The sequence below is a fragment of the Malaclemys terrapin genome, chromosome 9 (genome assembly GCF_027887155.1).
Source record: "Malaclemys terrapin pileata isolate rMalTer1 chromosome 9, rMalTer1.hap1, whole genome shotgun sequence".
In the NCBI taxonomy this organism is placed as follows: Eukaryota; Metazoa; Chordata; order Testudines; family Emydidae; genus Malaclemys; species Malaclemys terrapin.
In genome coordinates, this window is record NC_071513.1 from 18395200 (window position 1) to 18504538 (window position 109339).

Sequence of the window (109339 nt, forward strand, 5' to 3'; positions counted from 1 at the left end):
CTTAGTGACTTGACACTTTGTTTTTTTTTATGTTGTGAAACAAGTTTTAATTTTCTTAACATAGGCCAGGCATGGTACATAAACCTCTTTCCCTCCGCTCCCCTCTCCCCACCCCGGGAGGCTTTTATGTTGGATTCCTTTAGTGGCAAAGCTTTGGAATGTCTCCCCTTGGTTGACTTGATTATGATCTTCCCAATATATATCTTTCATGTTGATGAATTCCCATTAGAGATCCCCAAAGGAGTTTACAAGGTTTGATGTTCGATGAAACAGAGGAATTAAATTATCTCTGCAACTACCACTAAATGAAGAGTTGAATATTACTGCTGAGGATGTTTAGTGATTTTGAGGTGTCCAACTTGAGACACCGTAAAGGGCCTGCGTTTCGGAGGGTGGATGCTCATCAGCACTTTCTGCAAATCGGGCCTCTTTAAGTTGTCTCAATTTGGGCACCCAAAATCAGAAGCCATTGTGAAAAATTAGGCCAACATAACCTTATGGATCAACAATATTGTATCAGCTTAATTGTGCCATGTGTTGCATTGGTGCTGGGAAGTAAAAGGGCACATGGAGGGGACCTACACAGTCCCGGAAGAAGAGAGAGACCCATGCTTGTTGGTGCACCACAGCTCCAAGGGGGTTCTCAGAAATGGCCAAGCCAGTAGCTAGTGAGAGCATTCAGCATCATAGCCTTGCTAAAGTGAGGGCTACTCCTACACTGCTGTTCCAAAATTGGCACTGAACAACATGTTTGGGGGGGGAGGGATAGCTCAGTGGTTTGAGCATTGGCCTGCTAAACCCAGGGGTGTGAGTTCAATCCTTGAGAGGGCCATTTAGGGAAGTGGGGTAAAAATCTGTCTGGGAATTGGTTCTGCTTTGAGCAGGGGGTTGGACTAGATGACCTCTTGAGGTCCCTTCCAACCCTGATATTCTATGTTTTACTGCCCTGAGCTCTCTGTCTTATTATCAGGATGCTTGGCAGCACTCATCTCTCCTCTCCCTTTCACCAGAAAGGGCAGGATTTTGCCCAGAACAGTGGTATTCAAATCCTGGTACTTAGGCTTCTGTAACTGGTACTCTAAGATCTCCTGTTTTTCCCTACCATAATGATGAGCCTCTCTGTGGTAGCCTTTGGAGCACTACTCCTACCCACCTTCCATTCAGCTGTAAGCACACTACCATGCAATCGGGATCAAGCCATTCCAGACCCTATTCTCCTGAATGTGTGAGCTAAAACTCATACAAATGAATGGGAGTTTGCAGACAATGGCTGCTCCAGTCAAGATTTTTTTGGGTAAAGTGGCACATTGCCTCAAAGTGCTGGAAAATGTTGCTAAAAGCTCATTGAGTATGACTGCCATAAGAGAAAAGACAAACTCGATTTTGTTTCATATCACCCTCTATACAGTCAGTATGCAAGATATCTTGACCACAAGGTAGTTGTGGTCTGACAAATTCCATTGTTGGCATTATGATGAAAAGAACAATATGAACATTATGTATGTTCATGAGTGACCCACTTTATTGATCTCAAGACTAGTGTTTAGTTAAACACCCAGGCTGAGATTTTCAAAAGGGACTAGTGATTTTCAGTGCCTCAATTTTTGGGTGTCCAATTAACTTGAGTCACCTTAAAGAAGGCATGTTGTCAGAGGACTAGGGTTCAGCACTTGCTGACAATCAGGCCTCTTTTGGTGATCCAGGTTGGGCACCCAAAAACTTCTTAACGAGGCACTTGTGAAAATCTTGGCTGCAGTTTGGCATATGTAGCTATGATATCGGGTACTGTGCCTTTCAATGTACAAATAATAACAACACCTCTTATAGAGCACTTTTTATCCATAGAGCTCAAAGTACTTTGCAAAGGAGGCCAGGATCATTTCTCCATCTGTAAAATGGGGATAGTGAGGTACAGAGAAGTGACTTGCCCAGGGCCCCCCCAGTAGAGACCCAGTTTCTATTCTTGACTCTGGAGTGCTTTGGCCACTAGGCAATGCTGCCTCTTTCCTTTGTCTGCTTTGAGTGAGGGCAGGGCTACGAGGCATTTCAAGCTGGAAGATCTTGCTGAGTGAGACATACTCTGCTTTCCCTCTTGTGGTTAATATATTCTTTGGTTTTTCTTTAATCTAAAGCAAGTGGAGCTGGTTGAAAAACAGGGGAGGGAGGGAATGAATTTTACAACTTTTTCATGCAAAATGTTTCCCCTATTTCTTTTGATTAAAAAAATGTTTTGATGAATTTTTTTCAACCAATTCTAAAAACCACTCAGCTGGACTGGAAGGAACAAGGAGGAGAGGGTGTCAGGCAAGGGAAGCTGCAATAAGAACAGGCCCCAACTTTATGGCTCCTATGTAGTGGGTTTTGTTTTGTTTGTTTGTTTTTAGTTAAGAGTTCTCATTTCTGTATTTCTATCATAAAGTCCTTCCACTCCTCCTTCTCCTCTCTCCTTTCTTGTCTCTCTGCTTTCTTCTCTCGCTCCCAGCTTCCTGTTTTCACTCATCATCTGTATTAGAGTTGGTTGAAATTTTCCAGAGCTTGATTAAAAAATGTCATCAATTTCTTATTTCAACAAATAAAATGGATGAATTTTTAGTGCTAATCCCCCCCCCCCTCGTTTTTGGACCAGCTCTAATAATTGTTGTGTCTTATTGTTTGCACGGTGGTAGCGACTAGAGGCCCCAGTCAGGGGTCAGGACCCTCAGATGCCCATTTTTTAAATAAAAAAGAAAGACCGTTCCTGCCCCCAAGAACTTCTCACTTAACCATAAGTAGGGCTCTACCAAATTCATGGTCCATTTTGGTCAATTTCACAGTCATAGGATTTTAAAAATAGTAAATTTCATGATTGCAGCTATTGAAATCTGAAATTTCACAGTGTTGTAATTGTAGGGGTTCTGAACCAAAAAGGAGCTGGGGGGGCGGGTCGCAAGGTTATTGATGGGGTGAGGGGTTGCGGTACTGCTGCCCTTACTTCTGTGCTGCTGCTGGCGGTGGCGCTGCCTTTAGAGCTGGGCAGCTGAAGAGCGGCGGCTGCTGGCTGGGAGCCCAGCTCGAAGGCAGAGCTGCCGCCAGCAGCAGTACAGAAGTAAGGATGGCATGGTATGGTATTGTCACCCTTAATTCTGTGCTGCTGCCTTCAGAGCTGGGCGCCTGGCCAACAGTCGCCACTCTCCAGCCGCCCAGCTCCGAAGGCAATGCAGAAGTAAGGGCGGCAATACCTCAACCCCCCTAAAATAACCTTGTAACTCCCCTGCAACTCCCTTTTGGGTCAGGACCCCCAATTTGAGAAATGCTGATCTCCCTGTGAAATCTATATAGTATAGGATAAAAGCATACAGAAGACCAGATTTCACGGGGGGAGACCAGATTTCACGGTCTGTGACGCATTTTTCATGGCCCTGTATTTGGTAGGGCCCTAACCATAAGACAAGACACAAGAAGTGGAGATAAGCAAACAATGGGGAGGACAGTGACACGATTATATTTGGTAGAGTAAATTGGAAGTCACAGGGCACACAGTATCGGATCTTCAGCTTATATTGACACCCACAATTCTCCCCCTGGGGAGGGAATGAGATAGAGAATGAACCGTATAACAGATGTTAGTCACTAAATGCTCTTCTAGAAGGCGCTAAGAGTCTACAGACACAAAGGTGGTATAAGAACCTATATAGAATAGCTGGTGTGAATTGTCATTGCAATTGAGTTATGACAATTTACAAAGTTGAGGATGAGGCCCAAATTAGCTGTTGCAGTCCCTTGGTTAGAAAAGACCCCTCTTTTCTGTTCATTTAACACATCCCTCCTTCCTCCCGTTCCATTCAGTTGTCCCCTCCACCAATAGCCTTTCCACGACTTCCCTATTGCTTCGGGTCTGGCCCTCATATCCACCAAGCTCTTCAGGCAGCAAACATGTCTTTCTCTGTGAAATGCAGTGAGAATTTAGGGATGTTTAATAAGAACACATGCTTAAGACACAATTTTCTAGGTTGCCTCGTTTTTGCTTTGCCAAAGCAGTTCTTATACATAAGCGAAGTGCTTAACAAAATCTTGTTACTGTGTATGGTCTGTAACTAGCCATGCAAAGTTAGTAATAGAGAGACTTTGGCAATGGAAGGACTTTTATCCAGGGGTAGAGAATCACTGATACTGAATTCAGAGGTCATAAACATTGGACACAGGTATGTTTTCTAATCTTTATCAGCACATAGTACATGGTAACATAAAATTGCCATACCAGATCAGACCACGGGTCCATTGAGTCCAGTATTCTGTCACCATCAATGGCCAGTCTCAGATGTCTCAGAGGAAAGTACAAGAAACTCTGCAGTAGGTAGCTATGTGATGACCTGTCCCCAGAGAAGTTTCCCCCTACTCCGCCACTCTCAATCTCAGCAAGGGTTATGGTTTTGTAGTTAGGGTATTAACCTGGGACTTGAGGGAAAGGGTTCAATTCCTTGCTCCAGCAGAGACATTCTGTGTCTCTGGGCAAGCTGCTTAGTCTCAGTGACTCAATTCTCCAAATGTAAAATGGAAATAATGGTACTTCATTGCATCTCAGGAGTGTTGTGAGTTTGGGGATTGTGACGGGGTATACCAGAGCCTCTGAGGACCCCTGCTGGAGGCCTCATGACCCTGCCATACCCTGCCCCAGAAAAGGGCAGTGGAGAGGATCCTCCAAGCTGCCTAGAGTGGGACATGGCCAATCAGGGCCCAGAAGCTTAGTATAAGAAGAGCTACAGGGTCAGAAGAAGTTCAGGTCCGTGCTGGAGCTGAAGGAGGGTGGATGGCTGATAGAATTGCAGAACCTTGGACAGGGCAGCACTGCCAGAAGCTGGGGAGTCTTGAGCTGGTTGCGGGGACTCCATTAGGACAAGGCCCTGAGGTAAGGGTGAAGAAGCGTGGGACCATGGGGAAGTGGCCCAGGGAATTAGAGTGGCAGTGTGGCATAGATAATGGGACACAGTGGATGGCAGCTATCTATAGGGTCCCTGGGCCAGGACCTGGAGTAGTGGGTGAGCCTGGGTCTCTCCATTAGCCTTGGGGGAAATGTCCTGGACATTAAGGCTCCCCAGTGGGGGAACTGAACTGTAGTGGCCCAGCTGGAGAGCTGTGACCAGAAAGGCTCCCAACGGGCTAATGACATTGTCTGCAGGGAGGGAGCTGCTCTCTCCTGGAGCAGGGACAAACAGAGAGAGAGGACATGCATATGTACTTGGCCAAGGGGGTGCTCACGAGAGGTGAGTGTGCCCTGTTATATAAAGGACTGAAGACAATAGTGGGAGCTGTATGAGAGAGGCTTAACGTTAGATTTCTCCCTCTTTGTTGTTTTTTTTAAATGTTTATTATTATAACTTTGTATTCTTTATTAATATTACTGAGCGCAATGATCTCCTGTGGCAGTGAGTTCCCCAGTCTAATTGTACACTATCTCAGGAAAGTATTTCCTTTTATCAGCTTTTAGTTTGCTACCTTTCAATTTCAGTGGAGGAGGTGATGAAAGGAAATGTGGATTCTGTAAAGATTATGAAGCCACATTCATCCCTAGTGTAACTCCACTGAAGGACACAGTTACCCAAGAGGTAGCCCACATGTCTTCCTTTCTGAAGCCTATTAGCATTTGCCTTGTAGCAGGATAAATCCATGCTGGAGAGAATCAGGACTGTTTCTTTCCAAACCCAAATGTTAGTTTTCTTGACTCCAAGTCAAGAGGGAAAAGTCTAATACAGAATTGTGTCCTTTTCAGATAGCAGATTCAGTAACTGCAAATGCATGAAAAATACCTTCAATGAGAAGACCCCAAGGTTAGCCACTGCTTTTGAAAGTCACAGGCCAGTGATATGTACAGCAGGAGAAAATATTCCCTATTGGCCAGAATATGTCTTCAGATCCTTGAAGGTCTTCTTTTAGACCAAAGAATCTAAATCTGATCATTCAGATAAATCCCAGGCTTTACATGTTGGGGAAATTGACATTTGCCTGTTTTGTTTAGTTTCAAACTGTACTGGGAGCACTCGGCTAGAAGAGGCTGAAAAGTGAGCTTGATGGGGCCTCTAAGTTGAGTTTGGCCCAGTATCGCTCCTGGGCATAGGATGGATGGATCTGTAGCCTTTTGTGTGCTCATTTCCAAAAGGCAGATGCTGTCACTGTCCAATATATATTGAAATCTGTGAAAGATTTCAGGGGAAAACTTCCCAGGTGGGATCAGTAGCAAGGCTGTGTGGAAGTTTTCATAGCACTGTTACTGTAGTAACAGTTCTGATAAGGGAGGGATGCGGGTGGATGTGGTGATAGTACCCCTTCCCCCTTTAGTACACATTAAGATGCAGTAGGGGGCATGCAAACAATCAGAGCTAAGAACACAATGTAAAGGGAGCAAATGACAATAGGCATTTCCTGAATAGGAAACTACTCAAGAACTTGTAAAGTCAATTTGACCATTTTCCCCAAAGAGGGGAATGGTGGTTACTTTTCTATCAGAGGCCTGGTCCTACATGGACCTCTCCATCCTTCCCTCCCTCTTGTTCTCCCCCCTGCCCCATTATTCTTCCTTCCAACTTCCTTTCCTCCTTTTTTCTCAACTTCCCCTACCAACATTTCTTGTCACCCCCCTTGGCTTTCATTAATGTGAACAAAAATCATTTACAATAAATTACCACTTTAAGAGCCTCACACTGATCTTGAACATTCAAATACACTCATGAACTTGTGAAAAGCATGTGTCTGTAGCCTCTGTATTTTAGAGAGAGAGAGGGGCTGACTTTGAGGAATGATGAGATTAATCAATCATGAACTTCCCAAAACAGTTGTTGCCCTCAAATCCCACAGTTACAACACAGTGGGCCTGCAGTTATCCCCCCTTTTCATCTCCAATCCTCCAGTGAGTCAATGTGAGCCTTTAAGGGTGACGGCGGCCTTTCAGATGGTAGAACAGCGCTGTCATTGTTCAACAGATTTTGGCACTTTCTGGATATGTGGCAAAAACCTAATCAAACTTGTTTGTGAAAGAGAAAACAAAAAAGGAAAACACGTGTTTTAAGGCAAAAGCTGCAGAGGGTGGGGATAGAAAATGAGACCGAGAAACAAAGCCCTGGGAACAATCAACGCTAAATTGGCTTTGATTTAGCTATTTAGAATGGATTGAAAATTACTTTTGATTGCTACTTTGCTTTAATGACTGGGTGTGTCAGGAATGAAGCTGTTCCCTTCTCTAATTGAGCTAGTGCATCAGGAGGAGCTAGCCACCCTGAGTATGTACCCATCTGAGGCACTGGGCATGTAGGAGGGTGACTAGCTGCTCACACCACTATGCCTAAACTCTAGTTTTAGGACATTGGCTTGATCACAGCTAGCGCTGGTATGTCTCCTTGAGCAGAAATGTACACGTCCAGTGCAACATGTAACTCTAGCCTTAGTCTCTTGCCTCAAGCACTAGAGACTCTTGCCTCTTGTATTGAAGATGCTGGGTTCAAACTCCACGAATGGCCCAAGCAAGATTCGCTTCAAGACCCTGTTTGTTTCCATTAAAAATCCAGGGGACTCTTTGCAAGCATTGGGGGCCTAGCCAAATTCCAGTTGGAGTAAATGATTGCAACATTAAGGTTGCTGATTGCTGGCCAGAGAGGAAACCACTGTGCAGTTAGTGGTTTTTAGCTTGTGACTTGGGAGACCAGGTTTCAATTCCCTGCTCCATAACAGACTCCATGTGTGACCTTGGACAAGCCAGGTAGTCTCTCTGTGTCTCTGTTCCCCATCTGTGAGATGAGGACAATAGCATTGCCCCAGAAGGGAAGGCAAATAATATTTTACCTAGATATAAACTGTGAAGAGTCTTCCTGGTGAGTTCTGAACTTACTTGAACTGAACCTTGAGTTTGATGCATTTGTGAGATTCAGCCCATGCTCACAAGTTCTTCAGCTGAGGTGGTTAGTACAACTGGAGAGATAATGAATCTACTTGTCTCCCCCATCAATCTATGTAGCCTCCCTCACAAGAATGCAGGCTTCGTATTTACCATGCAAGACTATGCTGGATGGGGGGCCTTGCAAATAAATCCACTGGCATTCCATGGTGCCAAAGACACAGGTCAGTTGACAGCCTGGGAATGACGAACTGCAGCCACAGAGAGCTGAGGGGCTCCATGCCTGCAGACGCTCCAGGTAAACAAAATGACAATGTATTAGATATTCAATTCAATGATTCCACAGAATTTAAAATAATCAAATTTTGGTGTAGACCTGTTTATAAGCCGACCCCCGTTCTTTGATTCATCACTTTTTTACAAAAAATATTCGGCTTATGAACGAGTATATACAGTACTTCACAATATACTGTGTCATTTCAGAAAAGAATCAACTTTTCCACTCCTTGGCTGTAAGTCCAGCTCCACTCTTGCTATCCTGTTCTTTGCTTCTTTTTGGCTTGAAGTGCTTCTTAGATTTGATGTTCCTGTGGCTGTACCTCTTTTCACTGAGTTTATCCACACGTGGGGTTTCTTCACCTGATGGGCCTCACTTGTCCATTAGGCACCTTTGAACTGTATTCCAATAGATGTCCAAACAAACTATCTGAACAGTGTGATTAGGTCCTATGTAGGTGGGCTTCTTTACGGTTTTCAGGATCTGTTTTCATCTGACAGCTTTTTGGTCCAGTTTCTTTTTCATCAATTCTATTTCCTTCCAGGTTTTTTCCCTTGATACTCTCTCTGGTAAGTCGTAGGCTCCCCCCTCCCTGCCTACTTCCCTTCTCTAAGAGGGCCTGCTCACATACCCAGGTCTATTCCTCCCCCCACCCCAACTTGAAACCTTTCTTTTCTTTCTTTCCTTCTCACTCCTCAGTCTCCTACTTTTATTCTGCTGATCTTCTTTTATTATGTCACCTCACCTCCTACCCAGGCTCCAATTCATTCCCTAGTTCAGCATCTTGATTCTTTTCCTTCTCTACCCACCCTATCAGGGATTCCGAGTCACCTCCTCAGCTCATGCTGCCCTCTCATGGGCCGTCTCTCCCCACAACAGCATTCAACGTTAGTTAGTTAGTACCAGGGTGTGGGTTACTACACTCACATATGTCCTCATTCTCCTCTCTGGGACAGGCACCAGGTGGACTGCATCTCTAATGGTGCACCACGACCATCAACTCCATGATGCATCACCTCCCCTCATCAAGTGTGAGGGGAAGTGCTACATTATGAGAGATGTAGTCTGACTAGGAACCCTGGTTTATAGAGGAGAATCTGAACTATAACACCCATGAGGCACCACTGTTCAGACATTTCCACATTGAAATATTTCAGTATTTTGCCAAAAAGTTGAAAGCTTCCATGGAAAAATTATACAAAAGTTTTTGATTTTAATAAAATTGTCTCCCTCCCTCCATTCTGACTATTTATTTCTAATCTGGATTAATCTTGGAATGTATACATGACTATCAGTGGTCCGACTTCCAGTGTGCATGACATCTTGCTCATTGTCCATAAGGGCATGCATCAGTGCCGTCTGTACATTTTCTAAAGACCTGACTTCTTTAAGAAATACTAGAAATGAACAACAAATGCCCCCATAATATGAAGGCTTTGAACCTTTGGTTCCTCTTACAAACCACTTCCCGCTTAACCTCCCTCTCATTGCAAGATAATTAACCTCACTTCTGTTGTGCACCCTCACTTTCAGCGCAGGACTCTGCATAGCTCCCGTCATGGTCAATTATCTGGCAGGAGAGGCCCACAACAGTGGGGCTATTGCTTAATTGTTGCGGGATCCTTATGCAATGTGCAACTGCTGGGGCTCATTTACCATTCTAACACATCCAGAGCACCCTGCATCAGGAGTCCTGTGTACTGGACAAAAGTTAGAAAGTAGCAGTACCGTCCCTGGTCAAAAGCTCATTAAGATACACATCTCCTTCTAGTGAACATCACATAGATGACCTAGACAACTCACTCTAAACAAGCAGCACTCTTTTGTTCTGCCTCGTTGAGGCTTTCAGATAAAAAGAATTTGAGTGGGCTCAAAGTGCCAGCTGTGATATGAAGGGAGCAGGTTTAAAATCGCTCTCTGAGGCCACAAATCCTTAATGATGGGATCTTTCATTGGTCTTTAGAACATTTGAGGAAACTCAGCCAGCTAAAATTTTTGTTGATTACTTCAACAGAGGCCCTTTGTTCTTATTAGCATGCAGAATAATTAAGCCGATGCAAGCAAGTCCCTTAGCTGTATAGACAATTAAATGTTAGACTGTGATTAAGCAGACTGTATTGGCACAGAGAGCAACCTATTCACTTCATCAGAGGGCCATCACTGCCTTTAACTTGGTTTCAACCTCAGCCTTACTTTTTGTTTTGGAAAACAAACTTTATAGACAACAGAATGGTCAGCTGTATCAGTTGGCCTAAAATGAGGAGTGACTGCATGTTAGTGACAAATTGCAGCTCCTGTTAACTCTGCAAGGGGTTTTTCTTGGTGATTTTTAAAGGTTTGCATCTCAGAACAGTAAAAGGAAAGAACGAAACACCAATGATATGAAAATAGACACTCTAAGAAGGGGATATGAAAGATATTGTCTTCCTTTTTTTAACAGTGGGGGAAGGGGTTAAGTGGTTAGTATACAGGGCAAAGACCAAGGTGTGGTCTTTTCATTTCATCTTGTTGAGAAGGTTCACTTTTTCAGTAGCTGCCTCTAACTTCCTCATTCACTCCATGAGTTCATATGCAAAAGACAAATTTCAAAATAGAAAAGTTGTATGGTCGTGTTACCTGGAGCTTTGTCAGAAACAGACACCCTCTGATCAATCAAATCTCTTAAATGCATTCACAACTTTCTTTCTTTGATTTAACTTGCTAGACTGACCTCACACTTGGTAAAGCATCCCTATCCTTTCATGTATTCATACCTGCTCCTGTATTTTTCACTTAATGCATCTGATGAAGTGGGCTCTAGCCCACGAAAGCTTATGCCCAAATAAATTTATTAGCCTCTAAGGTGCCACAAGGACTCCTCGTTGTTTTTGCTGATACAGACTAACATGGCTACCACTCTGAAACCTTTCTTTGTTGTGTTACTAGTCTGAGATCCGGAGGAACATATCTGTCAGTCAGAACTCCTAGTCTTGAGGGATCACAGCCCTAACCCTCCCTTTTTTTAAGGTGGAATTCTCTCCCTGTTCTGGGAATGGTGAGTGACAGTATAGTACTGAGTCTTTCCCATTCAAGATCCAAGAATTCTTAGTTAGACTCTTACTTAATTTTCCAGCTGTTCTAGTCACAGAACCTTGTTCACCAGGAGCAGCACACAGAAGGTAATAAGTACAGGAAGCATCAATAGATCTGGGGATTGGAAGAGGGCCTGCAGGAAGGAACCAGTCAGTAGGAATGGGTTATCCTGATACCATGTCTCTTCAAATCTTAGTGCCTCTTTTGAGATTTCCACTTTGGCTATATCTCCTCTAGGAAAAGGGGTGTCTCTCTAATGTGTTCACATGTTGAAATGCTAGTGTGAACATGGAAAGTTGCAGTTTTAACATGTTAGCTGTTCAAGGGTGAGCTCTAGAGGAGAGATTGGATTTACCTTGACCAGTTTACATGCATAAAACTGCAAGAGCTTTGACTGCATTTTCTGAATCATGAATACCTCTCTTATACAAACTAGACATCAACTCATTCATCAGGCCACTGAATTGCCATGAGATCTAGAACTCATCAGACTGACCCAGTTTGGATTCAAAGTGGTGTCTTACTCTGTGGCTATGTCTACACTATGGAGCCTACACTGTCATAGCCCCCTAGTGTAGATGCAACCTACACTGGGTGAAGGAGTCTCCTGTCAGTATAGGAAAACCAGCTCCCCAGTGATATTGGCTAAGTCAGTAGAAGCCCTGTTCTGTTGACATAGCTGCATCTATGTTGAGAGTTTTGTCGGCATAGCTATGCTGGTCAGGGCAGGGGTGTGGTTTTTTAACACCTCTGGCCAATGTGGTATGCCGATACAAGTGTAGACTGAGGCCGTGTCCACGCTACAAATTTATGTTTCACATTGTGTTGGCATTCAGCTGCTGCAGTTAGTGCATTGCTTGTGCATGTGCATACTTGGCTCCTTGTATCAGTAGTGCACATACTCACCAGGAGCATTTGTATTGATGCAGAGTGTGGTGAACCATGGGTACGTATCCCACTGTGCAACTCGCCACCATTCAGTGCACTGTCTTCCGGGACGTTTTGGCAGTGCATGATGGGGCTACAAGTTGTGCAGGGGTGACTGGGATCCTGGTATCAACTTACCAGTTGAGCTATCTCCATCCCATAATGTTATCTGTAGGCCATAATTTTCATGCCTCCCCCCCAAAATCCCATGAACCTGCATGGCTCTCCTTGCTAGTCACCATCTGACAGAAGCATGCAGCCTGCACAGCTCTGCACTAATGATCCTGGAGTATTTGCAGAGCTGCAAGAACCAAATAAGTGGAGAAGATTTCTTGGAAGGCAGATGGCTGCAAAAGTAAGAATCAACTCAAGGTGGTTGGTGGCATTCATGGAGCAGTTGCAGATGGTGGATTGCCACAAACCCTGACTTGTGGGATCACATCATAATGCAGGTTTGGGATGACAAGCAGTGGCTGCAGATTGGGCTGAGCTCACCCCAGTCCTCCGGCACAGGGACACCAAAATGAGAGCTGCACTGAGTGGAGAAGTAAGTGGCAATCTCACTTTGAAAACTTGCAACATCAGATTCCCTACTGACCAGTAGCCGTTTGGAGTCAGGAAATCCATCATGAGGGTTGTTGTGATGCAAGTGTGCAGGGCCATTAATCTCCTCAGGACTGACTCTTGGCAAAGTGCAGGACACAATGGATGGATTTGCAGCAATGAGGTTCTCAAATGGCAGTGGAGCAATAGACTGCGCACACATCCCTATTTTGGCACTAGAACACCTTCAGTAGAAAGGGCTACTTTTCTGTGGTCATTCAAGCACCGGTGGCTGACCAAGGCTGTGTCACTAACAGCGGTGTAGGCTGGTCAGAGAAGGTGCACGTAACTAGCATCTTTAAGAGCAGTGGACTGTTTGGAACACTACAAGAAGGGACTTTCTTTTCCCAAATGGCAGATTACCATTGGGGACCCCCAGCCTACCTCTTGGTCCCTGGGCTCACACAGCTGTGCAATGGCCCGCTTAACAGCACCAAGGAATGGTTCAACTACTGGCTCAGCAGGTGCAGATTGACATTTTAATGCACTTTTGGTCATTTGAAGGGATGCTGGCTGTCACATCCCCCTGTATTCTTCATGGAAATAAGCTTTTATGCTATGAATATGGCATAACTAAATTGTATTTGAAGCAAGATGGGTCTTGTGAGATCATTGGAAGGGTTATGATTCACCAAATGTGATTATCCTATTTGTATGCATGTGTCATTGATGTATCTGAAGTTAGGAATATAAGCTCTATATCAATTACAAAAGTGTTTGGATCTGGGAAATGTCCACCAGACAGTAGGTAATCGGCCTGAATGGGCCATTAGGAAGAACAATAAGACTTTGAAGATACTAATCTTCTGCGTTCCTGAGAAGCTTCCCAGGTTGCTGCTTTGACCTGACAGGTCAGGTGATCCTGTCTCCTGGTACTAGGACTTCCCCTCCCCCCCCCCAACCTTTGGCTTTCAATGGGTTTTTTTCATTAAGGGAGGTCAGACTAGGAAACAAAAGATTCACACCATATGTAAAGCCTATATAAGACTGGAGAGTGAGTTAATCATGGTCACTGGTTCTTCACTGAACCCCTGCCCAAGATGACTGCTATAAACACCTAAGACTCTTCTGGGGAGAAGGACTGGCACCCAGGCTGAGAGAGGTCAGCCCATGAAGGGTAAAACTGGAGATTTAAGCTGCAAGCAGTGCAGTTTACCTTCAAGAAACTCTGCAACCTGCATAAAACAATATTTAGGGTTTACAAATATTTACTATTTGTAGCCAATTTCTTTAATATATTAACCCTAGTTTGTGTGTTTTGTTTGCTCAGTAATCTGTTTTGGTTTATTTGCTATCCCTTATCACTTAATCTGTCCTAGTAGTTAAAAAAGTTGTCTTTGTTTTCTATAAACCAGTTTGTGCAATTCCTATGGGGAGCGGGGAGGGGGCCTGTACATATCTCCCTCCATGGGGGGGGAGGGGCAAATTTTTTTGATCCCTAAGCTGAATCCTCTCACACAGAGCTGATTTCGGTCTGTCTGCAGTTGGGTGTGGCCTTAATTGTGTATGTGTGCTAGGGAAGGCTTGAGGGCCTGACATAGCAAGGACAGGGTGAGGAATCCCTGGCTGGTGGAACAGGTTGGCTCAGTGGAACCCCAGTACATCAGGTGGCACCCTAGGGGGGAGAAAAATATCCCAATGGTTATAGCTGCCTGCTGTGTCCTGCATAATATATGTGAAGCAAAGGGGGGGGGGGAGTGGAATGGCTGTCTGCTGAACTTGAACAGTCAAATATGAGGGTTATTAGAACTCAACGCAGAGTTATATGGTTCAGACTTTGGAAGACCATTTTAACAGTAAGTCAGAATAGGGCGGTGTAAGGTGCTCTATCTGGCCCTGCTCTTTTGTGGCCTGGGAGGAATCGTATGGTTGCTGTAAATGTAGGAATACACATTGTCATTGCATCTATTTTTTGTTTGTGAATGATCCTCTGAGTTGTGTGACACTGTGCAGTAACAGGTAATTTGCTTTCAGAACAGTTGAGTACTCAGCAGAATATGTTGTGAACAAATAACAATGAATTATGTTCCAAATAATAGGAGTTTATTCTGTAACAAAATCAGTACACAGAAAACCATGCAATTTTACAACAAATACATTTAACCTTAAGTTCTGTTCTCTTAATTTATTATGAAGGGGAAAGAACATTGATGTCCATTCCAGCTACACACACTGACCTGTGACAGCCAGGGTTAATGTGAAACTGATTCTTTACTGTCCCTCTGATGCCATGAGGTAGGTGTGTGCGTGCACGCGCATATGTATAGGGTGACCAGACAGCAAGTGCAAAAAATTGGGACAGAGGATGGGGGGGTAATCGGAGCCTATATGAGACCCCAAAATCAGGACTGTCCCTATAAAATCGGGACATCTGGTCACCCTATATAGGGAGGTCCTGATAGAGTACTCAATAGGCTGCAGAAGGAGGTGAGCCTGAGATTGTTGAACCTGCAGGTTCAACAGAGTCTGCAGCATCTGTTATTGACACCTGAGATGGCTCCTTATGTCCTGATACAGCCCCCTCTCCTTTTCCTGTTCGGACTCCAGGGCCTTTCTCCTCTCCACTCTTGTTCTCCAGGTTGTCCTCAGTGTTCATCTTCCAGGCTCTGTACTCATGGTCCAGTGCAGCACGGGCTTGCAGGATTTCATTGAACATGTCATCCCACGTCCTCTTCCTTATCTGGCTCAGGCATTCAGTGGGTGTGGAGGGGGAGACACAGATGGCTGCAGTGGCAGCAACTGAAGATAAAATAGAGGTACCATTATCAGGGTCTTCACTATGGAGGATGAAACTTAAGATGCTGAACTCGCTCCCCTTGCTTGCCTAAAGTTTTAAGCACTAAATTTTCACTTTTGCTTGGGATTGCTTGTGCACAGCAGTAATCACAGCACCATCCACCATTTGAGTATGGCCTGCCAGGGGTTGGGGAAATGAGGAGGTAAGTGCTTGGTTGAATGATTCTTGTTATGGCACTGAATACTGGCACCATTTTCCACAAGTGGTGGTGATGAAAGCCAGTGGAAATCTTAGCTTTCTGCTTGACAAGTAAATTATTAAATGTTTTTGTTAGGATTTCGGTGCAGTCAGGGGATATGGGCAGTGGTCACCATAAACAGGATGGTTATGATAGCTTTGTTTGTCTCTGAGAGCTGATCTCATAACAGACATCATTGGGATGCAGTAAATAGTTCCCAAGTTCTTTCTAGTCAGCATGTGCTGGGTATTATCTGCAAGCTTAGGTCATGGGAAGTGCCTAGTCTCAACAGCAGGAGACTTGCCAGTGTAGAATTCCTTAAAAAGTGCCTAAGGAAGGAGGAAAATAGGACTAAGAAAAGCTGCTGTAAATTTCAAAGTCGCTATGAAAAGCGTTGTTTTGTTGCAATCACTATTTTATAGTGAACTGAATTTTCTATTTTTTTTAATGCTTGTAAAAGCAAGTGCCTCTAGATGGACTTTCTTTGAATGAATAAAAAAAAAATTCATGAATTTTTTTTTCTCCCTCATGTGAAAATGATCCATAACTTGTACACCAATCCTTGGAAACAAAATAGTAGAAGATTTTTGAATACCAGGGAGTTCTAGCATATTTTGACATAGGAAACTCAAAGGGACTGACTCTCTCCCGTGCCTTGCACCTTGAATAGTCATTTACACTAGTGTAAAATTACTGTAAAACACCACCATTGTGAATTGGTAATATATTTACACTTGTATTGCATTGGTATAAATGATTCTCCATTCAGGGCACTGGACAATCACGCCCAAGTCTTGTAAATATTCTTCTGAGGATGTATATTGGCATTGTTCTGAAAAGATAGCACACCGCTGTCTGGATGCATTTAATTAATGTGTATTTTGTGAGGTTCAGCTTCTGACATGCACCAATATCCTTCCACCCAAAGCAGGAAATGTTTTCTAATAATACAGAACAAAAAAATAAATTGCCCTTAGATATACTTGCCCATGTGGTGGTCTCACAGCAATCAATGGAAGCTGCGTGTATGTACCCAAGAGTAGAACTTTTATATTAAAGCTGTATTTACTATTGAAACTTCCTCTTTCTACCAGCCTTTTGTGAAGACTGAAGTGGTAATTGAAGTGCTGCCGTTTAGTTATTAGATAGTTACAATGTCTTTATTATAGAAAATGTCCTTCTACTGTGCCAGTGGAAGATATAGCAGAAAGAGCAGAGGGCTCAATATTAATAAAAGTGTCTTGCATTTTTGTAGTGCTTTTCATTCCAAAATATCTCAAATGCTTTACAAAGTATGTTCATAGGAATTCTTTCACTCACCACTGAAATCCAGTCACCTCTTGCTATAACAGTGTGCTGCATCATGTCACTATCACAAAACCTTCAGGTTAGGAAGTGAAGAATAAATACTATATTTGTTTGAAGCTGCAGGGTTTAATAGGAAAGTCCTATTTCTCCCAGTTAGGAATGTAGGGGGTGAAATTCACCCCTGTGCAGAAGGCTAGAACAAAGCTTAAGCATCACTTAAGTCCCAGCTGAGCCTTGAAAATATTTAATTAAAGACTGAAGTCATGTATGGGTCTTGTACTGACACTCTGTGGGGAAGAATGTAATCTGGGATCAACCAGTTCCACTAACAGCACTGAGTCAGAAACATTTAGGTAACTGGGGATCTGTCCATAAAGTATGTGGATTAAAAAAAAAAAGTCTGTACCTTCTAATGTCAGGTACAAAATGTAGCAGTACAAAAAAATTTTCAGCCTTTTTTGAAAGTTGAGGTGAACTATTCAGAAGGACTAACACACCTCAACAGAAGAGACTCCCATGCTCTTTGGGAAAGTTGGCCAATAGGATTTGTACATTGTTCTTGCTATAATTTCTGCATCTTCCCTTAAGGCTCAATCCTACAAGGAGTTGAATACTTTGACTCAATCCATCAAAACACATATTGGATTCAAGTGAGGCTATGTATGTGCATACAGTTAAGTAAGTGCTTAAGAGCTTTGCTGGACTGCAGTTTTGTGGCTCAACTCAGTCTTAGGGCCAGATCCTGCAACCCTTTGCCCCTTGGAATACCCTGTTCATCCCTTACTCAGTTAGTAGTCTCACTGACTTCAATGTGTAAAGAATAAGGGCTAGCAATGAAGCTTCTTTTGGTTTGCACCACTTTGAGAGGAGAATCATAGAATATTAGGGTTGGAAGAGACCTCAGGAGGTCATCTAGTCCAACCCCCTGCTCAAAGCAGGACCAACATCAACTAAATCATCCCAGCCAGGGCTTTGTCAAGCCAGGCCTTAAAAACCTCTAAGGATGGAGATTCCACCACCTCCCTAGGTAACCCATTCCAGTGCTTCACCACCCACCTAATGAAACAGTGTTTCCTAATATCCAACCTAGACCTCCCCCACTGCAACTTGAGACCATTGCTTCTTGTTCTGTTATCTGCCACCACTGAACAGTCGAGCTCCATCCTCTTTGGAACCCCACTTCAGGTAGTTGAAGGCTGTTATCAAATCCCCCTCATTCTTCTCTTCTGCAGACTAAATAACCCCAGTTCCCTCAGCCTCTCCTCGTAAGTCATGTGCCCCAGCCCCCAATCATTTTCGTTGCCCTCCACTAGACTCTCTCCAATTTGTCCACATCCTTTCTGTAGTGGGGGGGGGGGGGGCAAACTGGACACGGTACTCCAGGTGTGGCCTTGCCAGTGCCGAATAGAGGGGAATAATCACTTCCCTCAACCTGCTGGTAATGCTCCTACTAATCCTGCCATGTCCACACACACACACACACACACACACACACACACACACTTGCACTAGTTTAGCTGAAGGTGTGATTTAAAACTGATTTATTTAAATTGGTGCAACTCTGGATGTGCACACTCTTAACTCCATTTAAACCTGGCTTATATATTCGTTTTCCCTATATATTTAAAGGGGCAAGCTAAACTGATGTAGCCAGTTTTAAACCAATATTAGTGGTTGGCATTGGTTTAAGCTGGTGCAAATTAGTGTGTGGATGAGCCTCCTGTCTCCTTTATTTGCACCAGTTTATAAGTAACGTGCTTTTCTTTTTCTCCTTTTCTCTTATCACCTCTTCCCTTCCTTTCATTCTTTGGCTGCAGCAGTGGATGTTCGTCAGAATACTAAGAAGTCACATTTCAGTTTTGGGGCTGTCAGGATATAGGTGGAATTATCACCAACACATACTGTGCTGGTTCCTATATATGTGCCTGAGGAGTGTGTGTGTTATTTCCGTACTTGTCTATTTCTAAATTGTTTAGCCCCATTTTAATTCAATAATAAGCATCAAATTGTGTGGTTCAGTTTATGAACAATATCTGTCTCTGTTAGGCCCCAATCCTGCATTAAGGCCTTGCAGTGCATTGTCCAAAGAGGATTTTTTAAATACGACTGTTTTTCTAGGAGCTACATCTCATTTCAGTTCCTTACGCTCTGCATGCTCCTTGGCTCTCATGTTGGCTTTTCTGCATTCTGTTGTGTCTCTCTCTAAAACATACAATGCCTGAACATCAGCTTGCATAAAAACTAAGCAGACCAGAAAACCCCCGAAAGCAAATATTTTTTTTTACTTAGAAAATTATTTCAATTGAAGTGAAAGCTCGTCTGGCATAACTACAACAAAGCAAATAAAGTTCAAACCAAAATGGCATTTCTTCTTTAGTCAAGGGCCTGTTACCATTTCAGCTGTCTTCAAGCAAACTTGTGCATTATCGTAGAATGTAAAAATGATCAAAGTAGTTCATGAAATGTCGTCTTTTCCCCCACGCTCAAACAAGTTAGTGAAGTGAGACTCCTGTGTGGACTGCAGCATCTCAGCTCTTCCAGGGCTGCCTGCTGCTGGTTGCCAAAGGGGAGAGCTGGTAGAAAATACAGGCAACTATTAGCCTCCCTTTCCTTCTTGCATAAAAATTAAAACTTTAATGTAAACTTTGCTTACATTTTGATCATTCAATAAAGGTGGGAGGAAAACCGCAGGCAAGAAATCACAATAACTTTTTGAAAAATATTTGCAAAAAAATCCAGTGACAATTGCAGCTCCGACAAAGTTTGACTAATTTGTCTTTTATCAGGCATGTCCTATGACTTCAGTGGCCGACTGTATCAGCCCCTTTTAAAATCTGCTCCTATGGAAATGAATGAATGGGAGCTTTGCCATTGACATCAAATGGGAGCAGGAATCAGCCTTTACAGGTAGCCCTACACTGCGGCTGAGAGCAAGCCTCCTAGGCAGACTTGTGCTAGCAGGGCTTGAGCTAGCCTGTCGTGTGCCAAAAACAGCAGTGTGGATGCTGTGGTTCTGGCAGAAACTTGGGCTAGGTGCCTGATCTCCAACCCAAGGTGACGAATGGGCTTGAGAGCCTGAGCTGCTATCTGAGCCACAGCATACACGCTGCTATGGTTTGAGCGTTTGCTTCTTGAGCCCAGCACTGGGAAGCTCACGTCCAGCTGCACTGTAGACGTACCCTAACTTACTTCAGCCTTAACACACCTCACTGTGTGGGTGTTGAGCATCTTGGTAAGGAAATAAGAAAGAAAAGAGAAGTCATCTTGGAGAAGAAGGAATGTCAGTTCACCCCAGTCCAGGAAGAGTCAACACCAGTTGGTGTAGTCTCCATGTGAGACGCACTTAAGCTGCACTGAGAGTATGTCTACGCTTCAATTAAACACCCGGGGCTGGCCTGTGTCAGCTGACACGGACTCATGGGGGCTTGAACTACAGGCCCAAATTTCTTCACTGCAAGTAAATATCCCTGCAGCCCGAGCCCTGCAAGCCCAAGTTAGCTGTTGTGAGCCTGCTTATGTATAATTGCAGTGTAGACATAGACCCTCAGAGCTCAAGTGGGTCTTGAGTGGTGCATAGTAGTGCTGTGAACTGTCTCCCATTACAGAATTGAATAAAGGACAGGGGGAATCTTTACTCTGAATGCTATTGCTGCTGTTAGTTGAAAACAAACCTGTCATCTTAGCTGAACATATTGAATTAGCGGCAAAGACATTTGTTGAAACTTATTCTCCCAGGTTAAAATAATTGCTTCATTTTGTCTTGTCTGGTTCATTTTCATGCTCAGTTGTGGTGGGTGGGTGGGTGGGTGGTTTTTTTTTTATATATATAAATGTTAGATAAGGGCAGGGTTGTGGGTATATGCTTATGCTTTTGTTCATAGGCATTTGCATTTTCATGCATACTGTACCCAAGTAGCAGAAGTTTCCAAAACCTCAGTGCAGGAGAATAAAACCAAAACAAAAGGAATAAATGGAAATAAGGATTAACTGTGGTGATTTTCCTTCCCTCAATAAATCGAAAAAATCCTGGCTTTTATAGCAGTGGGTAATGCAATAGGCATCAAACAGTGCACCGATATTACATAAAGGCTTCATGTGTTATCAATTATTCTTGAGATATTAAAAATCTGGGTTGTGAAATGTCTTTAGCTTCTTTCTTGTTGGAAAATGTATGAAGAGGGGAGGCTTAATACATATTAAAATATTTTAAAAGGGTATTGCAGAACAACACAATAGTATTAAATGAGGTAGTTCCTTCTCCTTTATCCGTCCTGCATGATTTGGGGATGTGAAAGTCAGACAATCCATGTTCTATGATGGGGGAGAGGGTGTTGTGGGGTGTGATAAATCATGCAGCTTAATGTGCTATTGAAAGGTGCTCAGACTACTGTGATGAGGGTGGTTTAAGAACTTCTAAAGAATAGACGAGCGTGCGTTCTAGTGGTTAGGAAACAGTTTCTTTAGTTTTGTAACATGGTCCCTTAAAACTAAGGAAAGTGGTTTATTTGGAAATGAATATAAACAGGCCAAATGAAATAAGAATTTTATGAAGAGTTTCCAATGACATCTTAAACCCAAGGTTCGAAGAGTTTCACTATTTTTACCTCTTCCAGGTTTTAACAGTTTACCTTTCCAGGGTTTAACATTCTGTTAACTCACTTCCATGATTGATTTGTGTGTGTCTCATATTTTTTTTTTCTTTTCCCAAAACCTTCTCGTGCTGGTATTTTTAAATTTGGCATAGATTGACTGTTATCAGTATTTTCCAAATGATCTTGAGTTGTAATCACTATGTAAAGAGATCTCTGTCGATCTCATAAATGTCCAGGCCTAGTCAGTTGTTAGTTGGATACCACACATGGATGTTTGTGCTTTGCTTATATGAATTACTGGTTTTGAGTGAACTGCTGTACTTGCCAGAGGTGAAACTCACCTCTGCAGAAAGGGCTGGTACAAGACCACTGCCCTGCAGTGGTCCTGTGCTGTTCCTTTGCACCAGGGCTGGCTCCAGGGTTTTGGCTGCCCCAAGCAGCCAAAAAAAAAAAGCCGCGATCTGCGGCGGCAATTCGGCAGGAGGTCCTTCGTTCCGAGGTGGAGTGAGGGACCGTCCGCCGAATTGCTGCCGAATACCTGGACGTGCCGCCCCTCTCTGGAGCGGCCGCCCCAAGCACCTGCTTAACAAGCTGGTGCCTGGAGCTGGCCCTGCTTTGCACAGAGGTGAATTTCAACTCTTGTGAACTGGTGGCCTAGCTCTATGAATTGGAGCCCATTTTCAGTCCTCTGCTCTAGCCATTTGACCCAAGGCATATTTTAATTGCTTTGCATTACAAAGCAGGAAAACATTTTTGTCAGGAGCACTGAGAAACCCCAAACAAGGCAACCCAGCCATTTCTGTGGCTTTCTCCAAGAACCATAGAATTCGTGTTTCTATAAAAACCAGTACACTAAGGCCCAGATTTTAAAAGGTATTTGAGCCTCTGAAGATGGAGGTGAGTGCCCAGAAGTATTTTTAAAATCACATTAGGTGACTTGCAGCTTTAGGCACCCAAAAACCTGCCCCTACTAGACTAGCAAATAATGCACACAGGACATTTCTCAGTCCTTAGCTAGGCAGAGCTCTCATAGACATCAAAGGAAGTTTTGTTTAATGCATACTGTAGGATTTGCTCCCCGATTGGCAGACTTTGACAACTTTGACTTTTCTCTTCAAATACAACTCTGCACAGGAGCATGTCCTCTCCATAGGATAACAACCTTCTAAAAACATACCTGTTCACCTGTCAGATCAAGCCCAGAAACACTGCAGCCAGTTGTGATAGCTGTTCCTCTACCAACAAGTCATGATAGGAACAGAACTATGGCTCTTGAGATTAAGCAACTTCAATGGGCCACCTGTTTGATGTTTCACCACTTCTAACCACTCCTTAGTTTATCTGTTTGCGCTATCCTGCTTGCTACTATCTCCAGCTTATCTGGTTGGAGTTAATATCCTTGTGTCTTCAAAATTCTAGCTTTAATGTGATCAGATTTAGCCAAGGGGAAACCTAAGTAATGACAACCTAACATGCTCATAGCCCAGGAGACTCCCTCCTATACTCAGTTGGTTAGGAACCACCACCATTTAGGCAATGTGGTCTAGTGACAGGGCTCTAGGATGGGAACTGGATTTCTCTTACCACCTCTTACTCACTGTGTCATTAAAAATCCCTGTGCTTCCGTTTTCTCATCAGTTTTTACAGAAATAAGACCAATCTCTGTAAAGCTTTGGTGGTGTAGGTATAGAAAGCACTATACCATTGAGTTATTACGATAATGTATACATTAGATTTTTCTGGATAATTTCTGCTAATGAATCTCTGAAAACATAGTTGAATCAAATGCCTTCTGCCATGTACCCTCTCACTTTCCCCCTCTTTAAACCCACTTTAGTAAAAGCAAACTGGCCCGATAGCTTCCCCGCCCCACCCCCATCTTCTGTACTTCAATACAATTTAAAGGCTCCAGCAAAGGGCTTAGGGTGATGAAGCAGCATAATGGGAAAATGCAATCACTTGTGTGTAAAATCATATTAACCCCATTCTTTCCGGAGTAATGAGCTGAACTTCAGTTGTAATTGGGAGAATCTAAACTTTAATAGACTTAATTTGAATTGTTTTTACATGCCAGGTAAAATCCGTGTGTACCAGTATAACATCAGGAGAAGAGTGAGATTAGCCACAGTGTAATAGCACCCATCATCGGTTATTAGGGTAATTCACACAGACACGTAAAAAAAGTGGAAACGGCAGAAGTGCTGAATAACTATTCCCCCCCCCCCCCCCCCAAAAAAAAAAAAAAAAATTTATTGGCAATGTGGACATCTAACATAGTGAATGCCAGTTAAAATGAAGTAGGATCAGAGGCTAAAATAGAGACAGAACAAGTTAAAAGTTACTTAGGCAAGTGAGATGTCTTCAAGTTACCAGGGCCTGATTAAATACATCCTAGAATACTCAAGGAGCTGACTGAGGAGATATCTGAGCCATTAGCGATTATCTTTGAAAAGTCATCAAAGATGGGATAGATTCCAGAGGACTAGAAAAGGGCAAATATCGTGCCCATCTGTAAAAAGGGGAATAAGGACAACCTGTGGAATTACAGGCTAGTCAAATTAATTTCAGCACACAGAAAGATAGGGGGGCAAATAATTAAGCAATCAATTTCCAAACACCTAGAAGATAATAAGGTGATAAGTAACAGTCAGCATGGACAAATGTCACATAGGGAGAACCGGTAGATGTGGTATCTCTTGACTTTAGTAAGGCTTTTGGTACTGTTTGCTTATGAGAAGGTCAAGTGAAACTAGGGAAATACAACCTAGTTGGAGCTACTATAAGGTGGATGAATAACTGGTTGGAAAACCGTTCCCAGAGTAGTTATCAGTGGCTCGCAGTCAAGCTGAAAGGGCCTATCTAGTGGGATCCTGCAGAGATTGTCCTGGGTCTAGTTCTGTTCAATGATTTAGATAATGGTTTAGAGAGTACACTTATGAAGTTTACAAATCATACCAAGCTGGGAAGGGTTGCAAGTCCGTTGGAGGACAGGATTAAAATTCAAAATGATCTGGATAAATTGGAGAAATGGTCTGAAGTGAATAGGATGAAATTCAATAAGGACAAATCCAAAGTACTACACTTGGGAAGGAAAAATCAGTAGTACACATATAAAATGGGAAATGACTGCCTAGGAAGGAGTACTGCAGAAAGAAAATCTGGGGGTCATAGTGGATCACAAGCTAAATATGAGTCAACAATGTAATGCTGTTGCAAAAAAGGCAAACATCATTCTGGGATGTATTAGCAGGAGTGCTATAAGCAAGACACAAGAAGTAATTCTTCCATTCTGTTCCATGCTGATTAGGCCTCAGCTGGAATATTGTGTCCCGTTCTGGGTGCCCCATTTCTGAAAAGATGTGGACAAATTGGAGGATGTCCAGAGAATGACAGAAATGATTAAAGGTCTAGAAAACATGACCTATCAGGGATGAATGAAAAAATTGGTTTTTTTTTAGTCTGGAGAAGAGACTGAGGGGGGACATAATGATAGTTTCCAAGTACTTAAAAGGTTGTTACAAGGAGGAGGAGGAAAAATTGTTCTTGTTAACCTCTGAGGATAGGACAAGAAGCAATGGGCTTAAATTGAAGCAAGGGAGGTTTAGGTCAGACATTAGGAAAAACTTCTTAACTGTCAGGGTGGTTAAGCACTGTAATTACCTATGGAGGTTGTGGAGTCTTACCTGCTCTTAAAATTACCAATGATAAACACCTATCAGGGATGGTCTAGTAATACTTAATCCTGCCATGAGTGCAGGGGACTGGACTAGAAGACCTCTTGAGATCCCTTCCAGTTCTATGATATATACCATCTATTCATGAGGAAACCTGTGCAGTCAGTAGTGGCTCTTAAATCTCTTCCTTTACTCTCGCAAATGGATTTAGTTAGATGGGACAGTAGCTCATAAGTGATCATTTATACTGTACAGAGGCTTCTGTTGAAGCATTTTCTCGTTGGGGGGGGGCGGGGGGAAAGATATTCCAGAGCTGTGTGTCAGATCCACTTCCAACTGTGCTGCTACAGGTTTTTAGTCGTTTGTTTGGTTTGTTTTGTTTTTTTGGGAGGTACCAAGCAACCAGGACTCCAATGAAAGTTGATGTGAACTGTGGATGCCCAGATTCCTTGAAAATCAGGATTTCACTGTTTTTTAGGCTTGATTCTGCTCCACATGAAAGCAGGGATGGCGAGTTATATGGGCCTGTGGTGCCTGGGCTCCCGCAATATTCAGGGTCTGGGGGCCTGGCTTCACCCATGTTTGGGGCCGGGTCTCTCCCCTGGTCCCACCTGCTGCCCCTGAATATCCCCCAGCCCCCCACTTGCTGCCCCCACACGCCTGCTCCAGAGCATCCCTGCCTCAAGTCTCCCTGCAGCTCTGCTCTGTGGCTCCCAGCATCAACTGCCACCACAGGGTCCTAGTGCCCCCCTCTGTCGACTAGTGCCAAGGCAGGCTGACCCTGACCCTTCCCTTTTCTGGCAGGACCCTCCACCAGCAAAGGGGCCTCCCCCACCCGCAGTCCCTGCTTCTGCCATGCTGGGCAATGGGCAGCCCCACCCCCAGTGGGGCTACAGTGAGGGGCAGCAGCAGGGGAGGAGGCAGTGTTCCCCCTCCCCCCCAACACCCACCACGGGGGAGGCGAGGGGGCTTCCTGGTCTTGAGAGGGGCCCTAGGAGCATGTGCAGTGACAGTGGTGTGAGGTGAGTGCTGCCGGGGCAGGGGGGAGGGGGAGGGGGACCCTCCCCCAGAGCTTGCTGCTGCCAGCGGGGAGAGGGCTGGGGAGAGTCCTTGTCTCTGGCCCCAGCCCCAGGGCAGCCTGCTTGCACCCCTAACTCCTCATCTCCAGCCCCACCCTACCCCAGAGCCCACACCCACCGCACCCCAACCCTCTACCCCAGCCCTGAGCCCCCTCCTGTATCATGAACCCCTCATCCCCGGTCCCACCCAACAACCCTCACCCTTGAGCCCCTCCCAAACCCCTCAACACCAGCCCCACTCCAGAGCCCTCATATTTTTATATTTTAAAAATATATATCGGCTTACAAGGCAGGTGTGGGGGGGGCAGGACTTGCACCTGTTCTGGGCACCACCAAAAATTATACAAATGTGCCACCCCTGCTTGAAAGAGGTTTTCCATTGACTTAAATAGGAGAGGGACTGGCCCCTTAAGAACTAAAAGGACAGCAACATTCTACCAGTGCTGACAAACTAGGGCTAAATGGTGCCCTGAGAGGAACATACAGGGCTCCTGCTGATTTCGCTGGGAGTCTCGTGTGCGTGCTTTGCACATTCTGATCTCACCCATATATGGTTAGACTAAGGTCTCTATACCCCAGCATCTCCCTAAGGCCTTGATTCATCAAAGCCCTTATGCAGCCCATCAGGGTAATCCACTGGTGGGCCACAAGACAGTTTACATTGACCATCCACAGGCACGGCTGCCTGCCCAGTGGCTGAGCAGCCATTCCTGGCCAATGGGAGCTACAGGAAGCAGTGGCCAGCACGTCCCTGGGGTCCATACCGCTTCCTGCAGCTCCCATTGGCCAGGAACAGTGGATCGCAGCCACTGGGAGCTGCGGGCGGCCGTGCCTGCAGACGGTCAATGTAAACAAACTGTCTGTGGCCCACCAGCAGATTACCCTGATGGGCTGTGTGCAGGCCACAGGTTGCTCACCACTGGCTTAAGCACATGCTTAAGTCCCATCAAATTCAGGGGGCTTAAGTAAGCACATGCTTACACCAAAGCATATGATTATGGGCTAGATGAATAAAATAAGGCAGGGCTTTAGGCCCTGATTCATATCTTGCTGTTGACACAGTTTTTGAATCAGAACTTAACTTACTTTCACTGGCAAAGTGTACTCGCAGCTCTTGCGGCTGAAGACACACTCCCATGAGCTAGGTTGCAGATCAGGGTTTACTCTGTTGTCCAAGCCTGCTGATTTGGGTTAAAGGGATAATAGCAGCAGAATTGCAAATAGATCTAACATTTCTTTCTTTAATTCACATATCACATCACTGAGAACTTCTTGTTTTGAACAACTGCAGAGTTTATTAATTTATAAAACCAGGTCAAAGTGATAGAGCAAGAACATAAATAAGTACCACATCAGGCATATGTCCTGTGAAGACAGTGAAAAACATGATATTGTGTATTTTATTGTCTTAAATGACCAGAGACTGTAAAAATGCAAAACTTCATTTACTAAATGGTGCTTATATTTTTGTTTTTCATAAGTGTTTATTATACAAATAAATACACAATTTGAACCCCACTTGTCCTGTCACAAACACAAGACTGTTTGTCTTCCAAAAAAACAATACAAACACTGTACACTTTTCACATAATCTTTGTTCAATCAGCTACTGCTACAAACATACTGTACCAAGAGGTGAGCCAAACATAGCCACGTGTTTGTCAGCCAACCAGAATACTATGATGCCTCAGGATGCCTTCCACTATGTCTTCATCAGAGGTATGTTCATGTTAATACATGTATTATTAGTGGATTTATAATAAATTTTACATTTCTGCAGTGCCTTCCAACCCAAAGGATCCCAAAGTGTGTTACAAATGGCTGCTCCCACAACTACACTGCATGGCACCCACTTCTGGTGTGGAACACACACCTGTTTAACAGTGCACAGGCGCACTACACCACAATTTTGGACAGGAGGTGAACACGACACCCATTTTAAACACAAAAGAGAATTTAGAGAGGCGAAGTCTCATTGCTGAATTTGGCATGGACACTGGAGTAAACTTAATCTCTTATGAGAACTGCCCTCGCATCATTTATAGGACCGTGTATTTATATTTTGGTGTCAGTGCCTTGTCGGGTTTCTAAATGATTTTACTGCCATCACAAGGATTCTTTTGTTCTTGCCAATCAAACTGGCTGCTGAAGGAACTCCCTTCTGGCACACTATCTTGTTATGTATTTTAGGCCACTTTGGGCACTGTCAGAGAAGGAAGTGCACTAAAAAATCTGTTCTCTATCCTGGCATGGCGGATAGCTTGCTCTTTGCAGGCAGAACCATGAAGATTTTCTGTGTAGGAAATCATGGGTTTTCTTCTCATCCTTATCCTCACTTAGTCTCCCTCTTCTTCCCTATCACATTCCCATCTCTCCACTCTCATTCTCTCCTTGCTCTTAGTCAATTACCCTTTCCATATACTCCTCCAGGCTATTGCAAGAAACCCTGGCAGGGATGGATCCTGCGCCACTGAAAGCAGTGAAAGGGGGTTGCCTCTTACAACCACAGCTGCTAGCAGGGAGAGGTGCAAAGGGATCACTATTGTGAACAAGGCCCTACTAAAAGGTTTAATATTTCTTCTACTGGAGCCTGAGTTGGGCCACTGGCATTAAGCACTGAACATCCAGACCCCTTAACCTCTTTGTTAAGATGCACATACCCCTGATGAAGACCTAGAGTGCCATCACTGGAAATGCAGGGCGGAGCAGAGAGCACAAGTTTTGCAAAGTCCCATGGGGACCTCCAAATTCTGGCCACCGCCATTTATTTCACTCCCTTTGAGGACCAAGTGCCTGGCCTCAGGCCATTTTTTTTAGAACTTCATTGCTGTTCAATCACGATAGGAAATGTTCCCGTATGCTTCTGAAACAGAAAATGGAGGGAAAGCAGCCACAGTCAACTTGCACCTCAGGAGTGAATCTAAGATGGTGTCCATGAGCTGGTGTGGCAGGATTTCCTCAGAGAAAGCCATGTTTTCAAAGTAATGGCCTTGTATATCAGAACAGAACTCTTTTTTCTGAAGGCAGACACTGGACAGACACTATCGTTCACCTGTGAACTGCAAATCAAACTGAGTGCCTTAGATTTCTTTTTGCATGAAGAATAATGGTCTTGCTGGTGCTGCACTAACTTAGTGGCTTGATATAAGTGCTCATTAGTTTGCCATTGGAGAAAGTTGTCCTTGAAGTTATGCTTATTAGTTTGCTGGGAGTTGAGAGGCCACCAATTAGAACCACGCAGAACACTCTTATTGCGACAATTACCATTAATAAATTAAGTGATATCACAAGACATTTAATGAGTTATTAATCACTGTGGGTTTAACCCTATAGGAATTTTCATAAATGATTCAAGTATTTTGCATTCTCCTGCTATGTTACTTTGTAAAGGGAGTTTATTGACCGAGGCTATGTGTTAACAGGGCCCACGAGAACGCAGTATTGGGGCAGCATGAGGGAGCTGATATTTCATGTAGAGAAGTGGATAATGGAAACCAAGTGAAAACTACTTAAAAGTTGAACGTTTTCTCAAATTGCTACATAAATGCAGTAATTCCCACTAACACCTTCTGGTTTGTTTATTTACTTAGAGTTTGTTCAACTGCAAGACATCATCCCCAAAGCAGTAGACTCGTTGGGAGTTTTCATTTAAATCTGGATTTTATGGCTCAAACACAAGTACTGTATCGCTTGTATTCTCTCCCCCCCCCCCTTAGAAAAACATGAGTCATTTCAACACCAGAAGTGGTATAAACTCAGCACAGGAAATAATGCTCTCCATAGCTCCTGCACAGTTATTAGGTGTCCTTCATTTCATTAGTTTGAATAACATGCCAAGTATTTTTTTTTTTAATTCTGTTTTCTTTTTTAACTTTGCAACTTTACAAGGAACTACAGTCTCCCTTTCCACTCCCCTCCCCCCACCAATACAGAGCCTCTTAGGAGATATTTAAATGGTTGACACAAACCACTACACATAAAGCAGCAAGTTTGCTGTGCATGATGTGAATAATTACTGCATTATAGTTTTGGTTTTTAGGGCAACTGTTGACTTAAGCAAAATAAGCCTGCAGTCCAGCTGCAGATCCACGTTTTCATAAGTTTTCTTGTTTTCTCCCTCCAGTGCTGTCTCCCTTAACAGTGACCCTTTTCAGACTTTTCAAGGTACAAAACCTTTACCAAATCCTCCAGCTCAGTCCTGCACACTCTGCTTTCACACATTTGGCTGATCTGAGCTTCTCCCTCGCTAAATATTTTCCACTGGCCTGAAAACAAAAACAAAGCAGAGAGACACTGACTTAGACAGAATGCAGAGAGCTTTAGAGTCACTTGCAAGCACTAGCCAGACAAACACATTCAAATTGTTGATAGGAAGAATTAAAATATTTTCCTTTGGAAGGTTTGAAAATATCTCAATCACTTAATACATTCCACACAAAACTACATTAAAAGAATATGAAGGACCAGATTCTGATTGAGGGAGTGTGTGTGTGTGTGGGGGGGGTGGGGGGTGGAGGGAAGGATGCTTTTGTTTGTAGCTGGGAAGGCCCTGGCTTGTAATTGCAGCATACTCTCAAGAGTAATTCTTTCAACAGCCGCAGTTGCCCTGCAATAGTGGAAGTCCAAGCATAACAGCAACTTGCTAGTGCAGAAGAACTGGAGAATAAAACTGACCATAAACAAGTGATATTGGGAGGCCAAGTTCTGTAGCCCAAGCTGGGTGAAATATAAATTGTACTAGTGGTGAAAAATGAATTTGGGTTTTTTAAACAGTCAGTTTTTAATAATCCAAGGTGTTACTAGGGACTTTGGAAAGGCATCTTTTAAATATGATTTATGTGAAAATAACCCTCTAATCATATGTTGCATTCTGATTATTTTATTTGATACTCATAAACTATTGATTCCAGATGTTGGTGGGAAAGTAGCACATTTATTTCAGTTGGAGGAGTAATGGAGGGCACGTTTCAGGGCTGAGGTTATATAGAAAAGTGGAGCCTAAGAAGACAAGACTTTTACTTACTCAGTGTTGTCCTTGTTATCTGCCTGAAGTAGGGAAGTTGTTCAAATTCGCTTTTGGATATCGTCTCAGTGTGGAAGTGACGTAGAATCCCTGTAGCAAAGCAGTAAGAGCATGTAGTTGAAACAAGCTCCTCTGCTCTGAGCTTGTTGTGGTGTTGTGATTGTGTGAAGAATTACTAGCATGTTGAGCCACATTGTGAAATTGTTTTTACCAATAATGTTTTAACCAATTCCATGTGCTCCATCAATATTTTTCTTTTGTGGTTTTATGACGGTAGACAGTATTACCAAGATCTGAGAGTTAGTTCCTCCTTTGCCCACATAGCTTCAGCCTTCCCTGGCATGAATGAGAGAGGATCAGAGCAGAGGCCAAAATCCCAGTGCCTTGGAGAAAAGCAGTTTGTCATGCTGACATTGGACATTGTCTTTTGCCTAACTGCAGGCAGCCAGCAGAAAATGCTCCTGCCAAACCACCAGAAGGGTTTGTGCCCTACTGGGAGCATAGGTCAGTAGGACCCCGTATTAACCAGCAGCCCTTCAGAGGGCTGTTCATGGATCATGATCTGTGTAACTTTAAGTGTAGTTTGCCCTTTAATATGATCTCAACTTATGAAGCTTTTTTTTTTTTTTTAAAGGTAGAGACTAAAACCACTAAGTTGACACTGGTCTCAAAGCAATCTGTAAACAAGCCTAGCATTGGCCCAGTAAACTAAGTAAATCTAGATCCTAACTTTACAGATCTGTGAAAGTGAAGTACAAGAAGACTGAATGATTTGCCAGAGGTCACGCTGTGTGAGTCAGTGGCTAAGTCAGGACTGGAACCCAGTAGCCTTGACTCCTGTGTCTGCCTATTTGCTTGCTCTGACTGTGTGACGACATTCCCAGATAAAGAGAGACTACAAACAAGTGAAAGTAAAGCTACTTTCATATTTAGCATTTGGACTAAGGCATTCTGAGACAGTGTCATCACTTAGTAAATGCCTTCATGTAAAGGGCCTTTGAGAAGATAGCCAACATCATTCTTAAGGGAAAGAGAGAGTTGGTTGTAGGAGATGAAGAGAAAAATAACATTGCCTCTCTTTATATACTGAATAACGGATATATTTACACCCACACTTTTGGCATTTCCCTTTTTGGGTCCCCACTTGTATATTATTTCAGTTGAATTAAAAATACATTATGTAACTCCACTCTTCCCAAAGATTCCTTACGGGTATTTTCTTTCAGTAAGGAATCACTTTGCCCACTTTGAAATGTAGCATCCTCAGAGATAATACACTTTCTTAGGATACATAGTGAAACACATACTCTCTTATAGTACATAGCAATATTACACAAGTTCAGATTCAACGTAGAGTCCATGAACTGTAGCAAAGTTTGGCATTTGTTTGAGATCTAGCTTCTAGATCTGTAAAACCGAGGAGACCAGTCAATTAACTAAAGTAAAAGCTCAGGATTATCTGAACTGGTAGAAACAGCTAAACCCTTCAGATAATCAGGAGTTTGGACAATTGAAGGGACTGGCCTGAAAGGGTTGGAAGTCTGTGCTCAGGGTTAAGACTAGAGCTGGTCATAACATAAATTCTTTTCCCTTCCACAGAAAACAAGTTTTCTGTGAAAAATCAGAATCAAAAATATTTTGGTCAAAACCTGAAGAATTTTGATTCTGCAGCACCGCTATGGTCAGGGGTGCTGGAACAGTTTGTATCGTGGGGGTGCTGAGAGCCATTGAACCAAACTGTAAACCCTGTATATACAGACACTCCCCGACTTACGCAAGCGTTCCGTTCTGGAATGCCTTCCGTAATTCAAATTTTGCACAAGTCGGATACGTATACCCGACCATTACGCCAAAAAAAAAAAAAAAAAAACAATTCCTATTTCTAGCTCATGGAACTTTTTTCGTAAGTGCGGATTTGCATAAGTCACGTTTGCATAACCTGGGGGACGTCTGTAATGGAAACTACTTCAAGCCAGGGGGTGCGGCAGCACCCCCAGCACCTCCAGCACCTATGGCTATAGTGCTTCATGGGAGCTGTAATTTGGGAGCTGTGTGCTCCTGTTCCCTTCAATAGGCCAGGCTCACTGGTTGGCCTACATCTCCCTTGATGCACCACAGTCTCCCTCCCACCCCACCCCCAATAGGATGGTGGCATCGAACTGGCTAGTGTGTGCTACTTCCCTCTATTGGTCAAAATCAGAACTGCTCAAGTGCATATGATAGACCCCAGACTGCTAACAACAAGGGAGTTTGGCACAAGCATTAGCAATTTCTGCTTTTGTTGTAGGAGGACTGGAGTTCTATCTCTACTACCAGGGAAGTGCCAAATGCCCTAATGTAAAGAATTGGAACGGTTATAAAGTCCTGAGTGGCAAGAATTTGTAAATCTTTCCTGAGGCTATACAAAGAAAAAAGCACTATTTTAAGATAACTTGATCTACTTACCTTTCCTAATTGTCCACACGTGTATTTCTATTTGAGGTGGCTTTTCTGTTTCCACTGCGATTTTTCTAATGGTTTCTCCTTCCCCCGTGAAAACAGATTCATAGACAGGAAGCATCTCTTCACCACAAAAGTAATCTTTGCTGTCAAAGCTCTGACTTGGCATCTCTTCTGTAAGCAAAACATGATACAGCTTTAATGTTCCTTGGAACTTACTAGATTCGTGCTGCCCAACAAGTTTAGCTTAATTGTAGAGAGGTCCTCTGAAGAGGTCTTTCAAGTCCTTCTCCAGTGGAGTCCAGATTTCTTAGTGAAATTCTGTTTTTGCTTTCCCTTTTTAATGCTCAGACGTGGTAACAATAAAACAATTTGGATTTTTATTTAGTATGTTTTATCTTAACACGCAAGTCAGACTTCAAGAAAAGATCCTGCTTTTTCTTTTTTGATAGCTGTGGGTGAACTTCAGGAGTTAGAGACTGATCTGAAATCTAGATAACAAATTCTTTACTTCTAGAGCATTTCCATCCCAGGTTCCTAGCCAGATTTTTCTGGGTGCCCTCATCTTCCATTGACTTCAAGAGGATTTGTGGATGCTCAGCACGTCTAAATGTCAGGCTTTCACTTCTTTACTTATTAATTGAATTAAGCCTCACAACCCCCCCTGTGAAGTAAAGTATCATCAAAGACTATTGAGACACAGGGCAGTTAATTGAGTCTCCTTACATCACAGGAGTCAGGGACACAGCTGGGACTTGAACCCAGCTCTCCTGTCTCCTAGTGCACTGAACCAGGCTCTCTTCTAATAACACATTGCTAGCAGGTGCTTTGTAAGTGACGTATGCATGTGGCTCTGACACTCGTTTTCTCAGAACGTTTCTGCCAGTGCATCACAGAACTAAACACAAAAAGGGGCTAAACGTGTTGTGGGAAAATTTTAAAGGTACAGATGGGAGTTAAGTTTCAGAGTGGTAGCCGTGTTAGTCTGTATCAGCAAAATCAACAAGGAGTCCTTGAAATGGGCCACTCTCATTACTACTTCAAAAGTTATTTTTCCTCCCTTGGTATCCTGCTGTCATTTGAATTGTCTCATTAGACTGACCTCACACTTGGTAAGGCAAATCACAGCTTTTCATGTATTTATACCTGCTCCTGTATTTTCCACTCCATGCATCTGATGGAAGTGGGTTCTAGCTTATGCCCAAATACATTTGTTAGCACCTAAGGTACCACAAGGGCTCCTCGTTTTTTAGATGGGAGTTAGGCACCCGGCAAAATATTATAAGAGAGGTTAGTAAATTTCTAAGTATACCTCTACTCCAATACAACGCTGTCCTCGGGAGCCAAAAAATCTTACCGCGTTATATCGAACTTGCTTTGATCCACCAGAGTGCGCAGCCCCGCCCCCCCCCGGAGCGCTGCTTTATCACGTTATATCCGAATTCGTGTTATATCGGGTCGTGTTATATCAGGGTAGAGGTGTAGTTTGTTTTTCTTTACACATTTTTACTAATATCCTACAACAAGCTAATCAAGTGATTAGATTTTTCCCACAATGCTATGATAAGCTGTCATAGCATTAGTGCTTATTCTAAGGACCCAGTTCCATTATTAGCACAAATAATGTTATGAGCAAAACTTTTAAAACTACTGCCATGTTTTGCAAAACAAAAGCTTTATTTTAGTACAGTAGTGTAAATATCCTAAGCTAGAAAACAAATGGAAAGCTCTGTGAGGATTGTAAATGGGAAGGGATGGGAGAATGAGAGATGCTCCTTGAATTATTGTCGGGGAGATAATGAATCTCTCGTTGGTGGGGAGGGGGGATACACTCTTCTGAAATAGATGTCCAAAAGTCACACGAATGCTAGAGAGAAGAAAAAGACCGGAAGGCTGGCCCAGTCCTCAGTGCCCTCTACCTGTGGAAATGAAATGAATGAGATGGCTTGCAAGATTGGGTGCTAGATCTATTATCGTGCCCAGATTTCCCGCTAGACAAAATATAGCAACAGATATAAAGTTGCTCATTTCATCATTATGATCAAAAGACCCCTTAAAATCCATAGCAAAAAGGCAGTCTGTGATCTATTCTTCGTTTTACCTGGACAGACTTTACAGCATTTTCCTTCTATTTTCTGAGGGGATTTGCAGGGATATTGATCCGGACAATGAATTTTCTTACATTCTTGTTTGGTGATGTTGCAGGTACACAACACACACTCTACGATTCCAAAGGCCCGGAGATTAGGATGCCAGGATTCACCATGTGAGTATGTTTTTCCATTTGAAACACAGACTATAACAGAAAAGGAGAGAGGAAGAAAATGAATATTCATTGTATGGTAAGGCCCCAACAGATCTATAGTTGGACTACAACTTCTGCCTTAGTGCATTCACACTGGTTTGAGGCAATGTTTCATTCATGACTAAAGGACGCTCCTCTGCTTGGAAGTGTATTTTTCACTAGTGATTTCTGGCCCAGTCCTACTCCCATTGATAAGTTTTGTCATTTACTTCAAAGGGAACAGGATTGAGCCTTTGATCACCTTTTTCTGTGCAATTTGGTCTAAATTCTGGCCTCACTTATCCGTGAGGGTGCCCTGGTATTTCAGCGAGTGAGATGGAGTGCAGAATTTGACCACTTTCCTCCAGCATGTGCCCATTTTTGTTGGGGACCATTTACTCCCCCAGTTGGCTTTTATGATCTTAGCTCCCCCCACCCCTACGAACTGGCTCCTGCCCCAGAATTTCAGCCTGGCAACCAGAACAATACTCTAGTTTCCTACTGAACCTCCTGCACAGCTTCTCTTGTCAGTGGGTGAACACTGTTTATTCAAGCTAGCAGCTGGGTGAGTTGTTGCCACCCATACACTTTGCTACTTTCCAGAGGGACCCTCCACTAGATGACACAGACAGAGGAAAGGAGGAGATGATTAGAAGATGGAATTTGATCACTTCCATATTTTTTCCCAAATATACTTTGGGTGTTTGTAGACTTGGTATTTGTAATTTCAAAAAACAAAAGGAGGCTTTAAATTGAAAGGCTGCAGATGATATTGAAATGTATCTAAGGACACCCATTACACCAATATCTGAATGCCTCCATCTTTAATGGATCTATCCTCACTACACCCCTGCAAGGCAGGGAAGTACAGCAGGCAAAAGGACACTGCACAAATTAACAGCTGGCAAAAGCAGACGCGGTTCGCACTGAAGTTAATGGGAGTAGTGCCAGTTTACACCAAGGCTGAATTTGCCCTATGAACCTTGCTTCTTTAAACATTTCATAAACACACTGAAAAATGCAGACTAACCAAAAAAGGTGAAAGAGAGGGCACTGTTTGATTTCAAAAAGCAATTAAAATCAAGCTTGGATATGCTGTAAATATTTCCAATTCTTCCAAAATGCCATCATTTTTATTAATGCTTTTATTTGTAAAATATGTTCCTCTTTTGCCTGTAACTTTCGAAAGCAATTTAATTTTTATCTGTAATCTTAAATTTACATCTAACTGGTAACAGATGTGAGCAACTGGCTTATGTGTTACTAAGTTACCAAGATTTATGATGGGTGTTCTTCATAATGTATTGTCTTTCATGGGTGTTATACCATCATTTGGTTTAATAATTTATTACTTTTTAAACTCTTTCTTAAGAGCTGTTTTCATTTTAGAAGGGAAACAGTTTTTCTCTCATAAAAGCAAATGAAGTGTTCTCTGTATACAAAACAGAATGATGAGAAAAAAGGGAAAATTTACATAAAACGGGATCAGTTACTCTATTGTTATAATTAACCTTCTTACATGCTTTAGTAGTATATTTATACTTTTTTTTTCCTGCCAGAGAGCTCCAAAAGCTTTACAAACATAAATTAAACCTCACAACTTCTCTGAACTGTAGTCAGGGATATGTTGACTATAGATACATTATCCCAATTTTGCAGATGGATAAACGGAGGCACAGAAAGATTAAATAATTAATTAGTCCAAAGTGACAGAAGTCTGCAGTCACTGTGAAAATAGAACCCTAGCTCCCAAATAGCCTGCTTTAACCACTGTCTGCATAGAAATGTAATTCTGTATCCATATAATGGCATCAAATCTGCATGTCAGTATAACTATTTTGTTTATTTTTAGATTTATAAAATGTATCTCTGGAAGCATGTGCATTAATTAATAACATTCTAATTGTAGAGAACAAAAGAAAGGACATGGTCACCATTCTAATTTCCATTACAGAGACCTCTTAGACTCTCTCTGGGCAGCAAACTCCTAAAGCTATCACTGATACTAAACGGCCCAGAGAAATGTGCTGTTCATTTGTCTGCTTTTTATCTGCTGAAACAAATCAGTTAGAAATTGCTTTGATGATGTCTTCATGTGTGAACTGGATGTCAGAGATATTGCACTGAGTGGAGATTCCTGTTCCTAGTTTCAGCATAAAACACTGGCATGATCTGAATGTGTTTTCATGGTTGTTCAGGTGGATAATAAAGATCCTATGGCGAACATTCCTTCTGTTAGTTAATACCTTAAAAGATTAGTTGGCTATAACACAAAGGCTTTTAACTCTTTGTGTGACATTCCTGAGTGTGTGCTACTCTGGGTTTTGTATATAGTTGCTCTTCTATAGCTAATTCTTCTATTACTATTTGGGCCTGATCCTGCAGACCATTATTCACTTAAATAATACTTACCTGCTACACAAGTAGCTCTGTTGAAATATATAGGAATTGAGTGCACTCAGCACCTTGCAGCATCATGCCCTTTTGCCAGGACATAAAATCTGCTGCCCCTTTTAAATTGGGGATTTGGTTATTCCCCCCCACCCCTCTTTTTTTCAGTATAATCCTTGAGGAACATGGCTTAGTCATGCTTCTATAAAGGTTTTCCATATGAGCTTGAGGTCCTAATGTTCCCATAATGTAATAAGTCCTGTAAGGCTCTCAGAGGCTTAAAGACATTATGTTATGTTACTGGAATGCCTCTAGCTCTCAGGGCTTTGTTTTACATATATCTTTGATATGAAGTATTGTATTGATCTCTGGAAAACAGAATAAAAATTTAAGGGGGGGGGAGGGAGGGAGATGAAACTGCTGGCCTGAACACTATATAACAGCTTTGTTCAACACAGGTGTAAAGGGGGAAGTTCCTCTTCACTCATAAGTGGGATATTTTCTACCAAGGAGATGTCTCAGTAAGTCTTGGCAGTAGCGAACCTAGTGGTAACATAGTTAGGGTTACCATATCTCATAAATAAAAAAAGAGGACCCTCCACGGGCCATGGCCCCGCCCATTTCCCCACCCCTAGCCCCGCCCCAACTCCGCCCCTTCCCCCACCCTAACTCCGCCCCCTCCTCCCTCCCACTCCCAGCCAGGGGGAAAGGGCTGCCCCAGTGCTACCAGCTTCACGGTTTGCCGGGCAGCCCCCAGACCCTGCGCCCCCGGCCGGCGCTTCCCCAGCGCAGCTGGAGCCCCAGCGCGCAGGGTCTGGAGGCTGCCCAGCAAACCGTGAAGCTGGTAGCGCTCGGGCTTTGGGCAGCCCCTATGCCTCCGGACCCTGCGCCCCCAGCTGGGCACTTCCCCTCCGGGGCTCCGGCGGCTCTGCGTAACTTACACTGTATAAGTTACACAGAGCCGAAGAGGAGCAGAGCCCCCGCAGCTGGAGGCTCTGCTCCTCTTAGGCTCTAAGAGCCGGGCTGCCCCAGCGCTACCGGCTTCGGGCAGCCCCCATGCCTCCGGACCCTGCGCCGCCGGAGCCTGGGAGGGGAAGTGCCCGGCTGGCGGCGCAGGGTCCGGAGGCAAGGGGGCTGCCTGAAGCTGGTAGCTCTCGGGCAGCCCGGTTCTTAAACAGAGCCTCTGTGTCAGTTACACACAGCCCAGGGGGCTGGAGGCTTTGCTCCTCTTTGGCTCTGTGTAACTGACACTGGATCAGTTACACAGAGCCCCGGGGGCTGGAGGCTCCAGCCGCCCCCGCTCTGTTTAAGAGCCGGGCTGCCCGAGCGCTACCGGCTTCGGGCAGCCCCCGTGCCTCCAGATCCTGCACCCCCAGCCGGGCACTTCCCCTCCCGGGCTCCGGCGGCGCAGGGTCTGGAGGCACGGGGCTGCCCGAAGCCGGTAGCGCTCGGGCAGCCCGGCTCTTAAATAGAGCGGGGTCGGCTGGAGCCTCCAGCCGCCGGGGCTGTGTGTAACTGACACAGTGTCAGTTACACAGAGCCGCAGCCGCTGGAGGCTCTGTTTAAGAGCCGGGCTGCCCCAGAGCTACCGGCTTCGGGCAGCCCCGTGCCTGGAGACCCTGCGCCGCCGGAGCCCGGGAGGGGAAGTGCCCGGCTGGGGGCGCAGGGTCTGGAGGCATAGGGGCTGCCCGAAGCCGGTAGCGCTTGGGCAGCCCGGCTCTTAAACAGAGCGGGGGCGGCTGGAGCCTCCAGCCGCCGGGGCTGTGTGTAACTGACACAGTGTCAGTTACACAGAGCCGCAGCCGCTGGAGGCTCTGTTTAAGAACCGGGCTGCCCGAGCGCTACCGGCTTCGGGCAGCCCCCTTGCCTCCAGACCCTGCGCCCCCAGCCGGGCACTTCCCCTCCCGGGCTCCGGCGGCGCAGGGTCTCCAGGCACGGGGCTGCCCGAAGCTGGTAGCGTTCAGGCAGCCCGGCTCTTAAACAGAGCCGCCATTTTCCCGGACATGTTCGGCTTTTTGGCAATTCCCCCCGGACGGGGGTTTGACTGCCGAAAAGCCGGACATGTCCGGGAAAAAGAGGACGTCTGGTAACCCTAAACATAGTAGGGCTTTGTAGCCTGAGATTTCTGAGGTAGCTTAAACACGTGCCACTTGCATTCACACGGGTTACCAAATAGGAGAAAGCATGAAGAAAATAACCCAAAGCAGACTTTTCCATTCTCTGGATGCTAGACCAATCGGTGTGTGAATTTAGCAACAGATCCAAAGGCATCAACAGTGGTGTCAGCTGCTCGCCTTTCTAGTCCCAACAGAATAATGTGGTCTTTATATAGTTTCATGTAATACAGATTCTCAAAGTGCTTTAGCAAGCAATGTGGTAGTGCCTATGCGTTGCCTATGCATGGGCAAGTGCAGCATCCTCTATGTGCTCAGACACAATTGCCCTCAGCCAAGATAACTCTCCTGATGTTATATCTTTGCTCTCTTACTGTACTTTTACTTTCTGACTTGCAGGGTTCAGTCATTTGCAAAGGGTCTCCCCCTTTATGTACTAAGAATTCAATATATGTTCCATTCTATGCATCCGAAGAAGTGGGATGTAGCCCACGAAAGCTTATGCTCAAATAAATGTGTTAGTCTCTAAGGTGCCACAAGTACTCCTGTTCTTTTTAAGAATTCTTCGAGAGCTATAAATGGCTGAGACCCGACTCCGAGTAGTATTGCTAAAAGGACTTCTCATTACCTCGTCCGTGCTTATGCTTGTTGTTAATGACGATCTGTACTATAGTTCCTGAAGCTTGCTGGGGGTCAGGTAGGACTCCACGGTTACTCCTGCCACTGGAAAATCTTGGAATGTTGACCACCTGTCTAGTGGAGCTGGGGGACAGGTCGTAATGGGAGCGATGGTATGAATGCCTCTGTGTGGAGACAGAAGGAACAAGAATGTAAATGTTTCATTCAGTGAAGCAATTGGAGAGCTGAACTTCGTGTGTAAACTGTCTGCATTAAGGCTCCCTGTGCAGTCAATGTGAGTTTTGCCACTGATGTCAGTGAGGTGCTAAATCTCAAGATTTGCTTCTTCCTTGCTGGAAAGAGACTCACACAGGTGGAGGGATAGCTCAGTGGTTTGAGCATTGCCCCCCCGCCCCCAAACCTAGGGTTGTGAGTTCAATCCTTGCAGAGGCCATTTGGGGCAAAAATCTGTTTGGGGATTGGTCTTGCTTTGAGCAGGGGGTTGGACTAGATGACCTCCTGAGGTCCCTTCCAACCCTGATATTCTAGGTGCTTGAGGTTAAACTGTAGGTATTTGACCCCAGGCATTATAGCCTTCTGCATCCAAACTACTTTTTTACAGCATCCCTGAATCTGGACCAAGTATAGTGCAATATGTGTAACGATCAGATGCTGCCTGCCCTCCTGCTTCTCACTTCACTGTAGAGCCAGAGTCACAGACACTCCTAAGGCCAGAGTCAACCACTGTTGCTCTGGAGGAGCAGCACCTTGTTGGAATCTAGCTCGAAGTCCATCAGCTGGGAAACCTTGAGAGATCTGTAGGTGAAAATAGCCTATGTGGTGACTCTCTGTTTTTCAAAACAAAGCACCGTGGTTATTTGGGAGGATTTTTTCCAAAAATACCCAAAGGCAGGACTGAAGATTGTTTAACTTCCTTGTAAGATTACTATTTTATTTTGAGCAACCCTAAGACTTACCATAGACCACGGGCGTGTATGTATTTTGTGCTCCAAATGCTTAAAAATTCCATGTGCTCTCTCCAAATTTTGTTCTAAAAATCAACACTATTAGTGATGGTTAATCTTCGCCCTGGAGGCAATAAAGCTGCCCCATAGATTGATCTAGCCTCTGGAGTGAATTCATACACCTCAGGCACGATACCTGGAGAATAAGTGTTACGACTATTGAAAAGCAATGCTCCCGTGGCAGACAAACCATTTATTCAGGTATGGTATGCACAAGTATCTGATCCAAAGTCTGCAGGAGTCAATGGGGGATCTTTCCATTAGGTTTGGATCAGGCCTTAGCTGCACATGTTGGCTCAGTAAAGTGCAAGAGAATAAGTAAAATCTCCGTAACAAGATCCAGAGACCACCTGGGTCAGTCACATGTGCGTCCTAGTGGCAATGCACTCGCAGGGCTAGAGTCTCCTTTGCCCTGCACCTGCTGTGGTTATTTACAAGGGGGCTGCAATATGCTACTGTTCTAGTTGGGTGGTAGTCTGCGCTCATTCTGGAGCACTGAAGGTACTTGGTTAAACAGAGCAATGAAGAGTTAGAGCCAGTGAATGGGTCTATCTTCTTATAATGTGGCATTTTGTCCTACTGTTGTAACTATTGAATACTGGCAGATATAATAGTATCCAAACAGCTACAGCATATGACATACGACCTATATATTGCTAAGTATTTACTTGGTATTAGCAATGATGAATTTTCCAACATTCGTACTGCTCTACAGGCAGGGTCCCTGGCTGTTGCTGAGTCAGGGGCCACAGAAATGGATATAGAATTTTTGTCCAGCAACAAAATACACTGTGAACCACAGAAAATAAACAACGTCCCCCCTTCCTCTGGTGCTAGCTTTTGTTTTAAACAAAGGACACTGGATTTTTTTCTAACAATCATTGTGGGAGATGTTAGACATCAGCTGATCACAGGCTGCCATTTCAACAGTCCATGAACCACAAATGATTTTAGAAGGAAAAGTAGAATATTATAGTGAATGAGGAGGAGAAGGGATAGCAAAGTGGGAAAGAGGGATTATGGAAAGAGCAGGCGTAACAAATCACTACCTAGGAAATAGAAAACAAAGTATCCTTTTTGTAAGAGATGCCCATTCTGCCCTCATGAGCCCTAATTGCTCACTCTGTAGTGCCCTCAGCTCCCTAGCAGCACCTTTTAGTTCATGAGAGCTGATATGTGAAGTGCAATAAATTTGTTTCAGAGCATCCTGTGTAAGTTTCTGTTTAGGGGGCTGGGAGAGGGGGCTCCAATCTATCACAAGAGAATTTTTCTCTGTCATTTCTTTAAGATCATCAGATTTTCAGCTGGGTACAAAGAGCTAAAGGCAAACAGAGGAAGATACAATGGAAAAAGGTATTGTCACTACTATGAATTTTTCTGCCAGGTATTCCCATGCCAAGGCAGAACTGGTGAAGAGTTAGAGTAATCATCCCTTTTACGTGTGTGTGTGTGTGTGTGTGTGTGTGTGTGTGAATGGCTCAGCAGGAAAACAGGTTTTCTGATTACACAGGGCACACTTACGGCTTCTCTGTTGGCAGGTTGCCGGAAGATATCCCCATCAGAATGTTCCCATGATAATTCTCCATCTCCTGTGTGTGAAGTAAAACAAACAGTCATGGGAGTAATTGTGCAATGCCTTAGAAATGCCTATGAGAATTCTGCACAGCCGAATGAGACCAAAGACTGAGGCAGAGCTGTAGTGAGGTCACATCTTACTAAGACCCCATTACTTTTACAAAACAGATGTATTATTTGTATCTCTAAAGCTGCCATTCTGGGCAAAAAATCCATCGTGGAACAAAAAGACAGCCCCTGAGTACAAAGAGCTTACAATCTATGTGACATTTTCCTAGTCTGCTATGAAGTATTAGCCTCAGTCGATATTAAACTACACTTATCATATAAAGAATGAAGTACATTTTTGTGTTGCATTGTCCTTAAGGGTTGTTTTCCCCTTTTTGCTTACTGTCGAGTTCACACCCTGAGTTACCAAATTTTATTTCCCAAATATTATCCTGAACCAATGAGTTTCTTTTTTAAAAAATTCAACACTCTGCCATCGAAATTATTTAAAAAATAAATGCAAGAGCCACTCTGAGTGCATTACTCCCTGGACACACAGGCAGGAGGGAGCCAGGTGCGGTAACATATATCAGGCTATATGAGAAACAGAACTAGTAGGACTGGCTCTAATGTCAGCCGGTAGATTCCTGTACCTCGGCCAACCATCATGAACTGTACAGCTCTGCTGTTGACATAGACCAGTGGTTTTCACCTGTGGTCCGTGGACACCTGGGGGCCAGCAGACTAAGATTTCCAAAGGGGTCCACACCCCCATTTGAAGATTTTTAGGGGGTCTGCAAATGAGAAAAAGCTGAAGACCACAAACAGCCAGGAGAAGGAGTACAGGTAGGTAGCCCTGTCCTCAGGATAGGGTTCATATCACTTAGAATGCTCATAACAAAGAAGTAAACACTAGAAGGAAACGTTGACTTGTGTGTTAGATGAATGTTTGTGGAATCAGAGATATTAGCTGAGACCAGGAGCTCTGGAAACTCCCTAGAAGTGGGGTGGGGGCACTGGCACCCAAACCTTGGCCCCACCCCCCTGTTCTGCCTCTTCCCCCTGAGGCCCCACCCGCTGCCTGCTCCTCTCCACCCCTTCCCTCCCATTGCTCACCCTTAAGGCAGGTCAAAATGGGAAGGCATAGACCTCCTACTTTTAAAAGTAATGGGGCCATGGCCCCCTCACCCTCGCTGTTCTGGTGCCCCTGGCTGAGGCACTTGCCATTTGTGCATTGTGATGTAGGAGGAATTAAAATGCTTTAGAGAAGCAACTAGAGGAACTTCAGAGCAAGACTTTGGCCCCTCAAAACCCAACACCATGATCTGGGGGAATTTAAGAAATGTAAATAAAAAAATCTCAGCTTCCATTTAAGTCTTTGTAAAGACAGCTTTAGAAATTTTATTGTCTAAAGACATGTAAGGATGACTTACAGGAATGGGGCGGGAGGGTTATCTACTGGGGAGATAGATTTGGAATTGAACACCCCCAAACTTTGGTGTTTACATCTGTCTTTTATTAGATGTGTTATGCAATGTAAGCTTTATAATGGCCCCACATTTGCACCACAGAACTCCAGGGTAGCAGCATGTGCCCCCAAATCAGGAGCTGGACTTTTTGGCTTGGAGCCATCTCTAGTCAGTAGGAAAAGGACTAATTTGAAAATGCAGAGGGCTTCATAAGTTACTAATATTCTTTGTCCTTCCAGGGAGTAGAAATTAACTAACAGATCCCTCTCCCTGAGGCTGTGCTCATATATCTTCATGCAACCGAATTGCTCAGGCTTGTGCTTCATAAGAATCGCAGGGGAAGGATAAATCAGCATATGCCAGATTGAAAAGGACAAGGGTAGTTAGAAAGGAAATGTTACTTTTAAGAAAGTATTATAAATAATGAAGCATTTTAAAAACCACCATACAAAAGTAGAGTCTTTTCAAAGGCCATTGCAGGCTCTGAATCTCCTTTACTGCATAACCTGTCTTGCCTAATGCCTCCTACATCTTGCCCTGAATTTCCTACTTCTGATTAACTTTTTTCTCTTTAGTGACTGTCCTCTCCTGTTTTAGGTGGCTGACTTTTCCAACATAATCCTAGTGCACTGTGTAACTAAGGCATGATGCTTTGTGCTTTGAAACTCAGTTTGATTTTTTTGTAATTATAACTGGTCAGTTCCAAAGCCAAGTCACCATATAAAGTAAAATTATGTGCTACCATCCCAGGAAACTAAAAATAGCTATCAGGGAACAGAGACCAGGAACCAGATGATTAGCTAATGTTTATTTTATTGCACACTCAACACATTGAATGTTAAATGGTAATCTGCTAGATCGCCTGCCATGAGACAGGGACCATCACCTTTGCCTGTCTGAGTGCAGAAAGCTTCAAATCCAAGTTGCCTAATAAAATGTTTCTATGTTTAGTGGGTAAAAATATAAGCAGCAGCAGCAGCAGCATGGCCTGCTGGGTAGGGAACTGGACTGGAACTCTGGAAACCTGGATTCTGTGCCTGAGTTATCCCTGGCTGACCTGCTGTGTTCACCAGTCTGAGTCTCCGTTTCCCCTCCCCCTCTTCTTGCCTGTATAGACTGTAAGCAATATCTGTCCCTCACTCTGTGTTGGTGCAGTGTCTAGTACTATAGGCACAAACGAACGACAAATAATATAAATGCTCCTTAATTTTCCAAGTAACGGTACTGAGCTGTAAGGGTCAGATATTTAGATATGTAGACCCCTAAGAACACAGATAGGCACTTTAAAAATCCCACTAGGTGCCTAACTCCCATTGGTTTCAATAGGAGTTAGGCACCTAGGCACTTCTGAAAATCCCACTACGTGATAATTTGCATCTTTAGGCAGCTATTTACCTTTAACAATCTGGTCCATATGCTTAGATAGTCCAGTGGTGGGTGACACAGAAGCCCCAATATAAATATATAGGTAAGATACAATTATAAAGAAGGCCTCACCTGCAAAATTTGGAGGCCCAGATTTAGGATTTTGACCTTCTCCAGAATTAAGTTCTCTGTGTGTACGTGAGGGCTGCTTTGGGATCTAACACAGACTTGCTAATACAATACCAGAGATACCTGAATGTAGACTGGCACTTCATTTACTTGGGGGAATCGATCGTATCCTAAGAACTGTTTCTTTTTATGATGAGAGCAAGTCTGGGCACTTGCAGGATATATACATATTTCAAAGCTCATCTGCTGGAGAGGTGGCAGATATTTTAGTACTTTGCATCCTTGTTTCAAGTCATTATCGTAACGTTGCTTCTGCTGTATTAATTGCTTGTTTCAATTTAGGAAAACAAAACAAAAAATGATACATCTGCTGAACTACAATGTTTAATCTCCAAACTCCCTCTGCAATGGGTGAATGTGCATGCTTGCAGACAGTATCCTTTTGCTTACATAGCGGATTTTACCTCTGCAAACTGGGCAGCAGGACTCCGGAACAGAAACTGGGAAAGAGCATGTTAATTTAGGGCAAGTCTTCAGGCCACAATACACGTTCCCTTCCTGCCATTAAAAACAAAGACAATTAAGAAATGGTTTCTGCATTGATTCATATGGTACTATGCATTTACATTTTGGGCTTGTGCTCACTACCAGGGAGATCCATGCTGCCGCAATCGATGCAGCGGGTGTCGATTTAGCAGGGCTAGTGAAGACCCGCTAAATCGACACCTGAGCTCTCTCCTGTCAAATCCAGTACTCCACCTTTCAGAGAAGAGTAAGGTAAGTCGACGGGAGAGCGCCTCCTGTCGATGCAGCGTGGTGTAGACACCACAGTAAGTCGACCTAAGCTATGTTGACTCCAGCTACATTATTCACGTAGCTGGAGTAGTGTAACTTAGGTCGACGTACCCCAGTAGTGAAGACAAGCCCTTATATAGATTTGAATCTGGCTCTGTACATTTACATATGTGCCACTCAAGCATCTAGAAACAGGATATTGCACGGAAGAGTAGTCCTTAACTGTCTTTCTAAAAACACAAAACATTAACAAAACAGGCACATTTCCTGAGCACTATATTCTGTACAATAACATACCAGGAGACTCAATCCACAAGAGAGGTATGAAATGAAATAGTAGAGATATCCTATCTCCTAGAACTGGAAGGGACCTTGAAAGGTCATCAAGTCCAGCCCCCAGCCTTCACTAGCAGGACCAAGTACTGATTTTGTCCCAGATCCCTAAGTGGCCCCCTCAAGGATTGAGCTCACAACCCTGGGTTTAGCAAGCCAACGCTCAAACCACTGAGCATCCCTCTCCTATATAGGTACAACATGGGCACTGTCATAGTGCAAGCTCCCAACTCACTGCCCCACCACTGAGTTTCAGCCTTGACCTGGAGGGACTGCATTGAGCAGTGACCCAGTAGTGTAATCTCCAAGTCCATTCAGTACTTGACCTGTTGGGCCAGACGGCTACCGAGATGGTTCCTTAATGCAAAATTTGCTGGTGACTTGATCAAATGAAGGTCCAAATGTGGCCAATGTTTGTCCAGGAAGAGGTGGATAGACTGAACCTATTTCAATTCACAGAGTGGCTCTGAACAGCCACTGGAGGGTGACAACTACTGGTCACTGCAATTCGAATTGATGATCTAGTGGGTTAAAGTTCTATGCCCATTGTCAATCCCATGAGCCATCCACTTCCCACTTGTAGGAATCTTTATTGAATTTAGAATAATTCTGGCCTCTTTTAGAAAGCCAGTGTTGAACTTTCCATAGTCCGGTTGACATAAAACTATATATACTCCAAGTAGCAATATTCTTCCAGCCACCTTTAAGTGTGTGGAGTGTGGGGTCAGGTACAGAGTGTTCACAACGGGGTAAATTTCGTCTACTGTGTTTGGAGTAGGAGGCAGAATGGCATTTACCTGGTGCTGCATATTGGCTCTGAGTATGCTTTTATATGTCACTGTTCACTACTGACTTTCAGCCTCCACTGCCCAGGTACTACTACACATTAGTTAAAGTTCAATAGGCTGGTCTCCTAGCAAAGAGAATCTAGCAAAGCATACAGCAGGGTTCAATGAAATTCTTACTTACTGAGCAGCTGCACTGAGCACACTGGTTGGGTTGTCTATTCTGAAAAAGCCCTTCGGCCACAAACATTTCCCCGTGGTGGTAGGTGGTGCCATTGTATTCACAAGATTTCCCAGTGACTTTACTGCTTATGGAGAAAAGTGAATCCTCTGGAACAAATGAGGGGGGAAAAAAACCATTTCATTAAAAAAATACTTCACAAGTTGCTCAATCCTGGGTGTAGACAACTGGGGGCTTTGGGGGGCTAAATTGCATTAATAAATAAAAGGAACACTGAGTTTGGAAGCTTGTTTATGACTTTATTGAAAGTGGGCAAATTTAGTCATGGTACAAAACTACTCATTACGGCAATATTAAACAGCTATTTTATTTTTTTTAACTTCAGAACCCCAGATTTAAAAAAAAAAAAGCTGTCTCTGTCCCTGTTAGTCTTCGCAGATCTATAGTCAAAATGCAATAGCAGCATTGATAGCGTGATTTCAGACTGCTACAGTACTTCTACTGAAGGAGGTGTGTGTCGGCTTTGCTAATCACACTAGTGTTTGCCAGCTAGTGGGACGGGTGGCCATGGTTAGGAACTGACTTAGCGCAGGTTATGTTGTATGTAAGGTTTCTCTAGAGCGGGCTAAATATCTAATTCTTCAGTTCATTGGCAATTAAAAAAAATAGCGTCTTCAAGTTGACCCAAAAGGAAACTTAGAGGAAAAGTTAGGGGTTGGGTGGTGTCTATTTCAAGTCAAATGAAATGTTTCATTTTACCTAAAATAAAACTTTTTTTATTTCAATTTTGAGGATTTTTAATAGTTTTTAACAATAAAGTTGAAAGAAATTTCAAAACAAAGACATTTTGAATTGAAACATTTTGTTTCAAATGTTTTGAGTTTTTTGGAATTTTTGTTTAGCTTTTTTCAATCACAACAACTTGTGAAATGTTTCGATCAATCCAAATCTGCATTTTTTTTGGGTGAAAACATGTTTTGAACAAAGAAATCACCCAGCCCTGGTTTCTCCTTTCGAGAAAACCAATATTATTTGCATTGTGGTAGTGCCGAAGAGCCCCAGGCCTGGACTATCACCCCATTGTGTTAGGTTCTGTACAAATACAGAACAAAGAGACAGGTCCTGCCCTGAAGAGCTTACAATCTTAGCATATGAATCCACATTAGCAAGGAAGTATAAAGAACTATGTTAGCAACCTGTGGTATAGCTTACCTTCACCTGATCGCCTCTACATGAGGCAATGACACTGCTCTAATGCTGCTGCAAAATCATGTTGTCTACCCTGTGCAATGAGGGCATGGTAGAACTCGGTTACCAGCAAATATGCCCAAACATAGTTGTACCTTGGAAGTTTGTTTCCAGTGGCTTCCATGCTTGCCTCTTTTCCTAGCATTGGCCAAGGCTGTCAAAGTGACACATTTCATCTGAACTAAATGTGCATAATTTTGTTAAAGCTGATGTTTGGTTGCCTGCAAATTATTTTCAAATATTCACATTAACCCATTAAATTTGCATACAACATCACATACAGAGCTGCCCAGAACTTGGCAGCCATGGTCCAGTTCTGGGCCCTGCAGCCTCAGCTCAGCAGAACTATTGGCCAGGTTTTCTTCTATGGCTTGGCTTCTGTGCCAACCCCAACCCCAGCTCTAGTGAAAACAGCTTAGGGGCTGCTCTAACTAATGCCTGTTGACAAAATTCCCAAAGAGGTTGTTGTCCAGCTTGTGAATAGCTGGAGTGTGGCATGGACAGGCTATGATCAAAGTATTCCTGATGGGTCTCCCCGGTCTCAGAGGAACCCTCATCTGGGGAGCTGTGGGCGGTTTCTGCTTGCGTTGTGCTGCCCGAGTGGAGTGGGGCTGCGAGTCTGGCACTACACATTTACATTTGTCACTCTAGCATCCAGAAATGGGCACAGGCATTTTTAAGCAGTAGCTCCCTAGAAATAACAGTGCAGTGATTGTTCTCTGGAGCCAGAGAATCACTTCAGATTTCAAGGAATGCAGCTGACATTTCACTTGGTGGGTTTGGGGTTTCACATAGGAGAAACCTGAGCTGCAACATCATGATTTGCTGTAGCATTTTAGTATCTGCCAGATCGTTTCATATAAAAACCTCTCCAAAATTAGTATGTCATCAAAGAATGTAGGTTTTTTTTTTAGCTGAGCACTCAACCAAAGGAGCAAGAGTTTTTAGACTACAATGGATTTAACTGATATTTAGAGCCCTCCATAAAAGAGTTTGTTTTGGTATGCTGGCACCATTGCATATTAATAATCTTTTCAACATGGGGGAAATTAGTAAATGTCAAATAGAAATGTACTATGTGCACAAACCTCAACATTTTAAGGTCTGATGTGTTAGTGCAGGACCTACGGCTATGACAAAGGGAATTGGAGGAGGAGAAGCTATGTAAGCCAGAGCACTGGAGGATTCAGTGCTCTTAAATGACCCTTTGTACGTCATGTACACTGAGGATCTTTTGAGATGTGTTTACTATTTGCATTTCCACTCTGTGAAAGGCCACAACTTGCAATTATTTCAGCTCCACAAATGGCCCCCTGTGATAATGTAAAAGTAAAAGGGAAATGCATGGATACTAGATCCCATGCAAACCTCCAAACTTTCTCTTCACTGGTCTTTCAACGTACTCAAGTTTTATGTCCTTGACGTGCTTTATGATGGACGACATGTATGGTTATGCGGAAACTTCTCTTGGTCAGCAATATTCAACAGTCCAGGAGCAGAATTTGCATGTGGCCATAGTCTGGTACCTATTGTTAATATACTTCAGACATGAAAGGTAAATCAGTCTCTTGACTGTAATTCTGAAAGGGAAGGGTCTCTTCCAAAACCTGCTGCTGCTAGAAGTACTGTCTTGGTGGCTGCTGATCAGCACTGGCTTCTATTCCTATTCTGGGAGATGCTGTTGCTTCCAGCTACTTGTACCATCTTGGGCCAGTGTAGGAGCATTTACAATATCTAGAACCAAGACCTAAAACTCAATTTCCTACGATAAGAGAGAGAACTGCAAGTGTAGAAAATCACCAGGTTCTATACACGTCCAGAGCACAGAAAGGGGGACCCTGCTAAAAAAACAAAAATGGAAACCAGGATCTGAGTTCTCAATCACTAGCTTGCTAAGATACTGTAAGGAAGGCAAGAAACAACTAAAACCTTAAAGTTTGGAAGGCTAGCAGCCTCTTTTAGAGGACTATGTATGCCTCTGGCAGAAGGGACCCTCTGAGATATAGGAGAGATGTCACTGAAAAGTGGGTGTCAAACATAAGGGAAAATGTAGAATGGGGGAAGCCTATTACTGTACAGTCCACTGTGCCTTTAAAAATGTTTATATTTGAAACTTTCATACAGAGTCACATCTTACATTGTAAATAACACAAAGCTATGACAAAACCCATGCTGATCCAGGAGATGTGGCACTTTGATTGTTGCTGTGTGGATTAATTTTTAATGTGTATTCTGGAGTAGCTCTCTCTAATTAGACACAATCCTTGAAATTCGTAAGAATAATCACTCAAGCCAAAATTCGGTGTTGTCTCGTGGTACATCGGTACCAGACAAACCACAGCCAGTAGGACTGCAGTGCAGAAAAGGCTACTGGGGACTCTGCCTTCTCCAAAAAGTTGTGCAGGGATAGCTCCAGGGGCCCTCTGCAATTGACCTCATGGTGAGCATAAAAATGTAGATTAAAGAGCTGGCCCTGATCAAGATACAAGCCATGTGTTCATGCTGCCTCTGCAGCATATTGCTGTGTCCATTTGGGAAGTTGTTTTCTGGGCACCTGCCCATCGTCTGCAGTTTGCAAAGACCAATGCATGCACGAGCTCCCTGTAACTTTTTCAGAGTGAGAAAGAGTGTTGGATGCAGTGAATAAATTTTACTGCAGACAACTTATATCCCGTAAGTAACATTGTTAAATAAAATCACCATCACCCCTCAAAACATTGAGTTATGGTCACTAATTATGGTTTTTGGGAGGTGGAAGGGAAGACTTTCTTTGTAAGATAGTTTCTTCTTCTGGAAGAAGATTCTCTCGCATGCGGGTCTGTAGAACTATTGTGGAGTCCCTGCAGTGTCTCAGGACAGCAGCAGGTGGAGAAAATCATTCTGCAACTGACAAACCTGCAACTGCATTGCCTCACTAGTGAGTCTAGAGACCGAAGTGAAGACTGACTGTCTACACTGGCAGAGTTACATCGCCGGGAGTTACAGCGCCGCTCAGAGAGTGCTGAAGGGAAACTACTGTTGTGTGTTCACACTGTCAGCTGCCTGTGCAATAGTGTGTTCACACTTGCAGCAGCAGTATTCGGAGTGGTGCACTCTGGGCAGCTATCCCACAGAACATCTCTTCCTCTTCTGCCGCTAAGAGTTGTGGGAAGGCGGAGAGGGTCATAGGACATCCTGGATCCTGTCCCAATGCCCCGTGATGCATTGCTTCGCATCCCAGCAATCCCTGTGCTTCCATCCGCATTTGGCGCCATCTTTCAACGGTTTGTGTACTGTGCACTCTGCCTCTTTGGTCTGAAGGAATGGATCCTGCACTGCTGACCAATATGCTGCTCACTCTCACTAACACGTCATGAGTGGTAGTGGAGTTACTCCTTAAACTACAAAGGCAAGAGGAGTTTGACATTGATCTTGCCATGCGTAGTAGCTACGACATGAGATTGCTTGTGGCATTCACGGAGGTGCTGACCAGAGTGGAACACCGCTTTTGGGCTTTGGAAACAAGCACTGAGTGGTGGGATCACATCGTCATGCACGTCTGGGATGACGAGCAGTGGCTGTGGAACTTTCAGATGAAGAAAATCACATTCATGGGACCGTGTAATGAGCTCACCCCAGCCCTGCAGCACAAGGACACAGGAATGAGAGTGGCCCTGTCATTGGTGAAGTGTGTGGTGATTGCACTGTGGAAGCTGGCTATTCCAGACTGCTATCGATTGATCGCTAACCAGTTCGGAGTGGGAAAGTTGACCGTTGGATGCGTGTTGACGGAAGTGTGTAGGGTCATTAATCGTATCATGCTCCGAAAGACCATGACTCTGGGCAACGTGTGTGACGTTGTGGATGGCTTTGCACAAATGGGCTTCCCTAACTGTGGAGGAGCATGCATATTCCAATTCTGGCACCAGACCACATAGCCACCGAGTATATTAATCGGAAGGGGTATTTTTCTATGGTTCTCCAGGTGCCTGTGGATCACTGTGGGCATTTCATGGACATTAACAGGCTGGTCCAGAAAGGTGCATGACACATGCATCTTTCAGCATACTGGCATGTTCAGGAAGCTGCAAGCAGAGACTTTCTTCCCGGACCAGAAGATCACCATAGGGGAAGTCGAAATGCCCATTGTGATTTTGGGAGACCCCGCCTACCCCTTAATGCCGTGGCTTATGGAGCCATACACGGGGAACCTTGACAGCAGCAAGGAGCGGTTCAATAACAGGCTGAGCAAGTGCAGAATGACTGTGTGTGCTTTTGGCCATTTAAGGGCCCGCTGGCGCTGCCTATATGGGAGGCTGGACCTGGGCGATGACAATATTCCTATGCTTATAGCCACGTGCTGTATGCTCCAGAATATTTGTGAAGGGAAGGGTGAAAGCTTCATTCAGGGCTGGACCACTGAGGCTTAGTGCCTGGAGGCTGAATTTGAGCAGCCAGAGACCAGGGCTATTGCTTTGCAGGGTTCTGTTTGCTTTCAATTAATAGAATAAAGATTGCTTTCAAACCAAAACAATTCTTTTATTAAAAAACAACAACCGGTGGAGAGAGACAAACAAAAAAACACATCAGCATAGTGGGGGATGGGGGAAGGGAGGGTCTCAGGAGGAAGTGGGGTCCCAGTACGGTTTAAAGATTTGTGTATGTCCAGGTATTATATACAACCTTGTCCTCTAGAGTACAGTGCAGTGGGTATTGTTCTTCAGCAGGGCTAAACTGCAGAGAGACGGATGTTGAGTGCAGAGGGTACTGGGAGTCCACAGGGCTGGACTGTGATGGGGCAGGAGTGGAATGTAGCGGGTACAGACTGGAGCCAGGAGGTTGATAAGAGTGTGTTGGTGATGTCTGGGGATTGCGACAGTGGCTGCAGGGGAGGGCGGGTGAGAAGCTGCTCGGTTTGCAGTGCTAGTAGCGCCTGGAGCTCGTCTGCTTGGCGCTTCATAACCTTTAAGAGCTGTTCCGTGGCTTTGTTCTGGCGCGCTGCATTCTCCTTTCAGTCCCTCTTCTCGCTGTCCTGCCACTCCTTCAATTCTTGTTTTTTGGCTGCGGAGGGCATCATGACGTCACACAGAAAGTCCTCCTTAGTTTTTCGTGGCTGCTTTCTAATTCTGCGCAGCCGTTCAGCCAGCAATAACAAAGAGGGAGGCTGGGCTCCCAAAGTCATATCTGTGAAGCCAAAATGCAACATTTTACAGAAGCAGTATTGTTTTCAACACACAGACCACTCATTCAGTGATTTAAAACACAGCCACTATTCACATACCTGTCACTAACTGGCTGACCCCAGGCAAGCACACATGAGCCAACAGACCTCAAAATGGTGAGTAACCACAGGGGCAGGGGAAATCAGTGTTCCAGGACCGTACTGTACACTGGGCACATGGCTCTTGGGGAGAGCCAGCACTGGGGGAGGGGGGCCTTATAATCATTACTGTCCCCACATTTTCCACAGGCTGTGTCCATTATGGAAGTTATCTCGCTGCTGAGGGTGAGCAGGGAATCAAGGGAGGGTCTTCTCCATGACTGCAGCTTCTGCCCTGGTCCTTATGTGGCTTGCCTGTGTGCAGCAATGGTCCCCACCCCCGCCAGTGATGGAAGAGTGGCATGGGAAAGTTACCTTTAATGGGGCAAGAAACAAAGCTGTTCTGCCAAAGAACCTGCAGCAGTGGATTGCCGAGTATCTCTATGAAAGTTTCGTGGAGATCTCTCAGGCAGATTCCTGTGAAGTGAGAGAGTCAATCAACATTCTGTTCCACCGTTCAGACTAGGCACGTGGTGGTACACACACTATACAGGCACAAGCCTGTTTTCTGCAACCCTCCTGCCCCCAACAACTCGCTTCAGCATTTCCCCAAATCAAAGCTACTTACCAGGGCCTCCTCTCCTGTTTGCACTTCGCCAAGCTCCGACCACTGTGACTGACTAGCCTCCTCCAGGGTAGAGAAGAGCTCCTGGCTGCATGCATCTCTGACCTCCGAGTCGTTCTCCGCCTCTGGGTCCCCCTCCACATCCTCGTCCAAGATTTCCTCCTTCTGGCTCGGTCCATTCTCAACTGGCACACAAGCCACCGAATATTGAGTCCAGTTCTTTGTATAACTGGCAGCTTGTGGGCACAGCACTGGAGCGGCGGTTTGCCTCCTGCGCCTTGTAGTAGGTGTTCTGCAGCTCCTTCACTTTGACCCTGCACTGCAGTGTCCCCCGGTCATGGCCCCTTTCTGTCATGCATCGTGAAATCTGTCCGTAGGTTTCATAGTTCCTATGGCTGGAGCGCAGCTGGGACTGGACAGTCTCCTCTCCCCAAATGCTGATGAGGTCCAGCAGCTCGGCATTGCTCCAAGCGGGGGATCGCCTGGTGCGTGGTGCAGGCATGGTCACCTGGAAAGATGCGCTAAGACCACTGAATGCATCACCGAGCAAACAAGAAGGGGATGTTCAAAATTCCCAAGGAATTTAAGGGGTGGGGCTCATGGTTGGTCACCTGAGGGCAAAGCAGTAGAGTTCAAACCGATGACTAGAGAGGCAAGAACAGTCATTGTGGGACACCTCCTGGAGGCGCTGTAGCTCCGGCGCAGAAAGCTGTACGCCTTTCGTTGGGGTGCTTTTTTTACAGCACTGCAACTGTGCAGTTTCTGTGCACTAAGTGGCTTGGCGTGTGTACACCTTGGGAGGTACAGCACAGAAAGTTGCCAGTTTAGACAAGGCCTGAGAAGCAACAATAGCTGCCTTTGCATCTGGAGAAAAGTAGGGAGGTGAGAGGAGAGAGAGGGACCCAGCATTCAAACAGGAAGCTAACACTGCATCTAATCCTGATCCGGACCACATTTTCCAATGCCATGGGCTTGGCTTTCATCTGAAAACCAATCCACAGTCAATGCTGTTTCCAGGCTAATTAAAATGAGTAGATGTCTCTGACTGATGCACAAAGTAAGGAAGGGCAAGGCAAGGTGGGGACAGAAGAGAAGGTTGTGAAGTGATGGGATGATGGACCTCTCTCTGGACCAGCTCAAGACTGCAGCTCCAGCTTGGTTCCTCTAATCTCCGTTCTCGGCTCAGAATTAAGACTTCTGTTAATTCCATACTGCTCTGCATGAGACTTTCCCCTGTCTATTAGAGCTGAAGCAAAGAGGACAAGAAACTGAATGAGATAATCAGGAACACGTTTAGTGACTATGTGGGATGGGCCTCTCCACTCAGCACAAAACCAGCATGGACCTAGTGGTATCTTGGTATCCAGGTCTTAATAATACTTCAGTTGGGAATTGAATTATTTGCCCCAGGAAGATCTTTACTTAGGCTTGGTCTACACTAACCCCCCCAAATCGAACTAAGGTACGCAACTTCAGCTACGTGAATAACGTAGCTGAAGTTCGAAGTACCTTAGTTCGATCTTACCTCGGTCCACACGCGGCAGGCAGGCTCCCCCGTCGACTCCGCGGTACTCCTCTCGTCTAGCTGGAGTACCGCAGTCGACGGCGAGCACTTCCGGGTTCGACTTATCGCGTCCAGACAAGACGCGATAAGTCGAACCCAGAAGTTCGATTGCCAGCCGCCGAACTAGCGGCTGGGTATAGACGTACCCTGAGTCTAGAGCCTGTGCCTTGTCCAATTCTCTGGTGCAACTGCAAGTGCATGAATACTCTCTCTTCTTCAAATGAAGCCATCAGATATACTGCTCAGCCATACATCCCAGTTCCTTCAGTAGATCATTTCACACATCTGTATTTCTCCTTAGATCAACCAAAGAAGTTAGGCCTGTAACAGAGAAGCCATAACACACTCTCCTTCATGTGCCTATGAAAAGCCCGTTAGGATTTATGACATAGGGTGAAGTCCTCCCCTGCTTTGAGGGCTTAAGTGGTTCATAAGTCTTGTGCTGACCATAGAGGGGAGAATATGACCTTATGTCTGTGGCTCTGATCATGCATGTGCTTATCTTTTAGCATGAGCACTCCTATTGACTTCAATGGGACTAGTTAGATGCTTGAGATTATGCTTGGGAATGAGGAGTTGCAGTATCGGGGCCTACATTGCTATGACTGCAACAAAAGACATACAATTGAATGTTGGAGACTGCATAGAATCATAGAATCATAGAATATCAGAGTTGGAAGGGACCTCAAGAGGTCATCTAGTCCAACCCCCTGCTCAAAGCAGGACCAATTCCCAGCTAAATCATCCCAGCCAGGGCTTTGTCAAGCCGAGCCTTAAAAACCTCCAAGGAAGGAGACTCCACCACCTCCCTAGGTAACGCATTCCAGTGTTTCACCACCCTCCTAGTGAAATAGTTTTTCCTGATATCCAACCTGGACCTCCCCCACTGCAACTTGAGACCATTGCTCCTTGTTCTGTCGTCTGCCACCACTGAGAACAGCCGAGCTCCATCCTCTTTGGAACCCCCCTTCAGGTAGTTGAAGGCTGCTATCAAATCCCCCCTCATTCTTCTCTTCTGGAGACTAAACAATCCCAGTTCCCTCAGCCTCTCCTCATAAGTCATGTGCTCCAGACCCCTAATCATTTTTGTTGCCCTCCGCTGGACTCTTTCCAATTTTTCCACATCCTTCTTGTAGTGTGGGGACCAAAACTGGACACAGTATTCCAGATGAGGCCTCACCAATGTCGAATAAAGGGGAACGATCACGTCCCTCAATCTGCTGGCAATGCCCCTACTTATACAGCCCAAAATGCCGTTAGCCTTCTTGGCAACAAGAGCACACTGTTGACTCATATCCAGCTTCTCGTCCACTGTGACCCCTAGGTCCTTTTCTGCAGAACTGCTACCTAGCCATTCGGTCCCTAGTCTGTAGCAGTGCATGGGATGCTTCCGTCCTAAGTGCAGGACTCTGCACTTGTCCTTGTTGAACCTCATCAGGTTTTTTTTGGCCCAATCTTCTAATTTGTCTAGGTCCCTCTGTATCCGATCCCTACCCTCTAGTGTATCTACCACGCCTCCTAGTTTAGTGTCACCTGCAAACTTGCTGAGAGTGCAGTCCACACCATCCTCCAGATCATTAATAAAGATATTAAACAAAACCGGCCCCAGGACCAACCCTTGGGGCACTCCGCTTGAAACCGGCTGCCAACTAGACATGGAGCCATTGATCACTACCCGTTGAGCCCGACGATCTAGCCAGCTTTCTATCCACCTTACAGTCCATTCATCCAGCCCATACGTCTTTAACTTGGCGGCAAGAATACTGTGGGAGACCGTATCAAAAGCTTTGCTAAAGTCAAGGAATAACACATCCACTGCTTTCCCCTCATCCACAGAGCCAGTTATCTCATCATAGAAGGCAATTAGGTTAGTCAGGCACGACTTCCCCTTCGTGAATCCATGCTGACTGTTCCTGATCACTTTCCTCTCCTCTAAATGTTTCATAATTGATTCCTTGAGGACCTGCTCCATGATTTTTCCAGGGACTGAGGTGAGGCTGACTGGCCTGTAGTTCCCCGGATCCTCCTCCTTCCCTTTTTTAAAGATGGGCACTACATTAGCCTTTTTCCAGTCATCTGGGACCTCCCCCGATCTCCATGAGTTTTCAAAAATAATGGCTAATGGCTCTGCAATCTCACCTGCCAACTCCTTTAGCACCCTCGGATGCAGCGCATCCGGCCCCATGGACTTGTGCACGTCCAGTTTTTCTAAATAGTCCCGAACCACTTCTTTCTCCACAGAGGGTTGGTCACCTTCTCCCCATGCTGTACTGCCCAGTGCAGCAGTCTGGGAGCTGACCTTGTTCGTGAAGACAGAGGCAAAAAAATCATTGAGTACATTAGCTTTTTCCACATCCTCGGTCACTAGGTTGCCTCCCTCATTCAGTAAGGGGCCCACACTTTCCTTGATTTTCTTCTTGTTACTAACATACCTGAAGAAACCCTTCTTGTTACCCTTAACATCTCTTGCTAACTGCAACTCCAAGTGTGATTTGGCCTTCCTAATTTCACTCCTGCACGCCTGAGCAATATTTTTATACTCTTCCCTGGTCATTTGTCCAATCTTCCACTTCTTGTAAGCTTCTTTTTTGCGTTTAAGATCAGCAAGGATTTCACTGTTTAGCCAAGCTGGTCGCTTGCCATATTTACTATTCTTTCTACACATCGGGATGGTTTGTTCCTGCAACCTCAATAAGGATTCTTTAAAATACAGCCAGCTCTCCTGGACCCCTTTTCCCTTCATGTTATTCTCCCAGGGGATCCTGCCCATCTGTTCCCTGAGGGAGTCAAAGTCTGCTTTTCTGAAGTCCAGGGTCCGTATTCTGCTGCTCTCCTTTCTTCCTTGTGTCAGGATCCTGAACTCGACCATCTCATGGTCACTGCCTCCCAGGTTCCCATCCACTTTTGCTTCCCCTACTAGTTCTTCTCTGTTTGTGAGAGTGTGTCTTCCTCCACAAAAACAGCATCTGCCTAAAATTGTAAGGAGGCTTTGTTTATACTGTATGTCTATATATAACTTCTGTCTGGTGCAATTTCTCTCTCTCCTCTTGTGTGATTGCCTTTCAGATAGTAAAACGTGCCTTCTCAATTTTTGTGTGTGTGCCTAATTAGAGGACTTCAGATTCCTTCCTGATATCCTATTCTCCTGCAGAATGTGAACTTAGAGTGATTATGGCTAATTTTAGTAAGTGCCAGTTTGTGTTTTGGAAGAACTTGGCATGAATGTCGATATCAGCATGTGTCATTCCATACCTCAGTTGAGATGTGTGAGAATTGGATTAGATTAATTAGCCGCAGATATACAGTACTGCATATAGCCCATATCTGTGAACCCTGTTTCCTAATAAGGATTGCTCTCACAGCTTTGCATGGCATTTAATGGTGTTGGATATCTTTGTAGTAATTAGTTGCTTATGGAAAATATCAGGTAAATCATCTGTATAAATCCTCTTAATGAAATGGGTTCATTCTGAATCCTCCTTTGTCAGCCCCCATAGTATCAGGGCAGGGGAAGTGAAGCATGGAGGGTAAAGTGTTTTGTAGCATCAATGGAAAGGAGGTGTCTTTGTTCGTAGGCTTGACAGCCATCCTCTAAGGGTCCAGTCCTATATTAGTGACGTGAATGTGCAATGCATGGTTTTGCCTGTGACTTCAGTGGTATCAGGATCCGGCCCTTAATTAGCAATATTACCAGTATCTATCTGTTGGTAATTGCGTTAGTGTTAGATAATGCCAAGAGGATAAGATGTGTGACCAGACTTAACTATCTTAATATGGAAATAAATTTACCTTGAAAACTGATTTGAAGGCTGCATCTACCTATAGCACTCTCAAGTTCAGAAATAGGCGACAGAGTGCACTGCCATATCAAAATGTTCTGTTGGCTTCAAATATTCTCTCTCTTTTTTTTTTAAAGGAGAAAATTCAACTTCCACTAAAATAAACGAATTCACAAATATCAATGTTCTCCTTCTGCAAACGTTGACTTTTGGTCAGTACTAATCTAGGTGGTATGTTGTACACCAACATGCCATTTACACTGGCATGAAATCCTGGCTCATTGAAGTGAAGCAAAACTCCCTTTGACTTCAATGGGGCCAACATTTCACCCTAGATTCGTATCCTAACTACAATATGGTTTGTTAAAATCCATGTAAAGGAATGAAACCATTGATCTGTATTAGGGAAGGGCACCCAAGTTCTATATAAATTCGAATCCAACATTGTGGGTGTGACAGTTCAACCTGATTGGATTCATATGACACTGTGAAAACCTAAGGTGAAAAACAAATACACTTCCACTTATACAAGCAAAGGGAACCTAAGAAAGGTGGAGCTCCCACTCTGTGTGAAAAGAAAGGGGACAGTGCATTATGACTCTTCCTGGGATCATGTAGAAGACACTGCTTGCGGTGCTCCCTAGTTATTTAGCTGTGGCGCAGTGGGCTGTTAATTATCTGCAGCATGCTCCCGTGCACAGCTTGTGGCAGGGGTGGCTCCAGGCACCAGCACAGCAAATGCGTGCCTGGGCACGGGGGGCGGCCTGCTGGTCGCCGTGAGGGCAGCAGTCAGGCTGCCTTCGGTGGCATGCCTGCGGGAGGTCTGCCGGTCCCGCGGTTTCAGCGGCAATTTGGCGGCGGGTATGCCGAAGGCGCGGGACCGGCGGACCTCCCACAGGCATGCCGCCGAAGGCTGCCTGACTGCCGTGCTTGGGGCAGCATAGAGCCACCCCTGGCTTGTGGATTTTCACCAAGAAATCCCATTGGAAATTATTGCTGCTTGAAACAGCCTTAACTTCTGTAGGGTTTTTTCCATGGCAGAAACTGGCCGTTAGTGGGATGGCTCCTTTGGGAGCTCGGCGGTAGGACCGCTCATGAGTAAGGGCAGCAGGATCCAAGCCCAGAGGCTTTATTACAGTTAGTAAAGCTTCCCCACTGGGTCTTTCTGGACAGATGTAAGACCTACATGTAGGAGCATTTAACAAGCGGTTTGGTATGGAATGGTTTGAGAACTCGAGCTCGCCGATTGGCAGAACAGTCAAAATAAAAATCAGTTCCGTCACGCTGAATTAATCAGTTGTTTAGTCTTTGCTGCTGCAAGTCCAACCTTATGTATCACTACAAGAAAACTAGTTATCTCTGAATGATTTACTGTCCTGAACCATTTTAGACAGCTAAGCCAAATAACTCACCTTACTCAAAATTGTTCTTCCTTTGTGTCTAGAGATAATACAATCTACTGCAGGTAATGGTGTGAGGGATGCATAGGGTCTTTGCTGTACCAGCGAAGAGATCACGTAACTTGCACTAGCAAGATCTGTAAACGGAGTTCATGGTTCAAGTGAAAGGGAACTTTTGCTGGCACATCCTGGTTGGGCTCTATTCACTTTCTCTAGGTACCACTTCTCTTGCATATCTACTGAGGTACTGTCTTTTAAACAATGCTCCGGCTATTACTATTACAACACTCTTACTATTGTTAGTACCAGAACACCTGTGAAAGATCATTTTTAAAAATCCAAGCCTCTTGGTTTGCCAGCTTAGAAACTATTTTAAACTACAATATTCAAAGTCACTAGTGTCATTTGCGGAGAGGGATGGGCTCTTAACATCAGAAGCACCTCGCAGAAGCAGTAGACACTCTGCCTGGCTTACTTTTTGCAGTTTGTTTGTTTTAGGAACCAGCCTTAAAAAATTCCAATCAAGTACTAAATGCATGAAATTAATAATAAAGTTTAATACCCTAGGAATTTACTATACTGGGAACTGTTCTGTGTATAGCCTCTCTGGTCTTTTAGGGCTTGAGAGATGACTGATCCTGAATTTGAATCCAGGCAGGATTTTTTAAAACATATTTTCAGAATCAACCATAGTGGTTATGCATATAAAGATCAAGGAAATCTGCAATTGTTTCAGAACTCTCTGACCCAGGGAAACAATTCATTTCTGCTTTAATTCAATGGCATCTGTTGCATAAAAGTGGTTCTCTGGCATGCTCTTGTACTTACAACCCTCCTAGGTTCTTGCACTCTCTAGGAGCTTTGCCACACACTGCATGCTACATAGTGAGCCGTTTTATTTATTTGATGACCAGCTCCAGCCAGCCCTCTCTGAGGCCTTGCCTAGTTGGTGACCTCACCTGCTGCTTCTGTACAGATAGCAGGATAGTCCAAATTGGTATCATAACTAGACCCAATGGCATATTATTTGCTATAGCTTTGTAAACCGAGGTAAGGTGTGTTTCATCAGGAGGTGCACAGGTAGATCAGCTTTGGGTGACATTAACTGGAAGAGAACCACAATGCTTGGAAATGGTCAGGTTGTGAGTCCCAACCACACCTAATGCAGCCAGGAGTATGACTGGACAGGAAGAGAACCTCCCTCATCCAGGCAGCTGGTGCTGAAATTTTAAATCTGGGTGAGCAGAATCTCTCTGATCCAATAGTGGGCAGTAGCTTGTGAGGTCAGCACCTGGGAAAGGGGCTGTAAAGCCAGTGGACCTGACCAGTTTAAAATTCCCTCTGCAGGTAGCTGGCCTAGTGACCCTGTGCCCACCCCCTCCCCTGCAGCCCCCAAATAGGGCGTGCGCCCGGAGGAAAGGATGTTTGGCTCTTACTCGTGCTATTTCCAACTGATGGAACAGCCCCTGGGGAACCTGGTCGGCCATGTGTAGGGTCAGGAAGGCCTAAGGCTGCTCTAACTTATACCATGGCCTGAATTAGCCACCAGTCAGCCAAAGAATCAGAGTGCCGAAAAGGGGCATATAGCCCTTTGCCCCCTGCACCCTTAGAGTCTGTGCTGAAAGCAGCTTGGTCAGACCTGGGATAGGGCCCTATGCAAGAGTCTTAATCTCAGTACTAGTGTTATTCCAAATGAAAGATATTAAAAATTAGAATCCAATCAGAAACTCTCCAATTTCAGACTCTACCCCACACTGCCCATAAGCCAATAAAATATAACCACCATGGATCAGAATCAGACTATTCAATATCAGTGACACATTTGTAATGGAAGAATAAATAAGTGCTGAGAATTTGCTCCATACAAATCCAAAACACAGCCGCAGGAGATTTAAAGAGATGAGGATAGCATCTTGCAGCAAGAGATGTATAGGACTTGCTACAAGAGTTGATAGACAAGGCGGACCTGATTTTGATCTGTTATATAGGTGTAAATCTGGAGTGACTATTGCCTTCTTTCCTGAGATGAGACTCTAACCAGGAGTGGATCAGTTCTGGCTTTATTTATACAAGAAACTATCAATATATTGGTGCCCCTCCTAGCCTTGGGAGCTGTTTGTTCAACCTAAAATTTTATTTTAAAAAACATCTTATGCTTTTTGTTTTTTAAAAAAACTCACATGTTTATATGGGAAATAGATCAAATAAATAATAGTTTGTGTGTATATATCAAGGCATTTTACTACAAGAGAGAGGGTTAAATTCTGCTTTCATCTCTCCTCTAGCAGCCCCACTGACTTCAAGGAACAATGAGAGCAGTAGGGTTGCAAGAATGTGTCTGAGAGCAGAATTTGTACTTAGGGACCCAATTCAATTCATCATTGTCTTTTGGGCTCTTTATACCTGCAGGGCTGGTGCAAAGTGGCTATATAGCAGTTATAAGCACTCCATCATCCTGGGAATACCCAGGGTGCCACATCCAGGCACAGAGCCATTTCTGCCAGCAGCACCTCACCTCTGCAGCAGTGCTGGGTGCATAAGGTCTTCCATGGTGGGTGCCGACCAGAGAGGGTGGGTCAGGAGGGGGGACATAGCCAAGGCAGAGCTGTGCCATGATGATTCTGCCTGCTGGCGAAGCCTTGTAGGGGCCATTGTTTGGCTGCACTAAGGGCTGCCCCCATGCCTGCTCCCGGTGCTGCTTCTCTCTTTCCTTGCTCTGGCACCGGCACCAGATCAGGGATGAAAATGCCCTTACGTATATACACCCTGCACCCTCTATTTTTACAGGCATTACTTTTAGGGCCAGCTGTTGCAGTTCTCACTCACTCACACAGATGCCACACCTTACACTTAAGCCTGAGTATAGGTTGTAGAAGACGTTGCTCAATTGTCTAGCATCTGCAGTCTCACTTCCATTTGTAGAGCTGCCTTCCTTCACCCAAGATGGGATCCAGATCTCAGTCCAGAAGCTCAAAGTCTGGGAAGGTGCCAGGGGTTTGTAACATCACCCCTGAGTTTCTGGAGACAGGTGAGGGTATTGTTGTACCATGGCTGCATAGGTTCCTCCAGAGCAGCTGGCAAACTAGTATTATCCCTGATGACTCGAAGAAAGGAGTCATTCTGCCTCTGTTCAAAACAGGCGATAAAGCTGAAGGTGTCAACTATGTGTTACACGGTTGTCAGTCCCTTGGAAAGTCTTTGCTTCCATGTTAATGTCTAGAATCCATGATGCCCTTCATGGAAAAGGCCAGGATATTCAGTGCAGCTTTAGACCTAATCATTTCACCGTTGACCACCTGACCTTTACTTTTGAAGCAGCTTTTGGAGAAGACGGCTGAATTTAATAAGCCGTGTGAGGCATTTATTATAGCCTTCCATCAGGTCCGTGATTCAGTGCATCAAGCAATTTTGTGGGATCTGATGAGGTGACCAGGCATCCCTGGGAAGACAGTGTGATTGACAGAAGGGCTCTATAATGGAATGGAAAGCTGTGTTTGAGTCAATGGCAGATACACATCGTGTTTTTCTGTCTCCACAGGACTCTGCTGTATCATGGCCCCGTAGTTGTTCAATATTGTCATTGATTAGTTGATAAGCTGTCAGAGGTATTGAGTTGACACCATTCTGCTCTATGATCTCAAATATGCCAATGACATTGTCTTGTTAGCGCAGTTCGGTGAATTGCTGCTGATGTTGGCCAATCTGGTGGGGCAAGAAGCAGCACACATTGGTCTGGTTATTTATCTGGGGTGAAACAAAGTCCCTGGCCATTAGCATCAAGTAGCCTCCAATGCCAGATTACAACCAGCTCAATATTAATCTGTCCAGATGGGACATCAAGCAGGTGGCAGCTGTCAATATTTGGGCATGAGAGTGCCGGAGGATGCGCGAAAGATGTGGATATTTGTATAGCAACAACTGCTGCCATGTTTTGGGGACATCGTGACATCAAGCTTGTCACAAAGCTGTGGTTCTAGCAAAACACCATTATACTAATGCTATTGTATGGCAGTGAAAGATGGGCATTTAGAAAGGCTAAAGAACACCGCATTGACATTTTTGGTTCTTGTTGTCTTCATCAAAGCTGAACCCAGCAATGGCTTTCATTGGCCCTGGTTTGGTTTGGTGGCTTTTTCGGCCTGGACATGTTGTTAGAATGGAAGTCCAACAAATTCTGAAGCATGTATACCAGGAATGGTGCTAAACAACCAGCAGTCATGTGGTCTCCAAAAGCTTTGGTGGTGCATTCAAGATAGCTAGTGATAGACAAACTGAATATCAAGCCAGAGCACCTTAAGGACCAATCTGCAATGAGGCCATGTCCCTTTGGGATTTACCATGATGATTATGATGACAGATTGTAGAACTTGGCTCAGAGAAATTATACAGACTTTCTAAGCACTCAGAACTCTGCATTCACTCAGTTGCATTTGCTGATTCTCTAGCACTATCACCATCTCTTCTACTCATTCTTAAAGGTGTTTCTGGGCAGGGCCGGCTCCAGGAACCAGCTTAACAAGCAGGTGCTTGGGGTGGCCAAGGGAGAGGGGCGGCACCTGCGGCAATTCGGGGGCGGCAGGTCCCTCACTCCCTCTAGGAGCGAAGGACCTGCCGCTGAACTGCTGCCGCCGATCGCGTTTTTTTTTTTTTTTCTAATTGCCACCACCGATCGTGATCACAGCTTTTTTTTTTTTTTTTTTCTTGGGGTGGCAGAAATGCTGGCCCTGTTTCTGGGAGGGGAAAAATAGGGCCACATTCTGGCCACCCTGACATGCATGGCTATGTCCTTAGCCCTCTTCATGGAGAGGAGCTGGTGCTAGGGACAATGCAAACTGTGTCTTTTCTGGCATGTGCTAAGGCTGCCACCGAACAACCCCCTTCAGTGCCCAGGGAGCAGGTCTTCTGTGCTCCTCTCTCACAATGGCATGATGCTTCTCACCACCGCTCGCTCAGCTGGTACACCTTCCAATCCTGCAACTAATACAGCATTGGGTCTGGATGACTGAACTGAGCCCAAAGAATAGGAAAAAGCACCATCATCTTTCAGTACGTGATTTTCTCCTGAGCACTATTTTATTAGACAAGACTCAGGCTAACCTCATCAGCTAGTGGGAGAACAAATGTGTTCGCACCACGATGTCATAAAGGATAAGTGATGCTCCTGTTTTATCTAACTGCAGAGGTGTTAACAGATGGTCCCTTAGAATATATGCTAACTACTTATGCTAAATAATCTATTCCACCTTGCATTTAGCTCAGAGTTCCTTTCCCAGACCCAAAGAAGAGCTCTGTGTGGCTTGAAAGCTTGTCTCTCTTACCATCTTTGTTGGTCCAATAAAAGATATCACCTCACCCACCTTGTCACAAATGTTTTATAGTCGTTTAGCATCAGAGCTAAATCCTGCTTCACCCTCTGTGGGATCATAGGAACCAGAGCTGGAGAAGACTAACTATGTTTCATTAGCACAATGTATCTTCTAATGATTTACACAGTTTAGGTTGTGGTAGGAGCCCTGTGGGGGATTTTTGCATAGGGTAACAGAGCAAATTGATTTTTCTCTCGCTAAAATTTCCTTTTGCTTATTTTCATCTCTTTCCTCCTACTTATAGCCCTTGGTACTATTAGGTTCACAGCATACACACAGAAGTTACATAAAAACGTCAAATACTCAGGCTGGAAGTTTGCAGTGTAACACTACTTTATTTCTTAGAATTCAGAAAAATAGCACACAAGAACCTGAAAGCATGGACAAAGAAACAGGTGCTCCCTGAAACCAAGAGCGGCAACTCACCCCATCTTACTATAGACTGGCTGTCTTCAGACTGATGCTCCCAGACACTTCACTACAGAGACCCATAGCCTGCAAGCAGGACCAGGAAACACCCCACTCTTAACACGATAGCCTGCAACTCCAACACAGTCCTCAGTACACCACAGGGATCCAAAGTCCATTTAACTTAGTGATTTCATCTTCTGAATCATTCTTCTGTTTTATTCATTAGCATTTCTGGGTGGTGGTGCATATTAACTGCATCCCTTTTTCACAGGGGACCTTATCTAAATTCAGTGGGAGTCTATCCAGTTCATATGCAGATAGCCTTTTCCTGTTGTTCATGTATCACAATTTAATGTTATATAAATCTGAAATATAAATAATGTGGTTCAGGGTCTGGGTTTTTAAAAAAAGCAATTTAATTGTCTTGCTTTTGAGGAGTGGTTGAGGGTGACAATAAATTTCAATTGAAAAGCTATCCACTATCAAACAACTGTGAACACAAGTACTAACAGAATCCATATGAGCAGCTCTGAGATGCAGGTGTCAAAGATATTAAATCACAAAACACCTTATATTAAAGTAAGTTCAATGACTAGGCTAAACTCAGAAAGAACAAGGCAATTCAAAGATGAGGGGAACATTTGGTCTTTAATACAGCCGGCCCGTAGCATGTGTAAGATCACCCACCTCTTGAAGGGACCAGCAATGCTTTACCTAGGCAGTATGAGTTTCCATACTGAGCTGAGTTAAGGATGCTCTTTCAGTCTAAATGCTCAAGGATTTATTTTTAACTTTCTTGGGTTAAAGTCAGACTCTGTGTTAGTTTAATAGATTTTTGTGAGATTTAATTTCCTGTATTTTCTTTTATGGTAGCATAAAAAATAGCCCAACAAAAGTCTGAGGGGAACTATTAAAAAAAAAAAAAAAGCTTTCGCTGTAGCTACATTTTAGTTCATGCTCTAAGGCTGAACCTCCCACTTCTTCCAGGGTGGGGGAAGGATGGCAGGCCCTGAGGCGTGAATCTAAGGGAGGGTGAAACCAGGCTGGCCAACTCCCGGGTGCCCCCTCGTATCCTAGGGTCACTGCCCCCGTTTCCCTTTTTTGTACTGTTCAAATATATCTTCACTTCAGGCTTTTTCTTGGCCACAATATCCCTCCTTGGGGACTGGGTTTATTAATCTAAAAATAAACAGCAAATGAAACTCAAAATTCCCAAACAAAATCCATTCCTATGTCCTCAGAATCCAAGGTTTCTCTTCTTCTTCCCAGGCCTTCCTCCCTGGGTCTTTGCAAGTTCTTTCCTGCAGATGTCTCTGCCTAGGGTAATTCACTTGGTCTCAGGGTTTTCCCTACCAGAGTCTTTCCTCAGTCTCTGCAGACTCTGCCACAACTTTCCCATCATTGCAGGCACCTGCTGCCCTCGATAGGGAACTACCTGATACATCCTAGGTGTGCCTCATTCTGTAATCAGGGTTGACTAGCCCTGTTACAGAAGGCAAACTGTCAAATGCTGACTGGGGCCTTCGCTTAGCAAGGTCTCCTTAATAATGAGTCCCCTATTTGTTTGCCACTTGTGCCTTCCATATTTTAAGTCTTCCCTTTGGCCTGATGGGAGAAGCTAGAAGAAACTTCCCCAATTTCATCTTGTGGCATTTCTATTCCCCTATGCTGGCTAGTCCCCATGTAGGGGAAAATTGGGCTTAATGGCAGGTGGGTGGTGGTGGGCAATTTTCATTTTGTTCCAGCCATTAGGAATAGCTTCCAAAGTGCAGGTGACATTCCATTTCTTTTGCTTCACAAAGACTAAATGTCTCAAAGACTAAATTTTAATATAGCCTGTGGCTGAATCCTACTTTGTAGCTGTGGTGCCTTCTGCTGATCGTATTGTGAGACATCAGTGAGAAGGCACTATATCAACATTATTTTCTACTGAATATGACCACACTGAGGGCAGGTCCACACTACAGGGTTAAATCAACCTAAGTTATGCAACTCCAGCAATGTGAATAACATAGCTGGAGTTGACGTAGCTTAGGTCAACTTATTGTAGTGTCTACACCGCACTGGGTCAACAGGAGAAACCCTTATGCTTCTCATTCCAGTGGAGTACTGGAATCAACAGGAGAGCGATCTGCGGTCAATTTAGCGGGTCTTCACTAGACCCACTAAATCGACTCCTGGTGGATCGATTGCAGTGTCAATCCACGGTAAGTGTAGACAGTCTAATTACATGGGAGATATAAGAAACACATGGACCACAGTGCAAATTGCAGGTCTATATATAGACTGCCACGCAGACTGGGGTTGTTTGGATCTGGGGTTTCAAAAGCAAGCCATGAATTTTGGCTCCAAATCCAAATTCCCACAAAGTTCTCGGTGCTTGGATCCATGTTACTGATTCAGGTATGTTTCTTCATAGAGAAGATCCTGTATTCTTTGATGTGTTGTTCATAAAGAATTTGGTACAGAGTATTTTTCTTCTAGTCCACTTGAAATCTTCAAGGAGCTAAGGAGTTGAGATTTATTCCTATTCCAATTTCATACAGTGCATTGTCAGTCAACAAAGGTACATTCTATATAGGAGAAACCAACCAGTCTTGTACCAACAGTGTCAGTTTGATGGTAGGTCAGCTGCTATTACTTTGCTATTACTACTTCCTGTTTTTTTCTCTCTTTCTTCCTAACCTCTCTATTTAGGCCTGACCTTGTTCCCATTAAAGTTAATTAAAACTCTCCTTGACTTCAATAGGATCTAGGCCCCTAATTTGTTTTCCCCTCAATTTAGATTTCAATGTCCCTCAGGTAAGTCATTTACCCTTGAAAGTGGTGTTCTAATCTAGTGACTCTCAAACTTTTTATACTGTAACTCCCTGAATCTCTATTCTTCCCAGCCAGAATATAACTGGGCCCCTCCCATTTAACAAGAGGTGCAGAGCGGTGGTGGCTCCTGAAAGCTTTTCATGACCAGCAGGTCGAGAATCCCTCTTCTAATCCAATGCAACATGCATTGTAATATACACATGTCCCTATATTTATACATAATATGCAAGTCAATGAGAGGTGAGAGCTCTCAGCAGTTTGCAGGATTGAATCTGTATATTTAAGTGTTATTCTAATATGACTAGATATGACTGTTGCAAGAAACCTCTTATTGTGTTGGGTTATGTATTTGTATACCACTGCCTTGCATTTTGCTGTTACAGCTATTTCAATATCTGAATAAAAAAATAAATGAGAAAAGAAACAGATTGAATTCGATACATGCTGAAAAATTATAACACCACAGGAGCCTGAACATAAATGTGTTACTAATCATGAAAGTTCCCGGAAGCCAGTGTGTGTATCTGGGCAGTAAGCTTAAAAAATGATGGAGCCAGATGGGCTGATTCATATGCCAATATGTTGGCTTACCCAGCAAAACATATCTGAAGATGAAAGCAGCAAATGGAATATAGAAACCCTATCTAAAACAGTGAAGTGTACATTTTTACTTCTATTGTAAATTTGCAACACCTCGTATTCAAATATTCACTTTATCATCTTAAACCTTACTTTGAATGCTCCATATTGGAATGACTCAGGCACATTACTCAATGTAGAAAATGTATAGTTTATATTTTAAATTAGTTACATTTATAAATTTTGTTGTCCATAGTAATGTCATGACTATGGGATTCATCTACATGCCTTAAAAACTAATCAGGGCCCTTTGTTGCCATGAACGATACCATTCAGACAGGCCTGCAGACTGAAGTTCTCTAATTATTAACAGAACCGATCAAAGAGTTGCAGTGCAAGGTTCCCCTATCCCATCCTGCAAAAGTACCTCCATCCTGATCTGGATGGACAAGCTTTAGGTGCAAGTAAGGAGTTCAGATTCCGTGTCTCATTGTAAACTAATTCTTCAGTCATTTTAGATTGCCAGCTAGGGTACCAATTGTTTTGATGCCCTTTTAGATGAGGACATCTGTTCTTCGGTACCTGGGCTCATGAACATGCAGAGACCACAGAAGTTTCCATTGTGTGGCACGAGCTGAAAAGTGATCTCAGCCTTCTGGAAGATCCTTGTATTATCAGCATAATCTAACTCTGGTAATAAAGCAAATGGTTCACAGAGCTGTAAAGGGCGAATAATCTCTGTGTATAAAAGACACAGATCCTGGATTTACCAGCCAAATTAAGACTAAGCCTCAAAGGACAACAAACATGAAAGATTATGGAAAGGCTTGCCATGAACCTATGGCAGCAGCTGGGAGGCACTGGAGAAAATTAGAAGATACATCGCATGTAATATGTGCATTTGACAATGGGTAAAATTCACCTTGGCAAAGGGAGAGTGCGGGGTGGAAACTGCACCTTTTGGTGCCAGCAGGGACCATAGTACTCTGGCTGGGGGAGGATAGCATTGCCAACTTCCCTCAGAAGGATCCCCCTCAACAACCTCTCCCCCTGGGGTTGCTATGAAGTACCAGTTTCCAATTACAGTTCTCGCCTCCTGGCATTACCTCTCTTCATTATATAAGGAGGCATGTATTTGGGGGATGACACTATACAGTGCTTGTGGAGCAGTGGGAGGAAGAGTCTGAAGTCACATGACTCAAGTACGACCCATTTCTGAAATGCAGTTTGGGAAGCTCTGATGAGAAACACATGATTGAAACTTACAGACATTTAAGATGGCAATTCAAATGACTGGCCAATGGCAAAAGCTCCAGCACTTTAGCAACAATATTTATTTGGACCACAGAGATGAAATTCCTGCGTATCGTGGGATTCTGCACAAAGGACATTGTATCATACTACCACACACCATGAGCGCATAATCTGGATTGAGATGTGTGAGACTAGCGCCTCACTTTCCTATTCTTGTCAGTCATGACTAATATTACTGAAGATAAGGCATCCAAGTATGAAATTTACAGTCAATGCAGGAGGCAGAATGCAAAAGAATTACTGAAACCACATGAGCCATCACCCTTGGTCCAAGGTTGGTGCAGATCTTATTTGAATTAAAAGTAAAAAGATTACTCATTGGTGGACGACTGTTCACATTTTTAAAATGAACTGTTGCCCAACATATCAATTAGCAATGTGATAACTCACTGTATAATGAGTTAAGAAGAGATAATGGCCCACCATTCACAAGTGGCTCTTTCTGGCAATTTTTGATCTATCAGTTCAAGTACACCATGTCAAACACTTGCTATGATAGCAAAAGTCAATACAAACAGCTACATTTGATTTGATAAAAGAGGGAGTTTCAAGGTATCCATACTTAGCATTGCTAGAATATTGCAACACACTTTCTCAGGCCTTTTATTGAGATCACCAGTTTATAGGAAAAGTCTTAGAGACAGATAACGCTGAAGTATTTAGTATTCATTATGGTAGCATCAAGGGGCCAATGCCCATTGTGCTAGGCACTATGCAAACATAACAAAGACACTGTCTGCCCCCTAAAAGAGCTGTGCACCAGGATACTAGCAGCAGAGAAATACCAAAAGAATGCCAAACCATTACCTTCATTTGCAAGTGAGAGGAGATGTTCTGTTCCAAACAAAAAGTGGCTGGCAACCTGCTAATGCAACAGTTAGGGTGACCAGATGCTAAGTGGAAAATATCGGGACCGCTGCAGGGGGGCGCCTTTTTAATTGTTACACTCACCAGTCCGGGTCTTCAGCGGCATTTCGGCGGAGGGTCCTTCAGTCGCCGATGGTCTTTGGCAGCATTTCGGCGGCGAGTAATAAACCTTGCTGCCAAAGACAGAAGCACCCGCCTTCGAAATGCTGCCGAAGACCCTCAGCGACTGAAGGACCCTCCACCGAATTGCCGCCGAAGACCCGGATGGGTGAGTGTAAAAAAAAAAAAAATATGCCTGAAACAAAATATCAGGACAAATGGCGTCCTGACTGTATTTCAGTCGGGATGTGGGACAAACTCCTCAAAATCACCCTAGTAACAGTCCACACCAAGGATATGTGTAATAAACATGGCAGCGGGTCATTCCTAGAGAGGAACATGACGTTTAAATGCAGCTAAGGAGACCATCTCTTGAGGACCTCCAGAAGGCTACAGATTGTACTTCTATGCTGACAATGAAAAGCACCAGGAACAGGAGAAACAGGCACACCAAGTGTCAGATGCACCTCTGTGGGCGAAGAGGCCACTGAAGAAAGAACTGGCTTGAGAACACTAAGTGCCCATGTGATCAGAAACCCATTGAGGTTTAAAAATAATTATTGACTGACGTCCAGTAAGAGGCAGAATAATTCCCTCATCTGCCAAGGGCTTCAGGTTGCCTGCCTTGACCTTAGTACTAAAACATGTGATCTGTGCTTTTGTTTTGTATTCATCTGTGATTGGGGTTTTTTTGGTGGATAATTCTCTACTTGCATTTCGTTAATAAAAAAAATTAGATTAATCACTGTAGGAAATAACGTTACTACAACCTGCTGCAGCAGCTAACAATAAGAGTGTTTTCTCCAAGCAAGGTTTTCTCCCCAGTGCTGGATCCTTGAGGTTTAGGATGCACATGTTGCAGGAAAGCAATCAAAAAAATCTGTGTGCGTCAACCCTGACCCTAACAACTGACCATGGAGCCCTGCCTCCCTAGAGGCTCCTCCCCCTCTGACTACCAGGTGGTTGCTGTTTGTTTCCTGACTTACTCCTGAGTGCCTGCAGCCCTGTTGTCATTACTCCACCCTTGTAAACCCGGGGAAATTCTATGTCAGGACTTCAACTTTCTGCTTGCGGGTATTCAGGTAAGGCCTGCTGCATGTCCTCATTTGTGAGGACCCAAAATCTATTACACTGTGGAATGTAATCTCACAAGTTGAGGGTTGAAAGCCTTATTGCTCGGGATACAAATGTAGCCAGGACAGAGTATTGGAAAACTTCCTGGAGGGAGCAGCCCTGTACTGCTGAGCAGGAGAGATTAGGAGATAGATTTAGCCAAATTAATCAGTTGAGCTTGTATGACAGCTGCAATCTTGACTGACACAAAGGATTGAGCCAGGGACCACCAGAGCTAAAACCATGAGCTGCTATTGGAGCCATGCTCCCTAGCTGAGAGCTGTAACAGACTCTTATCCTCTGGGCACCATGGGTGGCAGGTGAACCCCCTTTTTGGGGAGGCTAGCCCCCAAACCCCACTCCTTCCACCCAAGCACACCCCCCCAGCTGCTGGAGCCCCAAGCCCCCCCAGCCGGAGGAGCCCTGAACCCCCCTCCCTGCGGCTGGAGGAGCCCCAGCCGGCCCACCCCAGCCGTGCTGGCTGGTTGGCTGGAGCTCCCCAGCCACCCCAGGCCCCTGGCCTGACCCCACCCCAGCTGCCATGGGCCTCCAGCCCGAGCCACCACTGGCCCAAGACCTGAGCTGAGACCCCATCGGCTTCAGGGGAGAGGAGGAGCAAGGGCAGGGCCTCGGGACAAGGCACGGGCATAGCCACAGGCCTGGGATAGGGAAGCTTAGCCTCCCCTGGCCTTTGATACCAACTGCCCATGTTGGGCACAGAGGGTGACCATGACACACTGGTCAGTGTGTTATGCTTGCATTGTAGCAGGTACTTCAAATATTCTCCTAGCCCTGATGAGTAGCAGATGAGTAGCAGACTGATGCCCATGTTCACAGCCCTCCTCTCATGTACCACCCTCTGCTCACACTTTTCAGTAATGGAACGGTTCTTTCCTCAGACAACAAAACTTTCTCTGGAGAGAGCCAAATAAACACCCTTTCTACAAGGGTCGGTTCCAGGTTTTTTGCCGCCCCAAGCAAAAAAAATTTTGGCTGCCTCCCACCCCAGCCCTGGGCTCTTCCCCCCTGCCCGCTGCCAGTACCCTCCCCCACCCACACACCTCAGCCTTGGTCTCTCTTTTCCCCCCCGACCCACACCCCCCGCCCCAAACGTGACCTCCTCGTTCACCACAGCAATCCCTGTTTACACTTGCAGTGGGGATCAAACCGTTTCTCCTATTTTCATTTCACTTTAGTATAAATCTCGCGCCCCCCCGACTCCCGCTACCCCATCTTTAGTGCTCCAAATGCACATGGAAGGCATAGGGACTATCTCTTGTACCCAGAAACAGATGGGGATCTAGTAAAGAGGGTTCAGGCTGAGGAGCGGGTATGGGGGTGCTTGGGGGCTCTACACTGGCAGAGAAGTGGGGTGTGATGTACTCGCGGAGGAGGGTGGAGGAGGAGAGGGGGTATCAGGAGGGTTGCGGGAGAAGAGGTGCAGGGGAAGGGGGAGGTGTGGGAGGAGAGGTGCGGGTGAAGGGAGAGTACTAGGGGAAGGAGTTCGGCGAAGGAGCAATGGGGGGGAGGCACAAGTGAAGAGGCTGCGAGCGGGATGGGGGGTGCAAGGGCTGAGGGGGCAGGCGCTGACAGCTGCTTCCCCAGCCCCATGCAGGCAGAGCCGAGAGGACAGACACTGATCCCCAGGTGCCCGAGGCGGGGGGGTCCCCCAGCGGGACAGTATTTCCCGCTGCCCCGCTCGGAGCCGGCTCTGCCTCTCCCCACCCCTGGTGCTGTGGGGGCCTGGGGCAAGCAATGCGGGGCTGAGGCGGGGGAGGTGTGCAGCAGGCTGGGTCTGGGGGCAGGAGGGGGCAGCTCGGGCTGCCCAGCCACTCACCCCATCAGCGCGCGAGCCGGGATCCGCGCTCCCTGAACAGCCCGGCAGCGCCCTGCACAGCCCACTGGGGAGGGGAAACGCTGCGCCGCCTGGGGAGACTCAGAACAGCAGCGGTGGCGGCAGCGGCAGCAGGACCCCTCCTCCCTTCCTGCATCCCGGGCCCCGCTTCCCTCCTTCCCTGGCTCCTCACACACTCTGCGATCCCCTCTCCCGCTGCAGCCCAGGCTCGGCTCCAGGGGACGATGCTCTGGCTCTCCAGCGGCAGGGCTCCAGCCAGGGCCGGCTCCTGGCTTTTTGCCGCCCCAAGCAAAACAAAAACAAAACAAAAAAGGGTCGGAGTGCCGCCCCTTGGAAAGTGCTGCCCCAAGCACATGCTTGGAGCGCTGGTGCCTAGAGCCGGCCCTGCTTTCTACAGTGCTGCATAAATAACCTTTTATAGCTGGAAAGGAGGGGTACCATTAAGAGACAAGCTTAGGGGAAAAAGCCAGTCAAACCCACCAGCCTTTAGGCCATGTTGGGAATGTTGTAACAGCCTCATGAAAGATTCTGCGTAACCTCCTTCATACAGTGGCTCTTAACAATGAACGCCTAATAAATGTACAGTCTGCAAGAATTTACTATACAGTAACTAATCAGATTTATATAGTCATAAACTTCAACAGCTCTGTTTCTGTGATTTATAGCAGTCCTTAATTACAAGCTATACTAGGATATGAGATGTAGGACTCCAATTGTACAGTGATGTTATACAATTGCACATTGGTCATAGCATTTTGGAACAACTACTTAGTAATGCTGCACAATCTGTAAGTGACCACTTTAAAAAATAAATCTTAGCACCACTGTCATGCTAAGCATTACAAAGAAATCCCAGAAGAAACCACGGTAGGAAATACTAGGGCTTATTACAACAGAGAACAACTCTCCCTCCTATTATAAAAGGAGTGTATACTGGGGTTTTCTGCATGAAAGCTTTTCATCAGTTTCCTAGTCAGTTTCCTGCTTCCTATAGCCCAGAATAATAGAGTACATTCAAGAGCAAATTATGGTTCTGCAAACGTTCATTACCTGGGCATCGTGGGCAGCACAGCTGTGGCACATGCACTGGGGTAGGGCAGTGTAGGCTTGGACATCTTATTCTGCTGCATAATACGTTCCCATTCTGGGGAAGGAATGCAACAATTAAATGCATGGATTGGGTATTGTGCCCTCTATTCTGCTTCTAGGTATTATGGTGAAGACTGTTGTTATGGGCCAGATTCTGATTTCCGTTACACCGGTGTAAGCCTGGGGTAACGCCACTGATTCCAGATTTACACTGCAGTAACTGAAATTAGAATGTGGACTAAATCCACAAAATAGCATAAATGCTTTCAAATAAAAGGGAGCATCTAGAAATGGGATCTCAACAATTTTCACTTGTGTATTCAAGTGTCTTTTGAGCCAAATTATACTTAGAAACTGCTTTTCCAAGGCTAAGGAATATATGATGGATGATAGGTCTTTGAGGCACCTCCTGTTGAGGATTCATTTGAGAGCAAAAGAGATCATAGAATCTATAATTTTTAATTCTTCCACTAAACCTGCAGAGAGTCCTCTGTTCTCATTGTATTGATTCCCCAATAGGCAAAGAAAACCAGTTGGTAAATAGTTATTTTTCTAAGAAATATGAGCAGGATTTGGGAATAGGATTCATTATTCATAATTAATGTAATATTCTGTTTGACCATATCTAGGTTTGATTTATAATTAAAGCACAGGGAATATTCAGTCTCCAAAGTCTATAAACCATCTATGTTACATCAGAAAAGACTATCCATGTTACACCAGAAAAGACTATCTATTTCAGATTTCCACTTCCCCTCCCTAATTCATACCGTTAAGTTAGCTATGAAAGCTATTAATGTTTGTAAATAAGAAAGACTCTTCAACATGAACATTGATGCTATGCTATGTTTGTGAATGATTGTAGTTTCTGGTGTAGCGTGAAATAAATCCATTTCAACTTCACATGGGCCATCAGAATACTATGAGACTGGTCCAGCCAATCGTTTCCATTCGATTGGGCTCCAACATGCATTAGAATGCCTTGATATAGTCCCATCACTGTACACAGTGTTTTGCCTGTTTACATCAACAAAAAATTGACCCAAAATGGTGGTGGGGTTTGAATTACCAGCCATGCAAACTCAACCTGAGCGCTGAAAACCAAGCTAGATTCTTTCCTTCTTGTGCATCATTAACATAATATGTTCCGCAGGCCAAGTGCTATCTTCAGAGACACCATTGCCTTCAGTGGGTTTACACTGTTGTAACTGATTAGAACTTAGTAAGCAATTCTGATTATGATAAACAAGGAATAATAGAATTCAGCTCCCTCTCTCTTAGCTGTGTCTGCGTTCAGGGCTGGCTCCAGGCACCAGCAAACCAAGCAGGTGCTTGGGGCAGCACATTTTCAGGGGCGGCATTCCAGCCAGCCTCTTTTTGTTTTTTGGCGCTTGGGCGGCAAAAGCCTAGAGCCGGCCCTGGCAGCAGCAGCCCGTCCTGCACTGGGGACACCCTGGGGCCTCTGCAGTTCGCATCGGGGAGCAGCGCCCGCACCTTATGGCCGGGCGGGCTCCGAGCGCGGGACACTTGGGCTGAGGGCTGCCCCTTGGGGCACACGGAGCTGCCTGAAGGTGCCGCAAGGCGGCCGCCCTTCAGCACCGCAGCCGGGGCTGGGCGAAGCAGCCTGAGCCGAACAGGGACTGCGGCAGGGTGGCCAGGAGCAGCAGCAGGGTCATAGAGGGCGGGGCGCTGCTGTGCGGGGCCTGCGTCCCACTCTCCGGGGCTCCGCTCCCTCTGGGGCTGCCCTGCCCCGGCTCCTCAGCCCCCTGCTGGGGCGGTCCCCCGGCTCTGTCCTCCCGGGTCCCAGCCGGTCCTGGAGGTGGGAGCCCCGGCTGGAGGGACCCTGGGCTGAGGTGCAGCCCAGGAGCCCCGCTGCTTACCCTGACCCTGCCAGCGCTGGACCGGCTGGAGGCGAGGAGGGAGCGGGCGGAGTCAGCACTGGTGGGGGGAAGCCCAGCGCTGGGGCAGCAGGGAGTGCGGGTGGGGTGGGGGGAGAGCCCAGAGTTGGGGCGGCAGGGGATGCGGGTCGGGTGGGGGGGAGAGCCCAGGGTTGGGGCGGCAGGGGGTCGGGTGTGGGGGAGAGCCCAGGATTGAGAGTGCGGGGGGGGGGGGGAGAGCCCAGGGCTGGGGCGGCAGGGGATGCGGGTGGGGTGGGGGGAGAGCCCAGAGTTGGGGCGGCAGGGGATGCGGGTGGGGTGGGGGGAGAGCCCAGAGTTGGGGCGGCAGGGGATGCGGGTCGGGTGTGGGGGAGAGCCCAGGATTGAGGGTGCGGGGGGGGGAGAGCCCAGGGTTGGGGCGGCAGGGGGTGAGGGTGGGGTGGGGGGGAGAGCCCAGAGTTGGGGCGGCAGGGGATGCGGGTCGGGTGTGGGGGAGAGCCCAGGATTGAGGGTGCGGGGGGGGGGGAGAGCCCAGAGTTGGGGCGGCAGGGGATGCGGGTCGGGTGTGGGGGAGAGCCCAGGATTGAGGGTGCGGGGAGGGGAGAGCCCAGGGTTGGGGCGGCAGGGGGTGAGGGTGCGGGAGGGCAGCCACATTTTTTTTTTCCTGGGGCGGCAAAAAACCTAGAGCCGGCCCTGTCTGCATTGCTTAAAAAGCAGTAAACTTTTTAGTCACTGATGGCTGCAGATGTGACTCTGAACACACACAGGGAGCAGCTCTATTGAGTAAGATGGTGCCCTGTTTATAGTCTCACTTTTCAGAATAGAATAATGATTTGGTAGTTTGTAAACACTTTACTTTGCTGAAACTAACAGTCTTTGTGCAATTCTAACTCTACCTGTCCCTGCCTTGTGGGAGATAATGAGTTCTCTTTAGGTACTTACTTTACTTTGAACCTGGAAGCACAGCTAAGACAGAGGGAGCTGAATTCTATTATTCCTTGTTTATCATAATCAGAATTGCTTACTAAAAAAAAAGCTTTTGCTTTTAAACAGGAACATGCAATCACATGAAATTACTACTAACTTACTGCTGTAATTTCCCCCTTAAAATAAGAGCCTTCTCACTATAGGTCAACATTCAGGTGGCATTTCTTGGAGCTAAATCTTTGTCCAAGCACGAAGCTGGAGTAAATGGATGAGCACTGGGGATGTCCACAGGAAATCCTCCCATCCAGGCTGCAGAGTGGCCATGCTTCCACTCCCTAGCTACTTTTGCACCCCTGCAAAGAGGGGGAGGAAGGAATTGGCTGGTGGATCCAGGTAGTCCCGGATCCACAGAGGTGCAGGGCGCCACTTCTGGGCTCTGCTTGGTGGTGCACCTACCCTCTATTAAGCCATGTCAGGAATGTTGTAACAGCCTCATGAAAGATCCTGCATAGCCTCCTTCATACAGTGGACATGGTCTTCTATTCTACTTCCACCCCTCCTATATTCCTTTGCACCAGTTCTGTTGTCATTCAATCCATGTGTGTTTGTGGAACCAGGATTTTCCCAACATGAATCTTATGATGAATGGGTTTGCATGGAACATGGCAGTTCTACTTTAACTTTAATACCTATGAAGCCTTCCTCATACACAAAGTTTGCATTCCACATGCTTTCCTTTTCCTCCAGCTTGTCTAACTTCTTTCTAAAAATCACTGATTGATGATTTCTCTTCAGACACCTAACGTCTCAAATTAATTTCCCCCAACCCCCACAATCGGGCACCACCCTTTAAGCAGTTTAATGAGCATTTTACCATTCCTTGATTCAGAAGGACTTCTAAACATTCATGGAGGGTCAGCAATGAATGGAAAATCCTCATAACTTTAAAACTCTGGAGTGTCACATGTGTTAGTGATTCAATCCCCTGAACCATGGTGGGTTTTCTGAATAGGGAGAAATTCTGCCCTCCGATATGCCCTGCCGCCCAAGTATCATGTTGCCAAGGGGTCTATCACTGTGGTATCTAAACATCAATCACCAATTGAAGGGAGCCTGATCATGTCCTCAAACCCTATAACTTTAAAACAGAGACTTTCTCCCCTTTTTGGTTTGTTTCTGAGCAGCAGGAGGAAAAGATATGCACCACTGCCAAGCTTGTGTGCTACTGTTTGTATGTGCGCATGAAAGTGAAGTAGCAGATTCTTTAGGATAAGTGCTGCACAGGGCCCAGTGTTTTATGTTTGCAGGGGGATAAATGGTCAAAAAGAATTTATTGAGCATTAAAGATAGCAGACCAAACACAACATCTGGAGTGGCACATGGGAGTGATTCAAATCCCTGCACCATGGTGGGTTTTGAGTTTAAAATGACTATAAAGCACTTTAAGGGACAAATTCTGCCCTCTGATATACCCCCCGACCCCAGCTATCTGTCATATTGCTACAGGATCTATCACTGTGGTATCTAAACATCAATCACCAATTGAAGGGAGCCTAATCATGCCCAGAAGGGCTCATCCTTTCATGTCAAAGCCAATTCTTCCTATTCCCCAACCCCTTCTTTTCTCCTCCTTCATTCTCCCTACCTTTTCCTGGATTTTTATAAGTTGTGGCATCCCAGCCTAATTCCCCCAGTGCTCCGAGGGAGGAGATTTCTTTACCGTGGGAATGCTTTATTGGAGAGTTGGGTGTTGCATTTAGATCTCAACACAATCAAGCTTGGGCTCAGTCTAATGTTCCATCCAAAATGGTGAGGACCATATGTGGATGCAGGGTTGATATGAGTCAAGGTTCAATGCTAAGAATATGCAAGGCTGATGCGTAGTTAAGGAGTCTCTTGCCTGTTCCATCACTCTAAAAGGCATGCATGAGCTATGTATTTTTGCCAATATTGCCCTTCCCTGTTGAGGCAGCGAATCCCAGCTGTGGAATACCTTTTCTCTCTGCAGTTGCCGTGGAAGCTAATGGGAGATGGACACTATAGGAGAGCAGGATTGGGCCACAATGCCATGTAAATTCAATGTAAAGACTTGTACTCGGTTAAGGACATGCAAGGAGTCACGAGAGCTAAACCTGAATTGACCTACCTCTGAGCAAAGACAGTTAACACAATAAACGAGTCCATAGGGTTCTAGGTAGGGATGCCATCTTTCTCCTACACGGTACTTCTTATCTTGAAAGACACAGTATGTCTCTGAATCTGTTAAAATAATATGGAATAGAAAGAGCTATGAATTAATAATCCCTTTCAGTGCAGGAAAGCAGTGGTAGCTATGATATCTCAATTAGGACTCCATGTAAACCCCAGGTAGCTGAGTTTGTTTAAGGTGCAAAGAAATTTGTAAAGAATTCTACTTTTTCCTTTTCTTTGAGAACACAATTTAAAAATTAATGCCTTTGTATTCGATACCAGTTTCTAGCCAAGAAACCTCCCTGGTTCTGATGTGGTAGCTTTCAGACTGGGTTGATTCACTAGTCTTTCACATCCTAGAGACTTGGGTTCAAATCCTGTGTAAATCACAAATGAAAGTGCTTAGTTCCCTCTGCCTAATTCATAGTAAATAAAATGTTCCCATCTCAAAGGTATTGCAGCAGTCTCTGCTCAGGACAGCAGAAGTGTTGAAGGACAGAATGAGGAAATGTGCATTGTACTTATATGGCATGTTCCATAGTTTAAGAACCAGATCAAACAGGAGCATGGCATGTTATTTGATACAGTGTGTTGATCTTATCTATGCAGCAGTGCGCAAGATATTTTAGGGGCCTATTTTTCAGCAAAGGCCTCTAATTTCACAAGTATAGTTTTTCCACTTGCAACTAACAGCACACACAACTGGTATCATTTAGCCATCTACTTATGTGATGCTGCTTCGGTAAATGGTAATGTCAAGCCTCATGATAAATTATCATCGTTCTTACAAACACATCTCGTAACAACACACAAATACTTGGCTCCCAAATGTTAGAATGAGAGTGGAATGTCCTTAGCATTCAGTCTGCTAAAAGCAGGTAGCAAGATGCAGGGATTACTGGTAGCATGTGTAAAGTGATCTGCTTTCACTTCAGACAGCTGCATGGTGAATGACGCTTAGTGTCTGAAAAAGTAACGAGTTGAAGTTGCAACTGGAAGTTGCTGAATTTTCCTGTGCAGCCTCTGGACTGGATAAGGCTAATTTGCACAGTTCTTTCTTGTGAATAAGCTCAGGAGAGCAGAGAATGCCTTCTTTGGACCGATTCAATTTATGTTTTGCAGCATCCACTTGCTTAGGACAAGAAGCTGGGTTTGAAAGATTTGACACTCTGTCTGTGACTACTCCTTGAAGTGCAAACACTGAGCTCAGGCACAGGCCAAAGGAGCTGGACATGCGGTAGAGAAAGGCACTAGGGGTCTCCTAGCAAGATCACAGTCTTCCTATAGATACTGGAGTGTGCTGTTAGTTACTCCTTCCTGTCACTCACTCTTTATGAAATGTGTTAACATCTCCCATGGATCATTGGGCTTCTAGAAATATTTCCTTTGCCTTGTGTGTATTCCTTTCAATATATCGCAAGTTTTTGACAGTGCCTGGATCCTTAATTTTCTCAAAGACTATTTCAGCTCTAATCCAGTTCATATGAGGTTTTTTGGAACACAACAGGTCTGCCTTGGAGGAGGTTTACACTAGCTGAAAACCTCAGCACAATAGACTTATGGATGGGACAAAATCCAGATAATCTGTCAGATGTTTATAGAGGTCACTAAAATGCAATTAAGCACACTCTGTATGCAGGACATTTGAAGTAAAACAGATTTGGCAGCTTGATGTGTTATGTTCTTTATGATGTGATGAAAACTGTATGGTTTTAGGGAAATAGACCACAATTTATTTTGATTTGATTTTACTAAATGAAAACAAGCAGACACATTTTTTCTGCATTAGGCTTATTTTAATGCAAAACTGTTGTTAAAGTTCTATGACATATAAAATTTTTATTTGACACGCACAATTGATAGACAACAGGAAACCCCACATTTAGTTTAATACGATAGATGCATTTTTCTTTTGAAGTTTACTTACGTTTTATTTGTTCCGATTTACTTCCATCTATGAAAAGGAGCCAGAGCACACAGGAAAAGATAAATCGAAAGTCCTCCAATCTCCATTTTTTCCTCATCTTTGCCAACAAAAAGGAAAGAAAAATCCTTCAAAGGGCAGAATGTTGAGTTGCTGGGAAGAAAATGTGAAAAGACTTAAGACTGAAATCCTCTGGGACTACTTAAGATGAAGGTCTCCAATATGATTTCAACCAACATGTAAAAATCGAAAGCTGCCAGAAAACAAGACAAGACAAAACAAAACAACAGCAAAAAAAGGTCTGTACAGAGCTTTGTTTAGTGGAAACATTTTAGGCTTGAGATTAAATTGCTTCATTTTTGGAAAAGGGACCACATTCCCTTTCATAAAAGCTGAAAAGTGGGTATTACATCTTATGAAGTTCTTCTCTGATTGCAAAGCAAAGAACTTGCAAAGTGTAAGCAGTCTAAATTCTTAAAACCCTCTTTCACAAGAGAAATAGTTTGTTTAGAAGCTTTTCCATGGACAGAATCAGATCTTTTGTACGTAAAGAAGGAAGTATGAATGTTGGTTGTAATGCCTTACCTTTGCCATGGTAAGAGTAATCTGAACCTTGAATATATGTTAACCCTTTAATGTGCATTCCCATTTATTTCACTAGGTTCAGGATTTCACCCCTAATCAATTCATCCCCCATCTCCTCTTATTTTGCGACTCCATAAAGTTGATTGTTTAGGAGTTAACTCTTACCGTTACCTTGAAACCTGTCTTAATAACCCCTGCATTCTGCAGTTTTATGCTGAAGGTACAATATGCAAATGACATGCCAGTCTTTATTCATGCAGACCTTTAATATCAACACCCTGTTAGCATGGAGCATAGTCATCAAGTATGCCTTGCCCTGAAAGCTGCATTCATGGTGCCAGAGCCCAAATTCTATTTGCCTTTTGTCTGACATTTTCAAGACCCTCAGTTTCCTTAGAGTGAAAAGAGGAAACTGATCAAATTGTAATTAACATGGGTCTTTTTTTAAAAAAAATTCCAATCTGGAACAATAAATTAATAAACATGTGAACCACAATAAAGAAAATTATTGTCTCATTAAAAGGACAGTTGGGAATAATTTACAGTGTTATTCATGTGGGTTTTTTTAAACAGTCTCAGTATTGGTTTTCCTTATGAAAGTTTGAAAAGTAATTCACTACTGGTAATTTAAACAATGATATAAACTTTTAAAAATATGCTCAAGTCATTTGATCTCTTTAGATAAGTTATCTCCAGATGACTTATCAAAAATTGAACACTGGACCCAGATTTCACAAGGTTTCAGTGACGCATTTTCAAAGCAGAAATATTTACTATACATGTAAATTAAAAAATGAAGGACAATTTAGAGGAATGGAGAACCACTGAGAAAAAACAACACAAGTTCACCTTAAAATACTGTTTTTCAAATTCTCATTAAAGAAACTAAACAAAATGCTTATACAAGCTATAGAGTAATCATTTTAAGTCATGTACTGATCAATACCACTTTTTAAACATCTTCCAGGTAGAACTATTCTTTCTGACTTGGGATTCTGTAACAAGGGGCTGATAATATGGATGATTTGATTTATTATGTATGTTTGTCTCTCTTATTCTATAATTTCTTCCACTCTCAATCCTCAAAACAACACCAGAAGCATGACCATCAACCCTCCCCATTCAAAACAGTACAACCACTCTATCTACTCATCATTGACCTCTGTCTGGTACTGTATAGCCTCATTCTAAATAATTTAAAATGCATCTGAGAACATTCAAAAGCATAATGTAACTTTTAAAGGGTGCTCTTTACACAATAGCAAAATAGAATTTAAATTTCTTCTTGGGAACAAGAAATAAAATTTCATTTTAGAAACAAAAGTTTGTCATCATTTTTTCCCTCAAGGTGTTCAGATCTCACAGGACGTTTTCTAAGACAAATACTTAAAAAAAACTTGTTTAAAATGAAAAAAAAATTGCAATTTAGTCTCAGTATAACATGCCAGTATTCATAGCAACAGTAGCATGCCTCAGATCACTAGAACTGGCAAAATGTGGGCATTTAAAATACTCTGACTTTTTTTGGGTGCTGTCTGGTTGTTTGAGCAAAAAATATTTGTAAATGGAGCACATTACTCCTCTTGGAGTCTCGGGAGCACTTTGATTGTTAGCTAGACTGGAAAGAACTCAGAAATCCTTCCATTTCAAAATGTCATTTCTTTAAACCCCATCTTGCTTAAAATAAGGAATGTTAAATAGTACAATGAGAGAGGAATTAATAATGGAAATTAGATGGATTTTTAATCTCTTTAATTTCAAACTCATTACAATAAACCCAAATACAGATACTTTTAGCAATAAACATATTTCCTTTATTTTTGAGCAATATCCTCAGTTGGAAATATTCTGATCTACTTAATTGCAATTAAAATTAACATTTTTATTATCCATTATTGGTATTCATCAGTGAGAACCCCATCTTTAATTAGCATTACCTAAGATTGAAATAAGGCAGAAAACAAAGACCTATTTTCAAGTCTTTTGATTTCCAATAAATCCCATTTAATAGCTAAAAATGACAGAGCCTGGGTCTACACTTTATATTATTGAAACAAAGCAGGAATGTTCAAAGAAAATCTGAATAAATTTGTAAAGATCTGTGACATGATCAGTGTTATTACATGCAGCTAGACACCAAATATATTCAGATAAACTTTCTCCTAGAAGTTTAATCTGATTAGTGAGCTCAAGATGTAAATTGCAATTAGTTTAAGAAATGTCAGTCATGGACGGAATGGCTTGCTGTCCTTTTGTAACATAAAAATGTACCACTAAGAACATGCATTGTTGTTTTCTCATCGACAAAGTACAGTAGAGGGGAAAGATTTCCTAGGCACTGCATTAGGCTTGTTTTCTTACAATGGCAGCCAATTTTAATAAAAGCTAGTTTGATGCAGCCCTGGCCAGAGTATTGGCTTGTAGTGGTTAAAGCCCACAGTACTCCTGTAGGCGACTGGACATAGAGAACTGTGTGTCGGTTTGCAGAGTTCTCAGCCCCCACCCATAAGCAGGATGAAAGTTTAGTTCAAGGACTAACTTTTGCGGGGTCGCCTGGGGCAGAGAGGAGACATTGCCGACTCCCCTGGCCGCTGACCCCCATCCAGCCCTGCTCAGGGACACGGACAAGCCAGCCCTGTGTGCTGGGGGAAAGCGAAGGGCATGTCACCTCCGGGAGACCTGAGCGCCAGCCCCCGGCCAAGTGGCAAGCGAGCCAGTCCTAGCATCAGCAGCGGGTGGGGGGAATCGCAAACGGAGCTTAGGTTCTGAGTGGGCCCTGTTAGGTGTGTCTGTCTGTGCCACAGCTCCCTGCTCTCGCTCGGTGACGAAGTGACTATTCACCCAGGAAAGCTCATGCTCCAATATCTCTGTTAGTCTATAAGGTGCCACAGGACTCTGTCGCTTTTTACAGATCCAGACTAACACGGCTCCCCCTCTGATACTCCCTGCGGCCATTCTCCTGCGGCCGCCTAACCCCCCACCCCCCTTGGTCCCTGTCTGGCTACGGGCAGAGGCAAGAGACGGGAACAAACCTGCTGAGAAAGCAGAAGCTGGCGGGTTGGTCCGTTTCAGCAGCAGCCGCTGGAGACTCAAGTGGCTCCCCCTGGAAATAGGCGAGGGGCTTTGGTCGGGCTGGAGGGGGCGGAGAGGCAGGGATCTCACCCCCCGCGACTCAGTAACAGTCCCGGAGCCATCGGGGCCCCCGGCAAAGCCCACTTGGGATTCAGGCTCTGCCTTCACTCCAGGAGCCTGGACGATGGGGATTGCTGGGTCCTCTAACCCCCGCCCCCCAAAGGAGCCGGGGCGGGGAGGTCAAGCCAGGCGCTGATGGAGAGTCCAGGGGAAGAGCTGCCCCGGGTCTGATGCTGCCCTGCTGAGGGAGAAGAGAGAGGAGGGGCCGCTGCCACCTACTTTCCTTCCTCTTGCAGCTGCTCTGTGAAGGGCCGAAAGCCGGGAGCCCGGTGAGCTAGAGGTGGCTCCAGCGCCTCGGAGGATGCTCTTAAGTGATTCCTGCCCTGCAACCCCCGCAGAGCCGCCGGGATACACCGGCAGCGGGGCTGCTGCCTGCAGGAGCAGGAATGTAGCCAGAGCCCCGGAGATCCGCCTTCCCTCCCCACCCTCGCCTTTCTCTGCGCCCCCCTCGCTTCTGCCTGGCACACAAGTGGTGATTGACAAAAGTTTGGGGTGGAGTTTGTTTGATTTGGGGGGTGGGGGGCGGGGCTGTCTAAGGGAGGCAGGAAAGTCAGTGCGTTGGGAAAACGAGCTCGTTCCATGGCAGGGATCTTAAGAGCCTCTCCCCTCCCTCCCTCTGAGCAAGGGAGCTTCAAAAGATCCTCTCAACTCAAGCAAACTTCACCCTGAGCTTAAAGGGGCCGCTCGCCCAGATCCTGGGACTAGTTCCCCCCCTCTGCCCATTCCCAAGCTTGCAGGGGACGGTGAGCCACAGGACAGGATGGTTCAGCTTTAAATGCCGGATACTTCATTTCCAGAAAAAGAAAAAAAAGAAAAAAAAAACATTCTGCCTATCTTTAGGCAGCAACTGGCAATGGTCAAAGTTTAATAGAAACCTATTAAATGTCTATAGAAATTACTCGATACACTTAGATTTAATAGAGAATGAGATCCGGTCTGTGGGGGTTGTAATCGTATAGAATTCTATCACAGCACTAGACTTCACTAATACATTCTATAGGATGGTTTGAAGATGAAAAACCATAGCAAGGTTCCCATTTTCTAACAAATTGTATAGGGCTTCCCCGTAAGGCAAAACTTTCAGTTCTGCTCAGTTTATTAGAGATAGAAATATAAACCAAGCTGGCTCTGGTGCAGGCTTTCCACACACACAGAGCGCAGATCGTTGCTGGACTGATTAAGTTATTGTTTGTTAGGATTTGCCAGGCATCCTTTTCTGATACTCATGGCCTGGTCTGGTTTATTGTGTTAGAAGGTTTCAAGGTCATACTGAAAATCTGTTGGAACTAAATTAAACCCATGACTCATGACATTACATGCTTGGTCAAACATTCTTGTTCGTCTTGTTGTAGCCCCTTTAACTAATAAGAAGAGATCAGCAAACCCTTGACAAATGATCTGAGAGAAAGAGTGAGGTATGAAAAGACATCATGTAGGGAAACAAATTACAGTTTATTTCCCCTTAGTTTTGTATAAGGGTATTTGGGAGTCTAATACTGCTGAGAGGTCACAAGTCTCCTTGGACTTCAGTAAATCCCATAAAATTGAAAACTCAGTGCAACTTTTATTCCATCTATTGTAATACTAGACTAGTTAAAACACTAGACATAGAGTTTATGGAACAATCCTGCATTAGCAGAGGGATGGATTCGATACCTCATGGCTGTTTTCCAGCTCAATAAATAACTAGGGCTGTGTACTAATATGATTTTACAACTCTTAGCATAAACCCCCCATGCTCTGAAGCTAAACATTTTGAAAAGATTTTAGTGTGTGCAAACACATCAACCCCCCCCCCCCCCCCCCCCGCCGCCCCCAGTTACATCTCTTTCCATCTGGATTTGGGTGTAAAATGTATTGACCTCACACACATATTCCTATAGGAAGAAAATTTCACTGATTATGAGGAAATCTTAGTAATGAAGGTGGAAGCCAGTGCCGCAGAATGACTGCCAGCACTTCTCTTGGAATGGGTGAGTTGCAGGCAGAGGAAGAAATGTGCTTGCGGAGAAAAACAAATGCCAGGATTCTATCAGGAACATGATCCTAAATCTCATGGGTGGGCAGGAAATCCTACTAATTTAGGCCCTGATCCTGCAAAGACTTAATAATAGAACTACTCCTATTGGATAAACTTAAGCATATGCATAAATCATTGAAAGATTAGAGCCCTAAAGGTCTGAGATAAGGGTGTGCAACACCTAAGGGATTTGGGCCTTGGAATATTTTGCCTGGTCTGGTAGCATGGCTCTGGCCTATAAAACAGGTTTAATGTGGTGGGTGAACAACTCCTCTGTATGCACTCAGGCCCCAGCTTCTGAGCCAACCACCCAGGGCCGGCTCTGGCTTTTTGGCCGCCCCAAGCAAAAAACAAAACAAAAACACAGGGCGGCCAGAACGGCAAAGCAAAAAAAAAAAAAAAAAAACCGCGGCACGGCCGGAGCGCAGGGGGACCGGCTTGGGGGGGCAGGGGAGGGAGCGGGCAGGAGAGAGAGAGAAGGGGGCGGCCAGGGCTACAGCAGGGGCGCTGCCACGTGGCCCCTCCCATTGCGCCGCCTCCTGCCGTCTGCTGCGAGGGCTCCGCTCTGGTTGGCGGGGAGGGAAGGAAGAGGACTGCCCTGCAGGGCGCTCTGGTTCTCCGCGTCGCTGCCCCCTACAGGGACGCCGGAACGGAACAAGAACAAAACCAAAACAAAACAAGCGGCCGTGCCGCCCTAGGATTGGGCGGAATGCCGCCTTGAACAATCTGCCGCCCCAAGCACCAGCTTGCTCAGCTGTGCCTGGAGCCAGCCCTGCAACCACCTATGACCCCTGAGAACTTAACTCAGAGCTTGATCCAAAGTTTAGTTAAATTAACTAAAATCTTCCATTGACTTCAGCGAGTATTGGACAGAGCCTTCCCAGAGGATACCCTAGCCTCTGTTTGCCAGAAGCTGGGCATGAGCAACAGGAGATGGATCACTTGATGATTATCTGTTCTGTTTATGCTCTCTGATACCCCTCTGATACTTATTCTCTCTGTGGCACCTGGCACTGGCCACTGTTAGAAGACAGGATACTGGGCTAAATGGATCCTTACTCTGACCCAGTAGGGCCAGTCTTATGTTCTTATACTATTGGCAAGTGGGGAGCCAGTCAGATGTGTGGCCACTTGCAAATCCTACTGCCTTCCCATTTCAGATGATGTGGCCTTAATCTCACAAGCTAAGCAGGAACAGACCTGGAGACCTCCAGGAAATGTAGCAGACACAGGCATAACAAGGTCCAATGGTTAAACATTGAAGCCAGATACATTCAAGTGAAATAAAGAACGAATTGTTAAGTGAGGATAATTAACACTGGAAAAGCCTAACAAGAGACATGGTGGATTCTCCATCACTTGAAGTCTTTAAATCAAGATTGGATTCCTTTCTGAGAGAGTTGCGCTAGTTAAACCAGAGATTGTCGGCTTTCATTTGTTGCAGGCATAACAGACTGAAGTTTCATGGCGTGTGTTATGCAGGAGGTCAGGCTAGATGGCCATCATGATTCCTTCTGTCCTTATTATCTGTGAAAAAAAATCATGGTGCTGTGGGAAGTGTTGTTGTTGTCAGTTTTCCCTCTGAGTCAGAACTGAACTATTCGCCTGCCTGGTGTCAGGAGGAGCTATGCTGCTAGGGTACCATCTTTCAGATGAGATATTAAAGGTTTCCTGATCAGTGGTGGTGATTAAAGATCCCCAGGCATTTCTTTGGAAGAGCAGGGGCAACTGACATGGTATCCTGGCTGGATTTCAGTATAATATGGTTTAGCTTATCTTCCTGAATTCCCATATTGCTACAGTTGGCTAAGGAATTCTTTCCCATGCCAGGTCTCTACACTGTTCTGTTACCGAAGCTGTTCTATTTTGAAGCTGTGTTCTGCCGCAGAACTAGTTGCATTTTGATGCTGGATTAATTTACCTTTATATATAATATGTCTGTATGGTGGGATTTTCAAAAGTGCCTGAAGGAGTTTGACATCCAGCTCCCATTGACTTTCAGTGGGAGTTAGGTAACTTTTTGAAGAGGCCTATCCATAATTTGTCATTTGAAAAAAAGGAACCTTATAGAAATTAATGTATAGTAAAAATAAAAATGTATTGCTGAGCTTTCTTTTGACTGTGTCTGCAATATCCTTTCCACTAGCTGTTCTTATGGAAAAGTCCAATAGAATTTAATAGGCATGAAACTAATAGGATTTCTATAGGTATCACTCTATACTATATAGTGTAATAGCCAGTGATATTCTTTCAATAGGTTTTTGGAACTGTCTTGTAGAATTCTTTAGCAGTGCTGGAATTCTTTATTCGGTTCTAGTGAATGGTTCAAGAAAATCTATGCCAAAGTTAGTATTTTCTATTAAATTCCCAATGTGCCCTGTATTGTGCATTGCATCTGATATGGCCCTGCATTAGAGAGTCTGTGAACATTATATATCACATACCTTATGGACTGCAAAGCACAAAGACTCTTCTTTGCTCTGTGCCCATGCAGTAGGGTGCAATTGCAGTTCCTGTATTCCCCAAAGCATAGGGATTTAGCACCCCTGGGGCACAGAACACCCCAAAGGAGAGAAGGCGCTGGTCAGGTATTTGCCACCTTACACACCGCCAGGAGAATTGACTGGCTGAACATGCAAAGTGACATGCTCTGGAGTTTGGGGAGGAAGGATTTGTGCTTGAAACAGAATATCTCCCCATGCTCCCCCAGGGATGGGCCTTAAAGCTACAAGGATGCTTTAAAGTTTTAAAAAGCTCAGAGATTTAGCCACATTAAAGATAATAGGACTTGCATAGCTAAAAACCTGTGAAACTGACAATTAGAGAGCCCATCTCCTAGTGCTGTGGATGCAGCTAAGATACTTAGCAATACTCAGTTATGTCTAATGTCTCCATTCTTGTGGGAATAAAAAGAGAACAAGAGCAGCACGCATACACTCAAATCTATTGATACACATTTTTGGAGTTTTCTTAATACCAAATATTAACTCAGTCATTTAGATTTAGAGAGCTGGTTAGCCTGTGGTCAGGGCTAGGAATCTGCAAAATTATACAAGTGTGAAAGGAAGCTTTTGAATTAGTAAACTCCTATGGGTGGTTTTTTTTTTTTAAGAAATATTTTTCATGCCTATAACTTGAACTGAGTGTTTTGAAAACGTATTAAATAGAAGATTATTCCCCAGATTTTATAATGCTATTTTTAGCCCTGAGTGAATTTTTATGGGTACGTTCAACCCCTGACATTGGGATTCGTAATGGAAACACAAGCTTGGTTGTCTGTCCAGCATTTTTTATGAGCACTATATGCTAAACAAAAAAAGGTTGAGGATGAAACATTATTTTGTGATTACAAAAGAAGATTGGAAATCTAGATTCTCTGCTGTGCTGTTCACTCACTGTGTCTTTGGGCACATCAATCAATACACCACTCTCTGCCTTAGTTACCTGTGTGAAATCCTGGCCAGTAGACGTCAGTGGTAAAACATCAAGAGGGCTAGGATTCCACCTCCTACCTTTATCATTGGTAATTAAGATATTTATCTAACAGAGCTATTGTGAGGCTTAGCAAATTAACAATTGCAAAATGGATGAGAGGCACAAAGAGCAAAGTAATTTCAATAAACACAACATAAAACTTGAAGTCTCAGCTTCCCTGCCTCGAGGAAAAGGCATCAGTGTCTGAGATGTGAGAATGGTTGGAAATATTTTAATATATCTAAAATGCAAATAAAATATATTCCTAAATCAAAAATAAAATTGTACAGATTGGCTTTTATGTAGCGATCGGTGAAACCCTCCAACAGTCATGGAAATGTAAAGCAAATTGTGACAAGAAAAAGAGTGCAGGAGAAATGTAAGGATAACTTTAAAAGTCACCACACTGCACATGATGTTCTGCCAACCAGAACTGAGACCAGTCTTGCACATGAGAGGTATACAGGCCATTGGATGAGAAGAAGTGAGTGTGAGGAATGCCATCCTGGATATGCCTTGATCGCAAAGTATTCATCTGCATCTGCCCTCTAAGCTAATCTATTTACGACATTTATAAGGTGCCCATCACCATAGTATCCTGGACATAATTATGGGCCTAATCCTCCAACCCTTTCTCACGAAAATAATCCCATATGTTGTCAATGGGACAATTTGTATGAATCAGGATTTCTCATGTGAAACAAGAACTGCATAAACGGTAGTCCTAGAGTCAAGCAAGCATCAGATCATACCTAGCAGTCCATGGAAGGCAAAATGCTAATGAGGGCTTTTGTAGTGATATAACCAAATTGAGGAAGGAATTTTAGCTAGCATTTCCAAAAGTGCCTGAGAGAGTTAAGTGTCCTGTTTACATAGAAATTCTGTAACGATGAGGGTTGATCCTTGGGACAATTTTAGAATGTCTTGCTTTTTCCCCTCTCAAGTTCATGGCCTTTTCTGAGAACCAAATGGTTGAATTTATACCTGGTCTAATTCTGGACAGGATGTATCTTACTCTCCATACAGCATCTTGCTCTCTGACAGAAATTTTTGATCTCCAATTTATCTTCTTTGGTTGTTTATCCACTGAATTTACTTTTTTAGATACATTTCCCAGTAATGTCAGGATGTTGACTTCTTGTTTCTCTCTAATAATAATAATAATAATTCATCATAAATATTTTTCATTATTTGTTTAATTTTTGTTGAAAGTTATTGGTAGTTAGGTGCCTACATCTTAGGCCACTTGAAAATGCTGATCTGAATCTCCCCTGGATGTCATGTGATGAATGTTTGAATGAATTAAAATGAATCTTTCCAAGTCACAGTATATGATTCCCATATATATATATTTATAATAATTGATTTCACGTGGTATATGGCTCTTGTACACAGAAAATGTATATAAAACTATAATACTATATGTCTAGCAGTGCTTGCATAATTATATTATATTATATTTTCAGAATGTACTGTTAAAAGTGGCACAAAATCTTCCTTGAAGGACCATTTAAATTCTGGAATGAGCTTTTATACCGCTGCTTTTCTGTGCCGTTGTCATCTGACTCTGAAAATGGCAAGCTCATGTGAACTCAATAAAAGTTCTTCCTTACAATTGAAATGATGGATTAGATACTCAGCTGGTGTAAATCGGTATTCACGTCAATGGAACTACAGCAATGTTCATCAGTTGAGGATTTGGCCATGTATCTGAATAGCAGTGCGGTGGGACTCTGAGTGCCCCCTTGCATTGGTGCAGGATGCTGCCTCTATCTTCTGCTCTAGCACCTCCTGCCAGTGGTCTTCTGTGGCCCAGCCCTGTGGCTAAGTTACCTAAGTTCACATCCCTTCTGGGGTATTGTAATCAAGTTTAAACAAAACGGAATAGTTCTCCTCCCTTCGTGGGCTACTGAAGTCTTTTCCTTTCTACTTACATACTGTATCTTATAGTTTCTCTAGCAGGAGCCTACATTACCCCCCTGCATGTAATGCTCTATGGGTCTAGGGCCCAGGTCTGTAGAGCTATTAGGTAGTTAACAGCCCCAGACTGCCACCCAGCAGCAACTATTACTAGCTTATGCTCTGCTTCCCATGACCCACTGTGGACACAGCCTATAGGAAGTTCTGCCTCAAGGGTTAGACAGGCAGCAGCCCCATGGCTCCTGATTGGCCCCCTGACCTATAAACCCAAGGGGCATACCAGGAAGTGTCCTGATAACAGTGTTGGTCTCCTATGGGTGCCATGGCTGCTTGTGTTCTTTAACTCTTGGCTTGTTTTGGACTTTGCCTCCTGACTTGAACTCTGACCCTTGGTATTGACTCCAGCCTGAAACTGACTATGAACTCCTTGGTTACTCCTAGCCTCAGGTTTGCCTCTGCTTTGATCCTTGGCCCTGACTGCCCTTGTTAGTATCCTGACCCTGTAGTGGGCTGCTCCTGTAGGCTTTGTGTACCCTAATCCTGGGCTTCTCTCTGCCAGAGAGACCCTGTTTCCTTTGCTATCTTTCCCCCATCAATGGAGTACCTTTAGTGTACTTATTATTTAACTTGTGCCTGCTGGCTGGGGGCCAATTAGCTACTCACCTACCCAGGTGCAAAACATGACTAATAGATTGCCTTGGCTAGCCTTGCAGGTTAAGAGTGCATAGAATTATGCTATGATATAGACGTAGTTGCTGATTGGGGTCTCTTTGCAGCTGAGATAGCTCTATCCAGTTCATCTTTCTAAAGCAATACTGAGTTAGTAAGGAGGACTGAATATGGCCCTGAATCTCAATTGATATATGCTTTTATAAAACCATGAGTAATGCTGCTAATCTTGTCTCTATGAGCCAAAGTTGACAACACCTCAAACTTTATGTAACTCTTGCACAGAGACTTGCTGGTGTGAGAGAGCTTTTGAAATTGCCAAAATGAGACTTCTCTAAGGAGAACAAAGTCAAATATTTGCTAGCATGGGCCAGGACCTGCTAGGTGCTGAGCATGGAGGCCAGTGGGACTTGAGAGCACTTAGCCCTTCCCTGGATCATCTTTTCTTTCATGTTAATAACAATATAATGTATTTACTTTAGAACAAAGCCTGAGACACCAGACTTCCTACTCAAGAGTGTCCCAGTCTCTCTGATTCTGAGCATGCCCATGTTGTAAACACCATCGCAATTTTCTTCATAGTCTCTTTTATTCCGGTACCTAAGGTTGCTCACAAAGAGCTAATTTTGGGCCAGCTTATGGACCACTGGCACCAGGCCTCTTTGCCCCTAGGGTATTCCTCTGGCCTGGTTTATAAGGCAGTAAGCATTGATCTTCTGCTTGGCAGAAATCTGTGAACCTTGCAGGCAATCAGAGGTGCAGACGGGGTCATGTTTTTAGACCATTCTCAAAAAGCTTCGCTGAACTTTTCAGCCGAGGATAAGTTGAGTGGAAATTTCCAAGGGGAAACTGGTGAAATTAGAGGCACCCCATTTGAGAACAACTATCTCCAGAGAGAGTTTAAAATAAAGGAGTTTTTTTTTTCATCATAAAAAACATTATAAGATATATGGAGAAAATAAACAGCGAAGGACATGGTCACTGGTGGACGGGCTTTTTCAGAGCCTAGCACAACAAGTGTTTCTTTTATTCTTTCGATCCCAGCTCCCTCCTTGCAGGCTCCTGTGTGAATGTGCAGCAGTTTCCAAACTCAAGGCTGCAAAATTATCAGGCCTGGACCAAAGCCAGTACAAACCAATTTATTGGGGTCCAGCAATTAACTAAAACCTAGAAACCTTGATTAATTGTGGCACTGCTCAGCAGGGAATGTTTGGGGTGGGGGGGGAGAATCAGGACTACACTCCATGCAGTGTCTCTGTTCCACATTCCAATTTACACTATATGTGTTTAAAAGTTTCCTCTATGTAACCACCTAGTTAGTATGTCTTACACATCTTATATATAATAGTCAGTCTCATCACAGCTCGTATCCAGATCATTTTGTTGTCATTGAATTAATATCTTTTGGTAACCCAGACAATGGGCTATATTCTTGACAAACGTTATTCACTAAACATTTCTCTGGGGAGTCTTCTTGGAGAACTAGTGCTGCATTGTAATGTTGTGTGAGGAAGACTAAGGGTTGGTAGTTGGTCAGGTTTTGCTAGGTTAGATAAACAGGAAGCCGCATGCACTAAAAACAAATTTATCAAAGCAAATGTGTTGGTCTCAATGAAACCTCTGCAGTCTGCAGAGACAGAAGGGTGCCCAAACAATTGGTCCATTTAGAAGCTGAATTAGAAATCTTCTGTACAGCATAAGAAGCAATTGTAAGGTATAAATGAGGTGTTAATTGATTTGATTGTGGTGGCATCAGCAAATATTTTCCATATCATTGTCATAACATCTTAATTGAGAATCAGAACTCTCGAAATGAGACTTGTATTTACTTTTTAGTAAATAAATTACTTTATACAGTGCAGACATCCAGGAAATAAATATTTAGATTCCTATTCGACTGTATTATATATCAACTTATATATAATACAAAGCACTGAATCTAGCTATTCCCTGCTGTGCCTTTTAAATTAAGACTCTACTGGCTAATGGAGAAAAAAATTGTCCAAGGATATAAAAACTTGTCAAAGTAGTCCTTAAAAAAATAAAAACCCTGCATACAGCATGTTTTAGCTTTTCAACAGTATTTCACATCCTATTCCATATCCAACTGCTGCATTTTCACATTCTCATGTTTAAATAATGCATTACAGACAGCACTAAATCACATTAGGCAATGGTGATAACAGAGCCAATGCACACAGCATCCAGGCAAGTCATATGACTGGGTCTGCAGGGTGATCTGGGACATCCACTGAGGCTGGGAAGGGTTGTCTCCTCCCGTTTCAGTGGATCTATTAGGGATTTAATGTATTTTTTTTAAAGATACTTGCAGAGGAAACGGATTTGTTGGAGGTCATCGAATTGAATCTACAGCCCTTCACAGAGGCTGCCAGAAATGGCTGAGTTGCTAATGTTTAGCTGTGAATACCCAGCAGGCATTCTCCGCAGGGCCGAATACAGTCAATTGTGGTATTTTTGTAAATATTAGTGACTCAGCTGTCTTTGCTTGTGAAGAGTTGCCAGGGTCACAGATGCAAACAGACATCTCCTCCTGCTCCCCCAATTCCAGGGGATAGGTGAAGGTTTTTTTTTTTTTAATTATCACCCTGAAATAAAGAGGAGAGGTGCTGGACCATATTCATTTGAGCTGTTTCTGATCTCCAAAATGGCTGCGTGATACAATCCTATGACTTTGTGATTCCATGCGCCTGATTGCAGTGGGCTAGACTGGGGATTACTTGCCCTCACAAGTAGCCCCGCTGAAGTCTGTGGTGTGAGTAAGGATTGCACAATGTAGCCCAGGAGGAGCTAGCTAACCATTCTCTCGCTGGGTAGCTCCAAAATAACCCTTTGAAAAATTGTTTGTTTAGTATCATGTCAGGTTTTCATTCCGACCTTTGTTGGTCAGCTTGTTGTTTATGAAAGGGAGGAATAAAGAGTGGTGGTTAAAGCAGACACAGCATAAACAGGTTCTGGACAAGATTCACTACATAGGTCTGCCAGTACACGTCAGTCCCCTGCTATTCCATTCCTGAGCCCCACACGCAGCTTTGCCAAAACATCTCAGTAATCTTAAACTGCAGCATCCATTAAACTGCAATCCCTCGTGTTGTTCTGCTAACACACCTCAGTCCTGACCTGCAGCAGCCAGCCTGAAGCTGGAGGTAGGGAATCCTTAGGGTCCATCTCAGAGCTGGTAAATGGTTTGGGATAGTGCTCAGAGGCAGGGCGATTTCCTATTTTAACTTTGCTAATTTTTTCTGGCTTTAGGATAACTCTGTGAAGATGGCCAAGCCCCAATGATTCTGATTCCATTACAAATATCCTAATCCAGCACCTTTGGGTTTAATGCTAATAGGTATATTTCCCCTTTAAATGGCTTCAAGCTAGCACTCTGACTGCAGCGAGCATGCATTTAGCAAGCTTTCAGCAGTCTGGGAAGGCTTCTCCTGCATGGTGTGGTGCTCTTCTTCCTCTGGGTTCTTCTCCTCCGTGGTGGGAAACCCACACTAGGTCTCTGGTGAGCCCTCCTATTCTCTCTCCATCTTGCTGAAGCATATACCACGCTTCTGACATGGTTTGCTGGTCTCAGTGTTTTCCAGGGATCCAACCCCAAAAGCAGGAATCAGGACTCTTGTTTTTTTTTCTCTATTATCTATTGCTCATGGTATACTTGAGCAAGTCATTGAACCTTTCTGTGCCTCAGTGTTCCCCATTTATAAAATGGGGATAATGCCCACCCCACAGGGATGGTTGGCTTTAATTAGTTAATGTCTGGATGTGCTAAATATTGGATATTTGTTTCAATAAGAGGCCATAGTCTAGTAGGGTGACAATGAACCCAGTTCAAGAAACCCATGCAAAGCCCTCCAGGCCATTTTAAGATCAATGAAGACTAGATACCAGGGAGGTGAGCACCTTAGAACTGCTACAGCTGAATTAAGGCCTGCATGGAGGGGATAAGTGTTGCTTATTCATTGTTGGCATTGGGGTGGGTTTTGCCCCCAGGGAATGTGTACTGTTAGAATGATTCCTTTGTGAGTCTCTCTTGCAAGGTTTTGGTGACCTGGTAATTTTCCAGGCTGGTGTCTCCTTGTAGGGGGATACATGGTTTGGGGTGGGGGGGGGGGAGCTGTGATTTCATAGGCTGAAGGGGGTGTTGGTTGCCTGAGTGGGTTTTATATTTTCCATCTTATTTTTAACACATTATTACCTGCTTTTCCTTTTATCAGTGAATAATAGTTTTCTCATGACAAACACCTGCCTAATGTAGAAATATTGGAGCTGATTATCCTCTCCCTTATACCATGTAAATGAGGCAGGATTCAATTTCAGTCAGTGGTGTAAAACTGGTGTGAAATCAGAATCTGGTCCACAGCTTTGGATGCTGTTTCCAGTAAAGTAAAAAAAAGAGTAAGGACTATAGAACTGTGTCCATACATATAGATGTCACAATTGAAACACATCCCTTATAGGATGAAGATCTTTTTAATGCATCAAATACACCTTGTTCTTCCATTGCCACCATAAGCTTTTATAATTTCTGAACAGTATTCTTGGTGTTCCCACCATTTGTAATACTTCACAACTCTTAATAGCTAAATCCACGATGGTTGATCAGTTAGGACACTTACTTTATCTGAGAGGAGAGGTGAGAACTCACTCCTGGCTCTATCACTGAAGAGCTCTAGCCCCTTTTCATTCACAAATATAAATCTCCTATTTTTGACCAAGTATCCCAGGGATGAGCTTCACCATGTAAACAGGTGCAAGTCTACTGATATCAGTGGACTTACAGGATATGTCTACACTGCAATAAAAAACCTGTGGCACGGAGTCTCCAAGTTTGGGTCAACTGACTCGGGTTCATGGGGCTCAGACTGGGACTAAAAATTGCAGACATTGGGGATTGGGCTGAAGCCTGGGCTCTGAGATCCATTCCCCTCACATTGGGTTTCAGAGCCCGAGCTCTAATGTCTATGCTGAAGTGTTTAGCCTCGCAGCTACAGCCCGAGTCAGCCGTGGCAGTGCTGTGGGTCTTTTATTGCCGTGTCAACATACCCACAGTCACTGATGCCATCCATGAATTTGCTCTTTGGTTCTTTTGCTACCATTTTTTTTGACCAGCCGGTCACACTAGTAGGAGAAATACTTCAGGATCTATGACCCTATAACTTAAGTACAAGGAAATTCTTATGTTGCAGCATATGAATCCATTTGCAGCAATAATACCTAGGTCTTGTATCACTTTTATATCAGTAAATCTCAAGGTGCTTTACAAATGAGGTAAGTTTCATTGTCTCCATTGTATAGAGGGAAAAACTGAGGCACAGAGAAGACAAGTGATTTGCCCAAAATCACCCAGCAGACCAGGGCTGAATTGAGAATAGAAACCTATCTTTTGAGTTCCGGTCTAGTGCTCTGTCCATTGGACAACACTACCTCTAGTTAAGCTCATTCCATAGTTAAGCCCATATTCTGTTCTTAGACGCATCTGTTTTTTTCCAGTTGATTTCACTATGTCACATGCTTCTGAATCTCTTCCACCCGCAGCTGTGGGGAGGTGAAGCTACAAGTTTGTTTGACATCATCAGGTCCTGCAGAGATCTTGCCATTGCCATCCTTAGAGAGGAAATAAGAATCGGATATTTCAAGTATAAAAAAACAAGCAGGAAAAGTATTTACAAAGTGATCTGATATAGGAACCAAAATCACTTTTCCATTTTTTTTTCTTTTTCCGTTCGCCTTCAACATTTACACTAGGGAACTTTATTTCCAGGAAAGGATTAGCCCAGACAAATTCTGTAATGCATACGTATTGGAGTAATCTTGAATATTAAAAGTGGAGTGATTTTTTTCTTTAATATGGAGGACAGTCCCAATAAAACCACACGTCAGAGGCCAGTATTATGAGATCAAGTCTGCTTTTATCTTACAGGGAAATTATGGCATCAGGATTTTCATTTGGCTACTTTAAAGCTGCACTCCATTCTTTCGTGCTAAAATCACAGCTCCTCCTAGGATTATTTGAGAAGACAGTTTCCCTTGGTTTCTTATTTTCCCCAGTCTTGAACTTGGACTCCTGGTCCTAACCCAGCTCTGGTTATGACTGAATGCTGGCCATCAATTGAATAACCATGTTTTTACAATCAGATTGGATCCTGCTCTTTTAACTTCAGACTAATTTTGTGATATTGATACTGTAGATCTTAATTAAAATGTCAAGCATTTTGTGTCTCGGGTAATGGACATACAGGAACTTCAAGGTTTTGTTCTTATATGGCTAGCCACCCAAAACATTCAGTATGTGTGATTAAAGTCAGTGAGTTGCACCAGATAGGAACATGGCCCTCTCTTTGTGTCCTTTCCCATTTAACACAATTCTGCACCTGTCTTGCTGCATGTAACCACAAGGACTAATCCATGAGTGGCAGGTAATTCAGGATCCACACTAGTTGAGTCCTGAGCCACTCATTAGTTGAAGCAGCCAAACCAGCTGAAATGTGTGTGACTCTTCAGTTAATTACAGGGCAAGGTTAGATGTCAGGGTGGTAAAGATATCTGCCCAGACTGCACTACAGCCTCCTCTGCCACTATGTTTGGGGGTGAATTACAAGTCCTTGTTTTGCAAGTATAGATACAGATAGAAATATTCTAATCACTGTTCACCAGACCACATCTGTGGCATCCTTCTGGGCTGATGGCTCAATCTGATTTCTTTTTAGTTTGCTAATCATGTATGTGCTGGGGTTGTGTGAGGAGTGGGATGCTGGTGTTACTGTAATGGCTCTTGCGTTTATTTGGCAAGTTACCAATTTATGTTGCATTTGGTTTGAGTAAAACTGGTTACAATTTTTCATGAAAAATTGCATTTGGCAACAACTTTTCACTTTTTTTGGGGGGGGAGGGCGGGACATCTCTTCTTTTTGTTTGTGAAAAATGCTGTGCCTTTAAGAATGTATACGTGTAGTCAACATTATTGAACTACTTACTATGTTTTTTGAGAAATAAAAATGTAAATAACCATTTGACATTGTGCTTTTGACTTTTTAAAAATCATGACAAATTTTGAACTAACTGAAAGTAGGGTCATTTCAAACACTTCAAAACAAACCATTTTGAAACTTCAAAAATGCTCACACGTTTGGACCAACTTCAGATTTTATTTAAATTATATTAAGGCACCAAATGACCTTTAAGGAAAGGCCCCTAAAAATCCTCCACTCTGCCTAAGGTCCCTTTGCAAAGTTAGAGCAGCATAAAGGAATTAAAGGGGCTGGTAGGGACTCCCGCCCCTCCTCCCCACAGTGCAGAGGCATTCTGGGTTAGTGTAAAGGCAGCTCCTACTCATCTCTCTATGGCAACTCTGGGGCCCTCAGGCAACAGCTGATCCTGGGATTACCCATAAAAGGGGGTTCCCTATGCAAGGAAGGGGGGCCAGACTGTATTAATTTTCGTGGGAAATTCTGAAGTGGAGGAAATGATGAACTTACTACATCCAGACTCATCCCAGCCTCTCCTTCCCCCATGTACATTTCCAAAACCTTAGTCCTTCAGGGGGTGTGGAGGAGGAAGAAAACAGTGCTGTGGAGATGGCAGAACCTTACCCCTTCTTTGCAGGAGGGATGGGTGCCATGTAGGGGGTCCTTTATGTGCACAGATCCTTAAGGGATGATCTGTCACATTGTTCTTTACACTTGGCAACCATCTTACTAATGAGTTATGTGGGTCATTGGCATTTTGGGAGCACTATCCTAAGAGAAAGGTATGGTCTAGTGCTTGGAGCATTGGACCAGGAGCCAGGTACTCCTGAGTTCTAATTCCAACTGTGCCATTATGGCCCAGGACAAGTCACTTGACCCCTCCCAGCTTCCCCATCTGTCAAATGAACATACTAAAGTATCTACCTCTTGGGAATGTTATGAGGATTAATTAGTAAATGTTTGTAAAGTGCTTTGGAGATTAAACATGCTCATTACTATTATTAAACCAGTAGATTCACTCTCTCAATCCCACAAAGAACTTGATTCACTTTTCTATATTTCTCTCAAGGTTTGAATATAAAAAAATCGGTCTCTGAAGATGTGGTTTATCAGCATTGAAATAACCACTCTGAGGTCTTGTTCTTGCATCTGACTAAAACAGGGGTTCTCTATGCTCAGAGCTCTATATTCTCTAATTGTCTGCTGTAGAGAAGGACACCTGCTCTGTGTCTCACTGCAAAAGCTCCTAGGATACTTCATTATTGTCATAGCACGTTACTCCAGTTCTAGCCATTTTCTCTATGGAGGGCCTAATATCTCTGGATATTTGGGACACGAAATAGCCAGAGGAGGAGATAACGTCTCACTAATTACGGTCTTGAAATAACATACAGAACTTGGGCCTGAATCTGATCTAACTTTGGTCGTATGTCAGTAACTCAGCTATCTTCCATAGAGTCTTACTTCTCATTTGCACCAGTCTGAGAATGAGCAAAACCACCCTCCTAATGTAAATTCTTGGCCTTTTGTAAATTAGCCACAGGCTTAGAGGACACTAATCCCGCTGTGGTTGCTGGTGGGACTCTTAGATCTTTCTTAGAACCTCAGTGACGACAGAAGATGGTTTGAAGGTGCATCTGTTTCTTGTATTAATTTGCCTGGCTGAGAGACAGCAATGAAAGAACAGCAGAGTCCCTCATGGAGGGTTATTTACCAGAATATAATATGACTGAGGGAAATGATCCTTCGAAAACTCTGTCCTGTAAATTAACCACTGTTTGGCACCAGTTCTACTCCAAATGAAGTCAATTGTAAAAGTCCCTTTGATTTAAATGGGAGCAGGATCATTCCATTCAGATGTTGTTGGGGCTTAATGTTTTTAAAATTGGTATCTAAATGAAGCAGAAAAGGTTACAGGGAGTTATTGCTCTTTAAATGGGTGAAGGAGATGATAGCTGTTTAATGGGGTTTCATAGCTATGATGTAGTTTGAAAAAGAAAATTCGTAGCTGAAGTTGTTGTTTTGCCTTTGTGATTAAAGTTGGAGCATAAACACGTTACTTTCGAAATATGTCCTGCTAAGCTTATAATAAAAAATGTAAAAAGAATTTGATGAAGATGCCTCATTTAATTTTACTGGCATTCTGCTGGTTGTAGCAAAAGTCCAGTAAATGGCTTTGTAATTCACCATATCATGAAGTAACTTATTAAATAAACAAAATATGAAAAGCAAAGCCCCACAAGAATAAAAGGAGGCATTAACCATGAATATTTAAAACTGGTCTCCTGTCCTGAGAGTGGCTGTTCCTACTAATGCAAACACTGACATCTAGTGGTGGAAAACAGATATTGCCAGGAAGCAATTACACAACAACTTGTTCAAGTTAGCGCACACATTGGGGGCGAGGGTCTTTGTTCCCAACTAACAATTACCATCAGAAAAGAGTAAACTGAGTTGTCTTGTTGTTGTACTGTATGGTGTACATTTACAAAAACACAACCAGCAGTGAGCATCGGTGAATTGGCATGTCATCAGGCTTCCAGGATGCATCAAAACCTACAGGGCCTGGTTCTGACCTGTGGCACTGGTGACTCCATTGACAATGTGTTTACTTACAATGTGGGGACCAGATTCCAGGCTCAATTACATCAGTGTAAGATTGGAGTGTCACCCTGGTAACTGAGACTGGAATCTGGCCTCTATATTGTAAACTAACACTTTCAGTCCCTAGAGCAACAGAAAACATGCTTAGACTTATCTGTGTGCAATAAAATTATAAGAGGTTCAGCGAAAACAATGTTTACATGGAGCAAGGAACCTGAACCCTTCCCCTCCCAACACCCTCCAGAGCAGGTGCCTCCAGGTGTCAGATACATTGGCTGGGGCAGTGTGACAGAGAAGCCTGCACTCCTGTTTTCTGTGCTGTGCATGGTCTATGGATAGTCTGAGCATTTCAGTCTCCAGGGCTGATGCTCTGGCACATTTTGCCTGCAATAAATTCACTAACATTTAAAATGACATGAATAACTTTCTTTCCCCCTCATAATGACAGGTTTCAGGGTAGCAGCCGTGTTAGTCTGTATCCGCAAAAAGAACAGGAGTGCCACAAGTACTCCTGTTCTTTCCCCCTCAGCAGATCTAATTGTCTCCTGTTATGGGATGCTGTCGAACTCTTGGTAGTCTATAAATGTATTTAGGGACCCTTTGATCTTTCGAGAGGGGAAATAATTATTCTTTCACAATGGGATTTATTTGGCTCACACCAGACTCCTGGCTAGTTATTTCAACAACCTCATGTAGAGTATTACAAGATGATTCAGTGAGAGATTTGCCTGAATAAGGACCCTGTGATGGACTCTTCTTTTCCCCACTTGCTCATGGGCAGTTCCCAGAGGTCTTGCTTTTCCTGAACACACTCAGGGCAGCGTGATTCTGTGGATAAACCCTTTGACTGGGACTCAGGAGACCTAGTCTCTGTCCCTTACTTTGCCATTCTCCTGATGTGTGACTTTGGGCAAGTCACTTAATCTTTGTGCTGTTCCCCTCCACCTTTGTCTATTTAAATGGTAAGCTCTTTGGGGACTCTCTCTTAATATGTGTATATACAGTGGTTCAGCACAATGGTGCTGGAATCTTGGTTGGGGCCTCTAAGAATTACTGTAATACAAAGAATGAGTAAAGATAAGCATGTGTACATGTTTTGCAGGATCAGGGCCTGAAAGAGCAACCATGGTATTCCCCATTACATCTTTTGCAGCTGGTGTCCAGAGATGGGCAAAAAAATCTCCCCCCTCTTCCTTTAGATTGTGAAAAGTCGGCAATCTCGCCATTGCTTTCTACCTCATTTCAGTCACTTGCCATCAGTCTCTCATACAAGTGACACATGCCAAAGGGTGCTTTCAGGTTAAGCCTTGTTTCTTGACTCAGACAGTAACTCTGCTTGGATCCACACACTGGGTTGCCTTCTCTGAATCCTTCATCTGGATTTTTCAGGAGAACAACCCAGCTGGACTGAAGACTCTCTGGAACACTTCCACTTTTGAGCAGTCCTTTCCCACAAGTACAACACTCTGCTAGCTGCACCCGAACAAACCTTTAGTAGTTGACCTGCTGTGGAAATGTGAGTAGCTAACCCATCATTCCACTCACTAACTTAGAAAGCAGATGTTTATTATTGTACAGCATAAGCTAAAGTAAAAATACACGATGGTGAATAAATGCATCATTCTTCATTAAGGATATCAGTAGCATGATATAAAAATTGCCTAACTTTGAGAGGAATTAGTTTTCGTTCACTTTCTTGTCATTATTTCAAATGCAGCAGTGTTTTTTTTCCCTTTCTCTTTAAGCTCTTGGTTCCTAAGCACATTCATTTCCTCTGGGGATTAGTTTCTGTTTTATTAACAGCAGATTGCTTTTCATACTATAGCAAGTATGTGGGGCAAAAATGTAATTTTTATGCCTGGTGACTTTGTATTAAAAATAGCAAATAAAATGTCAGTTGCTGAATTCCAGAGCAAAACATCCAAACTGAGAAAATGAAAAAGAAACAGCACTTCAAAACTGACAAACAAAACATGAGTCCCCTGTCATGACCTGCTATTGGAGGCCCATGACTTTCCATGTGTCGTCAGTTGGCATATGCTGCTTGTCCTCATTCAGTACCACCCCATTCGCTTAAGAGAACTCATGGACATTTAATATATGGTAGTATGCTGGGATGGTGGCTTAGTCATTCATGGCTTTCAGTTCTCCTCTATAGCTAGGAAGGTATAAATGATCATAACGACTAGTGCTCTTATACTGTGTGCACTTTATTATTTGGAATTTGTATTGCAGTAGCATCCAGAGGCACCGGTCAGTATTGGAGCCCTCCGTACTAGTCTATTATATACACACTTATAGGAAGACATAGTCCATGTCCAGACTCTGGACTTTGATATCTCACTGTTAAAACCCTACCTTTTTTGAAGTGACGGTATAGGCTGAGTGCCTAACGATGGTTCTGGATCAGTCACTGAGATGGCGATTGATGTGCTGTGCACTTATGCTGTAACTATTGACTTCACTGTATTGCCTTATATTTCATTGGATCATGTGAGGTAGGACGGTGTAAGCTACTCTTTCTCTGGTTCAATTATGATTTGGTATTCCATTGTTTAAGGTGGAACAACGTCAGTAGGAGATATTGAGGGGAAACCCATATCAGAATATTCCATAGCTAGTGGCTAGGGCATTCACCTGAGAGGCTGCAGATCCCTGCTCCCTCTCAGGAGGGGTGAGGACTTGAACCAGGGGTCTCTACATAGTGGGTGAGTACCCTAGCCA

At 44.2% G+C, this 109339-nt stretch overlaps 1 protein-coding gene across 2 annotated transcripts; it reads right to left on the reverse strand.

Moving 5' to 3' along the window:
- Nucleotides 1-27731: 27731 nt before the first annotated feature.
- On the reverse strand, nucleotides 27732-89361 carry CHRDL1 (chordin like 1). 2 transcript variants are annotated; one of them, XM_054040466.1, is made up of 12 exons: nucleotides 88786-89361; nucleotides 85172-85321; nucleotides 83201-83313; nucleotides 78212-78305; nucleotides 48886-49031; nucleotides 47253-47346; nucleotides 43784-43851; nucleotides 41248-41422; nucleotides 35932-36126; nucleotides 33837-34001; nucleotides 31392-31481; nucleotides 27732-30633 (listed from the first exon to the last, which is right to left on the reverse strand). In XM_054040466.1, the coding sequence occupies exons 2-12, from the start codon at nucleotides 85266-85268 to the stop codon at nucleotides 30503-30505; spliced, it is 1368 nt and encodes a 455-aa protein (XP_053896441.1). In that variant the 5' UTR covers nucleotides 85269-85321; nucleotides 88786-89361; the 3' UTR covers nucleotides 27732-30502. The 2 variants fall into 2 exon arrangements, with proteins under 2 accessions (XP_053896441.1, XP_053896440.1); XM_054040465.1 differs by having other exon boundaries at nucleotides 33837-34004.
- Between the last annotated feature and the right edge of the window lie 19978 nt (nucleotides 89362-109339).

Coding starts and splice junctions, on each gene's coding strand:
- CHRDL1 (XM_054040465.1), bottom strand. CDS start 85,268: ATGAGGAAAAAATGGAGATTGGAGGACTTTCGATTTATCTTTTCCTGT. Junction 83,314..85,171: donor TAAATCGGAACAAATAAAAC/GTAAGTAAACTT, acceptor TTATTTTAACAG/ATTCAGAGACATACTGTGTC. Junction 31,482..33,836: donor CGTGTGGACAATTAGGAAAG/GTAAGTAGATCA, acceptor GCTTTGCTACAG/GGATTCTACGTCACTTCCAC.